At 53.6% G+C, this 141329-nt stretch overlaps 3 protein-coding genes and 1 long non-coding RNA gene across 9 annotated transcripts in view; 2 read left to right on the top strand and 2 right to left on the bottom strand.

Annotated features, from left to right (window-relative positions):
- The window catches only part of LOC115352234, a 6179-nt gene extending 5238 nt beyond the window's left edge, over window positions 1-941 (bottom strand). Inside the window, exon 1 of the long non-coding RNA XR_003927035.1 lies at window positions 797-941. This is a non-coding gene — a long non-coding RNA (uncharacterized LOC115352234). The remainder of the gene's footprint in view (window positions 1-796) is intronic.
- A 40063-nt stretch (window positions 942-41004) lies between these two features.
- PTPRU (protein tyrosine phosphatase receptor type U) lies at window positions 41005-119011 on the bottom strand. Of its 4 annotated transcripts, XM_030038909.2 has the most exons (32): window positions 118886-119011; window positions 100953-101081; window positions 92651-92922; window positions 92491-92572; window positions 91658-91773; window positions 91263-91437; window positions 90353-90646; window positions 87151-87459; window positions 83239-83348; window positions 82605-82806; window positions 81636-81738; window positions 81232-81505; window positions 79436-79472; window positions 78767-78905; window positions 76335-76364; window positions 74706-74863; window positions 72185-72375; window positions 70946-71018; window positions 69846-69922; window positions 69024-69041; window positions 68111-68147; window positions 67688-67785; window positions 67476-67592; window positions 66639-66793; window positions 64982-65117; window positions 64736-64885; window positions 64410-64583; window positions 62149-62289; window positions 51448-51573; window positions 48111-48268; window positions 46882-47017; window positions 41005-44184 (listed from the first exon to the last, which is right to left on the bottom strand). In XM_030038909.2, exons 1-32 carry the CDS (start codon window positions 118956-118958, stop codon window positions 44122-44124), a joined length of 4353 nt encoding a protein of 1450 aa, XP_029894769.1. In that variant the 5' UTR covers window positions 118959-119011; the 3' UTR covers window positions 41005-44121. The 4 variants fall into 4 exon arrangements, with proteins under 4 accessions (XP_029894769.1, XP_029894770.1, XP_029894771.1 ...); XM_030038910.2 differs by lacking the exon at window positions 69024-69041; XM_030038911.2 differs by lacking the exon at window positions 76335-76364.
- Window positions 54178-56403, top strand: LOC115351753 (heat shock transcription factor, X-linked-like). Its single transcript, XM_041129199.1, is given in 4 exon segments — window positions 54178-54751; window positions 54754-54987; window positions 55637-55672; window positions 55674-56403. Coding segments are annotated over 4 exon segments (1161 nt in total). The 5' UTR covers window positions 54178-54466; the 3' UTR covers window positions 56280-56403.
- A 14690-nt stretch (window positions 119012-133701) lies between the features above and the next one.
- The window catches only part of MECR (mitochondrial trans-2-enoyl-CoA reductase), an 8936-nt gene continuing 1308 nt past the window's right edge, over window positions 133702-141329 (top strand). Inside the window, exons 1-9 of one of the 3 annotated variants that reach the window (XM_030039740.2) lie at window positions 133702-133894; window positions 136929-137026; window positions 137152-137283; window positions 138883-139026; window positions 139110-139212; window positions 139472-139574; window positions 139873-139946; window positions 140446-140506; window positions 140960-141032. In XM_030039740.2, the coding sequence (XP_029895600.1) occupies window positions 133761-133894; window positions 136929-137026; window positions 137152-137283; window positions 138883-139026; window positions 139110-139212; window positions 139472-139574; window positions 139873-139946; window positions 140446-140506; window positions 140960-141032 (922 nt within the window). In that variant the 5' untranslated portion in view covers window positions 133702-133760. The remainder of the gene's footprint in view (window positions 133895-136928; window positions 137027-137151; window positions 137284-138882; window positions 139027-139109; window positions 139213-139471; window positions 139575-139872; window positions 139947-140445; window positions 140507-140959; window positions 141033-141329) is intronic. The other 2 variants (XM_030039742.2, XM_030039741.2) reach the window with 2 other exon arrangements.

The following is a 141329-nucleotide window of genomic DNA, read 5'->3' as shown; positions in this document are numbered from 1 at the left end:
AGAGTCGTTTCTTGGTCCTGTCCCTTTGCACTTGTTCAATTTTCCTCTGTATGGGCTGTGAGGTAGGAGCAACATCTCACTCCATGCTTGTACAGAGACCAGCCCTGAGAAGATCTTAAGAAAGGCATGAGAGTACAAATGTAACGCAGGTGATAGATGATAACCTACTTTTGTTGTATTTTTTTTTCTAGTCTCATTTCTTAGTCCAAAATGTGTGTCTGTCCTTAGTGAAAACTCAGCTTAGCATTATAAGCTTAGCTTCTTAAGAAATTGGCTCAATTTTAGCACTATTATTTTATGAAAATGAGAGTAAGATCTTGCCTCTTCCAGTAAATGATACCACTTTCTAGTTGAGGTTTCAAACCAATTCAGTGAACGCCCTGAAAGCACTTGTGTGGACATTTCTTACTATGGTAACTTAAATGGGGTATTAAATAGCATCTTTAGCTAAATCAATGTCAGTTTAAATAGTAGTGAAAGAAAAATAAACACATGCTCCTCCTGACCATTTATCCCCTCCCTAGATTACTTTCCCAGCCCCAGTTTGGGAGCAAAGTGCTCCAGGCTCGCAGCTCACCCATCTCCAAGCAAGATCAGATGCATGAGGTTAACTGCAGGTTTAGCACTGATGTGCATCAGGTTGGTGCTGCCCATTCCCCTCCTCAAAGAGACCGGTCCATAAGCTCAACTCATCTCTGCCCAGCCTCTGATTAAGGTTCTCTGTTTGAGCATGCACACCATAGAGACAGCAACTGAAAACAACCATTCGTCCTTTCCCATCCCACCCTCCCTTCACCCTCCATCTTCCGCAGCAGCATATTTCTTCTACCTCCCTCCGTCAACCCCCTTTCAATGGCAATGCCCTTCCTGCTGCCAAATGGATGCTTAGGAGCATGGAGACAGTAAAACATTGCTCTAATGTCCCTTGCTGATGCATAGTCTCCTCCCATTATTGGTATAGCAGCATCAGGTTATACGCTGTTAATAGCCTTTCCACTTGTTTATAGCTTCGCTGGCATCATTCCTGGATTTAGCACTGCTGTTTTACTTCCCCTGGCTGCTTTGGGGACGACCTCCCCTCAAGCAGCGGCACTCACGTGTCATGTGTACAATGTGTAATTCAACATGCGGGAGCTGATGGGGGGCATTACCAGCAACCAGCACATCAAAAACACATTACAACAAAGCTGGCGAACCTCATCTTGGATGGGGCGGGGAGAAAGGGATTTTTTTTTTTTTTTTTTTTTTTTTTTGTGAAGTAAGTGAATAATTCATAGGCAAACCATTGACATGATAAATTCCTCCATTCCTCCCTTTTGTGAATTGACAGCGAACAACTTTCCAATTCCTCCCCTCTGCATTTTCATTATCCAGAATTATTCACTAAACAATTGTTTGGAATAATTCTGGGGAGCAAATTCTCTGCTGGGGATGTCGGCGCTGACGTCAGTGGAATTAGTGCCAGCAGGAGCTTTGGTTCAGAGGCGACAGGCCGTCCACAAGCCTTTCATCACAAGGATTTGGGCTCTAGATTTTGAGCCATGCTGATTAGCTGTGGCAGAGCAGAGAGGCTGGACGGTCCCATTTTTCTCTTCCATTAGACGAGCAGAGTTCTGCAAATCAGGTTTTCCACCGTGAATACTCATGTTTACACATTAACGGGGGTTGAAATTGCTGAGATGCAATGATATATCGCATCGGCGCTTCCAGCAGCACTTCTGCCAGCATGTTTCATCTCCAGCCCTGCAGGACAAACGGAACAAAGTGGGATTTCTACATTTCCATTTCAACTGCTGCAAATGAGCCCTGCCCTTTCCAGGAACACTCTGCACAGTGCCATACGGGCTCTCTGAACCCACCACCAGGCTCACCAGTACAGCTCACTGCCTTTGATATTCATGGGAAGTGAAAGAAAACAACTGAAGGTTTGCTTTTTAATTTCATGGGAAATTTTGAAAGTGGCTTTTGCTCGGTTCTGCACTTCATTTATTCATTTACAGACTGACCCAAACCCCATATGAACAACTGAATGTCTTCAGTATACTGCAGCTCTGACTCAGAAAGTCCTTGATATTTATCTGCCTGCAGTTTCCAATAAGTTAAAGCCGGCTGACCTAAAATACCAAATTCCGAGGGAGCTCTCTGGCTGATGACGCCCAGTATCTGACAGCAATTGTCTGGGGTGTATTTTCTGTATTTATTTATTGTAAATGAGACACCTGACACCAAGAGATCATAAGCAATTTCCAGCTCTCTCCAAATCACCGGTAGGGTTCCAGTTCCAAGGCTCACATCATCATCAATTCTGCTGCAAAACTTTCTGTGCTGATTGTCAGTAATTTGCAACACATAACTTGGAGAGAGAGAATTGCTTGCAGTTCCCCCCTTCACTTTCTCATGAAAATCAGCCCATGTTGGGCAGACCAACCAGACTGTCATGACAGTAAAAAACCTACAAATCTGGGGATCTGACTCTATGTTCTTTGAAATGTTTTAGGTCAGTAGCAAAAGGTAAACATTGTATCCCTATTTCCACTTCTACCTTGAGGAGCATATTAACTTCTTCGGTCACTTCTCTGATTCAGCATCTGCTTTCTCCCCATCATATCCCTGCATTTGCATTTAGGTTAATTCCTGTCACCATCCTACACCTATGCATTTACACAGGTGACAAAATAATTTCCCAGCAAGTGACAATGTTTCGTAAGTGCAAACCTGATATCTGCAAAAATCGGGATCTTTCCTTGCTGCTAAAACCCTCTAGTTAAAAGTTCTACCACCACAGAGAGGAGAATTTCACACCGAGGAAACACAATTGCAGACCAGCAAGCTTTACTTCTGCCGTGCCTCAGATAATTGCCCGAGCGAGCTGGAAAGAGCTTCCTGTACAGCTGAAATCTTCAGACACTTTCCTCTTTAAATCCCTCCTTTGGTGCCTCGCTTCCACCCACTCCACCGCCTTGCAGCAGGGCTGCAGGAACGTTGCTGGCAATTAGTAACCTGTTCCCCTTAGATGCAAGAGTTCCTCGTACACTTCCATACCAAGAGCCAGCATCCCACAAGGGATGCTGTGCCTCCAGCTCCAGCAGCGGTGCTGCGGAGGCAGGCAGATCCCACAGCTGACGCATAGATCTGATCATCCCGTATTTTAGCAAAGGAGCAGGATACATCCATGGGTTTATAGTTTCAATCTCACTTTCTTTAAAAGATGCATCCCTGTGGTTCAGAATGACTCATTTCTGGTACGGGGCAGCTTTTGCTGCCCACCACCCTCCCATCTCGGTGTCTTGGAAAATCCCAACTCAGGTTCAAGTCCCCCAGCCATGTCATTGACCATCAAACACTATCCACTCCTTTATGCTTAAGCTAAACAAATAGAAACCTCAAAGACAAAAAGAGATGAAACCCAAACTACTATGTTTAGTGCCCGAAAGCCCAACTGTGCTTTTGTCTCATTAGCACAGGCTACCCCCAGGTGCCTGGAACACAGCAGAGTTGGGGCATCATCTGGGATTAAATTGCTGCCTGGAAAAATGCAGTTGGCTGATGCAAAGATGATTATCCCTTAGTTGGATTTTTTTGTTTGTGTTTGTGGGGGTTTGTGATGTTGGAGGTTTTTTTCAACAAAAATAATGGATAGGACCTGATGACTCAGTTTCCTCATTTGGGGCAGGTGACATGATGGTGAGAAGCTTAGGGACAGACAGGAAAGCTTAGGCACAAAGAGATAAAGCCCAGATGTTTTTTACATCTAACCCCTGTTGACACTGAGGATGGGTAAAGCCCTTTCAAACCAGCAGGACCCACATTGTGCTGCTCTGTGTGGTCACCAGGGCTAGAGCCAGAAAGAGAAGCCACCACCATCACTGGCAGGGTGCTGCGGGCTTGTTAGAGACACAGGACTCCTTAACCCAGCCACAGCACCACGGCAACGTGGTCACACTGCTGCCAAAAGCTAATATCTCAACATGAGGTTGCAGTCCACAATGCAGACAGACCCTAAACTGATGCTCACGGTGACACCGGGAGCCAAACGCGGAGCAGCCCCCAGGCACGCAGCTCCCCACTCGTTCCCTGACCTCTGCACATCCAGCTCCGGCACCGTCTGCAGGCAATGTCCCCACCAGAGCCACAGGTCTGACGTGTGCTACGATACAGCCCGTCTGCTACGGGAAAGCAGGAAAAACACGTCTCTCACCCTCTGCACTGGGCCCCAGAGGACAAACCTTCCCATCTCAGGGCAGGAGATACTTGTGTGCCTCCTGGCCTCGCTCGATGTGTTTGCAAATCCTCCTGGTGTCAGCTGGCTCTAGGCATCCTGCAGCAGGGAGAGATGGTTTCCATCAATATTCAAGGCACACAGATGCAGGGAGAGAGGAGACAGGTAGGGAGAGCCTCTCTGCCACAGCCAGATAAATGAACCTTGCTTGGAGGCAGAGCAGGAAGGTGGTTGTTTGCAGGGTCTGTGTTCTGCTGCAGGCACCAACAAAGCTCTTCTCTTACAGAGTCCTTTCGTCCCTGTCCACAATCACGCTGCACCGGCATTGTGTCCCAGCCCAGGCCCACAGATCATGACCAGGAGCCCTGGAGCAATTCCAGGACTTTGCACACTACAAAGCAGCCCTGGTTGTTTTAATTAGCCAGAGAATGTAAATGAGCACGGCATGTGCCCAGGCCCCTCCTGCAGAGCCCAGGATAAAGTGCCACACGCTTCTGGGATGGCTGTCAGTAGATGAAAAAGCCATTTGGCACCCAGGCTGCTGGCAGTGGGCTCGCAGGCAGGCTCCATGGGGCAGCACGAGCAGCAAGCACCCACCAGCAAGTGAGACCAGCCAGCTCCTACACCAGCTCCCTGGCACTAAAATCCCTGGGCCCTACATGCACCCAGAGCAGGGACCACAGAGGAATCATTCCCCAGGACCAAGACCAGTGTCCTGGTACCATCATCTCCTCCCCCTCCATGCACCCATCCACCCATGCATCCATCCATCCATCTATCCCCATGCATTACTGGCCATCGCTCCCACCACCAAACTCCAACCACCCATTCATCCTTCCCACTATGTGCTCTCCAATCCATTTCTTCAGCACCTTTTCAGTCTGTCTCCACTTGCTTAAGATTAGAAAGTCAGCGTTTGTCTTCTCATCCACTCTGCAGGAGTGCCTCTATCTACAAGGGAGTAGGGGAGGATGCAGACAAGCATTCTGTGAGAGCAGGACCAAAGAAACTCGCCCACCTTGTGTCTGGGTAGCACCCACCAGCTCCCACTGTGTGGCAGAGAATGGTGGGGGCAGAAAGAGCGTTATTAGGGGGTACCCAGGCTGGGACCTGGGGCGGCCAGGTGCCCATAAGGGCCCTTTCAGTGACATCAAGGCGTTCTCCTGCTGCTCAAAGAAACTGTAGGTTTATGTGTTGCTGGGTTTTGGCTTCAGTTTAATACTCTCCTCTTGTTGGTGCTAAATAATTAAAAGTGACTGGTGTTTCAGAAGAGCAGAGTGCACCAGAACAGAGCCAGTGACCCATTGAGCATGTGAGACTAATAAATATAGATCCTAATTATTACTGACCCAAGACAAAGTCCCTATCCTCCTTTTACTGGGTGCAGTTCATACTACAGCAAAAGGCCAGGCTGAGCCATAATTTTCAATTTATTTACCCAGCAAAAACAGCCAGGCACCAGTGCTGGGCACCCCTGGGGCGCAGGGCAGAGGAGCTCTGTCTGGGCATTACCCCAAGCTGTGGGCTGAAGTAGCAATGCTGGCACAGGCAGTACCCAGGTAACACAATCAGCCATCACAGCATTTTTTGATTGAAGCTCTATAGGATATTGTGTCCTTCAGAGAGGCTAAAGCAGCAAGGGAGATCAGACAAGACCTGAACAATAACCTTCCCTGCCCTGCCTTGCCACCACTGTCCTCTGAAACAGAGACCATGAGTCAAACTTTGCTGCTTCCCCCCCTCCACCTTACAACACCCTCAGTCCTCTCAGCTCTAATTAAAAGGAAGGAAAGCACGTGCTCAAAACTGGGAGATGCATCCTATTGTGCAAGGGGCCGAGATGCCTCATCTCTCAAAGACATGGTCCTCCTGGGACAAGGAGGGTCCTTCTAGTGGGGCGAGAAGAGCCTCGGCAGCGAGGTGAAGCCGTGGCGCGTTCCAGCTGCGGCAGCTCAGCTGGCTTTCCAGCCCTCATTACCATGTCCTGTGCCAGTTGGCACCGCTGATGCTGTGGTGCTCTGGAGCACCCTTATCTCTCCAGGAGAGGCTTTCATTGCAGCCCTCGAGCACTAGGAAATGGAGATACTCAACTCGCTGATACTGCTCTGCAAATCAATCAGAGGGGGAGGATGGGAAGGGGAACAGCTTGTTCCTGCCTGCCACTCCATGGAGGCTTTGCCCTTCACTAGTGACAGCTGATAAATTCCCAACCAAGCTTGGGCAAAAATTGGTGCCCCTGTCTGATGCACAGCATGGAAACCATGGAGAAATTTAGCCCCTACCTACAAATGACCCACTGCAGACACAACAGCCACCAGGCAGCATGGGGGTCCCCAGGGCACAGGGAGCTTGGATCATGCTGTCCATGCGTGCCTGAGGTATGATCCATGCCATAGGGGTTGTAAATCCACAAACTTACTTTGTCAGGAAGCCCTCTCCAGGCTGGGCTGTCCATTTCCCTTGGGTAAGGGGAGCCATCGCTAATGCCCAGAGCCGGCGGTGCCATCCCCGCTGCGCTCAGGAGGAGGGATGGCAGCAGATCTGGGAAGTTTTGGCACCTGGAGATGGACCCAAGCTTGCTGTGTTCGCAGTGCAGTGAAAACATGGTGGCAAGATGGGCTTCCAGCCCCCGTGGCGGGAGGCTTTAGGTGGGTCCCCACCAGCTCCCACACCTACAGCGGAGCTTTTCCCCGGGCTGCTCAGGTGGGAGCAGGGCACCAAGGAGGAGGGGATAGGTGTCTGCACGCCTGGCACAGCCCCTGCCTCCAGACACCCACGCAGGGCTGCAGGGTGCCCCCTCCCTCCTCTCCCCTCTTGGCAGCGCAAAGCAGCAACCTGCCCTCCCGGCTGCTGCTTTTCTGCTGGTGTTTTGTGAGTCACATCACTGATGTCACCTCTCCGCGTCACCGGAGCTCGGAGATGGATTTAATGAGTCTTTGTTTTCTTCAGCTGAGAAAAACCTTAAAGAAGCTTAGTCTCAAGCATCCTGAGGAGCCAGCAGGTCTCTCTGCTACTGCCACTGTCCCCACAGGAGGACAGATAGAACTGCAGAAGAGTCCAGCAGGCTGGCTGGCTGACAGCAAAAGCAGAGCACCAGAGATCTGGGGGGACAACATGCCGAAGTCACACAAGAATGCCTTTGTCCTCACTAGAGCCTGCCACATGCCACCCTCCTCACAGGACACGGCAGGTGACATCCTGCTATGTCTTGCACTGCCCTGAGTGAAGCCACGTGCTGGAATGAGGGAGAGGTGGCAAAGTGGCAGTGGCACCATGCCTGCAGTCGAGGGACCCGGCAGCATCTCTGAAGGCTTCTACACAAGAAGCTGAGATGTTGACCATTGCTCCTGGTTGGCATTCATACGTGCGTGCTGGCACTTACCCACCAACACCATGCTCTTGTCCTGCAGTCTGGACTAGTCTGTCCACCAAACCCAAGAGACAGGGCCACACTAGCATCTTTCGTGGGCTGTCCACCAGCTTTTGTAATGCAAGTCACACACGGGGAGTGAATCCTGATTTACATCAGTATAGAGGGAAATTTAAGCCTGTAGTGTTTTAAATCTGGAGGAATAAATCCTTGCAAAGCAGAAGGGAAAAAAAATTAATTATAAAAATCAAGGGAAATGAGAAGCATTATTCTCTCTTTCATGAAGGTCACTAAAAAGGAAGCATCACGTGGGGTCCCTGGGAAACCAGTAATGTAAATAGTCAGCGGACAGAGGGCATCTTCTATTAATGAAGGTGTCTTGCCAAAATACATAGGCATCATATAAATTATTAGATAATGAAATTCCAGTCAATTTGCTGCCTGGTCAGCCACAGCCCTCCTGCCATGCTCCTGAGCCCAGCCAATAACATTAAGAAAGAATTACTTTGGTACTAGGGCAGCTGGTCGAGTTGATTCAGAAAAGAGCACCTTCTCCAGGACGAGGTGGGGTGACTGCTGCAGCCCCACAGCCCTCTCTGCCGGGTCATGAACCACTACTCTCCCACAGCGTGATGGGCATCCGTGGCTGCAGTGCGTATCTTCAAGAGCCAAAAGTGAGGATTCCCCACTAGTTTCAGGGCAAGGAGCCAAATATTTTTTTCAGAGGCTTGCTTGGTAGGTCTCACTTTCCCAGAGGCTCTAGAGAGCTGCTGACATGCAGTCTCCAGCCGGTGGGAGTCTGTAACCTCTCAGCAGGTTTTAGGGCTGAAACAGGCTGGGGTCATAGCACTGAGGACCAGAAAAAGGCCAGAAAAATCCAAGGCAATTCAATTTTCCTCCATCTCACTATCATAACCTCCAGCTCCAGGCTCAAGTGCACAATTTCATCTCAACCAGTATCCTGCCCTCAGGAGCAGCCAACAGCAAATGCTGTGGGAAGGACACAAGAAGGGGATGGCTACACAGCAGCACTTCCCAAAAAGTCTCTTCCAGCCCTGACCCTTTTGCAGCTTTGCAGTGAACAGCCCTGGACGGGATGCTTCTGCCCAGTTACTCTCAGACTCCTCATCTCACCTTACCCACAGCTCTCCCCTCTCCTTCTGGGGTTGCAGACAGGACAAGGGTTCTCTCTCTTTACTGGGACCTGGAAAGGGTTCCCAAAGGACAAGCAGACAACAACTGCCCCCTTTGCTCTAGTGATGCCTTGATCCCATGGGTAGAAAGAGACCCAAGAGGGGGAAGACTGGGGGCATCTTTCCCTTCAAAAAAAGCTGCAGTGTTTGAAAGCAAAGACAAGGTGCAGGATCAGGTCTTGCACCTGCAACCTGAAGTGGGTTTCAAGTACAAATCCCGTTATAATTCCTTCCCATTACCTTTCTCCCTCTGCTGCTCTGAACTGTTGGCGCTTCATAGCGCCAAATATTCAGCATGCTCCATGTAATTTTAAAACCATTATGTAAGCTGCTCTCTCCCCCCATCTCTCGATGTCTCCAATTGGTGTGTCAGAATGTAATTAGCTTTTGATGGGATGTTAAGATTTCTTGAGCTCCTGTGGAGAGGCAGCATGGGGAGAGGCGAGGCAGTGGATTGTGATTGTCACTCCCCATGGTAAGTGCTCGAAGACCCTGGAAGACTCATTTACAAAAATATAAAATAAAATAAATAAAATCCAAAAGCAACAGACCCAGTAGGCTTTAGTTTAATTGACTGAAATCACTGAGATTTTTTTACCTCTGTGCCTTCTCCTGCTTGGAGAAAAATGGAAATTAACTGTCTCGTGACCGACAGAAGAGTGCCATGCTGTGGCAATGGTCAGGGCTCTATTGCAAATCCATCTCCTCAAGAGGTTGAGAAAGTCCCGAGCTGTTCATTCCTGCCTTTCTGACCGAGGTTGTGCTGTAAGCTTTGCTGCTGCGACCAATTTCAGGAGCACTCCTCCATCCGTATCAGGACCAAGTCCTCCAGCACCTCATGACAAACCCGCTGAGCCCCAGCCATGCCAGGGCAGGACACTCCACCCAAGCAGCAGAAAGGGCAGCGGGAAGTGATAGTTTTCTGCAACCACATTCGCAACAGCACGTCTGATCATGGCAAAGTGCAATCCACAGCCTATCTCCAAACAAGATGGCACTTGAAATCCCAATCTGCTATTTAAGGGAAGTTTGGTGCCTCTAAACAGCTGCCTGGGCTGAGCTCCTTCAGTGCTTAGCAAATTACAGCTCTCCACCGTGGTGAGGCAGGACAGCAGAGTTACTGCATCCCACAGATGGGAGACATGCGCCAAGACATGAGGTGCTTTCACCAGGGAGCAGCCTTTACCAGCAAGGCCAGATGTTTCAGCATCTCTTTTGTCATTCCTGAGTCCTTCTGCAGCTCTGGCTGGAGTACGTCATTGAAAGAGAGAGGACATGATTCTGCAAAAGGATGCACGTCCTTATTCAGGTAAACCATGTGGAAGATGGGTGTTTCAGGGCTTACAGCCCCAGCCTTAGATGCTGCAACCTAGAAATCTGTCATGGAGCTTTTACAAAAACAAATGCATTTTGATGTCACTTTTCCAACCTCACAGATATAGTAAGTATGATGGAGAGCTGCAGGACCTGTGCCCGAATGATGCATGCAGGAAATACCACATTTTCAGAGCCTTCCCCACCCTCTTCCCCAGTAGCTGAGCTCTGTGGCAGTGTAAAACAAGGCTGGCAATTCCCCCAGAACAAGTTTTCTGCAATCTGGCCAGGCCTGAACTTTCACAAGAGCATCTGCCCCAGCCAACGACAGCACATCGAGTATCTACATACCTACAGATGGTGCTTATATCGCCGAGCAGTATGTTTGTCTACACATCAGCCCTGGCCCAAAGCCCATTAGAGTCATCGGATGCTTTTCATTAACTTCAACAGGCTCTGGATGAGGTCGGTTTGGTCAGTCTCCACCGGTGCAGACAGAGGCATTCAAATGAATCCTACATGATGCTCAAGCACACGTGCACTCAGATCAGCCACATAAACACTTTCCTAAACACAAACCTGCCACAAACTCCCTGCAAATGCACGTGGCCTGATATTAATACACTGCTGGCTCTGAATTAGTTGATGATGTGAAACACAGACACATCCAATACAATAATGAGCCATTCCCATCAAATGCCAATTCAACTGCATAATGGGCCATATTGATTGCTTCAAAGGCCAGAACAATTTCACTTGTCCTTTTAATGATTATTATGACATTATCGATATTATTTCTGCTCAGCAAAATTAATTCCTCTTTCCCCACCCCTGTCCCTCTTGAAGTAAGTCCATTCAAGTCTCCATTCCTGCTGAGACAGAAGCTAAGGAGACTTGTGCAAGGACTAGACTTAATTCATTTCTAAAGTGTTGTCAGGCAATTTGATTTTTTTTTTCCTCTAATACTGCCACTGGCATTAATGGAAAGAAAACAATAAATGTATCTGGTCACCTAAGTAGTCAGCCTCCCCTTTCATAGCTCTGCTGACATTTCTGTCTCCAGTCTGGACAGTAATGCATTCCATTTTAATTTTAGCAAATGCTTTCTTTATGATCAGAGACATTTTTCATTTGTACTTGTTTGCATCTCCCTTAAAATTCAATATTTCATTTGGGGATGCAGGGTTATTGCCTGCTCCTCAAAATAAAGCATACATAGCACAAGGATATTTCAAATTATTTTCTCCAATTTCCTCCACTCAAGAGCAGCAATTGCTTTTCCAGCCACTCCTGGGAGCAGCTGAGGGGTCTCAGTCCCAGTCCCTGTACTTTGCACAGTGCACCTGGCCAGCATGGCCACAGAGGGGAAATGAGGCTTCTTGGGGCTTCCCTATACAGGATCACCCAAAAAAAGCAAAAAAGAAGAGTTTGAAACTTACATTTCCTCAGGCCAAACACACCTGTGGCTGCATTTATTCCTGTGAGCAGAAGCTGTACGTCCCTGAAGTTCCATCCGTACAAAACTCCTACAGAAGTTACGTGTGAAGACGGAGGCAGTCGCTGTTTCAGGGCCAGCTCTGTCCTAACACACTGACCTCCCCCATCTGCCAGACTGCCAGAAAACCACGGACATCAGAGCCTGGGTGAGCTCAGGACTCCTGCTGGCTTTAGGCATTTGTAATTCTAAAGCGCTCGGAATATAAAATAATAAAGCTGATGAGATTCCCTTGCAGCAACCTTTTCCTCCCTTCCCTGCCAGGTTACCCCAAAGAGGTTTGGGCAGGAGCAGGTGGAGCTCCCATGGCATGTGCATGAAGGGTGTGCAACTGGGAGACTTCAGTCCCTTGTTTTGGGGTCCAGGTCTGTGGCAGACCCCAAAAAGGCGTCAGACAACATCTAAACATTGTGCCCCAGAGCTGTTGACTATTAGAAGTGGTTTCTTCAGAAATATATGGTACCTTGACATTCACACACTCTTAAAACAAGCACTCGCCAGTTTTACAAGCTACCTGGAGAAAATGGGCAGACGGTTTGCAACATGCAGCATCTCCTCTGGCTTGGGCAGCTTACACCAATGTAGCTGTGGCTCCTCTTTCTGCTATTCCTTTCCCAATTATCCACTCCGACCCCCATGCAATAGGATTCACCACCAGCCCCCCTTCCCCATGGCAAAAAACCAATTCCTTTAAAGGTTGCCTTTGGGACCCAGGTGTCTCAGAGGATAATTACCAGATGCTCTTACCTGAATACCCCTCTGATCTCTGGCACTAAATAAGAATTGACAAGAGAAGTGGGTTGGATATATACATAGCAATTTTCTAATTTTCTGAGCAAATTTGGTTAAAGCTGCTGAACAAGAAAGCCTGAAACCTCAATAATAGAACAACCAGACAGGCAGAGGAATGACAAGACCTCTGAACTCAAACTTGGTTCTGCCCTGACCTAGAGGGACCATTTGAAAGGCTGAAGGAGGTGTTTGTCCTCCCTTGGCCATCACTTCAAGGCTGCTGAGAAAGGCTTCCCAGCAAAGAGGTTTTTTACAATATAGTAATATCTCCAGCGGGGCCCAGCACGAGACTCCTCAAGTGGTCTGAATCCATCCTTTGACTGCCTTGAGTCAACAAAACGGAGGAAAAGGTTTTGCATACAGGCTGCTAAAGGTTTTGTGTGCTGGTGACTGTGCCTCTCTGTGCATATACACCTTGAATAATTATAAAACATTTGCAGGTAGGAGGAGCCCCTTTGGCAACCTGTGTGCTTGCACAGGAGTATGGAAAGAGACCTTAGCTGGATGTGTTTCTGCAAGATGAAAGCAGCCAGCACTGGAGTTATTCTGAGAGCACAAATCAGCAGAAGAACTTGTCTCCCAGCTTCTCTGATCTCCCGTAACAACGGTGCAGAGCAAGAGGGTTTGTCTCTGTTCACGAAAGTGGGGGGATGTCCTATTCCCTGCATACCTGCCTTGGCAGCTGCAGCACTGGCACATGGCTGCTCTGCCTGTCTCTCTGTCGATTCCTATTGCCTGCAACAGGTCTTTGGGAGCAGTAAGTGGATCAGCTCGAGGGAAGATGCCAGGAAGGTCCTGGGCAGGGGGGATCAGATTCCCTCGGTACATGATCAGAAGCAGCCCATGGAGCTACTGGGGGAATAAGGCACTGCTCAACATCAGAGTGGCAGAACCTGCCCAGAAGCAGTTTTGCCCTTATTATCCACATCCACGGATTTCTGATTATGTCCGATGCAGCAGCTTGGCTTTTTCCCAGTAAGACTGATTGCTGCTCAAGCAGCCACCAGAGCCACCAGCCTGCACAGCAGATGTCAGCAGGCCAGATCCACCCACACCCCGTGTAAATGGCTGTAGCATTGGCAGCTCTGCCGGATCCCACTCTCAGGCGAGGAAAGATCTGGCAAGGCTCTCTTGAAGCCATGTCTTTTATGCTGGTCTTTTGCTTAACTCATTTCTGGTAGCTTTCCAGGGCATATTATCCTCTTACTCGTGGGTTTAGGGTCCATATAAGATGCTAGGATTTGTTACTTCCTTTCTTTCACTGTCTTGCTGTCTCCCAAGCCTAGTGTTCTCACACGTACAAATGTCTCTGTTTTGGTTTCCAGTACCAGGAATTTCATTTTAATCACTCACCATCTTCAAACACAACAGAAGACATAATGCAATCGTTTAACATTCATAGATCCACTAACTCTGCTCCTTCGTGTATTTATTAGGCAGTGCCAGAAAACACCACCCATTGTGAGCATCCCGGTTTCAGTGCAGTGCATTACCTGGTGTGTCAGTCCCTCTGGAGCACACATTGAAGGACATCTCTTCTGATCAATGAGAAGAGCCCAGCAATAACAATCCATAAAACTAAACCACATTAAGAAACCCCCTAGACTCATCTTCCCATATCTAATTAATTTAATGCTACTATCTAGCCCTATCGTCCAGCCTTTTCAGGTTTTATTACAAGCTTTTTAATGGAGTTGGAAGGAAAATTGACTCTCCCTTGGTGGGGGTAAGTGCCATGTTAAATATCAGTCCCAAGAAAAGTTAGATAATCAGTATTAAGAAAGGAAAAGAAAATGGAGAAAGAGGAGGAAAGGCTAAAAGGCCAGATGAAGTCTCTTATGACAGAGAATACTTTCTGTGCCCGCACTGCCAGATAAACCTGATTTGAGCTCCTGATTTGTTCAGAGCCTGCCAAGAGGAGGCTAAGAGATGAGCTGCCTCTTAATCAAATCAGCTCTGTCTCTCCTACAAGCCTGATGACACCAACACATGAAAACCATGGAGATAACAGAGGGTTCCCAAGGGCACGGAGCTGACAGCAGAATTTCCTTGCTGTCTTGAAACCGCACCAATCAACAACCATTTCTTCAGAGAGGTCTGTGCCTCCTGGATTTTGTCTCCATGTTCTGCTTTCATCTACATAATCTCCTACACACTGAGGTCCTTCACTCCGAGCAGGAGTTTGGATGAAGTGATGTGGCTCCTGAACACCCTAAAATCTAGGGACGAGGCTGCCTGCCCTGGGGACATCAACACGTATCAGAACTGAGATGTTCTTGCTGGACAGCCATCAACAGACATCCCAGCATCCACCTGCTCCATGCCTTGCTCAAGCTGGACAAAGCCACAATACTCACCCCTGGTATAAGATGTACTCTCATAATTCCTATCACCTTTAAACTGCTAAAAATTTTGGCTATTCCTCATAGCTCAAGTGCTCACAAGCTTTCCGCTAAGAATATTGATCGGGTTTTTCCAATCCTAAGCTTAGGTATCTCTGGAAAGTTTGCTGACCTCTGCTTCACTGCCTTTTTTCAGTCGGGAAGCTCTCTCCCCTGCCCAAATTGTCCTTGTACCAGCTCTTTTGTTAATGCAACTTCCACTGTCGCTTCTCTGAAGAGCACACTTACCTGCTTTATTAATCTCTGGATGTTGCATTCACCTTCCTTGGGCAGCTTGTTAAAAATGGATCTGTTGGTGCTTCTATCGATTTCAGGTGCTGTTAACACTAATCGCCCTTCCTATAAGTGGATTTCACACTGCTTTTGCTGAATACCTGTTCCTCTCCCTCTGCACTGGCCAGGTTTGGGCTAGCAGGGAGTCTCTCCCGTTGGCATGTGCATGCCTCTAAGTTTAAGCAGCTTTGTGTTCAGGATCAATGCTGGAAGTGCAGGAGGTCTGAGCACAGGCTTAGCACTGGTGTAAACTAGGAGTGACACCGCGTGAGTCTGCGCAGAAGGAGGTGGAGGTGCAGGAGAGGAGAGTGACACCAGCACCTCCGATGATAAATACCCAGAGTTTGCTTTGCTCTGAACTTTCTTGGTCAGGAAACAGTGTAATCTGGCAAGGAGGGATTTCCTCCTGCTTTCTCATCTCTGAAGCATCCCAGCTCGACAGCCACTGAAGCCTGAAATCCTTTTCTCCGCAGCCCTGCTACAGCAACAGCAGCATCAAGGAGATGAGTCTGGAGGAGAGAGGGAGAGCAATAGGAAACCTGGAGATCAAAGGGGACCTTCTTCCAAATGCCATGGCCTGGCCTGAGGGCAGTCCAAGGACAGCTGTGGAGGTGCTCGTAAGGGCAGAAATGAGCCTAGAGACCCCCACATCCATCCCTAGCCCCAGGATCAGAGCCAGGATTAAACCCAACAGCTCTGCACAGATCCCTATGTCTAGCTGCTTGGATGTCTTGGGAGCCACCCTGGTATTTTAAGGTCCTGGAGTCAAAACAGCAGCAAGTCCCAGGGCATCTCCACTCCAGAGAGCAAACTGCTGAAATGGCAACATGTGCTGATGTTTAAATATTAACAATTCAATAGCCATTAAATCCTGATAAACACCCAGATGCAAAACACTAAATCTGGGAAACTAATAGGATTATTAGTACAGTAGGGGGCTTAACTGCAGCAAAATTTGTCGGCCTGTTCTGCAGCTGTGTTTAGTTGGGTCTGAATCATGCCCAGCCTGGAGAGAAAGAAGAGCTGCAAGCAGGAAGCTTGCCTGTACCACAAGCCCTTTTCTGCCGTGCATGTGAGCATCCTCTTCCCACTCTTTACTGTGCATCTGTAGCCCAAAGGAGTGGACTTTACCTTTCTGAAAAAGCCACAAACACCTCCATCCCTTGGAGGATCCCTCTTGCCTGCTTGAGCTATGCACCCAGTCTCAGCGAGGAGGAGACCCTCTCCCTGCACAGCACCCACTTTCTTGCTTGTGTCCATCTCACAGCAGAGACAAGCAAGACACTCCTTTACATACAAAGTGTTCCTGGTTTGGGTTTGTGTGGTGGGATTTTGGTAGTGGGGGAGCGGCTGCAGCAGTGGCTCCTGTGAGAATCTGCTAGAAGCTTGCCCGGCTCCAAGTTGGACCCACTGCTGGCCAAGGCCAAGCCTATCAGTGACGGTGGTCATGTCTCTAGGAGAACAGATTTAAGAAGGGGAACCTGCAGTGAGGGAGGAGATTGGAACATGAGGGAAACCCCTCTGCAGATACTGAGGTCAGTAGAGAGGGAGGAGGTGTGCTGGAGGAGGTTGATGCCCCCAAAGATGGCCGTGACTCCATGGGAAAGCCCACGCTGGAGCAGTCTGTGCCTGAAGGACTGCAGCCTACGGAAAGGACCCATGCCAGGGAAGTTCATGAAGGACTGTCTTCCATAGGAGGGACCCCATGGTGGAGCAGGGGCCGAGTGAGGAGTCCTCCCCCTGAGGAGGAAGGAGCAGCAGAGACAAGGTGGGATGAACTGACCCCAACCCCCATTCCCTGTTCCCCTGCGCCGCTGGGGGGGAAGAGGTGGAGAAAATGGGGAGTGGGGTTGAGCCAGGAAGGAGGGAGGGGTGGGGGAAGATGTTCTAAGGTTTGGTTTTACTTCCTAATATCCTTGGTTTGATTTGATTGGTAGTAAATTAAATTGATTTTGTTTCTTCCCCAGGTTGAGCCTGTCTTTTGCCCGTGACCATAAGTGGTGAGCGATCCCTCCCCGTTCTTGTCTTGACCCACGAGATTTTCTTTATATTTTCTCCTCATCCCACTGGGGCCGGAGGGGGAGGAGTGAGCAAGCAGCTGCGTCATGCCTTGTTGCTGGCTGGGCGTAAACCACAACATCCTCCAAGAAAAGATGTGAGCCCACAGGTGGTCTACTTCTGGCCCTTTTCACATGAAAATCCTTATCTACAAGGTGCTGCATCAGATGTGAACCTCCACCTTCAGCTCACAAGCACAGTCCACAGGGTTGAGTACTCAGCCCAGAAATGTGTCCAGCATGGCTAGGACCTAAAGCTTGGGAAGCCATTTCTCTCTTGTTAGGAATGGGGTCAGAGCCACCAAACTTTCATGAAGAAGAGAAAAATAAATAGTAGAAGAGTAGCACCTGGTGTAAGAGTAGTACACTGTGTCCACATATATGGAGATATGAGTCAGGTCTTTCTGAATACATCTACACTGTGGAAAGCAGTGTCCTAAGGAGGTGTAGCTACCTAGGCTCTGTAGAACATCCCACCAGCCTGGTTGCAATGCTCCTGACACCTCCTGTGGACCCAGCTCTAAGATTCCTGCGACAAAGCACCAGGAGCACACCAGCATGCTGCAGAGGGACACCCTAAGAGTTTCCTTCCCAGGAGATGCAAAACTCAGTGACTGCAGAGAGCCAGCAGTGTGAGCTGGGCAAGAGCCATTCATCCACATACACCATGCACCTTCAAAGAGAAGGCAACCTGCTGAGAAAGGAGAGCAAAGGCAGCAATGCTTATCTTGCTGGAGCATCTCCAGCTCAGTTCCTGGGGATCAGACGGTGGACCCAAGGCTGATATAGCACTCAGTCTTCCCCCCACAGAGGGGCTGTGTCCTCAGGCTGGTCTCACTGGTCACATCATGGGCAGGGACACCCAGGAAAAAGCACTCCAGGGAAAATGCAGGAGGGGGTGGAATGCACCCTGTACCAGGCTAATGCTCCTCCAGCCTCTGCTAAATCCACCTCTGCCATCCAAAGGACAGGCTCCGTAGGGAGCAATGCAAAAGCTGTGTTTGCATGGCTTGAAGAGAGCGACTATACATTATATCAGCAATAAATGTCAGCAACTAAAAACAGGCTTCAATTTCTAACTGTTGATTTTCAATAAAAATAAAGGCTGAATACTACCAAGCCTAGTTAACTTGCAGGCAAGCTGACAGAACCAATCAGCTTGGTTTTCTTTAAACACTGTAGTACTCAAGTGTCTAAGAAATCTCACCTTCTCGTTACAGAATAGACCCTCGTTAGAAGTGGATTGCCCACTTGTAAGTGTGCCCTTACATCTCAAGATACACAAGCAGCAAGTCAAGGTCAGACATCTTCCAATGCAAGAGCCCCCTTGTCCCCCAGGTCCTCTCATATTTACAGCATTCCTTTTTCCTAGTGTTTCTGTCCAGCCCAGATGTAGATGACTGAAGTAAAGCTCCCACTATTTCCCCTGAAAGATTATTCCATGGTCTAACAGACTTTGCTATTATTATTTTTTTTTTCCCCTTCCTGACAGCTGAAATTTGATGCAGTTTAATTTCATCCCGTTTTGTCAAGGTATGCAGAGAAATGAGAAAAACCACAACTGTAGAGAAGAGTTCCTGAGAGGGCAGAAGGGCCTAAACTGAGGACCCACAGGGGTCTGGGAAGGATGGAGCTAAGGAGTGACAGATCCTGTTACAGTCCCAGTGCTGTCCCCAACTTGGTGTAACACATTGGATAGTCCATCTCTATCTTCTCTGCAGTCTCTGGTTTGCCCATAAACTGGAATAACAACCACCAACCCACTGAGGCTGTGACTGCACTGAAGAGATGCTCCCAGCAACCACTGGCTGGGTAGGATAGACAGAAACCCACACAATTTTACATGAAAAATTAATCTCTTCCGAACTCGGGGGAGAAAAGTTCAGGGTGATGCAGCTGTAACAGAATACACTCCTCCTTCCCTAATCAGGATGTGTTATTGGGGAACAATTAAAAACAAGTCAGGGGTAATTAAAGGTAATTAAATGCTCTCAGTGGGGAGCGAGATGCTTGTGGGATGCTGCATAGCTGACAGGCAGAGAGCTGTCTGCCTGTGTAGCACGTCTGCCCTCCAGGAAGGTTATCAGAGAGCCCAGGATGGGGTGCAAGAAGTGCACCCCCAGCTCTGCACCAGGGATTGGGGCTCCCACAAACCACATGGGATCCAAACCTCAAGGCCAGGCAGGCTCAGGCTTTTGGTTTTTCCCATGTGGGATATCTTTCCCACTGTAAAAGGCAGGGAGAGGTTTCTGAAGGAGCTTAACAAGAACGGGGCTGGGGCAGGGGAGGAGGTCCAGGAAGGAGCTTGTAGCTTGACTAAGAGCACTATCCCCAAAATTCAACGGGATGTGACCACGTCATCTGTGACAGCTGAGCAGACACAAAAAGGAGTCCGGAGGGGAATGAAGCGACTGGTGGGACCGAAAAAACAACTGACTGCAAATGAGAGTTCAGCCTGAAGAGCAAAAGCTTTCCCGAAAAGTCAGAAGTCACTCTTCAGCAGCGTTCATCTTCCCTGGGTTATCAGGAAAGGCTAATAACTACGGATTTCTGCAGTGTTCCTAGTTAGACATGCAAGAAGTTTCATAAATATCCACTTACAGTTTTATATGAATTTCAACCACATCTGACTGCGTAACAATAGGTGGAGCTAGAACTACTGTCAGCTTACAAGAACAAGAGCAAAGCGATGTGCTAAAGCTAGATCTGTAGCCGGAGTTACACCTGCGTGGGACATGCCCCATACTGGCTGTCTTCAAGACCAGCCTGAGCACAGCTGTCCTCCAAACTCACAGCGGACAGAGCCTGACTGCTGAAATACTTTGCACGGGAATGACTTTTGCTTTGGGAAGGACTTTTGCATTAATGTGGCATGATGAAGTCATGGCTCTTACTACAGATTCTGTGCCTGGTTGTGTCCACGCAGCCGGCACTGCCGAGCCAGGACTCCAGACTTGGACATTGGCCAGTTGTTGCACGAAGGCCAGACCTCCAGCTCTGTAATTCCAGTTTAAATCAAACTAGAGGTGCACAACCTGCACCAAGGCATTTTGGGGTCTTTGGGATAGATCACGTTGCCTGTATAGCTGTTACTAGGGGATGCTTCATTCAAACAGACCCTCACACACACTGTCAGGACTAGGTCAAATAAATTGCCAAGGAGTGAAACCAACCCTGGACAGTGCTTATGAGGGAGACCTGAGAAGAACAGTATTTCCAGCAGCACAAAAATCCCTATAGCTTTGGCAAGGCAGGACAGAAAGGACCTGCCATGCCTAATATATTCACTGCCCCAACATGTTTTCCCCCTCTCCCATCGAGCAAGAGGTAGCTGAAGAGATGCCGAGCACATGCAACGTAACATTGCAGCATTCATGCGGTAGGAAGGTGCTGGCCAAGCCACTTCAGACCATGATGAGAGCCAGGCTAGCCTTTCCAAGGCACATTGTTACCACTTCTCATCCACCCAAATTGTCTTTGGAGCCTCACCCAGGCAGGGCTGCTGCGCTAACTTTGCTCAAAGCTGAGTGACAGCTAATTGGCTGTTTAGCATAAATCCAAACTGTCTCTCCTGCCTTCCCTTGGGATGGAGAGAGAAGTTTTTAGCTTCTCTGAAGTGAAGAAAAACAATCTTTTATTGGAAGGGGGAGGGAGGGGGATGGGGCAGGCTTGCAGCAGCCCCAGGGTGAGGAGTCTTCAGGATGCTCTCCCCTGCTTCAGCCCCAGGTCAGAGAAAACTCCAGGAGCAGGTGGGGCTGACAGGTTTCCCTAGGTCATCTCTTGCTATAAGGAACTAGCACAAACCCTGTAGCTGAAAGCAGAAGGGAATCACAACCCCCTCCTGCTCCTTCAGAAGCTGAAGGTAAAGGAAGCAGTTCCTGAAGGGGTGGGAGGAGGACACTCAGCCCCACTCTCCAAGGGGCACAGCAGCAGTCCTACCTGCTTGCAGGCATCAGTTATCAGCTGGGCATGGCCCTTCATTCCCCTGCCCCCCCCAGACCCCCTCACCCTTTCTGTACCAACCTGTGCTGAGCTGGGCCAAGCCAAGGAAGGAGGGGAGGCATTTCCCCGCTTCTTGCACCTCCTGGTTGTTCCTACAGCAACACTTATAAGTACCTGACCATGCTCAGGAGGGCAGTTGGTCTCTGCTACTGGGTTTCCCACACTGCCCAGACCGCCCTTCTTCTCCACCTTCAAAGCAGAAAGAGGGAAGGGTGGACAAAGTCATCTGCAAAACACTATCAGTGCACAAAGCACTTCTCCCAGCCACAAAATGCAACCACCTCTGGGCTGACTCACAGCAACAGCAGCGGAAACATTTAGCACAGGTTAAAGAGGACGTCTCAATTATACTGGACAAAGAGCCAGAAATACAGATAAGGAAAGAAACCCTGAAGAATAAAGAAACAGCATGGAGTAGCCCAAGAAACAGCAAGAGCAGTAGCATACCTTTCTTCTCTCCTCCTTGGTGCTGCTGCTCCTCCATGGGGGGCAGGAGGACCAGCTGCTCCCCCAATATCACAGGATCCCAAACATCACCGTGGACCATCTCATGGGGCTGGGGGAAAAGCAGAGAAGGGTCTGCTTTCCCCAGGTGATTGTCATTGGTTTAGCTGCAAAGCAGAAGCACTGAAAGGCACAGCTGAACTGAAGGCTCTGCCTGAGCTTCCCACAGTCCTGCGGGCAATGGGGAGAACAAAAACTAACCTGTCGTTAAATTATATCTTTCTACTTCATGGATGCAAACGCAAGCTAGAAATTCTTGGAAGAAGCCTGAGGCAAAAATAGAGCTGTGGATCACCTCACACATTTAACTCTGAAACTTAAAGGCATCCTGTGGAGGGGTGGCTTGGAGTGAGGTAGGGGAGACCAACATCCTGAGGACCCACAACCTCCCACCCCTGCTCAGTGAGCACTGCAGCTGAGGTTGCCTCTGGCTTCTGCACATGTGCTGGTCCTTTGAGTCTTTCCCCTTTGGGTCATGCTACAAAATTAGTCTCTCTTCAACACTTCGTTATAAAGTGGTCAAGATTACAGCCAAAATTGGACCCCGCAGCTTGTTGACTGGACATAGGGCAGGGTGTAAAACAACCCTGCTTGCGCTCAGACAGGCCTGAGCCGTTGCCATGAAGATGATTCTTAATTGCACTGGGCTACGCTGGAAAAAAATGAGTTGCAAATCAGCTGCTTTGATTAAAATGACTGACATTGGAGCTGTTCTGTTAAGACACAAAACTACCCACTTTATGGCAAGAGCTCTTTGCAGGAGCTGGTGGTTGTACAATTGGTTCCTCATCTGCTCTGAAAGCAGAGCAGCAGGGTGATAACTTGAGAGGGACAGGAGTTTCCTTCAGCCAGAACAAGCGTGCCTGAAGCCTTCCATTCCAGGTCCCCCTATCTTGGGCTGGGGACATTTGCCAAGGCCCCAGCTGGGACCAAGACTTCAAGCTTTCTCTGCTCACACCAGGCTCCTCTGAGGTGCCCAGCAAGCCCAAAGTCACAAGCAGGATGGAGGCACCTGCACCCGCTATTGAGGATTTGGGTCCAGGGGCCAAATTTTTCCTCTGGGTAAATTCTCCCGTAGGAAGATTCTTCAAGGAAATTCATGAAATTTAAAATTACACAAAGGTTTAAGGTCCTCACCAGGGCTATGGCATCAACAAGGTGCTTCATCTATACGCAAGCAAGGCCACCTCTCCAGTCCTCCACATGGCTGAGCCACCAGGACCTTCAAGCATCTCCTCTCATTCGAGGGTTTTTAAGGCAGCACTTTAACTGAGAGCATCTTCCCTGCTACCTTAAAGGGCAAAAAACTCATTGACAAAGAACATTAAAACTCTTTTAAAAAAGCATCAGAGGCAGAAGCCTTTCTCCAGGCTGCAGAGCCGCTATTGAAGCTGGGCGCCAATTGCCCTGGTTGGCCAAGCTGCTCCCCGAGACAGCTGTGGGCAGCAGCAGGCAGCTGGGGTCATGCTGGTTTTAATGCAAACCTGTTCACCTCGGCCGTATTCAGCGCACGGTGTGAAGTGCCTCTCTTTGTGAGATGCACTAAGTAATCCTGGCTTCCCGGTAAGATAATTAAGTTCCACTCGACGGTGCGACTGCTACGATTTAAAGCACACGCACAGAATGAATAAAGGGTTGTGGGATTTTTTCCTCCCTAATAAAAATAATTGGCTTTTACCAGTTGAGGGTGTTTCTCTTCTCCCCTTTTCAGCAGCACTGCTGTGGCAAGCTGGGCCCACTCAACACTGAAGCTAGGGCCAGCCTTTCTACAGCAGGACCCTATGGATGTGGTGCACCCTTTGCAGCACCAGCTGGATGCACACAGAGGAGTTCTGCAGAGTTCATAGTCTGAATAGACAAGAAAACAGCCTTTAGGAGCATTAGTTGATGTGAAAATAGAGAATTACTGGGATGACATCCTTATGCTGTCTCTGTTTCTGGAGCGTGTTTGACATACCCATGGGAATAAACACCCCCGTGAGCTGGCCCTGCTGTTGCCCACACCGTACCGTGGTGACAAATGGAGGCCCAATGGCAATGACAGCAGTGCCCCAGGGATCCCCGGGCTGCGTAAGACTGATGCACCCTCAGGTCTGTCTCCATGCATCCCTATAGCTCTGGGAGGCCCCATACGGCAGGGACTGCTGGCACCTGCGAGATATAGGGGCTGCTTGGAGCAGATTTTTGTCTCCAAATCCCATCTGCCAATGTGGGCTGAGCCCCTCCACACAGGGCTGGCATGGGGGGGCGGGGGCTATTTCCAGCCTTGATGAAGCCTGGAAAGCCTGAGCATCTCAAAGGGGGTGGGATCCAAATTCAGGAAGCCATGACATCTCTAAGCTTTGGGCAAGATGAATGTTGTCTTAAATACCAACATTTTCACCTGTAGATGCCAAAGCATCTTGTAAAACAGTCACCTGCTCCATCACAGCAGTAGCACATCCCTAATTCATAGGGACATCAGAGATCCTACCCAGCAGCCAAATCTGGGCTATTCCTACCCAGTTTCTGAATCAGGCCCATCTCTATATATCTGCTGCCACTTCTGTAGAAACAGAGCTGTGCATGTTAGCATCAAGAAAGGGTTAAATTCCTAAGTGAGCCAGTAATTACATTTTTACTGTAGTTTAAAAAGGCCATTTGAGGCCCTACGGAGCAAATATTTTCCCTTTTAATGACACCTTAATAGATTAAGAGCGACCTGTCTCCCAGCAAACATTAAACAAAGGAGATGGATTACCCTGGCGACCGGAGCGACTTGATCTTCAGTGCACAGCTTGTGCACGGAGACACTGGAAAACAGCTGCAACAGCTTTGGCACAGATGTGGCACAGGCAGGTCAGCACGGGTTTCCTTCCCTGCCCCTGCTCGTCTCTGAACAGTCACCGTGGAACTGAAGCTGTGCCAGAAAAAAAAAAGAAAACAGAAAGTGCTTTTGGGGTGGGAAGAGGTGTTATTGCAGATGTTTCGGTTATTGCAAGATATTGTCCGGGAGGAGGAGCAAAGGGGAGAGACAGCAGGGGAAAGGAAATATTTATCAAGCTTCAAAAGAAACAGATGGTTGCAATGGAAGGGAAAGTGCATGCAGGATGACTCCAGTGGGAGCAGGATTAGCCCCGATCTTGTAAAGGTTTTTAAGTGCTCCCTGCTCCAGGCCACCACATCATTGCCGGAAGCCCGGGGTGCCACCACATCACTGCCAAAACCCCAGGGTGCTCCATACTAACGTGGGTGCTCTGTGCAAAGCTGGGTGCTGGTGTCTGCCCAGTTATCGGGGCCAGCAAGGGGTCCCAGGGGTTTGGGAGTATCCTCCATCAGCATTGGCAGTGTTTTGCACTAAGACAAGCATCCAGCCAGGACCTGCGCTCCCTCAGCCGGCCTTGGGCCACGTCACCACCCCAGGAGGCTCGGCCGACACCTGGGCTGCCCCCAGGACATGAGCCATCTCCAGCCAGGACTGGCAGGGGGGACACACTAACCGCTTCCACCACTCGCAGTGGGATGCCAGCCCGGCTGGGGCTCGCTGGTGGAGCCACCTCCAGGAGAAGCGCCTGAGACTGGCAGGATGGAAATCTGCCTAATTAGTGCCAGTAAAAGCAGCAGCAGCAGCAGGGGCCTGGGCAGCCCCTGCCAAGCAAACATGTTCAAATCAAACTGCAGCTTCTTTGCTCCAAAGTTTACAAGATGTTTCTTTCAAACCCTCATTAAGCCCTTCTGTCATCCCCCCCGCACCGCCTAGCCCGAGATGCCATCGCACACAGCCACTGCTCCAGCCCCATTCCTGCTCTGCTCCTGCTGGTAGGGATGCGGATGTCGGCACATCTGGCACAGGTCACATGGAAGGGCCCAGGAAACCTGAGAGATTGGACAGTTCCTCTTTCTGGGTCCTCCTCCAGGCACATCTGCCTCTGTAAAAGGAGGCAGAATAGCATTTTCAAAGTGCTTTGGGAATCTCAGGCAGCAGAGCTGCTTTCCCTGTAGATGTGTAAACCCATGTTTAAACCCAAGCTGGCCAGCCAAGACTCCAAAATGCACGCAGAGAAACAGGTATCTCCAAGGTACAATGCATCTCAGACTGCGACAAGTACAGTGGGAGGCTTGTCTGCTTGAGTCCGATGAAGGACCCAGCTTGTAGCAAAAGGCTGGGAAACTAATTGACCCTAAATAGGGGCTGGCAGGGAGGTCAACAGGGAGAGAAATTAAGAGAGGCGATAGACATGTTAGACGTCTCACCACAATGCATCAGAGACAGGTGACAGAAAGGAAGGGTTTCCATGGGGAGGAGGCCAGTCCCTGAGGACGGATGCAGGTGGATCCGTGGGGATGGGATGGGTAGACAGCTAACTGGGATACAGTGCGCTCAGCAAGTCCCTCACCATGGAGGATGTTTTGTGCTTACCTTGCCTTTATTCTCTCCTCTTGACTTGCTCTTCTCCTGTTGTTGGAGACCTGGGATGATGGACTCACTGCTCCTACATGCTGCAGTCATGCCTGGTCAGTGCAGCATCGAGTGGCAGCAGGACAGAGTCTGAACCAGAGCGAAGCTGCCCCTGCGCGCACATCCCTGGGCAAAGCAGGCAGGGCGTGCAAATACATCCCTACCAAGCTGTTCCTTGGCATCGGCAGAGGGCTCTCAAATGGGAATGGCCCACACCTTGAACACAATTTTTAAAAATAAGTTAATTTCCTTGGACTCTAATTAAATGCTTAGCAGCAAGTCCTAGCTCTGGGTGAGTGCCCAGGCACCTACTGGCATTACAGCAGCCTGGCCTGCTGCTTCGCTGCTAATTGCACAGCCCAAAACTGTCCATTCACCAAGCGGTGTCTCAGGTGTTGGGACACAGCACGGAGGAAAGTGCCAAACTGCAAAGCCCTACACTCTGAAGCTTTCCCTCCTGAGTTGCATAACCACCCTTTGGGCACGAGGACCGGGGTGCACCTGTACAGGGGTGGGGGACCCCAGACTTTGTGCCAGGGGATAGCATCCCCTCAGCATGGCCAGCCTGAGAATAGTGAGCTGGGTCATGCCACGTGGCTCTTGCTGTGCAGAGGGAGCACAGAGGAGCCCAGCCAGCATTGCACTGGGAAGTGGGATAGTGGGACCACTCTGTCAATATTTATTCAGCATTTTGAACAATTAGACCTTTTCTTTTCCTTTTGCCATGCTCAGGAATGTGTTAAGTGCAGTTTATAGGCAGCAAGATGCCCGACAGAGAGCCCAAGAGGCAAGGAGGCAAACATCAAGAGGGGAAACAAGAGATGGAACAACTCACCCAAAGTTTCCAACCATGAAGAAAACCAGCCTTCCTGCTGCCCTATGCACAAGTACTCAAGTCCTCCTCCTCTTGGAGCACTGCCTGATTTTCACTTTGTTGTCTGGATCACACAAGCGCTTTCCTGACCAGTGGGGCATCCCTGCAAGTATCATCCTGTGCCTGGACTTTGTAGAGGCTCCGTAGGTGGCCATCTCCATCACTTGCAATTAGCAGATGATAACGCTAGCAGAGAAAGAGCTACAATTCAGTTCTGGCCTATTCCTGGCCTCCCACACCGCTCATTACTCATAAATGGTCAGGTCCCCTGTGCAGCACACCCATACTCTGCTTCAGAGCAACTGTAGCAGAATTCATTGCAAGAGAGCACAGACATTGAGTTAGGGTGAAAACAAGCAGCTGGGGGACAAGTGGTGAAGCAGAGCCACATGTGATCAGCACAGCTTGCAAAACCTGCCGGGCAAATCCCCAAAGCATTTGCTTGTGCTGAGGTTTGCTCCCCTCCAGCAATGCTCCTGCCCATCTGTCGTGGTTTAAGCCCAGCTGGCAACTTAGCCCCACACAGCCACTCGCTCACTCCCCCACAGTGGGATGGGGGAGAGAATTGGAAGGGTAAAGGTGAGGAAACTCGTGGGTTGAGATAAAGACAGTTTAATAGGTAAAGCAAACCAAGGAATTCATTCACAATTTCCCACGGGCAGGCAGGTGCTCAGCCATCTCCAGGAAAGCAGAGCTCCAGCACATGGAACCATTACCTGAGAACACAAGACGCCGTAACCCCAAACATCCCCCGCTTCCTTCTTCTTCCCCGAGCTTTATATACTGAGCATGACATCCTATGGTCTGGAATATCCCTTGGGTCAGTTGGGGTCAGCTGTCCCAGCCGTGTCCCCTCCCGACTTCTTGTGCCCCCCCCAGCCTCCTCACTGGTGGGTGCTGTGAGGGGCAGAAAAGCCCTTGGCTCTGCGTAAGCACTGCTCAGCAATAACTAAACCATCCCTCTATTACCAACACTGTTTCCTGCACAAATCCAAACCATAGCCCCATACTAGCTACCCTGAAGAAAATTAACTCTATCCCAGCCAAAACCAGCACACCATCCCAAGCCAACGCATTTGGCCAGCCCTGCCATACGCTGCTGCGTGAGCACAGGAGCCCAGGCACCTGCCAGGAAAGTGGTGGCTGTTAGCAATTTGTGGAGCAGGGGTAGGGCGTGCAGCTCGAGGCCAGGTACAGCCTTGGTCAATTTGGGAGGTTCATGCCCTTTCGTTGGGCACGAGCCGGCAGCCCGACTGTGCACTATGTCGCACGGCATCTGCACAAAGAGACACACGCTGATAAAACAGCCACCTAACAACGTGCACAGCTGTAACAGGTATAGCTGGCAGTGCTGGCTCCAGATCAGAATAAATATCAACAAAGAATATGATAAAGGCAACTGGCAGGCTTTCCGTGCTGCAGCATAAAAGGTTTCCTCACGCATCGCTGCTCCCTTCCTTGCAGTGCCATAGCCCACGCCGGGCCACCATGGTCTCACCTGCAAACTTCCTTGCAGCTCAACATTACCGTGCAGCCAGGATGGGGCTTGTGCTCAGCTTAGCCCTGCCAAAAGAAAGGAGAGAAGGGCCTTAATAAGGACACACATGCACAGTGGGATTGGGTGCAGGGCAACACAGAAACCAGCCCCACAGAAATCTGTCTTTGCAACTCCATTGAAAATGCACTCCAAGGTTTGCAAAACCTGTTTGGATTTTTAAGGGTGGTTTTGGGGTGGGGGAAGACCAGGGAAGAAGCCCCAGAAAATATCAGGTTTCAACACTCACACAGTGTTGTGTTATTCCCCTTTTGATGCTACTTTTTATTTTGACTGAAAAGTATTTTGTGGTCTGACACAAACCTCACTCTTGCCTGAAAAGCCAATGTCAACATGAAGTTCTGTGAGCTCCTCAAAGGCAAACGTTTAAAATTACAGAATGAAAAAAAAAAATAAAAAGAAGCAGCCCTTGCTTTTCCTAGCTTTGCCTCTTCCTTCCTGGCAACTTTCAGCTTTTTTTTTTTTTTGCTCTTTTCTGTATGAAACAGGGTCACATTTGGGGTTCTCAAGCTTCCTGCCACACCGCTCACAGCTTAAGTGAAGCCCAGCTCCCAAGTGACAGGGCAGTGCCCAAACCCGCTCTGCTCCCACTCCAGGATACCATCCCAGGGAAAAGACCCTGGCAGGCTTTTCCATGCAAAATCATTCCTCCTGGAGCTAAGCCAAACACCTTCCCCTCTTGGCATGGTGTGCAGAGGCCAGCCAGGCTGTCGACAGTTATTTAGTTAATGCTGGAAAAACCTTGGATCAGGAGAAAACCAACATTTTCCCTCAGAAAAATGCAGCCCCCAACCCCTTCCTCTAGTCTGTTAAGGCAACACTGCTAATTAGGCTTCCATCTACCCATCTCACACCCTTTCCCTGGGCAGCAGTTTTCTGCCCACCCTTGTGCAGTTATTAGCCAGCCTTTCACTAAATGAAAAAGCCCATGAAAGCCATGAAATTGGGCAAGGGAAGGCTTGCAAACAACTTCAGCTTCTGGATCTTGGCAATATATTTGATTTCAGCCAGAGAAACTCAAACCAAGAGAGGCCTTTGCCAAATGGTCTATCCGTAGGGCAGCACATGCATGGGTGTTAAAGACATTCGTGCCCCATCTTTGCATTTGCTCTTGCTATAGGAGCATGGAAGGGGAAAACCTATATGTACACGTACATTTTTGTGTATCTCAGTGTTTCCATATAGGCTTGCTAAAGCATCTGCCTGTGTGGATGTGTTTCAGGTTTACTGGGGGGTGTGAGCCTGTTTATTTGTGTCTGTTTATGTATCTGCATTCTGGCTGTTTGTTGGTACGGGCTGCATTTCCCTCCACATATGTCTCTGTGGCTACATGCCTGATTGCGTAGGAGAGTTTCCCGTGGCTTTTTGGTGCCATTCCCAGGCAGCTTCGACAGCAAAAGGCACACTCTGCAATGGGAAATTATTAGACACGAAGGGAAGAAGAGGGGAAGCACTGACAATTGGTTAATTTGTAGAGAAAAGCCAAGTGGAGAGAGTACCTGGGAGGATCTCTTTGATGGCTCCTCCCAGACACACGGAGCAGACACGATGTTTGGGAGGGGATGCTGGGGTTGCACAAGAGGGACCTGTGGCCAAGCAGGGAGAAAGGGAGAGCCACAGGGAGGGAAACCTGTTGCAGGTGCCCCACTGGATGGCTTTCAACCTGCATCTCATTCCTTCAGGGTTTTAAAGGGATGTTTCCCACTCACCCTTTACTGGCATCTAAACCAAGAAGCATCTGGAGCAGCAAACCTGTCTGCCAGCATCTGCATGGCTCAGAGGAACGCCATCCCCATGACACTGGTGTCCCACACCACAGGGCTTTTCCTGATGGCAGGGTCCTCTAATTCCTCCCACAGTGACTTCAAATACAGCAGTCTCCAAGATAACCAACTTGAATAGCCAGCTCCGCAGTTCTGACACTGAAACAAAGCAAGGACACATCATACGGCGAGCAGTAACGGCCCCAGGAGATAAGCCCTTGGTGCCTCTGTACTGCAGGAACCGCTTTCCCGCAGTTTAACAAGAGGCCCAGCACCACCATCCTGCAGGTACCTCACACCACCTCCACATCTCACCAGGCAGCTGCTCAAGCACCTTGGGATGACAGTCAGCAGACCCCACCAACCCAAAAGTTCCTCCTTCCCAGGGGTCTGTACAGGAACCCTCCCCTGGTCCTGAGGTCCTGCCCTCCTTCATTGCTCTCGCCTGTGAAACACTTGAGATGCACCTGCCCTCGCTAGTGAAGGTTAATGACTTAATGATTCATCCATCCTTCAGCCTCCTTAGGAGCTTCCCTCTCCCCGTACTGACAGGCTGGGCAGCTCTTCCCTGCTCTAATGGACCTACAAGAGGATTTCTAGTTGCTTTGGGTGCCTAATGCCAGTCTCATATCATCCCTCCATGCTGTATTCTGGGTTTGTCCAGAACTGGTGACCGAATTTCCCTTTCCTGGGCACCTCTTTGAAAAGAGTGAGTGTGCCAAGCATGCCCTCCTACCTGCCTGCTCGCCCCCACCAAAGGCAGTAGGAGCCACCGACATCCTTCATGTGGGGGCTCAGCCCCACAGCAGAGAGCAGATTCCCCTTTCACAAAGGGATTTGGCCCTTCTGATCCCAAAAGCTGCTCAGTGGCCAGACTTTTACCTTCCAAATTCAGTGGGGTCACAAAGAACAGTGCGTGAGGAAGCTGCCCATGGAGAACCACGGGCTGCAGGTGGAAATAAGCCCCCAGAGCAGTTTGCAGGCACTGAGTGATGTCAGCTCCCCATGTCTTCCCCCAACCAGACCCACATTGCCAGCCCCATGGTGGGCCACCCCAGCTCTGCCCCATCGATCTGCATCCCTTGCATGGACACCAGCCCGTGGCACAGTGAGGGTGCTGGGCAGGGGCTGCTCCATCTGCACAGCCCCCGTGCCCCCCCGCAGCTCTTCATCCTCTCTATTTCCAAGCAGGCATTTAGGTTCAAGCATTCCTCACACCCCACGAAGTTTCCCTCCCACACCCACAGCACAGAGCAACCCACACAGGCCGCTGTGTAGAAGCATCACTTGGGTTATCTCCATGACAAAGGTCTCGGGGGGCCCCATCTATTACACTCGTATCAGCACCCCTCTTTGGTTCATTTCTTTAACAAATCTTCCCTGTGCATCTTGGCGGAAACGGCCCAGAGATAATAACAGCAGATATGCGTTGACCTATGGGATTCCTGGAGTGATCAAACTGTCAGATAACGGAATAAATCTTTCTCGTGGGCTGGGGATTAAATCAGAGAGTGTTAGCTGCTGCGGCTTCTTATTTATTTCTGTTCTCTTAAATTGCATTTCCCTTCCCCCCACGAAGAGTGCTTGCTGCCTACAGCTGTAAATTACTGCAAACCTTTATGGTAAGTTTAGACACTGAGTCTCTTAACCTTGCAAACACCTCTTGTTTCTCTTAATGGTCTCTGAAAGCTCTCAGGAAAGAGAAAGCAAAAAGGGGAATATGATTTGATAGTAAGCACATATCTTGGCATTACACAACAGCGTGACCTGGTCTGAAGATCACCTAAAACACACAGGCTCGGTGTGTAACTCTTGGCTCTTTCATTGACCAGCTTCATGAACTTGGATGTAGCGTTTCATCTCCACTTCACCCAACACTTCATCTGTCCCTGCTTCCTTGCAGCCTCTTGGGGCTGAGGATGGTCTGCGTCCTGCAAACAGGGCTGCAGGGAGCTGCCCTCCTACATAAGCACATGTCCTTGCCCCAAAATGGAGCGTTTCCCCATTTGCTTTGGCAGGGGCTGCACCTGGATAACTGGGCATCAGGCAGCATCTCTGGGGTTTGGGTAGAAGATCCCCGTGACAGCTATAGAGCACAGGTCTGCTGGGTTAGCTCCAAAAAAGTGGATGGAGAAATAACCAGAGGGGGTTTGGTCTCTAGTGTCTATTCAGCAGAAATTTTGGATGTGGTGAAATATGTTCTCCTTCCAAAAAAAAAGAGAGAAAAAAAACCAAGAAAAGAAAAGAAAAAAAAAACACCAAGAAAAAAACCAAACCCAAACCATGTAAGTAAGTGTGAACTTTGCTGTGAAATGATTAATCCCCTGGAAAAGTTTCTAAATTTCAGTGCTTAAGTCCCCAGTTTCAGAGGAGGCTCCTGCCTGACCCCGTGATGTTCCTCCACCTCCCCAGAGTGAGCTGCCCCAGGTCCCTATGAATTAGCAAAGCAGCTGCCTCCAGCACAGTGTATCTGGATGCCGATGCAGACACCCAACTGGAAGCACAGCTGTAAGACCCTGCTCTCCCTCCAGGAGGATCCAGCCTCTCCTGCCCACGTCCCCGCAGCCCATCAGCCCAGCTGCCGGTGGCACCCATCCCACCACAGGCAGCCAGCCCTGCCCAGAGGATGGGGCCGGGAGCTGGGATCCCGGGAGCGCTGTGTGAGTCACACCAGACACCACAGCTCCGACAAAATGAGTTTGATAGCTGGTGCTATTCAGGTGCAAAAAGATTTGCGGTAGTGCACGTCCTACAAGGGAAAAATCTCACGGGAGCTGACATGGCACAGGCTTCGCACTGCTGTACTGTGCTGCAGCCGTACTCCTGGCCTGGGGCGAGGGGACCAACACCAGAACCACGCTCCACAGGCCAAATTAGGCTGGTGGACAGTACATCGGCGATGAGATTGGCAGACTGATATCAAGTCCAAATGTGGCACATTAGCTTGAAAACACCTTTGGTCTAGGCTGGGGGAAAGCAATCGGAGAGGAGAGCAGCTCATTGCACTGTGCTGCCTGCTCCTGCAACACCAGCTCTCCTCTCCCTCCCCTCTGCAATTTTCACCCAAGGAAACTTTGTTTGCATATGAAGCAACATTTCTCGAGTCACCTCCAATCCTATTTGCACCGGGCCGGTGGTGTTCAGGGCCAGCTCTCCTTCCTCCCTATGCCAGACGCGCTCACAGCCAGATGCGATTGCATGAAAAAGAGGCAGAAAGGGAGGCAGGGACTGACGCACAGATGGATGATGGTACAGGTTGACGTAGACAAAAATCTCTTGCGACTTTCTAATCCTTCCTTGGAGCAACAACTTTCTGAATCCTGCCCCAACAGCCTCCCATCCACATGCTCACCAGGACCTCAGTGAATTCCCAGGGACCCGCAGAGCCACCGGCATCCTCGGGGCCAAGCTCAGGGACAGCCTTCCACTTCCCACCCCCTTCCCAGCCCTTCCCGCAGCTACTCCAGCCTCCCTGCCATGATCTAGACACTTCTCACTGTAAAGCTAGTCCTGGCAAAAAAAGAAACCCCAACAGGCTATGAGACCTAGTTCCCAGCCAGACATTTCTAATGAGTTTTGACTTTATAAAAACAAAAATCCTGGAGACGCCGAGTCAGCCGATCCCTCTTCAAACTGCATTAAGTGTCCCACAGAGCAGGAAGAGCCAAGCTGCTCCATATTCCCTTTTTTTTTTTTTTTAAACACCATCCATTTAGGAATGGTGAAAGCTTGATCAATAGGCAGCGCCGGCGTGGGCTGCCCGAGGTGCTCGCGTGCTGTTTCATTAGAGGATGATTGCTCTGCCGACAGCCTGCCGCCACGAGCCCACACTGCGACCGGTGGGGGACGAGCAGCCAAGTTCAAAGCCAGCCCTCCGAACCCACCCGCTGCTGCTCCACAGTTGGGCTCAAGCCCGGGGGGGGGGAGTTCAAGGTCTACGTAGCAAAGAACATGGCCCGTCGGGTGCTGGGGAGATGTCGCTGCCTTTCATGTCCCAAATCAGAAAACAAAACAGCGCTGGCACCCCAGGGGAGCAGTGGGAAGCTTCCACTTGAACGGCAGGGAAAAAGTTTCAGGGCTCGGCACGAGGAAAAGTAAAATCCATGCGAATGGGAGCTGAGCGGCGGGGGGGGGCTGGTGCGGAGGTGGGGACGTGGGCTCGGCTGGCCCATGGATGGGGCGTTCTTCTGCACCTCCCCCCCCCCCCCCCCCCCAGGGGAGAAACATGCCTGAGCCCCTCTGGAGCTCAGCCAAAATCTCACTGCTGCAGGCAAAACCTCCCCAAAGTCACCTAAACACGCAATTGCCATGGGCACTGCTCCTTTGGGCTGCATTGATTTTTCAGCTGCAATCTCTAGGCTCCCAGCAGACCACCTTCCTGAGTCCCAGGGACAGTTTCACCCTGCTGCTGACCTGGCTGCAGCCCCCGTGCATCTCTATGGGGATGCTTCAGGACCTCATTTTCCAAAGTCCTTGGTAATTTTGGGTGCATTCATCTCTGCCCCCAAGAGAGGCCTGGAGCTCAGACACAGCTGAGTGCCTCCTCTTTAGAAATCTGGCAGCTTTACCAACCAGCTGAGCCCTTTTTAATGGGCAGCAACAGCATCCCAGGCGCCCTGAGCAAGTCCTGCTTCGCTAAGCACTGTGCTGTCCTTAGCCAAGAGCTCCATCGGAGCAGGGGAGGGCAGGAGGACGGCAGGATCGTTGTTCCCAGGGTGACAGTGAGCGATGGGGGATGCTCTGCCCGGTACGGGGGACTGCCCTGAGTCCTCCTTCCCCAGTGATGCTGCACACAGGGGAGCAGCCCACTGACTCCAGCTCAGACAAGGTCATCTTGGTTTTAGGAAGGGAGAGGTGAAGCGCTGAGAGGTCTTGTCCTGAAAGTCCCCCAAACAACCACCGACAAAATCAAGCAGCTGACCCAGATCCCCTCTGCTCTTGCCTCACTTGAGGGACCAACCTCTAGCCCACCAGCAAATGGGCAATTTTTCAATCCATCGGCAACACGGTCTCTTTGGGATTGAAAGTCCTCCCATGGCCTTCTTCACCTCCTGGGACTGGGTAGAAAAATGTCACTTGGCCATTGACCCCAAAGTGCAGAGGGTTTGGCACATGGAGACATGGATCTAGCACATGAAGACATGGGTCCAGTACATGGAGATGTGACTCCAGCAACCATTAAAGTGGAAGGGCAGTTTGAGCACCCATCGTTGGCCATCAGAGATTTCCTGTTGACTCAAAGGGCTTCAGGCTGTTCACGGAGGGGAGGATCAATTATCCACTGCCGTTAATCTGCAGGGACATCTGAGACCACAGATAAATCACAGATAAAAGCTGTTCTACCTCTTCCAGCAGGAACACCTTCCCTGTCCTGTAAACCTCAAAGACACGACACTAAGAGGAAAGTTAAATGATTAATTTGTTTTTCAAAACTGCGTCCTGAGAAAAATACCAAATTTTCTAGCCGGAGGAAAATTCTTTTGGCAGCCCAAGCCCCTGTAAGCTGTTTGGGAGTTCATTTTAGTTGACTGAGTGTGCTTACACATCTGTGATTAGACACTTACTCTACAGATTTTTTTGTTAGCCGCCCTATTTGAAATTCTCCCCAAACTTCCCAAGCAGGATTTTCTTGTCCAACCATTTGTATTTTATATCCGCGCTGAAATACTGCTTTATAAATAGCAAGAGCTTTATCTTGACTCTAACCAGCAACCTCAACTTAAAGCTAAATGCATAATTTACTGCAAATTAAACTTAATGGGACTGGAATAATTATGTTGACTTTTGGAAGTACTTAAGGATAAATACATGATTAGATATTTTGCACACCATGAGGAAATATTTATTTCGAAATACAAATTCTTCCCATTGAGCCTTTTGATAGAACATTTAGAGGTGACACTATCAGCATATAGATTACAGTACCATTAAGGCTACTTAAATAAATTACCCTGCTGCATTTGCAGCACTGAAGAGATGGGAAGTCTCCGGCAAAGTGTGGTGTCTGTGCCGCCACTTCGCCACGTGGGCATGGGGAGCTTGGCACAGCCTTGGATGGGGCTCTTCAGCCTCCGCTCCCCATGCCCATTGTGGAAGAATTGTCATAGGCATCCCTGCAGAACCAGGCTGTCCATGGGAACAAGGTCATCCCACAAGGTAATCCCACCCAGGGACTCTCCACACACTTCTTTCCAAAAAATGAACGAAGCGACATCAGTACTAACTCATATTTTCTCCCCAAGGGATTTGTTTTTTATGGAAATGGCTCAATTTTAGAGCTGGTTTTCTTTTTTTCTTCCCCAGGCAAGTCAAAAATTTAGGGGAATTTCAGCAGGAGGAGAATTTGCAAGATGCTTATCAGCAGTTCATGCTGTAAAACCATTCGTGACCACAAATTACTCCTGCTTTTTACTTGTGTTTCAAGTGCCAGCTGCTCTTAGCTGCCCAAGAGGTTCCAATGCCCAAGCATTTCCAGCAAAGCACTTTTCCAATGGGAAATCCCAGCTCACTGCTGTGCAGGGTTAAGACAGCCCCGTGTTAATAACCAAAACAGTGGGTAGGGGAAAACATCAAGGCAAAATGTCTCACCCTCCTCCTCCTCCAGGCTCTGACTTCCACAGCCGCTACTTGGTGAAGACATAAATCCCCAGCCTGGATCAGGCTGCTGCCAGCATCACATCCCACTGCCATGCAATATCAGGCACTGCCCTGGGCTTTAAACAGAAATTATAGGGTGGGGGGGCTCTTTTTTCTTTTAATAATGTTGGCAGAAGGGAGCTTTCCTTTTGCTTCTCCTGGGGGACTCACCAAGAGAGCATGAGCACCCCAGGTGAAACATTGGCTGGTTTGGGACTTTCCTGGATTTCGGGATCATGCTCCGGATGGACCCAGGAGCTCTCTGTCTCCACACACCCCCACAGGGCCAAGGGCTGAGGTGTTACCAAGATGTAAAGTAAGTGAAACTCGGTGATATGCACGGGACAGACTGAGTTATGGGAGCTGAAACACGGTACATGTTGGATATGGGGATTAGTGCAGCATCCCAGCTCACCCGTCTGGACTGCTCCAGCTCCCAGTTTCAGAGGCGAGCTCTGGTGCTGCTGCTGATGGGAGCATGGAAATAACAAATAAACTGGGGTTAAAACTTTTTACACGGGGGCCCTATGTCAGCAGGAGCCAACACAGAGCACCCCAGAGCCCAGCATGCAGAGGGCACCCCCCACCTGCCCACTCGTCCCCAGGCCCACATTTTGGTGCCATCAGGACCAACGGCTCATGACCCATCCAGGTGGCTGGGTTCATTTGCAAAGCAAGGATGGATGGCTGTCCCAGGCACGTGGCTTTGCCCCTGGGGACAGGAATATGACATGCTCGTCCCCATTCCAGCCTCGTCAGACAGGCTTGGGAAGCGTTGATGCTCAGCAGGGTCTCTGGAGGTTGGGGTCAGAGAGGGGATGGAGATGATCAGCCCAACCTGAGCCACAGACAGCACTTGGTCTCGCAGATAGATCTCAGGTGACAAATGGGTCACTGTAACTAATTGAATTTGGGTTTTGCTTTAATGAATTAATCTGCCAAGGTCAATCTGGAGGGTTTAAACACACCCTTCCCCCAGCCCTGCTTTTGCCCTCACCCTTGACTCCAGACAACTTTTAAAATGGCACATAAAAAGGAACAAGCCAAAACCTGAGAGGGTGAACTGCCATGAGCTGCTGAGAGGAACAGGAGTGGGGTGCCCCAGGTAGGACCCCCATGCCAAGAAGAGACCCACTTCGCCTGAAGAAGAGGGAAAAGGCAGCACTTGCTCTGCCCACAACTCCTTTGGTGACCTTGATAATGTCTCTTGATAACTGGGTGGCTCCAGCCACTAAGATGGGTGGATGAGATCTGGGTACCATCCTGACAACACTCACCATGTCCTAAAGAGGTGCTTCACTTGCAGGCTGTCCAGGGGCTCTGCCTGCAGACAGACCCTCATGAGCCAAAGACTCCCAGGTGGGATCTTATGCTCATTTTTCCTGCAGTCTTTGACACATAGGTACCCGTGTCACCAGTGGTGCCACCACCACCTTGAGCCTTGAGGACAGGAGCACTGGTGCAAGGACCAACCTCCCTGTACACCCCGTTACTTGCTGCCCTGGAGAGGAGGAAGGAGGGGAACGTGGGTTTCTCCTGCCCCAGGAAGACCAGCACCTTTCTCCATCCCATGATTTCGTCCGACATCATGAGCTCCAGCTGTCTTTGCACCAAAGTAGCTGCTGTGGGAAACAGGGCCATATCCAGTGATACAGCATGGGGAATGCCAACGGGCATTTGTATGGGGCAGGATGGTCATGGTGGGGTTGGCAAGGACAGAGCAGAGCATCCACTGGGAACACCAACCCTTCCAGGCAGGAGGACAGGAGTCAATGGGGACACCTCTGCAGCTACTGCTGGACACCAGCCAGGGGCCAGAGCCAGGGTCCCCCGGCACATCCAGCACTGTTTGTCAACCTAAATTTGGGAATGATCCCGTGAACAGAACAAGAATGTCCAGGTCACCTCCAACAATACCATGACATTGGCTTTGGGAAGTTATTACCAGCTCTATCAGGGCTTGTGTGCTGCAGATAACAGCACAAAGGAGGTGTTGAGTTGGCAAATAATCCCCAAGGGCCAAAAGTTGGGCACTGGATGGGCACCTTTGGATTAGCTACTGAAATGCAAAGTGCTCCTTTTAAGTCAAGTCGCTCTAATCCACCCATGGCCGGTGAAGAGCTGCAGCCAGACCTGGGTGCCTACGGCTGTGCCAAGGCACTCCTGGCTCTGCACACTGGGGAAAGAGGAGTTTCGCTCCATCTCGTCCCCATCCCCGGGCTACCCGCCAACATGTCACTCACCAGGATATGCTGATCAACCAGAGCTGGGACAGGAGGGACATCTCCATGGACATCTTCATAAGACCTCTCCATGGGACAGGAACCCAGACTCCTGGTCCTGCCCCAGCTCCACAGGACGGTGATGGTTCCCCGTTGGCTCTCCTGGGCTGCCCATGCCTCTTCCAGATGTTGCAGTGATGAAGCAAGAAAGGAAAGTGATGCCACCCATCTCCCTGAGCTCCGGGAGCCTCAAAGAGCCACCAAAGCCAGTCACCACCACCCTTGTCCCCACAGAAACAGCCCCTTTTTTTACTTTAATGGGGCATAGTGGAGAAGGGGCAATTCATCATCCCTGGTGGGAGCAGGGCCCCAGGGAGCAGCTGCTGTTTCTCCCTTCATTACGGACCAGCCGCTGGAATGATGGCTTTCATAAAACCAGGGGGAAAGGTTTTTTCATCATTAGCTGCCGGTGACAGCAAGTGCCCAATGAGCTGTGGCTGAAATACAGCTTGGGAAGCGTGAGGCTCCAGCTCCAGCAGGGAAGGGACCGAGGAGAGGAGGGTGACTGGGCACCGAAGAAATCAAAAGCAGCTCTGGATGGACAAGCCACCAAGCTGGTGGCCAGCCTGGCTGTGTGCCCTGCGGCCGGGCTGTTTGCTGCTGGGGAGCTGGGGAAGCCGGCTGCTCCGAGCCACATAGCAATAACCTTGAATAAGGCCGTCTTTCCCTTATTTTTTTAGAGATCCAAATTTATCAGATGCTTTCCAGTTTTGTTTAGTTTCAGGGTTGGTTATTTTGCACACAGTCACCACCACGGATAGCAAGTGGGAAGGGAAAGGAATAGGCAGCAGGGAGACATTGCTGATGGCTTGGGGACTACAGCTTTGCTGGGAAGCTGCTCCAGCAGAGCCCTTCCCCAGGCAGGGGCCGATGTCCCCAAACAGCCCCAATCCCCCCACACCAGAGAACAGGGCACTGGAGGTTGCAGGACTGCAGGGGCCAGCCCAGCTCGTGTCCCCCCCCCGGCACCCAGGGTGCTGCCACTGCTTAAGGCCACCCTGCCCTCCAGCACAGCACCACGGGGCTTGGGGACAAGGAGCTCACCCCCAGGGACACCCCTGCCAAGGGCTGACCCCGCAGCCCAGAGGCAACGTGCACACCTAGAGCCCTACCCAAGTGCAGTTCTTGATTTTAATTTGCATTATCCCCCTTTTTATTATTTATTGGTAAAATGTAATTACCGCATCCTTCACGAACCTTAATTAAAGATGAAAAACAGTCCTGACAAGTCAATTAGATTTTTTTTTTCCCTTGGTCTCCATTAAATTAAGACTCAAGTGTTACTGGAAGTGTTTAATATCACAACACATTTAACTGAAGGCTGCTTTGTAATAAATAAATCACCAAAGACAATGCAGGAGCTTTCTTCTCCTGAAGGCTTTTCTTACAATAGGATTTCATTTTCCAGCTGGGATACGCACTGAAAAGAGTTTCTTCTTCCTCCGTAACACCTTTTCCAGCAATGGAAAACTTCCATCAGAAGTGTTGCATGAAGTTGCGGCCATCCAACCTCCACAGGTTGGCTGGCAGGTCTTGCCTGCGCCAAGATCTCACCGTGCTGTTATTAAGAGGAAACCCACAGCAAAGCTCTGCAAGCACAAGGCAACCCCATCTCCTCTGCATGGTGATGGGTGAACAGAGCTCCTCTGTGCCATGAAAATTTTGCAGTCCTGGAATTTGGCCCTGCAAATGTGCTCCCCCAAAATACCCTTGAAAAGCAAGATACAGCCAATACAGAGGTCTTTTCTACAAGCTGCCTGGTGGGTATCTGCATCAGGGCTCCCTACAACACAGCTCCCGGACCAGAGCCAGAGAAAGAAATCCAGAGGCCATCACAAATTTGGAACATTTATTTATGCAACTGATTTTCTTAAAAGGAAAGAAAGCCAAAAATAATAATAAAAAAACAGTTAACGACAGCTGGGTGTGTGTGGTACAATCCACATCAGATGTGTCCCTCCTTCGCCATCCCTCCCTTGGTCCCACCGCACCATCCTCTTCCACAGGGGAGCTGCCTCGCGGTACCAGTCCCTTTGGCAGCAGCTCTTGGATGCTGCCAGCTTTCAGGATCACTTTTTCTGCATATAGACAAAATCGTTCCAATTTGGTATTTTTCCTGGGTTTTAATTTTTTTCTTTTTTTTTTTTTGGTTGTTGTTTTGTTTTTATTAAAAAAAAAAAAAGCACCACTCCAATCTGTAATACCAATAAACATTATCCATCTTAAGAACAGTATTTATATTTTTATATATATATTTCTATATATATATTTCTATGTACATGTCCTTGCCTCATGTCATATGAGCATCTCAGTAGGAGTTGGAGATCAGTTGGTTTTGTATAGCACTTTGATTTCAAAGTCTGCCCTTCACAAGAGATGCCCTAAAAACCCAGAGACATCCAGCAAGGAGGTATCAAAAAAAAAAAAAACCTCGCTTTTAAAACATATATACAACTCCTCCAGTCTCTGTAGTCTCTTTAGGACTAAATGGGGTTTCAATTTTTTTTTTCTTTTCTGGTAACACTTTACCTGCAAAGCACTGTGGGATGCTCCCTCTCTCTGGACTGGAGCAGGATGCAGGTGGCCCAGGCTCCTGGGAGGCCTGGGATGAAGCAGCAGCATCCCTCCAGCCCCCAGGGTCCGGGGCTAAACAGTGCCATCATGATCCCATTGCCAGGAATTTCAGAGATTCAGCTCAGCCATTTTCATACAAAACCAAAGAATTTCTGCACCCTGGGACCTCTCTGCACCCACCATACAGCGCCTTCCCTGCAGCACCCTAGGACAGCACGGACACATCTACAGAAAGATGGGGATTAGGAAAAAGACACTAATTTATTCCAAGTCAAGGCTTGCGATGCGAGTACTGGTGTTACCAGGTACTGGTGTAACTGGACCATTTTGCAATATCTGGTGGGGTAAAAAGACTATTTGGTCACAAGACAGCATGGGTCCATGGCAGGGTTACACAGCACAGATGGAAAGAAGGGGAATAATGTTGTATAGCCCTTGGAATAAGTTATTGTCAGGCCGTGTGAATTATTTGGTGAGCACGTGGGAAAGCCAAGTGTCTGGGCAAAACTTCCTGATGCTGCTGAAATACCCATCACCACCCCTGGGCGTCTGCAAGGCAGCGGGTGGGACATCCTCCAAAGTGGAGAGGGCAGAGATTTATCTTGTTGCTCTCCTCCCCCCTTGGAAGGTGGATGGAAATATCTCCTTGGTTTGCTCATCCAGGGCTCAGCCGTTTCAGCTCTACAGCCTTTGTGCTGCAGTTTGCTCCAGCCAAATGGCGCCTTCCAAAGCTTTCAGTCATGGTATGGATCGGAATGCAACTCCCCGGGGAGATGGATCCCCAGCTCTGGGGAGATGGGGCTGAAGGACGGGGGAGCATGGAGGATGGGTGGGGGGATGAAGGATGGCGGGGGGGTGAAGGATGGGGTTGCCCACATGCAACCTCCAGCATACGGAGGACAGTTTCTCATCTATTTTGCTCCATCCCCCAAAAAATACTGTGAAGGGTTCTGCCTGGCCCTCAAGAGAGAAGCAACCTTCCCTCGGTTCCTCGAGTCTCCGAGGCAGACCCCTGACCTGTGTCCCTCTGGTTGCACCTTCTTGAGGCCATTTGCAGAGAGAGAAAACCCTGACCACAGCTTTATTACAACTAGGCTGTAAGCAGAAACTCCTGTAATTATCACAGTATCAGACAGAAAAAGTGACATCTCACACCCGCCTGCAGCAGGATGAAGCCCAAAAAGTATCAGGGACCTTCAATCACCAGCCCTATACGCTTGTCCCCGGGTGGCACCAGGGGCACGGGGACCTCCCCGTGCCCAGCCCCGAAGCATTGCCATGGCTCAGGGCTTCAGCACAGCTCACCCCACGCCAATGCCGTCACCAAAACCGACCGTCCCGCTTCCCCAACCCTGGCAAAAGCCAAGCAGCATTGATGGGCAACCGCCTGGGGGTGCTATCCAGGAGGCATATGGGATGGACCCGAATTTTGAGGGGTTTGTTTCTGGGCACCAAAGGTGTCTCATGTGCAGCAATTCACAAGGGAGGAGTTAAAAACGGGCCTGTGGGCTGGTGCCTTTGGGTCAGCCCAGAAGGAATTAATTGCTACAGATGGAGAGGATGGTGTGCAGATGCAGGGGAACCATCGCTTGAAATGCTTTGCAAAGGCACCAGGAGGGGTCCGGGTCAGTCCCTGCAGAAGGACATCGCCTGCCCAGTGCCCCCTGTGCCACAGCGTGAGCCCAGGCAGCCGCCGAGCCCTGACCCCCCACCTCCCGTCCCTCATCCCCGTTCTGTCCAGGGCTGGATACACAAAGGGTTGCAACTCACAGAACTAAAAAGAGCAAAGATCAAACTCATGGTGTGAACGGGCAGAAACTCAAGAGCTCCTCTCAGGGTCTTTGCTCCGGCTCAGAGCATGTCCCCACCAAGGGCAAAACCTGCTGGCAGCTGTCTGGGCTCCTTGGAAGAACAGCTTCAATTCAACGCACAATTAAAAAAGCAACGTCTCTTCTCCAAATATCCACCCTTCCGTGCTGGAAAACTGCCTCGGCTCCTTCTGTCCTCCTCCTCCCCTCCCTGGCCTCCTCTCCAGCTGCTTTAGAGATGTCCAGGCAGCACCGCGGGGCTGCATCCTGCGCACACCGACCCCACGACCATGACTCAAAGCGATGCAGGGACGGGACGAGTTGTGGCATCCGACCCATGGCTGCTCGGACACGCTTGGGGTGGAAGGAAAGATGGAGAGTGGAGGATGAAGATGGGGAGCGGCCAACAGGTCCCGACATCCTTTCTTTTTTCTTGATCTGATGGGTTTTCTCGTTGGGTCCTTTGCTGTTTCCCTCTTCACCTTCAGCACTAATGCAACGTCCAAGTGCAAAATGCACGGTTGGCACGACCCCTGCGCAAGCCCTAGCCGCCTCTCTCGTGGCGAGGTGCTATCTGGTCTCCAAGGACTCCAGATATTCCAGTGCTATGTCGTAGCAGAAATGATACTGCTCCTGTTCGGAGAGAGAAGAAAGGATGTTATGATCCTGAATAAACTATTCCCAAAAGCCATCCCTTTTCAAGGTAAAATAAGTTTCAATAGCCCTAAGGAAAAGCCTGGGAGGGGGTCTGTGGGACGAACACACACGTCACCCCTTGCTGGGGGCTGCATCCCTCTCTTGTGCCCCCGTGACAGTCCTGCTGAAGCAACAGCCAGGAGAAACTGAACTTTCAGCAAACGATGCCCATTGCTAGGGAAGGGGATGAACCATCTCCCGGATCCAAAGGCACCGCACGTGCCCCATTCCTGCATTTTGGGGGCACGCAGCACCTTCGCCTCCCCCAAAGGACAAACAAGGACTGTGACGTTCCCTTACCATGAAAATATGGTTTATTCACTACACCAGGGTACAAAGCAGGCAGCACCAGGCAGCCTCCACTGGCCAGCCTCACCCATGTCCGCCCCCCTCACACACCGCAGTGATTGACATTTGTCAATCAGATGGTGGCAGAGCCATGGGAATGATGGGGTCCGGGTTCAGAGGTGTCCGGTCCGGGTTCAGAGGTGTCCGAAATAAAACCCTTGGCATGAAATCAAGGAGAGTTTTCATTTTTTAGTTCAGCAGAGGCTGCAAATGGGGAGCATGCCCAGGCAAGCATCCACGGTCCGGGTGTGGGACTACCAGAGATGCCCTGCTCCAGCTGCCAGGACATTTCTCATCACAAATTCTCCTGATGCAGATAAAAAATGCCATTTTCCATCCCTGGTGGGGATTTGGTCTGGACATTTGCTTGGCATAGGGGGAGAGGTGCAAAGGGATGTCCCAGGAGCTTTCCCTTCCAAAAATCCAAATTTTCCAAGGGAAACACCAAGCAAGTAAGCATTTTCCAAGGTCAGGTCAAAGTCTGACCCACCTGCGACAGCCGGGCTAGAGCCAAGGGGTGCAAGTGGGAAAACTCCTCTCTGAGCCCACGGCAGGACCGGGCTCACTCTCCCATCCTTTCCCTTTCCTAAGACAGTTATGGATGGTGTCAGCATCTTCCCACCCTTTGCTCCCTCCCTAGCTGGCTCCCCAGCTGCACAAAGGGAAAGCCCAGCGTGGCTGGCTCCTTGTTTTATAGCAAAAATCACCAAAATTGAGCTTGCAAAGGCAGTCTCGTCCATCCTCGTCCTCCTTTACATGACCTGTTCTTGTGATCTCCTGTCCTCGTACAACTCACAGCACAAAACACTATGGGGGAGCTCAGATCTTGGAGGCACCCATCCCCATGAGGTGTTGCTCCTTCAAGCATCAACCAGCAAAACCAGCCAGAGTGGGGAAAAAAAACCCAACTTAATCAGATTTCTGATGCTGCTGCAAGTGCTGGGACATCAGGTGGGAGCATTGCGGGTGCGACAGCAGGCAGGGAAAGGGGAGAGCTCATCTCCCAAAATCCTCAGCAGCAGCATGGGGATTGCAGCTTGAGCACCGGCATGAAAATCCTGTTATTCCCCATGCAGGTGGGCGGCTGCTTGGGGACCCCAGGTGGGAGTGGGCAGCAGGGGAGAAGGGCTTCAAAGCGAGGAGGCTGCAACAGCTTAGATTAAAAGGACATAATGCTTTTTGGATTAAGAAAAGGGATTGTTTCCATTTATCATCATATAAAAATAAACCCCATAGGCAAACAGAGGGGGAAGATGCACAGGCAGTGGGAAACTGCTATGTGCCGGCTGCTCTCCGCTGGGCTGCGGCTCTTTACACTGGGTGAGGATCCGGCCTCCCAGTGACTCCAGTAGATTGGGATTCCCAAAATAGACAGTTCAGGTTCATTTGAGGCTGGAGGACGCTTGTGTCCTGATGTGAAATGTTGCCTTTTTTTAATACCTTTGCAATTTAGCCCAATGGGCCTGGTGGCTTCATGCTTGTCACATCATCTTTCCATTATCTGCATCCCTCCCTCTGCTCCCCTCTCTCCTCCCTCACCTTCTCCTCCACTTTAATTCCTAATGCAAATCACATCCCCTCTTCAAAACCATTTCATTTTGCAACTTAGGGATTTTATAATCTAAACAGGGTAAACATTTCCGGCTGACTTGCTTTTAAAACATCACTAGGCACCTGGATTCCTCCATCACGGGGACAGGCACACACCTGCTTTATCCCCTGTCCTGTATCAAGGGTCTGAAATAGGGCACAGGCTTTTCACCCTGACCCGCTGCCACCTCCAGCCTTCCCATCATGAAATGTGGCTTCATCGCTGCCCCCAGCAGCTTCTCCACCAATTAATTTCACTCAAAACGCAGTTCCCTTTTATGTTTCCAACAGGAATTAGTCTGACTCTACCACAGAGCTGCTCCCGGCACCGCAAACCCTCTGAAGAACTACAATTACATCCCGTGAATTAATGTGAACCTGCCTTATTACTCCTGGGAAGGATTTCCGACAAGCCCAGCGCTGACGCCAAGGGCATGTCAGCACGGCGAGATGAAGGCAAGCCCAAAGCTGCTTTCAAGAGCTGCCTCGCCTCCCTGTCCGCCCCAGCCCACGCCACAGTACTGGCATGCTCACAGAGACATGCTCTGCATGAGGATGCCCATAATGCTAATCAGGATTTGGGATGGGAAAGGAGGCTTTTGGGGAGGTGAGCATCCCCCAGCGCCTCTCCTCCCTGCTGGAGGGATGCGTGGGAACCAGCAGCCAGGGTGGATGCCAGCTGTGTCTGGTGCTTACCAAGGTCTCTACCATATTTGGCTTGTAGTTGCGTAGGGTCTTTGCAGCATAGAAAACATCTGCCATGTTGTGACATTTGATCATCTCCAGGATCATGGTGGAGGCACAGAAGGTGCCGCTCCGGCCACCTCCGTTCCTGGTGGGGGAAACATATGTGTCAGTGGTGAGAAGATGGCATTAGAGCATCTTCCTGCTCCCTCTAATTCCCCCTTTCTCTATCCATCCCTGCATCCCAGGAGATGACCCAGAGCAGGGGCTCATACCCCAGTATCTTCCCAACCTGAACCAGACCCACGTGGTGGGAAGAGCTGTGATCCTGCCCTCTGGTCCCCACAAGAGCCAAAACAGAGCACAAAAACACCTTTTTGGACCATCAGGGCTGGGTCTTGGACATCTGGGCTCTGTTTCCGGCCCCGTCATGGACCGATTCCTCATGTGACCTTGGGGAAGCCACTGTGTCCTTCTACCACCCCTTCCCATCTGCAGGGTGACCCTGGACTGATGACCTGTTGGGTAGTGCTGGCTGGAGGAACCATCCCACGTTTCAGCCAGCACACAGCTCGCTGGGTATCTCCTCCCATCCTGGGCTGAAGCCATCCCACACCACCGCATCTGATCCCTGGCAGCAAAGGGGACTGGGGAGAGGAGGAGAGAACATGATGCCAGTGTTTTATAAAGCATGTTCTCAAATTATCCTTCGGCTAATGAAGACGGACAAGGCTGTAATTAATTTTTGATTAAAGGCTCGCCTGCTGTCTCTACCAATCTGTGAACGTGCCAGGTCCCATCCGAGGAGAGCACGCTTGGGTGTTTGCGCGAGCCAAACCCAGCTGGGAGGAGGGGGATGGAGAGCATGTCCACCTCAATGAGAAGCAGTGGGAGTTGCACAGCTCCTGCCACATCCCTTTGGAGCCTGTTAACACACATGGGACGTGGTGACAGGACTGGGACCTCTGCCGAGCCCCGCTGCAAGGCAGGGGACCAGTGTGAATGGCAGGGTTGCTGCTATTGGGTGTCACTCCTGCCGAGCATCCACCTCATGGAGGAGGTTTGACCTGGTGACCACAAGGTACCTCACCCAAAACTCATGTTGTGGGAGAGGGCACTACCTGGGGACAAAGTCACCCCGGCGAGGGCTTTTTAGAGGATTTCCAGGCAGAACTGTGGACACATGAGCTGGTGGCATCTCCCCCCACACCAGAGCCTCCTCCTCTCCAGCTGACACTCACAGGCAGTGCACCACAGTCCTGCCATCGCCGCTTTCCTTCTGCCACCTCTCCACTTGGGCCAGGAGGTGCAGGAAGGACTTCTTGGAGTCCGGGGTGTCTCGATATGCTGACCACCGCAGGTACTGGAAATGCCGGACCATCAGGTGCCCCTCCTGTAACTAGAAAAGCAAACCTCATCAGCATGAACCCATGGCCTGCCCTCATTTGCCTCCACTGGAGGTTTGATGGAGGGCAAGAGCGGTTTGCCACACATTAATAGTAGAGGAAGACAGGAAAACCCTTTCCTGGTGCTTTAAGATGGATGGTTCAGCTCACTCCTCCACAGCTCACAATGGTTCCACCATACCATCCCGCCCCGGGGGAAGCTCTGTTGACATGGTTTATCCTAACTCACAGCATCTTGAGCTGTCTCTGTATCTTCCAAAACCTGCTACCAGACTGTTTTGGGTTCGCGTGGCGGGGTTTTGGTAGCGGGGGAGGGGCTGCAGGGTGTCTCCTGTGAGAAGCTGCTGGAAGCTTCCCCGGCTCCAAGTGGGACCCGCCGCTGGCCCGGGCCGAGCCCCTCAGCGACGGCGGTCGCGCCTCTGGGAGAACAGGTTTAAGAAGGGGAACCTGCGGTGAGTAGTGGGAGTGGAGTGTGAGAGGAACCCCTGTGCAGATCCCGAGGTCAGTGAGGAAGGGGGGGAGGAGGGGATGCCCCTGCAGCCCCTGGGGAGACCAGGCGGCAGGCTGTCCCCCCCCAGCCCAGGGAGGGCAGCGGGGGAGCAGATGCCCGCCTGCAGCCCGGGGAGAGAGGAGCCCGCGCTGGAGAAGTTCGTGAAGGACTGTCTCCCGTGGGAGGGACCCCACGGCAGAGCAGGGGCCGAGTGAGGAGTCCTCCCCCTGAGGAGGAAGGAGCGGCAGAGACAAGGTGGGATGAACGGACCCCAGCCCCCATTCCCCATTCCCCCGGCGAGAGGAGGTGGAGAAAGTGGGGAGTGGAGTTGAGCTGGGAAGGAGAGAGGGGTGGGGGGAAGGTGTTCTAAGGTTTGGGTTTACTTATTATCCTTGGTTTGATTTGATTGGTAGTAAATTAAATTGATTTTGTTTTTTCCCCAGGTTGAGTCTGGTTTTTTGCCCATGACCATAACCGGTGAGTGATCCCTCCCAGTCTTGTCTCAACCCATGAGCTTTTCATTATATTTTATCCTCTTCATCCCACCGGAGGGGAGGAGTGAGCATGTGTAGCTTCATGGTGCTTTGTTGCTGGCTGGGCTTAAACCACAACAGAGACCCCTGAGCCTCCCCAAGGCTTCTCCATGACGTCCTTGTCTTGCATGCAGAAGATCCCAGGGGAAGTGTTTTTGTTGTGTTCACTGTAAACCAGGAGCCTGATGAGAAGCTGCCACCCACGGAGGCAGGGAGCAGTGGAAGTACGCCTTAATACCCTAGTAATCTGGTTAGTTTTGAAACCTAATCTAGTTAGCAGGCTCCAGGAGGATTACATACACAAAGCTAAACGAGGCCAGGCTTTAGCCAGGCAGATGTGGGGCTCTTACTCAGAAGTACTCGGGGCATGAGGAGTACCTGATGGGATGAAACCAAGGGTCACACACTCCAGCCGCATCTCGGGCCTCAGTGGCACATGTGTTGGCAGCACACATTGGAGGAGAAAGGGGTGATCAGACACAGATGGGGGATCCCCAGCTCTGGAGGGCTCTGTCCACCCCATTTCAGATGCCTGATGAGCAGGGTGAGCACCAGACCAACTCCAACCAGCAGCACCAGGTATTCCTGTGACTCTGCAGGGAGCCCCAGCCGGGGGAGTGGGTGCTGGGGGCATGTGGTGCCCACTCCAACCAGCACACCCCAAATGCACAGGGGCTTTTCTGAACCTTTTTGGGAGCTCCGATGTGGGTTGGCGATGTGGCTGGATGGGCTGACCTCCCCAGGCTCAAGTATTTGCTTCCAGCTGGAAGCCAGGAAGGCAGAGGGTGAAGATGAAACAAGTAAGTGGAGTTAAAGCAGGAGGAAACTGCTCTGACAGCCCAGAAAGGAAAGCTTTGGGATCCATTCTGAAGCTCAGGTGAATGCTCTGTCTGGCTCTGGAGGACTTGTGACACCCCCCAATGCCCAGCTCTCCTCCGGCCAGCAAGGCTTGGCAAGAAGCGGCTCCATGCATTTACCAGCACTCCTCCAGTGATCTGCTCCGTGGGGAAAGCTCTTCTCAGATCCAGAGATTTCAATCACACTGCATTTTAATTTAGCACGGGGTATATTCTACGACCTGACAGCAAAGCACATTTGGTGAAGGATTTTGTGCTGACACCCAGGAAATGCCAGATGCTCCCATAGGGAGCACGAACCAAAACCCTCTTTGTGTTGAGTCCAGATAATCAGGATTTATCTCCTCTGACCCCAGCTCCACGCTGAAGCACCCTTCCCAGCTGGGCCATCAGCCAAGCTGCACGCTCCCTTCCAAGCTCCCTAATTCCCATTTGCCTGATGACCTCCACTGGGGCATTGGCCTCAGGTTCTTGGCAACCCTCAGGAGATTTAAAGACCTCAGGGATGCCACCTCTTCATGGCTGGCTTTTATAGTTAAATCGGCTTTTTTTTCTGCGTACAGTTCTGCACGCATGCAGGCTGTTCATCGCAGTCCCTGTCCCTTCCCAATTTCACTGCGTTTCTCTTCATTTAAAGGCAAGCTGAACCAGCCAACTGCCAATGCAACAAGGACAACAGGTGAAAACCTGTGCGGATCTTTTCACCCTGTGGGAAAAGGGCTCTGCTGGTCCCAGGGGAGCTGCTGTGCCCACTTGCGGAGTCTCCATCCTGTGATACATGTGTGGCAGGGCAGAGATGGACCTCCAAGCAGGATGAGAAATGTCTTCCTAAAGAGCTTGCAAGGAGCTGTGAACTCCAGAAAGGTTGGATGGAGCCAACGGCAATCTGACAGGCTCCTCTCTGCCAGGAGGAGAGCTGGGGCTGCATCCTCTGGAGGAGCTGGATTAGGCTGAAGAAGACACCAGCATCTACAGCACTATTCAGTTAGTTTATATGGAGAATTACCCAGCTGGGCAAAGACAAGCTCTAGGACTGTGTGGCCTCACTAGATGCATCATCCTTCTGCTCTCCAAGAAAGCTCTTCACTCGTATAAAGCTCTTGGTGTTGCCCCAGCCCTTCCCCAATGCAGACGCTAACAAATGCAATCCACTCCCTGCACACAAGCTCACCCAACTCTGACCTCTGTACTGGGAGATGCCTGGGGAGCACCTGCGCACACACACAGACACCGTGAAGCCCCCCCCCGACCACCCTTCGCTAGCATGGAACAACCAGAGGAGAGACCCTCACCCGTGTGATGTTCTGGACTCGGAAGAGACGGGACACGATGTCCTCATCTGCTGCTCCGGAAACGTACTCCACCTCCATTGGGCCATACTGCTGGAGCCCCGGCTCAGGCCAGTACTGCAAACAGGGCTGTGGAGAGAAGTAGTACAGCTCACCGTGACCGGGGACATGTACTGGGACACGGGGAAAGGGCATCATGCATCACAGGCAACGTCAAGTGGAATGGAGTGGTTGGCGCTGGACACTGAAAGGGGCTGCTGGCACAGGGGGTGGCCCCAAGATGGGATGCTGGACCCATGATGCCGTTACTCATGCAGGAACCATGGTGCATTGCTGGATGGAGGATCCCTCAGCTTGCTCAGGGATCAAAGCTGAAAGGTCAGGTCCACCCCCTGGCATCCACATAGCCCTCTCCCCACTGCATGAACGCAACAGCTGATGCTCCTGGAGATGGACTTTGCTGGTCCAGGAGGATGCAGCATGGGCCCTGCCTCAGCCCTGGCAAGCACAGGCCTGATCCTGCACAATGATGGAGCAGGGCTTGGCTGCTCCAAGTCTGCTCTCAAACCCCGTTGGCTTTAGAAGCTGCTCTGCCATCAGTAGCAAGAGCAACGTGGGATGACATGCCCCCTTGCCCCATGGCCAGGACAACCCACCAAGTCAAAGCAATCCCAGCCTGCAGCCCAGGAAAGGGCTGGGGAGCAACTCCTGCCCCCCCTCCACGTGTCCGGCACAGCACTGATGGATGGCTCAGTCCAAGGGTCACAGATAGGAATGTTTCCACACCGCAACAGCTGGGAAACCAGCATCGACACAAAATATATGATGTTTGTCACCGCACTTTAAAAGGGCATTTAGTATTTCAGGTCATCTAACGGCTTGGGCCTAACTGCATGGCAAATGTGTTTGAGAAATAATTGGTTATTAATAGGGGCTATAAATCTCCAAGATCTCTAAGCCTTCTAGACTCAGAGCTATAATTTGGATATTAAAACTTCCTTTGGCAAGACGTAGTTCAAGTGAGGGATATACCCTCTAAGTCACCTTTCAGAGCTGCCTGCCGTAAAGGTTGATTTATTACCTGTTGGTCCTAAACTGGTAAACATTTAAGATCCAGCTAAATATTGTAACACAGACATCCCTGAAGAATAGATGTCCAGAGAGAGAGGCAGGGCTGAATAATGAAGAAAAATAGCAAAGTCCCTGTTGGATGGTGCCAGGGGACAGTGGCCACTGCAGGGGATGGGGACCTGGGGGAGGATAGCACAGGAGTGGGCAGCTCCTGCAAGGCTGAAGGGCATTTCTGGACCAGGGAGTTAAAAAACAAGTTGAGAGAGAGAAATAAAATCAGTTTTGCTGCCTCCTTCCCTGCCATTGTCCACTACAGCTGGATTCAGCTGATAGCTGATGTTTGTGCTGCAGATGGGAGGTGCTGGGGTGGTCGCAGTGGAGGGACAGTAAGATGGCGGCACTGCTGCAGAGCTGGGTTTTCAAAGGTACACTTTGTCCCTGGCAGGTATCTCAGCGAACGTGAGGGTAAATGTGAGTAAAGGTGAAAAACGCACGTGGGAGCATCAGTCACCCTCCCCTAGCCGGAGCTGCCCACTGCTTGGGCAACAGAGTGGTCCTCCTCTGCAGCCACGCTTGCAGGCAAAGTCCTTCCACTCTCCTGGCTTCAACACCTCTCTGCACACAGAGGGAAGCCAGGAGGTCCGTCCCACCAGGAGCAAAGCCCGCAAGGATCGGAGCAGCCGCTGCCACCAGCCAGGGCTCGACGTGGCGATGTGCTCAGCCCTGTCCTCACACCAGGACTGGAGAGCCTGCCTGACCATGCCAGAGCCACCCTTGGGTGCTGGGTCTGCACTGACACCCTCTGCTCCGGACTCACAGAGGCACAGACAGGCAACAGCCACCACAAGAACTCACTTGCTCACATTTTCAGTTGAAAACACCCTTCGTCGCTCTGCTCAGAGCACCTCCTGAGCAGTCCATGAATGGCTGATCACTGTCTTATGGGCCACAGACCACACTTAAAACCATTGTCCTCATTCCTGTTTTTGTATGGTCACGTTTGCGTGACAAACTCCAGTAAAGCCAGCACACTTGGTACGGTACTTGTACGAGCTCCTGGGTACTTGTACTAGCTCCTTCAGTACTCTGAGATGAAGCTCATCAGGCCCCATGGACTTAGGAACATTCAGCTGACGCAGCTGGTCCCTTACAATGTCACTGTCCACAAATGGAAAGTGACTGTTCCCACAGTCGTGGTCCTCCAACTCAGAGGACCAGGTTGATAGCTTGACAAAAGGTTGAGAGAACATCATTGAGTTTCCTGGTTTGGTTTCTAAAGGTTCTATAACAAAGAAAAGCAGAGGAACCCAAATCCAGAAAGGGGCAGCGGTACAGAACATCAGTTCATTTCAATTCCAAAATATATTTAGGTGGCATTTCACTCTATTCTACGGAGCAGCACGGAGAGCCTGCTGAAAGCTGAGAGCATCACCTGGGTACACAGACAGCCACGACAGAAGCAGCACTACTGAAATCACAGGGCGGGTTTTATTCCATAGAAGAGGGGACAGGCATTTCTGCACAGCGGGAAGGTGCCCAAGGGAAAAACTTCAGGTCTGGGGCACTTTGATGCCCAACGCCGCAGCCTTCCCCATCCCTCCCTGGGCACCATCTCCCAGAGGCAACGGGATGCAGCACTGCCCTAGTAGGACATAGCAAATGCAAACACAGTTGGATTCACCTCTTGGCTCAAAACAGCTCTCTCCATGAAAAGAAAGCAGGGCTTTCTAGCAATTTCTTCTGTCTTCCACTTCCTGTTGCGACGAGACAGGCGCCACGCTGAGATGTCACCGTGACGCAACACAGGTAGATGACAGATGACACTGTAGAACTTCCCAGGCAGCTTGCGCCAGGGCCCTTCATCCTGCTGACCGGCAGGACGGAGCCTGGCTGGTCAGGGAAAGGGTCACGGCTGGAAGTTGCAGCCAAGCTGTGAAAAAAAAAAACTAAAATGGAGCCGCCTTCACCAGAGACATCCTGCGCTTCTGACCCAGAGGAGCCAGACTGGTGGGTGGCTTCAGCTTCTCCCAGCCACCCAGGAGGTGGTACGGGAACATCCTGAGATGATGCCACCGGACCTCTTGGAGAAGAAAACACCTTTCAAGCTTTGCCTGATGAATCCTGGACCGCCATCATATGGGTTTTTTTCTCAGAGGAGAGCTCTGCCAACACCAACCAGTCTTCAGCCTGTTCCTTCCTCAAGAAGCTCTGGAAGATCGTCAGCAGCCATCATATGTCCAGTCTATCTGGTGGGGTGATGATGGAAACTGCATCGTGATTGCAGAAAAACTCTTCAGAAGGGAAGTGCTGGGGAGGAGGGGACCCCTGAAGATCTTTGAAACCAAGTCCATGAGAGGCTTCATTCTCCAACTTAACCTCCATGGATTCTGCAAAATGGAAGGGGATTCTCTCATATCTGCCTCCATCGAGGAGATGCGAGCAGTAGCAGCAGCAGGTTCCGCTCTGGGCAAGGTATGTCAGTTCCTCCGCACATGAAAGAACCCTTGGGACATTCTCGGGGGGAGAGGTTCACATTCAGAAAAAATAAGCTTTTACAAGGTGGGAGATGTGGATGGGAGCAAATGGCCTGACTCTGTCTCACAGGTCACTTTCAGGAATTCTTGACGCAGGATTTCAGAGGAGCAGAAATACTGACAAAATAGATTTTGATTATTTCTACTTGCTTCAAATCTGTGAAATGGAAAGACCAGCCCATCCTTTGTGCTTGCACTGTATCTGGCTGCACCAAAAATTTAAATCTTCTTGTGGCACCTGCTGAATGCTGACAAGATACCCGGCAGCATCACATTATTCCCCACATGTCCATTCCACTCTGTGGTGCCTGAAAACTAGTCGTATTTGCATTTCTCCATCAGCTTTTAGGCTTTCGAAAACCCTACATTTCTCTGCTCCCAAATGCCAAAACCACAAGGGTGGTTATTACTTAACAAAACCCTATCCTAACATTTTATTCAGCTGAAACTTGAGGTTCAAAATGCCCCAGAGGGCCCTTTTTAATACCCATGTTTGGTTTTGCTCATGCAGATGCTTAGTTATCAGATCTCTGTCTTTCTCCTCCTTGCAATGATGGCAACTAACTCCTCTCCTTTGCGTTTTGTAGCTGCTCTTCTACCACAACCCCTTTTTTAAGAGAGATTGCCCCTAACCTCCTCTGGATGTGCACGCAAAGTGCTGGTGAAAGAAAGAGAGCCCCCGCTGCATCCCCACTGGGCCCCAACTTGAAGGACGACCACCCGAGAAGAAGACGACCTGATGCTCAGCCAGCGGTAGGAGCTGCAGAGGAGGAGAACGACACCCAGACATCTGCAACCACCAGCTCCACACCGACCGAGCCACGGGCTGACACAACCGCCGAGACGGGCAGTGCCGGTCCATCCCCACCAAAGCGGCACCGCAGCCACAGCCCCACTGGCATCCAGGAGGCGGCTCCTGCTCCATCCATGGCTTCACCACACCGTGTCACACCTCCTGCCCCAAACACTCCCTTCACGCCAGCCACGGGACTCCCCGCATTTCCATCTGGGCAGCCACAATTAGTTGCTATGCAGGTCCCCGGGGCTGGCCTGCCTCCATTCTGTGCTCCATGGTTTGCGATGACCACACTGGCAGCACCATCTGCCGTTCCCGTGCCAGGGCCACCGCACGGCCAAGCTCCAACCCACCGCCACTGCCCGACCTGCACCTGCAGACCAAACACCGCAGCTGCCGGCGACGGGGTTGGACCTCAGCGGGGGCTGGACTAGAAAGAGCAGAGACCTTAGGTAGCAAGTAAGCGTCACAGGGGTAGAAATACATTAGTATAGGAATAAGTAACAGTAAATTGTTTGTTGTTCTCGATAATAAATCTTTTCCAGTTGCCTTGTCCTGCCTCTGCAGTCTCACAGTCACTGTCTCTACACCCGGGGCGGGGGGGTTGCCTTCAGGGACATGAAGGGTTTGGCTCCAGCCCGGAAAACCCAAAGGCCCCAGGCACTAGCCCTGCGCTCAGCAAAAGCCAGCAAAAGGCCAACCTGGGGCTGCTCCAGGAGCTGCACCAGCACCCAGGGCCACTCAAACCAAACCAATCCCTCCTAGCTCTTGGGGAGTCCATGCCCCTTCCTCCCCCAGCTCAGACCAGGGGCCAGGGGCAGCGGGGCTGCAGGGAGCAGGCTTGGGCTTCTCCTGCTCATCCTACATCCCATCTGGGGACAACTACAGCATTGCAGCTGGCAAAGCAATAAATTGGCCCTACAGGAGTCACAGCTTGGACTTACTGGAGCAAGAACCTCTCCCATCAGCATTTACTAAGGCTTCCTTTAGAGAAGAGGCTTCAACCAAAGCATTTAAACAAGATGCTACATCATGATCCCCTTCCTTTCCACAGAAGAGGGAATTTCAGTTTTTGGTGAGAGCAGACCTGTAGCACTGGCTGGGGAAGATGCTCCACACTGCACAGCCATTTATGCAAAAAAAAAAAAAAAAAAAAATCAAAATCACAGTGCTCATGGGACATTAGACGACAAGTTCGTAGGTTCACAGTAAACATGCCGCACTGCACAGCGCAGTCCAATCATGGAAAGAATCCCTAAATTAGGTCCCAAGGTAACAGAGCTGAGTATGTGATTCCACCTCCCAAGTTAAGCATCTGTATGCCAGACGAAGAGGACAACAGCCAATTCAACTGGCACCGGGAAAAGCAGCAGACAAACGTATTTCATCTCATGACCTGTCCTGATGACTTTAAAATCAGTATTGCTGAATCACTGGCTTGGGTTACAGAAATCGGAGATCTTCAATAGCATCTGAGAGCTTTCCAGGTCTGCACAAAGTCACTGAGAAGCAGATCAAAGTGAGAACAGTAGCTCGAGCAAGGTTCACAGACGGAAACATACCCAATGAAGTCAGGAATGTTAAAAACGCTAATCCAGAGAGGGGGATGTCACTTGTACCGAACCAGGTGTTGAAGACTTCTGGGCTTGTACTATAGTCTTCAGCAGAGGACACGCAGATCATTCCTCACTTTGGTTTTTGAAGCCAGTGGTCCCCAAAGTGGAGTGTGCAAGACAATCCATCAGGATGCCAGAAGGAAATATTCATTTTCATTTTATATATTGTCATTCAGAGATGGTATATTCTCAACAGCAAATGACTTCTTTACAATACATTGGAATGAGACAGGGAGCAACCATGAAAATCTCTCCTACCACATGGAGATTTGCTGCTTTTCTCATGGCAAAGGGCTTAAAAGACTTGTGGAACTCAAAGGAGTTTTATTTGACAAAAAGACAAGCATTGCAAACTTGCTGATGACCAGCTGCTGTCAGTAGTATGCTACCTAGCAGATATTGTCCAAACAATAAACACACTTAAGTTGCCCCTTCAAGGTGAAGGGACCATTTGAACAAGTGAGAAAGTAACTGCTTTTTGAAAGAAACGCATGCTATGGAGAGAGCATTTGCTAAAAACCCCCAAATGCAACACCTGCCAGTCAGTTTGCAAGCACAACTGGCTGACACCAGGGAAGATGGACGTTTAACAGCCAAGAAAACCCTTTGCCTAAGCAGTGGGTGGATTGAAAAACAAGTATTGTGGTTTAATAAGTGCAGCCGACGATGCACTTCTTCCATTTGAATCTACACATCCGCGTCAGGAATTTTTTTTCAGCAGTGAGAGTCATTAAAACCAAGTATCAGAATAAACTGGACTTAGAACCAGCCCTTCGGATGGCTCTATCACAACGCGCTAAACCAAGATTTTCAAAACTAATGAGGCGTAGGCAATCACAGTGCCCTCACTATAAAATATTGTTATTATTAATAGTACTTTTTTAGCAAGAGAAAAAGGGGGGGTTGTACCATTAATAGAGTAAAATAAAAAAAATATTTTCAAATATTGTTCATCTTTATCGCCTACTTTTTAAATTTCTACTGTTTGTATATGTCTTACAGGGTTCCTAATTAGTTCAGGAAAACATACATATGATTTATAAATAAATAAGTACACATATTTGGGGGGGGGGGTGTATGCTCAAAAATTGTTTACTGATAGGAGTGTGCCATCAAAAAAACCTCTTAAATAGCAGACAGCAATGGTAAGATGGACCTTCCCTTCCCCCGCAAGACCCTCAGCCACAGTCCAGCTATTGCACTGATTGTCACAGAATCATTGAATCATTTAGGTTGGAAAAGACCTTTAAGATCATCGAGTCCAACCGTGAGCCTAACACTGCCAAGTCCACCACTAAACCATGTCCCTAAGTGCCACGTCCACACATCTTTTAAATACCTCCAGGGATGGCGACTCAACCACTTCCCTGGGCAGCCTGTTCCAATGCTTGACAACCCTTGTGGTGAAGAAATTTTTCCTAATATCCAACCTAAACCTCCCCTGGCGCAACTCGAGGCCATTTCCTCTCCTCCTATCGCTTGTTACTTGGGAAGAGACCGACCTCCACCCCACTACAACCTCCTTTCAGGTAGTTGTAGAGAGCGATCAGGTCTCCCCTCAGCCTCCTTTTCTCCAGGCTGAACAACCCCAGTTCCCTCAGCTGCTCCTGACAGGACTTGTTCTCCAGACCCTTCACCAGCTTCGTTGCTCTTCTTTGGACACGCTCCAGCTCTGTAGAGCCTTCCTACCCTCAAGCAGATCAACTCTCCTGCACAACTTGGTGTCCTCTGCAAACTGACTGAGGGTGCTCTCAATCCCCTTGTTCAGATCACTGATAAAGATATTAAACAGAACTGGCCCCAATACTGAGCCCTGGGGAACACCACTTTTGACCGGCCGCCAACTGGATGTAACTCCATTCTCCAACTCTTTGGGCTCGGCCATCCAGCCAGTTTTTTACCCAGTGAAGAGTACACCTGTCCAAGCCATGAGCAGCCAGTTTCTCCAGGAGAATGCCGTGGGAAACCGTGTCAAGGACTTTACTAAAGTCTAGGTAGACAATATCCACAGCCTCTCCCTCATCCACTAAGCAGGTCACCTTGTCATAGAAAGAGATCAGGTTAGTCAAGCAGGACCTGCCTTTCGTAAACCCATGCTGACTGGGCCTGATCACCTGATTGTCCTGTATGCACCATGTGATGGCACTCAACATGATCTGCTCTATAACCTTCCCTGGCACCAAGGTCAGGCTGAGAAGCCTGTAGTTCCCCAGATCCTCCTTCCAGTCCTTCTTGTAGGTGGGTGTCACATTTGCTAAACTCCAGTCAACTGGGACCTCCCCACTTAGCCAGGACTGCTGATAAACGATGGAGCGTGGCTTGGTGAGCTCTTCCGCCAGCTCCCTCGGTACCCTTGGGTGGATCCCATCCGGCCCCAGAGACCTGTGTGTGTGTCTAAGTGGTGTAGCAGGTCACTAACCAATTCCCCTTGGACTATGGAGGCTTCATTCTGCTCCCTGTCCCTGTTTTCCAGCTCAGGGGGCTGGGTACCCTGAGAACCACTGGTCTTACTATTAAAGACTGAGGCAAAGAAGGCATTAAGTACCTCAGCCTTTTCCTCATCCTTGGTCACTATGTTTCCCCCTGCATCCAGTGAAAGATGGAGATCTTAGCCCGCCTTTTTTTGTTAATGTATTTACAGAAACACTTTTTATTGTCTTTTACCACAGTAGTGAGATTAAGTTCTAGCTGGGCTTTGTCCCTTCTAATTTTCTCCCTGCATAACCTCACAACATCTTTGTAGTCCTCCTGAGTTGCCTGCTCCTTCTTCCAAAGGTCATAATCTCTTTTTTTTTCCTTGAGTTCCAGCCAAAGCTCTCTGTTCAGCCAGGCCGGTCTTCCTCCCTGCCAGCTCGTCTTTTGGCACGTAAGGAAAGCCTGCTCCTGCATCTTGAAGATTTCCTACTTGAAGAATGTCCAGCCTTTCTGGACTCCTTTGCCCTGGGACTCTGTCAACCAGTCTCCTAAACAGGCCAAAGTCTGCCCTCCAGAAGTCCAAGGTAGCAGTTCCGCTGACTCCCCTTCTTAATTCTCCAAGAATCAAAAACTCTATCACTATGCCCAAGATGGCCTCCAACCATCACATCACCCACAAGTCCTTCTCTGTTCGCAAACAACAGGTCCAGCTGGGCCCCTTCACTAGTTGGCTCACTCACCAATGGTGTCAGGAGGTTATCTTCCACACATTCCAGGAACCTCCTTGACTGGTTCCTCTCTGCTGTATTGTATTTCCAGCAGACATCTGGTAAGTTGAAGTCCCCCAGGAGAACAAGGGCTAACAATCGTAAGACTTCTCCTAGCTGCTTATGGAATATTTCATCTGTCTCTTCATCCTGGTTGGGTGGTCTATAACAGACTCCCACTATATCTGCCTTATTGGCCTTTCCCCCGATTCTTACCCATAAACACTCAACCCTTTCATCACCGTCATCAAGCTCTAGATAGTCAAAACAGTCTCAGCTGCTGGTGCTGGAAGGGGCCTCTCCAACAACCCCAGTCACACAAACCTGCTCATTTCTGCGTGCCCATGGGCAGATTGCTTCATTAAACATGAGCCTGATCTAGGAGCGACTCCTCTGAGTGAGCATATGAGCTGGGAAGCTCTTCGGGGCCAGCTCTGCCTCCTTTCCCGGCAAACCTCCACAAGGCAAGAGACCATCCCAGGACATCCCTCGATGCGCCGGGTCTGCTTCATGTCACCCCATGCAAAGGTCCTTTGGAGCACGTGGCATTAGCTCAGCACAGAGGGACACATGGGCACGCTCCATAGTTCTGCGCGTGTCCAGCATATTTATATATATAAATAAATACCAGCGTATTTACCCACCAGTCGGTACCGCATCCATCTGCATCCTTGCGACGAATGATACAACTGCCGTTTCGGGTCATTTACATCAAGTATCTGATCTCAACTTGTGAAATAAGCCAGCTAATGAAGTCTTCTCCAGACATCCATTAAGAGTCTATAATGCTAATTTTATGTAAAAATCTAATAAGTTTCCTCATTGAATTAACATTACAGACCTGTAGCGGACTTTTACACCTGCTCTGGTGGCGGCAAGAGCACTCCAGGCATCTCCCCGGGGAGTGGTGCACTGGGAGAGCAAGGCAAGGCGAGTCTGAGCATGGCTGCCTGCTCCCCGGCTTCTGTCCCCTCTCCCCCAGGTGACAGGGGACACCTTCCCTCCAGTTTGGCAGATCTGCACATCCCATCACACCGTAAAACACATGGGACAGCTGCTTTGCAGCAGGCTGATTTATAAAGCAGCATTCACAAGCCACCAGTGCCCTTGGAAGATGAAAGCGGGAAATGCCCCGTGCCTCAGTTTCCCCTTTGTAAAAGGAGGATAAAACTCAGTTATTTATGACGACAAGGTTATACTTGTCATTAACCTTGTATCTCCCTGGGGCATCCACAAAGACTATGGTACGGTAAAGCAACACCAACACAACACCAACGCAACAAAGCCAGGCTGGTTTGCTGCTGAACGCATTTTTGGCTCCAGCTGGCAAGTCCTGTGCTTACGGGGGATAAATCCTGGGTGCTGCAGCCAGTCCTGTCTCCCCTTGCAGAGGAGAAGGAGCTGAGTGAGCAAGGCAGGGGCTGTAGTGCTGCCAAGGCGGTGGGGACAGAGCAGGACAAGGCCAACTGCGGGGCCGGCGTGGTCCCCAGGGCGGCAGCACTCACCCAGGCAGAGTTGGACTGGTTGAGCTGGTTGAGCATGACGATGGAGGTGCAGCCGTAGTCGTACACCAACCGCCAGAAGTCGGTGGTGGTGTTCTGCAGCGGGTGCAGGGTGACGATGAAGGCAGCGCTCTTGGTGTAGCTCTGCAGAGAGGGAAAACGAGCGTCATTAAGGACATGGTGGCAGCGCTGAAGCCACTGCTGTCACACCCCGAAAAACCAGTGCAACCAGAAGATGAGTGCCACCAAAGCCATTTTATCCAGAGCTGGCGTCCCTGGCACAGCCTCGGTCCCTCCATGCACTGGTGCTGGGGACATGCTATAAAAATAGGTCTCAGTGATCCCTGCCCTTGGTGGGGATGAAAGCACCAGCTTTCTGCTCTCAGCTCTCGCAGGGAAGGATGTTTCACAAAAATAACTGGGGAAAACAGTCACCTTTGAGCCAAGAACAAGCAGAAGCTGTGCCTGCCAGATGGCCCCAGCCCTCAGCTCTGTACCCCAGTCCTGAGCAAAAGCATCACCCACAGCATCACCCCCGCGGTGCCCCAACACCCCTGGGCACTGAGAGCAGCAGAGAGGCATCGGGCTCAGTGGTCTTTAGGGGCAGGAAAGGAAACCCAAATGAAAGGCCCCTAGAGACTGCAAGAAGGAGGGGGGAAAAAAATTGGTTCTACTTCTCATTCACTGTTCAAACGAGATTTGTCCCCTTGGCCATCCTGACGCCGGCTTGCCAAGGGAAGGGGAGCCCATGGCCGGGCTCGGTACTGCATTAATCAGACTTGTAAATCAACACACTTTAGCTCAAGCCTCCTCAGATCCATGAACAGAGCAGAAAATGTTCTGTGCCCATGAATTAGCACAGCTCTCCACTAACGGGGAGTCCTCTGGCTGCTGCAAAACCTCCTCATTTAGCTCATGGCAAAGCTTTTATTGAACCTTTCCCCTGTCCTGACCATGGGGTGGCAGTGAGATCCCCGGGTCTCAATGAGACCTTTCTGCCCTCGAGGAGGGCGACGACACCAACAAGGTGAGGGAAATTTCATCAGGTGTTGACCAGGCTTGCCTTGGCACCCACAATCCTTTGGCACCGGTGTAAATGACGGCAGCCGGCACAGAGCAGAGCGCGGCTCTGCCAGCCTGCTGCCGGCACCAGCACAGAGCTCAGCACCGGTGATGGGCAGCACAGACCAATCTAATCTGACAGATGGACAGACTGAACTGAGCAAACCACTTTGGCACTTAAAGAAAATGAGACTTTTTTTTTTCCCCAAATAGGGAAATGGGTTTTATCCCTTCAGCGAGAATTTCATCCAAAGGGCTTTTTCTGTCTATAAAAAAATTTTTATTCTCTGACCCTGTAGCAGAGATTAAGGGAGGCTCAGTGATGTATAAAAATTAAATGGATATGCAAACACCAAACAAGCTGAAAACAAAGCTCCCATCCCACGGTAGCCAAAGCCTGCAGCCCAATGGGTGCTGCTCTCCAGTCACCAGCAGGCACCTCCACTTTACAAACTGCTTTTTGCTGTGAGAGCAGGTATCAGGGAGCTGAGATCTGCACAAAGATGCACTGTGATAAATCACCCGTGGGGTGAAAAATGCAGGGCTCAGCCTGCTGCCAGTGCTCAGCTGTGACCAGGAGGGTTCGGGGAAGGTGCCTGGGGTGCAGCAGGGCTCAGCACTGCCCGTGCAAAGCACCCTGGCTCGTTTCAGGTAGAAGAAAGTGGTTTTGGTGATAAATGACCCAATCACTCGGTGCGGGCTTGGAACCTGTGCATTCCTCTCTGCTCTGCTTTACGATCATCAGCAGGTAAGAAATAGCTTTGCCGTTATGGGTGTCCTTTCTGACTGCACCGGGGGGATGCACGGCAGCTCTGGGAGCAGTTCAGAGCCCCCTGAATGCCACCAGAAGGATGGGCAGGAGGATGCACGGCAGGGGCTCAATGCTACCAACCAACCCTTCCCAGAGCTTCCTCTCCCTCCTGTGCTCCATTTTGCTAGGAAATAAAGGAAGATCCTTTGTGTGCAGCTTGCACGAGCAGGCAAAAAGCTCTTTCAAGACAAGCAAGATGCGGCTACACAAAAGAAGGGGTGAAAGACCCTACTACGCTGGTCCCAGCCCTTCCTCCCCCACACACAGCTGCCACGTGCGTTCATGCCCTTGTGCAAAATGAGGCCATAAATTCAAACCGAGCGAGGTTTTGCCTTTAAAAGCTGCCCGAGACAACCTGAACCGGCCCCCTCCCTCCCCGCAGCACGCTCACATCAGTTAAGGCCGCGTTGATGTAGTTGTTGCTGTCTCCGTCCACGGAGATGAGGAAGGGAAGGCATCGGTCGGGCGGCAGGACATCCATGCTGCGGTTCCTCTCCCGATTGCGGGGCAGGAGGGCGATGCTGCACTCCTCCACGTCCAGGTGGGGAGTCACCGAGTTCAGGGTCTGCAAGTACACGTGCTCCCTTTAGCTCCTTTCCTGCCTACACCGGGGCCAAAACCCCTGGCTACTGCTCATCAGAGCCTGCTGGTCCCCAGGAGGGTGAGGAGCAAGGGGGTGTTGCAGGGAGGGGACGCAGAGGTTTTGGGGCCACTCACCTGGAACTCCTCCCGCAGCTGCGAGGAGTTGCTCTGCGGCTCTATCCTCACCATCTCCTTGTAGGTGGGCTTGAACTCGCTGGCAGGGATGCTGGTCTCCCCACACAGGCAGGCTTCCAGGATGGCGTCATGGATGAAGATGTACTGCTCCTTTCGGGGGGGAGGAAAGGGGAAAGGGCTGAGCCTCTGCAACCTGCCGGTGACAGCAGCCCCACGTGTCCCCAGCTGTCCCCAATGCCCGCTCACCTCCGTCTGTATCATGTTGATCCTCCGCGAGCACAGGGTCTTCACGCAGTTGTAGATGTCCACAACGCCCTCGCACTCAGCCATGTCCAACATAACGTCCAGGACGATGTAGCAGCCAGTTCTCCCCGTGCCAGCACTGGGGATGGAGGAGGAAAACACAGCAAACACATTCCCAGTCTGCACAGCATCCACACGCAGCCCGAGACGCTGGCAGGCACGGACCAAGGTCTGTGTGGGTGAGGGCTTGACGTACGGTCCCTGCCCGTGAAGGCGGGGGCAGCCGGGGTCCAGGCAGGGCTGCCAGGACTTTGCACGCCTCCGTAACCACAGCCCAGTTTTGCCTTAAACCACCCACCCAAACACACCACTGCAGCAGCCTGGGGGCTGTGTGATGGTCAGGCTGCAGGTGGAGGGTGGGCACCCATGTCTAAGGTTCATTTTGACTTTAAGATAGCAAAGCACATGCTTTTTGCAACGAAACGGGCAGGTAAACCATCTGAGTGCCGACAGTCCTCTGGGATCCCATCCCAAAAGGGCAGAGGAGGATGCTCAGCACCAAGCCCTGAAGGTGCGGGGAGGTACCCCTGGCACAGAGAGGGTCCGAGTTCCCCCAGGGGAGACCCTTGGGTCGAGGCTCAGCCCAGCAGGATGCCTGGAACCAGACACCCCAGCAGCAGTGATATCCCAAATCCTGGCATGGTTGGACTCACAGCCAAAGATCTACTGATGCTGCGACCCCTCCGTGACATGTCGGGAACAGAACTGCTCCCCCCTGCTCCTTCCCTACAAAGTCTTTTCCAGTGAAATACTAATTTCTGGGGCTGATGAATCACTCGTCGTCATTATCAGTGATTACAGGCTACGGGTACTAATCACACTCACTGTTGCTGGTGAATGAATACTGATGAGGCAATTGACAGGAAGAAATCAAATAAAAAAAAATCCCTCCCACTCATCAGCTCCTCCTTGTTTGCCCAGCAGAGGAAGAGCCATTAACCCATCCCGTGGGGATGCCTGCTCAGGGGACAGAAAGCCACCACTCCCGCTCAGATGTGCCACCGGTCTCATCCCAGCTCCGGTGTCCCGGTGGCTGAGCCCTGTGCGGACAGCGCTGTGGGTACTCTGGGAATGGGGTTGTCCTGCTGCCCCCCGCCCGAACCCTCTCCCTTAGGCCAGACCCAACATCGTGACATTGCCATCGGCAGCGGTTGAGCTGCCTGTCCCCCCATGCCACCCTCGCCCAGAGAGACAGAGCTGTGTCATCAATAACGGGTGCTGGGGCAGCCCCCAAAATCTGTTGCTCCCTCCTGTCCCCCTGGACGACCTGCAGCCCCCCCATCCCTGCTGCCACCAGCCCAGTGGTGACATTGTACAGCTGGATGCCATCGTAGGGAGACATTCAACCCCACGCCATCAGCCCCAGTGCCTTCCCTGCCTCAGCCATTCCTCGTTACAAACCCAATTTATACGCTGAGTATTTTAGCATCATTCAGAGCTTTTAGCATCATTCAGAGCCAGTGGCTGAGCACCCACCTAAGACACAGCGTGCTGCCTCCCGGGGCCATCCATACCCCCCAAACCCCATCCCGGAGGGGGATGCTCCCCCCACAGCTGGCTCTGCCCCACAGCTGGCTCTGCCCCACAGCCACACACGTACCTGCAGTGGATGACGATGGGGCCAGCATCGGGCGGTGTGGATGCCTTCACCCTGCGGATGAAGGCCAGCAGCCCCGTGGCGTGGTAGGGGACGCCATGCTCAGGCCACGACGTGAAATGGAACTGCTTCACCTCGTGCCGGGCTGAGTAGCCCCGCTGCAAAGGAAGGGCAAGATGGAGCGAGGCTGCATGGGGAGGGCAAAGCCACCCAAATACCTAATTTTCTTGGGATCCATGATTTTTGCCAGCTCAGCATCCAGCCAGATAGACCACACAGCGGCTGGCCGCTTCGACAGCCCCACAGCTCCTTCCTCCACAGCTGCAAGAGGGTTAAAAACCAGCCGAGGAGGAGGAGAAGGTGGCGGCAGCAGCCATGGGTCATGAGCATCTTTGCTACCTGCCCTATAACTAGACAGTAATTTCACATTCCTGTAGATTAAGGGGTAAATCGCACCGGCTCCATCCCCAGGTACCATGCTGGAGAGTAATGGCCACATAACCTGCACTTCAGCCCGGAGGAGAAAAAGCATCCTTCACCTCTGTCGCAATTACACGGTGCTTGCACGGAAATTAAATACTCGCTCACTGCCGAAACCAAAGCAGGGCTGAGCCGTTCACCCCAGCGGAGGGCACAGAGCTGGGAAAAAGGCAAGGGAAGAAGCTACTGGCATCCCCAGGGTTCAGAAGTTGCACCTCAACTGGGGGTGAAAGCCCTATGTTGGGGTAAATAAATAGGCTATTGATAAATGCCAATCTAGTGATGGTTAGAGATGCCCAAGGCGGTCGGTTCTCTCCTTGCGAGGGCAGGGTCAGGCAGGTCGCGGGAGCAGGACCATACCCTCTCGAGAGCGAAGGTGCGGACGGCATACTCGGCCAACGTCTCCGACTTCACCAGGGTGATCTTGATGTCCCCATACATCTCAGAGTCATCCGGCCAGTATTTGGAGCATTTCACCTGGAAGGAGAGGATGGGATGGGGTTTTGGCTCTGCGGAGGAGGCTTCTGGCAGAGCCGAAGCACAGAGGGAGAGGGACGGGATGGGGTCCTTACCCGGCCCACCTCCACCAGTTTGGTTATCATCACGATGCTGGAACAGTGCTCCTGCCACACCATGCGCCAGAAGTCGTACACCATCTCCTGCTTGGGCCCTGCGGGATGGAAGAAAGGCCACCGAGGATGGACGGGGCCACGGCAGCACCGCGATGCCACTGCGTTTCCCTTCCTACCTCCGTGGCACTAACACCCCCACAGCATTTTAAGCACCCTTTTCCCCCAGGGACGTGCGGTGCCGTGGGGCAGCAGGAGGGGTGGGAGCTGATCCACATTGCTACCACCTCGTTTGTCCCCAAATTGGCCCAACTCCCTCCCCTTCTTGCCCACGCAAGGATAAATCCCACCAGGGATGAAACCCGGCTACTAAATCTGGAGCTGCTGAGCCACTGGCCGAGAGGGCAGGGGAAGGAGGCGACTCACCTTGTGTGGCTATGAAGTGGTTGGACCTGTGGTAGCCCTGCAAAGGAAGCAGAGACGTCAGTCCCAAGTGAGGGGGACACATTGGGGCACAGCCCCGTAAAACATTTCCCAGTCACCCAAGTGGTGGCAACTGCCCAGGTCCGCTGGGCCAGGTCCTGGTCACCGGTGTGGTGCTACCCACTGCTGCAGGAGGAGGTTCAGGAGCCACCCTGCACCCAGTGCACCCTGTCCTGGGGGGGTGCATGTCCCACATCCCACGAAAAGCTCATGTAACCCCCAACCCTTATGCCTGTCCTGCACCAAAATCCCCAGCAAGACCCCACAGGCATCCTGGGGTCCAACAGCTCGACCCCAGCTCCTGCTGCTGCCACCGGCATCGCTGCCGAGCATGGAAACCCTGCTGCGAGAGTGCCTTTAATGATATCCCATCCCACAGCAGCCGCATGATGTGGGTGACGGTCCTGCTCCCTTCCTTCATCCCAGCACCTTACTAGGGCCATTCCCAACTCTTAACAGGGACGTGCCAGCCCAAAGAGCATGTCCCAGCGAGGCCACTGCCAAAGGGACCAGGGACCCAGTGTCCCACCCCTTGACCATGGGTCCAGCAGACTTCAACCACGTCACATGCGTGGAGGTGATGGCAGCTTCTCCATCCACCATAGGTCCTTTCACGGGGGATTTTTGTGGGTTGAATTCAACCCCTCCTCCAAGCACACGGGCCCTGGTCCCCATCACCCCGGGGAGGACGTGCCATAGAGACCTCACTTTCCCCTTCCCTGGACCGTATCCAAGTTTATCCACACATTTTCCCAGCCTGCCTCTCCCAAACGCTATTTAATGCCACGCTGCCCAGTACGATGGCTGGGACAAGACAGGAGAGAGAGAAGGGAGGAGAGAGGAACCGTCTACTTACTTCTCGGTTAATCCGAATCTTAATGATCCCGTTGGGACACAGGTTTGAGAGAAAAAGATCAGAGACAGAGACATTAGTGAGGCACAGCTCAAGACACAGGTCAGAGCACCAGCCCCAGAGAGGGTCATGGAGAGCCACAGGGGAGAAAAGACACATGGGGACAGGGGACAGGCATGTGGATGCAGCTCAGGCACAGGGAACCCATCACAGTGGCATCAGGCCACCGTTGACAGGCGATGTCCTCTGGGCAGGAGGGAAGAGTGGGATTTGCTGCTGCTTCCAGGAGATGCTCGAGCCCTGTGCCTGACAGAGCCTTCCTGCACCTCCCCTGCTCTCGGCATCAGTGGAGGTGACAGGGAACATCACTCCTGGGGGACATCACTCTCCAAGGACACCAGGGCTGAGCTCTGCCCAGACCCACATGCACTGCCAGTATCAGGGGGTATCCCAGTGTGAGCCTCCAGCTGGTCCCTCGGCCCCCTCAACCTCTGCATCCTCTGCCCAGGGAGGAGGGAGATCCATGGCCACGAGAGCAGGCAAGGGGAGAAGAAAGGATGGAAAAGGGGAGGAGAGAGGGAATGAGAAAAGAGGGACAGAGCGGAGCAGAGAAGGGAGAGACACAGCAAGCAGAAATTGCTGATGAGCATAAATAAATCAGGCAGGCTCTTCATGGCGTGTCTCAGGGATGCACAGATCAGCCCATCCTGGGCTGTCTAAGCTCCTCCAAGCGCTGCTGGACAGACCCTGACAGTCCACAGGGTCCACAGGATGCTCCTGTTCCAGCCCAGACCCCCCAGGGAGACAGGCGCCGTCCCCACTTACATCGATGTAGTTGGCGTTGATGTAATCTGAGTTGGGATCACCCAGCAGTGGGTGCAGCTTCACTCGGTGACGGTCATCTGGAGAGCAAGTGGAGAAGGGACTATCAGGGCCTGGGGTGGGTAAGCACAGGGATGGTGCATCACCCACCAGGTCCCAGGGCTCCCAGGCACCCTTTGCAATCATTTTGCACTGGGAATCTGCAAAATGCAGGCAGGTGGGACATATTCAGGAGCAATAAATATAAGCTGGTGGAGGTCTTTCCAAAGACGGTGGTTTAGACCAGCAGGGACACGGGCGAGCAGCTTTCAGCATGGCATCCCCCTGAACTCTACCCAGTCCTGCCAAAGACAGAGGGTACCCACCCTCCAGCACCCTGCCGTCTGCCCTGGCAGGGCACCAGGATGGCCAGAGCCCAGAGAGGTGAGTGGAAAGCTCTGTCCAACCTTCGGTGTCCACCTGGGGCCCCGGACAATGCTGGAGTAAAAGGGATGAAGCTGCGCACAAAGGACGCGGAAGGCGGAGAACACCAGAGCTCCTGAAGCGCCAGGCTTGGTGTCTCCATCCCTGCAGGAACGTCACAGGAGATGCAGCAGGGAGCAAGGGGGCCGTGCCACGCTGACTGGAGGGAATTGGTGAGGAGCATCCTCTCTCTGGTGGGGTCAAGCCCTTCCCCAATCTTCTGTCCTAAAAACTCATCATTTAACCCCTTTGTCTCATCCTGCATGTCCACATGAGAAGCTCCCTAGGGAAGGGCTGCAGTTTCTCGTAGGTCCATACAAGAAAACACACTCCAGGTTATCCGGGACCTTCCAGCACCACCCTGAATATCATGGTGATGTTATCATCACCCCAAGATGTCCCATCCTCAAGAGTTATCCAGCTCCAGCACTCCTATTTGTTCTGGTGTCCGATGTCCAACAGGAGCTCTCAGGCTGGGACCCCCACACTGAGCAAGGGCCTTTCTGCTGCCCTTGACCAACCAAACCCCACCAGTTTATTCCTTGCCATGGACCGCACACCTACCAAAAAAAGCCCCCAAAGCCCTTTAGAAGGTTTTTCAAGCTGTTCCGGGTGTCTAAGCCTTTGCTAAAGGCACTTACATGTTGACACATGATCCTGTCTCCCTTTGGTCTTGTCTTTCTTCTTCGAAGCATCCCAGCCTTCAAAGAAGCTCTGTAAGGGAAGGATGGGCATCACGACCCGAGGGCAGGTCTGTGGGGCCCCCCCCAGCCCCACAACCTCACTAGGGAGCAGGGCAGGCAGGTTGGTCCCTCCACCCCAACACCTGGGTCTTGCAGCCCCAGCTCCATCTCCATAGCACGCTCTGCCAGCTACACACTTCTGTTTCATCCACAAAATGCCCCATTTTCCAGTAAATTATAGACTGCCTGGTTTTTTTCCAGGGTTGGTTGTGGTTTTTTTTTCTAAACCTCCCTAGTCCCTTTCTCTCCCCAGCACAGAATAGGTTTGTGTGTAATAACAGTAACATTCATAGATTGGCGTAAGAGGAGGAAAGTGGAAGGAAATTACATGTTTTCTCCCCTCCCATAATATCTGAGTGCTTTCAAATGACTAGTTCCAAGAACATACAGCAGCTTTTCAAGGAGCACTAATGATTATAGCAAGCCCTGGTTTGTCCAATACATGAAAGGGGGGGGGGGGGGAACCACTCCCACACTTGAAACAACTAAGCATTAAACAGTAATTTCACTGGGAAATTTCAATCGCCAGACCTGTGGGACACCAAGTCGTCGGGAAATTAACCCCACTGGGTGCACTGCAGCAGAGGCGTGCAGAATAGCGCTCTCCGTTACAAACACTCCAGCCCAATGAGGTGGGATGGGCACGATGCGGCCAACGACCCTTGGGGGGGGGACTTCCCTCCCCCTGCGATCACCCTCTCCTGCGTCCTCTCCCTCAGGTTCCACGGTCTTGGGAACTGCCAGATTGTAGAGGATTTGCTTGTCCATGCTTATCACAGGACAAGCATGTTGGAGAGCAGAAGAACACGACAGCGTCGTGCCCAGGAGGACCTGAGAAAGGGAGAAGCATCCCCAGCCCCTGCGGGAAAGGTGGGATGACGCACTGCAGACAAGAGAGGTGCAGGCTGGTGGGCAGAGCTGGTCTGGCTCATCTTGGGGAGCTGTTCAAGATGACCATTAAATCCTGAGCTGTCGGGACCAGAGGTTTGATCCAGACCCAGGGACGCCCCTCCTGCTGTCCAGAGCACTGCAGGTTCAGGTCCGGAGCATCTTCTCCTTGCACACGGGTCCTACCCATGCCACCTCGTCCATCCTACCTCCCGCCCTCCCCGCGACGCCAGCACAAGATGCTCTCACCTCGTACTCCTGCTTGAAGCCGTAGCCTTCTGCCGTCTTCATCTGGTTGATATGCTGGAGGAGATCCGCCACCCGCACAGCAGGATGGAGCTGCCCGGTGTGATATGGGGACCCTTTGCGGCCGCACTGGCGGCGGGGGGAGCCCCCCAGCAGGCTGCTGGACTCATTGACCACGCTGCTGCGCTGGTCGCCTGCAGAAGGGGAGGGAGAACCAGGGCTGTCAGGGGAGCAAAGCCTTGGACCGCATCCCCATCACCTCCTCGCACCCACGGAGGGATGAGAGGGCACCTGGAAACATCCGCGGGAAATGCTGTTGCTGCAGCCGGTCTCTCTCTGGGGACCACAAGCAGTCCAGACCCACCCTGCGCTCTCTGCAGCTCGTCCTACACCACAAAGCTGAAAATGCCTATTGCAGCCTTTTAGGACCACAGCAGATCTCTTGGAAATCAGCGGGCAAGATCTTAAGGGGGTTAATGAGCTTATTTCCCATCGATTGGAGCAATTAACTCCCAGGCAGACAAGTAAGAGCTACGTGCCCAAATATTCACACAAAGTCCTGACTCAAAAAATCGCATTGCCAAAGTCTCCAGCCCAGCTTAACAGTTAATTTCCCTCGCTGCTAGATACCGGCTCCTTACTCCTAGCACTGACACAAATGGAGCTCGCTGCTGTTTAATGGGGGAGTTTATGCAGTATTTACCTGGTTTATGCCTTTGCTGTGTAATTACCAGCAGAGCCAGACTAAGACCTTGCCTGCATTTGTCAGGGCAAGGTCCCACACCGGATCCTTTAATCTGGGTTTGCACAAAACCCAATGCTCTCTGCTACTGCCAAGAGATGTGGCAGGCACGGATCCTGCAGCGGCAGGCACGGATCCTGCAGCACCCTGGAACGCCGTCTACACGCTGCTGGGAAGCAGCTTACCAACACGGTGCATCCTGGATGCGGTTTCCCCTAACAACACTTCTAAAAACCACCCTTGCCATCTCGTTCACAAAGCTCCCAGGCTTGTTTTTTTGGTCTGCTCGAATGCAAGGAGCAGCCCCTCACTCCCTGCCTGCACTTCCCGGCTGCCCGTGCAACATGGGTGCAGCGTGGGTGCAATATGTGTGCAACACGGGTGCAGCACATGCACAGAGCAGGGTCTCCATTGGGCATTGCAGCCCCCGAGGAGACGATGCTCCAACCTTTTTGCAACCAGAACCATCTCCCTTTCAGGCTGCCAACATGTGGTTGAACCAATGGGACAACACAGGAGGGCCACATTACACCCCGTGGCACAGCTGACGGGCGTGCCGGCCACTGGGTTTAATGAGAAATTAATTGCAGGCGTTTGCGAGGTGCCAACAGCTCCGCACAGCCACACGCTGAGGACCTGCTCCGGTTTCTGTGAGAAGGATTAATGACTTTTTTTTAAATGCAAAGGAAACTGAGGCATGGCGGGGAACAGCCCCCAGCCAGTCATGGAGGAGCCTGTTCATCTACCTTCATTAATTAATGATGCTTGTAGGCAGGGGGTGGCCACAGCTGTCCCCAGCTGTGGCAGACAGCCCAAGCTCCTCACATCTCCTCCTCCACCCTCTACCAAGCAGAGGAATGAGGAGCAGCCAGCAGCAGAGCAAGCAAGCAGGTGGGAGCAGGATCCGGCCCCACAGCCCCCTTCCCTAAAGAAACCAAGGACCAGCAGCCCCAGCTTAGCCCACTCAGAGACCCACCAGCCTTTGAGGGTTTCGAGGACAGTAACCGAAAAATAATACACCTAGCTAGATGTATTAAGAGGAGGGAAAGTTTGCCCTCTGGGGTTCTATTATCCGTGAGACAATGCCAGGAAGCGTATTAATCCCGCAGCCGGTGGAGAAGAGCCGTGTGTAAGCAGCATCTTGAAGTTACTGTAACAGATGTTATTAGCATATGGTTGAAACTGGGGCATCCAACGAGTTATTTTACAACTAAATCAGCACGGAGATGCATACTCCAGTGGGTGTTAAATTATCAGTCTCCCTCTGATGTGAACGCAGTGGCTCTTTAACCCTTCGAAGCCCAGGGCAATGCAGAACACCGCGGAGCAGAGCCATGCCGGGTGTGCTGGGTGAAGGCTGGTGCAAAGCTTTCAACCTCAGCGTAAGGGAAGAGTTGGGGTTCACACAGCTTTGGGGTGCTGCAGCCAGTGTGTGAGCCCACAAATGGCCTCAACCCTCCCAGCCACAAGCTCATATCTCTGCTTCGAGAGGTGTTGATGCAGAGACCCATCTCAAGCCACCCACAAGTGTTTTTCCTTCAGCAAAGCCCGGATGATAATAAAAGCTACTACAGATACCAATTAGATCAATGCCCTTGGAGGTTTACACAGGGCAAGGAAAAGCCTGCAACGTGCTACACACATTGGGCTAAAATAGATGCAATACCTGCTACTGAGGCTTAGATAAATATTTCAGCTGTTTCCAGGATATTTAGGGATTATCGGGGACCCTTGCTGCAGCTGGATGGGAGTGGGGAGGATGCCGCGGTTCCCCATCCTTACCTCGGTTGCCGTAGTTGTGGGTGTCCATGAAGGAGAGCCCCAGGCGCTCGTCCTCCTGCAGCGTGCTCTGGTCGGTGAAGCTCCTGTCGATGGCACTCATCATGTGCGTCTTCTCATGACGGTAGTTAATGGTCGCTTTGGTCATGTTGACAGGTTTTCTGCAGGGGGAGGCAAAGGGGAGGAGGGGGAAGAAGTGCACACAAGCAGGGCTGACCCAACGGTGCCGTAAGATTCCCCCAAAGCTACCGGGCTCGGATTATTTCAGGGAGCAGGACAGATATTTCCACCACCGGTCAGCACGCTTTTGTCTTCTCGTGCTCCAAGCCAGTCACAGCCCCACAAGGATCATCCCTCGCTGGCTGCAGCAACTCCAGCTGCTCATCCTCAATGTCCCCTCGTGTCCCCTCCCCAAAGTGCCCAATGGCTGGAACAGCCGGGAGCGCTCCTTATGCAAGTGAAGGCTTTCCCCGGCCAGCTGGCATTGCACAGGAGAGCCCCAGCTCTCCCCCAGCCCTGTTTCTCCAGGTGTTACCCACCCATCACCCCACACCACTCCACTGCAACATGGACCATCCAACACACCAAGTGCATCACCGTGCTGCACGAAGTAGAAGAAGGACAAGGACCTGTTGGAGTGGGTCCAGAGGAGACCACAAAAATGATCAGAGGGCTGGAGCACCTCTCCTGTGAGAAAAGGCTGAGAGAGTTGGGCTTGTTCAGTCTGGAGAAGAGAAGGCTCCAGGGAGACCTTATTGCTGCTTTTCAGTACTTAAAGGGGACTTATACAACAGATGGGGACAGACTCTTTTATAGGGCCTGTAGCTATAGGACAAGGGGTAATGGTTTTAAACTAGAGGAGGGGAGATTTAGACTAGATATAGGGAAGAAATTTTTTACGACAAGGGTGGTGAGACACTGGAACAGGTTGCCCAGAGATGTGCTAGATTCCCCATCCCTGGAAACATTCAAGGTCAGATTGGACAGGGCTCTGAGCAACTGATCTAGTTGGAGATGTCCCTGCTCATGGTAGGGGGGTTGGACTAGATGACCTTTAAAGGTCCCTTCCAACCCAAAACATTCTATGATTCTAAAACCATCCCAAGGGGCCAAATCCATCCCAAGGGATGGGCTGGACCCCCTGACTGCACATGTGCTCAGCACCCACTGGGGAGGCTTTTTCTACCCCCATGCAAGGTCCCCATTAGGCACCTAACAAAGATGCTGGGAAAGTCCAGGAGCTCTCACTGGAACAGAACCTCACACCCCAGATTTGAGACATTTAGGCAAAAAAACCTGACTGAGTGGTTTTGAGCGGCAGTATCAGGCTCCCAAGCAGTCAGAGCAGGGATTAAACCACGGAAGGATGCACAGGAGATCTGAGCCCATGTCGGCATCTTGGTGGGGCCGGGACACTGCAAGACGCTGCCAAAATTCAGAATTCAACCTGGAGTCGCTGACCCTTCCCCTTTACGCTGCTTTCAGTCTCTAACGAGCTCGGCAGCATTATTTTCCCCGAGCCAAAGAGGCCCTTAAAATGTACTCAGCAGAGAAAAGGACTTGTTGGAGCAGCAGGGCAAGGGGGGCAGCAGGGAGGAAGGGCAAAGGAGAGGGAGAATGACAATTACTTACGGGTAATAGGAATAAGAATAGTAGTTCCTCCTGGCAAGCGTGCAAACAAAGAGAACAGCAGAAATTGCATAAGCAGCTTTTCTCCAGCATAGGGAAGGGGGGTTACGGGGCAACTCAGCTGCCGGAAAATTAAATGCACCGTAAAGAAACCTGGCTCCCTTTCTGCATCTGTAGGTTATTTACTCCAGACAGGAGCCAGCATCCCAGCAGCAGAGCCCAAGCACCGGCTCGCAGGGTGACTATAATCCCCGCACTGGCGGTGGGGTGTCCATAGTACCCTTGTCCAAGGGGTTATTCCACTATTTTTAAGACTGAACAGCAGATGTGTCCAAAATGTAGGGCATCCCCTGGGGAGCCGGTTAGGGGCCAGGCAACCCCAGCGGGAGAGATGGGGTTGGGAAGTTGAGCTTCCAGCTCACTGTTTATTAGGGGCGAGCGTATTCCAGGTGTACATTCCCATTCCACCACATCAGTGTTTTTCCAACAGCAAAACACTCCGGAGGAGATTTATGAGCTCATCCCAGCTTCCCAACAGCCCCAAACTCAGGGCACCCAGCACCGGGTCTGATTTGTGGCCCTGGTTTGTCCTTCAACAGGTTCACCCCAGGATGCTGAAGCAAAGCTGCTCCTCCTCTTCCTCCTGCCCCGCAGCACCGGCAATACAGCAGCCGCACTCGTGGCTTCCCACCCACAGCATCACTCCTGAAAACACATCGACACTGCCGGTATTTGTTGCATCAGGGACAGATCCGATGCCGTATGCACGGGCACCAGCCCACAGCAACAGCAGGCGGGGAGCCACGAGCCAGTCCTGCACCCCTCACAGTGTACAGGAATACTACAGCCTTGCTTTTCCAGCTGGTGTAAATCAGCAAGAATCTTTTCAGGGCAAACGAAGCCATAAAGAGCTTTGCAGATTTACATGGGCTGAGGCTGTGCCCTGCTATTTTTCTCTCCCCCCTGGCTGTTAACGTACTTTCCTCCCATCATCCCGAGCCCTGCACAGGGAAGGCGTTTAATTGCTGCCCTTTCTCTCCTGCTTTGAGAGCCCCACTCCGGCTCGGCGCCTGCCTCGAGCCCCACACGGTAAGAAGCCGCTTTCCAGGGAGCTGCACCCAAGCGAAAAGCAGCGGCCGCAGCCCTAGTGCTCCCGGGGATGAGTGTCCCGAAAAGCCCTTGCCCTCCTCCCTCCCACCCCACCGTGATGGCCATGGCCGCATCCATGCTGGCTGCGCTCAGCTCACCAGAAAGCAGGGACCCCGGTGCGGGTGGGAGAGCAGTTTGGGGGTCCCCAGGGACCACCAGCCCTGGGAAAACCTCCCCTCCCGCATGCACCCAAATTTTAATGACTCGGAGCCAGCTGAAGGCTCTCAGCCAAGAATTGCTCACGTTTCGTCAGAAGCTCAGTGGTTCCCCATTAAAACAAGCCCAGGAAGATGCAGGATGGTCTGAGCATCGGCATCCCAGGATGGGCAGCCATGGGCAGCCCCCTGCCCGGCTCCAGAGGAAGGGGGGATGCTGCCCTCCCAATGGTCTCGAGAAACCAGAGCCCAGGACAAGAGCCAGAGTCTGCCCAGGTATTTCAGCATGACACACCACTCTGTTTTCCAGGCAAGAGCCATGGGTGGAGTTTTTTTTCCAGCCACCACCCCAGAACCAAACACCCCTGGGGCTCTGCTCCCCCCCTGGTGCTGGGCGCTCACCTGCCATCTCAGGGGGGCTCGGCAGAGGGGCGATAGCGAAAATGCCTTCCCCTCCTCCCCGTCTCTGGGAACGCCAGCTCGTTGCGAGAGAACCGTACACAGCCCCATCCCTAATCCACCCCGACGGCAGGGTACCAGCACGGCCAGACCCCAGACAGCAACGGTCACTTGGACAGATCCAGCCCTGGGCTGGCCAAGGCAGTGGGGAAGCCCAGAGACAATATCTCAGTGCAGATTAAGTTGAGTTTTCTAATTTTGGGCTGGAGGGGTACAGGGCTGCATGCCCTGGGGTCCCCCGGCTGCTCTTAGCAGGGGGAGAGCTCACAGGATGGGGACAGCCGGGCTCAGCGCCTGCCCAGGGCTCCTCTGAGCCTGATCTTGGCCAGAAGCATTTCCATCAATGCAGAGAAAAAGAGACAAAAGACTGAAAAACATGGGGGAGAGGGACAGTGGAACAAAGCTCCAGAGCCCTGAGGGCAAAGGGATGTCCCCAGGACTTTGCTCCTTGGTCCCCAGTGCCTCCTGACATGCCTGGTGTCACAGAGCAAGGAAGGCACTGTGCCTGGTGGGATGCATGAGCACATGGAGGCACAGCTTGAGGGAGGGTTTGGAGTCTGCCCAGCACTATCACCACCAGTAACTCCCAGTTAGTGCTGGGGTGGTGGAGAAGGGCTGAGCTGGGAGGAGGGGATGGATGGAGGCACCAGCCGCGACACCGGGTCTCCTTACCCTTTCCGAATGACGATGATGATGGCTCCCAGGAGGATAATCAGAACGATGAGCCCTCCAGCACAGATCCCCAGGATCAGGCCCATCTCCTCCGAGTGCTGCGACACCTCGAGGGGACGCTTGCTCTCTTTGCAGGCAGCTGCCAGGGGACAAGGACAGGCAGGAGGGGTCAAGGCTCAGCTCCAGAAGGGTTGGCAACATCAGATAGGAGAACACTGGGATTTGTCCCATAGGATGCACATTGCTCCTTGAACACATTTTATTCCACCGAGATGTTACGGGGCTCTGCAGTGCCACACTATGACCGTGGGCGAGTCCCTCTCTCGGTTCCCGTGGGGCGAGACGGTCCCTTTGTGCCACCTTTCATCATGCCCAACGTAAGCTTGTCCATCCCTGGATTCAGCATCCAGCACCACCGACTCCAGCCTCCCACCGCCACCACGATACCAGCATTAAGAGGAAAAACTCAACCAAGGGAAAAACCCAGGCACCAACAAAAAGTGGGCAACAAGAGCGCGGGATGGGGCTGTAATAAACCATCGCGCGCACCCCGACCGCCGCCAGCGCTGGTAACGACACCCACCGGCACGGCCCCGACCGCCGGAGCAGCCGCAGGTTCGGGTCCGCAGCCTCGGCGGGATCACGCCGGCTGGGAAAGGGAGGGCTCACCTTTGCGAGCGATCCGGACACAGTTCAGCCGGGTTTCCTACGGAGGAAAAAAAGGGGAGTCAGTGTCAGATGAGCATCCTCGTGGCTCCGCTCCCCACTCCCACTCTGAGCGAGGCTGGGAGGACGCAAGGCTGGTCCCCGTTGGTGCTTTGACCCACAAATCGAGGGAGTTTGCAGGCAATTTGTGCTGCAGCACCTGCTGCTGAGCCAAAGGAGCTCCTGGGAACACACACACCAAGAGCTGCTGCTGAACGATCTGTCCCCAGCATCCCCTAAACCAGCATCCCCAAGTTTAGCCGAGGCCATCGCTCCTGGCACAGAGGCAACAGCAAAGCTCAGGATCATCGAAAGAGGGACCCAGCAGACCCAGCTGAGCTGCAGATCACCAGCGCATCACCAGCAACAGCTAAAACACTCCCAGGTCATCATTCAGAGCTTCATGGGGTTTTTTTCAGCAAAGAAAGTTTTCAAGCCCCAGCCCCGGTGCTCTGCACGTGCTCCCAAGGTTGCCATGAGGGCTTCCAGCTCAGGTCTCCAACAGTTTTAGCATTCGCATCTTTAGGGATGGGTTCAGCTAAAATATTCCATCTTTCCATGCATCCAATTTCTGTTGCAAAAGAAAAAGCACCATTTTGGCAGGATTGCCTTCTTCCCCAAGCATCCTCCAGCCCCTCAGGACACCAGTGCTGGCAACGTTGCTCCATCTGCCCTTGGACCGAGACCGGCCCACGCAGCGTGCCTAGGGCAGGGCCGGCTCTGACACCGCTCTCCCCGAGGCCACCAGCTCTTGTTTCTCCTGCTTCTTGCTCCATCTGGCACAAAAACCACAAAAAACCAAGCTGGGATCCAGCTTTTTCATGACGTCTGACGGCAGCCAGGACAAATCCATTGCCTCCCAGCAGGAAGGCTATAAAACAGCGTCAGCTACCAGTTATTATCCAGCAGTGCCCAAGCAAGCCAGAGCCGAGATCCTCCCTGTCCGTTTCAGCTCTAATTACAACTCAGTGAGGTGTGAACGATCCAGGAGAGAAAGAAAGGATTCAAAAACCAGCACCTTTCCAGCAAGAAGGAGCGGTGCAGGATGAGGATGCTGCCGCAGTCCTTCTGCTTCGCTTTCACAGCTCATCCTCCCCCGGGTTGGATGGGAGTTGTTGGAGGAGGTGAAGCCAAGAAGCATCCCCAGGGGGTCCCGGTGGTCCCGCTGGTGACTTGAAGGAAATCAGCCCGGGGGGATGCAAGGGTTGCTGCCAGAGTGGGACTGTTAAGGCTTCGCCGAGAGAACAGGCAGCAGCAGGCAGGGAGAGGGCAGCCCGGGAACTCGGCAGCTTCCCAGGAGCTCTCTGCAGCAACCGCTGTGTCGGCAGTGGGTCCCAGTAACACGCACACAGCTCTTGCTGCCCAAATGGTCCTTTTCCACCCCAGGATTAGCCCCGGGAAGGTGGTCTCCCCTGCACCGGTGCTGGTTGGGGTCCTGGCCGGTACTGCAGTGGGTGGCGGAGGTTGGGCTCCTCCACCCCTGGCATCGGCACCCGGAGAGGGACAAGCACAGCCCAGGGGTGCTGGGAAGAAGGAGGGCACCCATCCGTGATCCCGATGTGCTGTAAGGGTGGCCCAGAGCACCAGCTCCCCGCGGGAAGGACTCTGGGGGTGAGCCCAGAGCGGGGGCCCAAGGGAGGGGGATCTAAAACAAGTCCCATTTTTTCTGACCCCCACCTAGACCCCAGCTGGGCTCCTGCATGGTCCAACTAGGACCCCAGACACCCCACCAGTTGGAGCGGGGTCCCACAGCTACTCACCCCTTTGAGGTTGCTCATGGCTTGGAAGTAGATGAGATATGCCTTCTTGGGCTCCAATGGTGGGTTCCAGTAGCCACTGTAGGTCTGGTTGTCCCCCACAGTGAAGGGTTTGGCTTCAGTGAGGCTGCTGGCGGGCAGCTCAGCCCCAAAGTAGTGTACAGAACCACGGGACACAGCATCATCGAAGGTGAGTGGCACCGGGAAGCACTCCTGCCCACCCAGCTCCCGCTTGAGCTTCTTGGGCCGGTCTTCTTCTACAATGACCTGGTAGGTGCTGGTAAGGGCAAGGCATAGGTTAGCTTTGTAAAAAGGATGGTCCTGCCCTTCCCTTGGTGCTTGTCCCCACCATCCATGCCGTGTCACCCCCTTTGTGGGGGTCTCGCCCTCACGCAGCCCCAACCTACCTGATGGGAGCCCCTCTGCCCTGCGCCGGCCGCAGCAGCACCGTGATGGTGCTCTCCGACTCGCTCAGCGGCGACGGCATGTCCCCGTAGTCGAAGGTAGGAGCTGCAAAGGGAGCAGGAGAGAGCGGGCAGGGGTGAGTCCTGGTCCCTAGGGATGCACCGGGGCTGCCCCCTGCTCAGGGGGGGAAACTGAGGCAAGTGCAGCCTTGCCCATGGCAAGGCGTTGCTGAATGGTGTAATGTGAATTATTCCAAATAAAGAAAACCCCTCAAGGGCTTGAACAAGCGTTATAGCTGGGAGAGGACCCGTGGGTGTGCGCCGAGGGGAGGTTATCAACGCCCGTTTGGCAGAGGGGAGGAGATGGGAGCAGGATCCAACCTCGGCAGGACCCAAACGCTCCAGCCTCCAGATGCACCCGGGGGACAGCACTGCTCTGAACTGCCGGCACAGCGTGAGCATCCCAGCCAGGCAGCATGCCCAAGCCAGCCCAGCAGCACCCACAGACAAAGGTGGGGGATCCCCATCGTTCCCAGAACATCCCTGTGGTCCCAAAGCCATCACTAGCAGCCACTGGGGTCCAGCTCGCGCTGCTTTGCAGTTTCGGTGCCCCCATTAGGCTCATCTCAGCCCATTTGCTGCAGTTAATAGTGATGCCACGGACACAAGCAAACAGCCCCAAGTACCGCAAGGCTTATTAACGAAGCCCAGTTAAACCCTCGCTTGTACGCTGATAGCTTAGACAGCAACGGTGTGCCGGGCTGGCTGGACTCCCCAGTCAGAGACCCACACTCAGCCCAGCTGATGGGTTTGGGGGGCTCACAGCACGGCTGCCACCACCAACTGCATCTTTCGATAGCAGCATCCAGTCGCCAAAATCCACGGGAGCGCACCAGAGACTCCAGCATTCCCATCGTATACCTGTGCAGAGGAGAAGCCTCAGCACCAGGCGTGGAGCCCAAGGGAACCTACCGGAGATGTTGGTGGTGATCTCAGTGAGTGCCGTCTGGCCAAAACCCTTGCCGGTGCGGGCCCGGACCGAGAAGAGGTAGGTGGTGCCGGGGTGGAGGTTGGAGAAGACGTGGTAGGTCTCGTTGCGTAGTTTGGAGACGGTGCGCCGCGGGCCCGGCACGTTGACCGCTGGGTCAGAGGACTCGATGCTCTGGTAGCTGATCTGCAGGGAGAGGGCAGAGCATCACCAGCAGCCACGGGAGAGGGGAGAGACCCCGGATCCAGGCAGCGAAGGGTTTAAAGGGATGAATTCAGAGGAGCGGATGGTCATGGGGGCAGTCTGGAAGGCAGATGCTTTTTGGGGTAAATCAAAAGCAGAGGTTTATCAGAAAAACTGTTGCTGAGTAATACCGGTGACCCCAAAAGCAGGACTCCCCAGCAGAGACAGACCCTGCTAGCAGGAGGATGAACACAGGCTGGATCTGTGCTCCAAACAAAGGGCTCGGGGGCAGAAGTAACGCTGCAGCCGCCCTTAATCCCCACGACCGAAAGCAGCAGTTGCCCCAGATGCCCCCCACTGCACCCCCCCCCCGCGATGGGACCCTCCTGTGTCCCCGTGGGTGCCCTGCGGGTGCCGCAGCCGGACAGGACCTACCTCGTACTGCGTGATGAGGCCGTTGGGCTCCACCGGTTCCTCCCACTTCAGAAATATCATGTCCTCCAGCGGAGTGAAGGTGAGGGACTCTGAGGCGATGCCGCCGGGCACTGGGGAAGGAAAGGGGACGTGCTCGGATGAGGCAAGCAACGCAGCCGGAAGGAGAAATCCTCCGGGAAACCCCTCCAGACGCCTGCAGCAGCTCTCCCCCATAACCAAGCCACCGCATCCCCTCTGCCACGTCACCCAGCTCCAGCACATGCCACCAGATGAGGCTGGTGGCTCCCCAGGGAGATGCTCCCCAAGGCAACAATGCTCCCACTGCACTCCCGGGCCCACTGGTGACACTTTGCCATGGGGCAGGGGGGTCCCAATGCCATGGCACAAACCCCACAGGTACTGTTTCTGGCATTGCATCCAGTTTCTGACAGCACAGCAGCAAGCCCCCGCACACCGTTACCAGCAGAGCTCGCCTGAGTTCACCAGTGCGAGTAAAGAAAAAAAAAAAATTCCCTTTTCCCATGGAACCCAAATCCCCACCCCAGAGCCACCAGCATCCTTGGGAGACATTGCCGGTGCTCCCCCCGGCGAGCTTCCCTCATCTGCAGGCAAGCTTGACATGCCCCAGCCTTCCCCTCTAATTAACACCAACAAAAATAATAACCGCAAACAATAACAGCGATCAACAGCACTGGGATCGATATTCGCTTCTTTACCATGGATTTCTTGACCCAAGGGGGTCAGCGAGGACGACAGGAGAGGTGATGGCTCAGCAAAGACCACGACTCACCAGCAGCATCCTCTGCTGCAGGCTTGAGCACCCGAAACACGCACCCTCTTGTTGCAGAGGGACATCAGCTCTTCCCCTCTATTTTTCTTTTTTTGCAGCTTTTGTTCTGATCTAATTACGGGGCCGAGAGAGAGGGATCGCCTTCCGCGCGCTTCCCACCATGCAAATACACAATTTCCACTTGATTTACAAGTTAATTTAATCAGAGGCGCCATGTCCTACATGTGTACACAAGGCACTTATTAAATTCACGGGAATTATGGAAACCTTTAGGGCAAGAATGTGTGTGTCTCTATAGATATTTTTATATATATAGCCTATATGTTTTTATATATACAGGTATGGGCACAAAGCGTTTGTGTGTGCACCAGGTTGAGACCGGCAGAAGCGCACAATGGCTCCCAGGTGTGCGTATACCCTTCTGCCATCCATAGACATCATATATATTTATTTATGCATTTATATATACTTATTCTGGCTGGCACTGCATGCACCCTGCCTGCAAGGGAGAGAACTGGCTCCCCACGCACACCTCCCCGCAGCACCAACACGCTGCAATGATATTTCCACAGGCACCTGGGATCGAGTCTCATCGTTTCGTGCAGACATAGACCAAAATCTCCAGCTGTGGGTCACCAACACATTCCTGACCTCCTCTGGATCTATATGGGGCACTTAAACACCAACTGGGCAACCTATAGATCCAGCACCCTCTTCTCTCCCTGTCCTGCCCACGCATCCAGGAGCCAGCAGGACTTCGCCCAGGGTCCAAGAGGGATGCTGTGAGCAACACCCTTGGTTTGGCCCAGTTAGTAATGTCCCAGAAAAGGGTTTTCCAGCCCAAAACCAGCGTTTACCACTTGGGATGGGGGGGGGGGTGCAGCTTTGCAGCCCACACCAAGGCTCCCCACCAGACAAGGCCCAGTGCCACACCAGTGGATGCTGCAACCAAAGCTGGCCTCCTGCCAAAATAAAGCACAATCAAGGGTCCTATTATTAACAAGCCTTCGCCACCTTGGCTTAACTGCACAGGCAGGTGCTCGTCACCCACTTCTAGAAGCTCAAATCGTCATTACCCCCCAAGCAAGCAGGGAGATCCTGGGCCAAGCCTGTGTGTAATATCTGCAATATATCCATAGGTGGATATCCATCAATCGATCCCACCCGAGACCGAATGTATACGCTGCCCCAAGTTCAATCCAAGAGGGAAGCCGCGAGCCCCCGTTAATCAAGCCATAGGGGAAAGCAGCTGGAGTGATTACGGTATAGCAAAAAGACATCTGGAGCTCCTGTATTAATATTCAATAAGAAAACAGCTGGAGCAGTCACAGCACAGTGAGAACAGCTGAAGCAATTATAGCCAGAAAATAAACCATCAGGAGCATGAAGCTGGGTGCCCCCGGTCAGGCAGGCTCAGGGTTGGGGATACTGGGAAAGTGCTGATGTGCAGAGAAAGGTGCCAAATTTATGCTTTAGAGATGAAAATAGGACCCAGAAACCCTCCCGGCTCTGCTCCAGCTCTGCAGGTTTTGCTTTCAAGCCTGGGAAATGGGAGCGATGAGCAACACACACACAAAAGCCACACATTTTGGTGCGTCCCAAATCAAGATGAGTCCCATGCAGAGGGGTTTCACAGCAGGCTTCTACTCGGGGGTCATCCAGGGGGTCTGGAGCTGGCCAGATCCTTTACAATTATCAATTCTTCCCCCATAATCGCCGATTCTTGATGCTAAAAAGTGCTTCGGAGATTAATTACGTTCTTGCTTAACAGTGCCAGTGACTCTGCGAGAGCTAAGGATGCTCTGGCCACACTCAGCACCCAGCACCCACCCCGGGGCGCAGCGGCTCCTTGGACCCCACGCAAGCCCCCACCGCTGCTGCCGTCCGCGGACCAGGATGAGACCCCCTCACCCCACTGGTCGCAGGACCAGCCAACAGAGCAGCAGCTTTTGGGGGCTGCCCAGTGGTCCTCAAAGGCAGCCGAGTTGTCACAGCATGCGGAGGAGATGCTGATGGGGCAGCGAAGAGGATGGGATGAGCGGAGGGAGTCGTTAGCGGGCACTGCCAGCCCTGGATGTGGCCCATCGCTGATGGGTGGCACTGGAGACACGGAGCCGGCTCTGCCCTGTACCTCCTGCCATGTTCACTGGGTCTCCAGAGCCCAAAATGACCCAAGCACTCTGCCGATGGAGAGCCGCAGCCGGGGACCGCGGTGCAGGGTAAGGCCAGACCTGGGAGACCTCTCTGGTGGCTGCAGCTCCAGGACATCCTCAGGGAAGGGCTGGGCAGGAGCAAGAGATGCCAAACCCAGGAGTCCTGGAGCAACACTGGAGCCTCCAGCGAGGATGTCGGCCCCGCTCGGGTGCCAGTGGCAGGGACCCAACCCTGGGGCACAGCCAGGACAGGGAGAAGAGAAACAGCTCAGCTGTTCAGGAGCAATGTTGCTGGCAAATAACCAGGGCCAGACACCCCTTGTCAACACACACTCATCCACAGAGCTCGTTTGCACAACCCGAACCCACCTAAGAGCAAACTTCATCAGGGAAGAGCATTGGGGAAGCTGAGCAAAGCTGCACCAGGCTCTGGTTAACAGCACTCTCCCAGAAATGTAGCAATGCCAAATTAATCAGTGACCGAGCAGATAAAAGATGTTACCTAGGCATAAAGCGTTAGCTGCTTTAATCGTTATTATTATCGCTGCTAGGCTTTCGTTCCACACTAAGGGATGAGCGAGGACAACTCGTGCTGGGACGAGCCAGGCATCAGCCAACTCTCGCACCCTCCGCCAGACCAGGCATGGCTAAAACGCTTCACTCAAAGGACAAGGGCAGTGTTTCTGCAGTGACATCCCCATCCAGTCCTCTCCACCCCCCAAGCCGCTCCCAGCATTTCCCTTCCCCAGCCACCACCACTGCCCCTTTCCCTCGCCTCCCCTTCTACAGCCCTGGGGCTACAACAGCCTTTTCACCTCCCCGTTAGCACGATGGCCACAGGAGATATTCCCATCATACCCCTGGCCAAGAGCCACGGATGTGCACCGTGCCACGGGAAACACCCCGGCAGCTCACCAGCCACAGAGTCTCCTATTTTGGGGGACAATGCACCTCCCTGAGAGGACTCACCATCCTCATCCGTCTGGAATATCACCTCCTTGCCTTCCTTGCGACCCTCGGGGTTGGAGAGGATGAGCTTGACGTGGATGTTCTTGTAGGGCAGCAGGTTTTTGATGGTGTAGCGGTTGGTGTTACGCTCCATCTTCACGCACTCCCGGAAGGTTTGGTTGTGGCCAGTGCCCACAAAATAGCGGTAGCAGAGTGAGACGGTGTAGGTGTGACAGCGAGTCAGGTTATAACCCAGCGGCTCCCACTGCAATGTCAGCTGTCTGGACTGGATTTCAGAGAAAGCCAGGCCTTTGGGGGCCCGCATGGGCTCTGTGGGGGAAGAGAGATGGGGACAGTGAGCAATGAAGCAAAACATCTCGTGGGTTTATGTGTATTATCAGGGAAAGCCCTTTTACAGCGCAGGAACACGACAGGAGAGTGCGGAGGGCAACCCTGACCCCAAAACTGGGACCAGCGCAGGATGCTGCTGCCCTGCAGACAGGGCTGGGGACGTCACCGGGTCTCAAAGCCACCAACGCTGCAGGGACAGCAGCCCCCGTTGGCTCATCTGCCCCTGCGGAGGTGAAGCCGGGTACCAACCCCGCTGCCCCGGCCGGCGCAGAGCCACAGTGGGCACCGGCAGCATCCACGCCAGGAGCGGCCCCAACCAACCAGATAAATATGCCTGTGCAATGGGAGCCCTCGCATTTTCATGGAGCCCGTGTCAGGCTCTTGAAAGGACAAAGACCAAGTGCCATCACCTGGAAAGAGTTTAATTAGCTCTAATTGGCCTGAACAGGAGAAGTCAGATTTAACTGAGCCGAGCTCCTTTGCGGACAGCACATGCACACAGGTGGTTTGGCTTAATGGCCATAAATTCCTTTCCATACTTAAGGGTGGTGGGAAGGAGGGTCTTTGTCCATCCTGTCCCAGAGCTGAGCCCCCAGGTGATTCCCCTGGGATTTGCACGGCAGAGGAGTTGGAGCAGCTTGGGGTTGCAAGAGGCTTTTGCAACCTCAGCAGATGCTCCTGCAGGTCCCGATGCCCTCACGGGACCCTGGCAAAGCCCCAGCTGGTTTTGGAAGGGGTAAGCATGGCCGCAGGCACGTAGCCCCATGCTGCAGGGACCCCAGCTTTAACCTGCTGCCGCATCCAGCTTTGCCAAAACTCACCCAACCTCAGCCCCGATGCCCACTGCCATCGCTCCCACTGGGTGGCCAAGGGCACAGGGACCTCTCCTCACTCCTTCCCCCAGGGCCTCCAAGAGCCCCCACACCTCCCCAGGCAGCACCGCGTGGTGCCAGGCTTCAACCTCCCCCTCTTCTTTTTATTCCGGTGTATTTAAATGCTCCAAAGGGGTTTCCAGGATCCCCTCCCAGGTCAGATCCTACAAAGCGTGGGACACACGGCGCTGGGCAGACAGGCTGGCGAGGTTCTGAGGATGCAACTGCAGCCGCCTTTCAGGTGGAGGAAGGGCAGCTGTGTCACCGTCTGTAAACCCACCGTGATCCAGGGGAAGTCAGGGAGATAAATACATCGTTATGACACGTGGGAAGAGATTGGGGAGCCTGAACCCGATACAAATAGGAAGTTAAATACAGGGCACCGAGAGTGTGAAACAGCACCCATCATCGGCTTTAAGGAAATACGGAAACCTGGGCTTTCTTGCAGCGCCTCTGAAAATTAATCTGGGATGCAAAGCCGCTGCCAGCCCCTCACTGTGAGACCTGGGTCGGGGTTTGCATCTCCCCCTCCACCCCTGCGCCGGCACCGGCTGCTCCCCACGCACACCAGAGTGCACCCATCTCCGAGGCCGACCCCGCTTGTGGGGCTCTCCGCAGCCACGGCCAAAGCCACCGGGGATGCCCCACAGCCCTGGGGCTGCGGCCGTGCCCTGCTCCGCTCCTGCCACGTGTAAGGAGGATGCGCCCACTGGTCCCTGTCTGTGGGACGATGCTCCCGGCTCGCTCCCAGCTCAGCAGCGCGGACCTCCACTTTTGTTGAGTTGGGGTTTTTCTTGTGCAGGGTCCCAGCCCGGCGTCACGGCGGTGCCGGTTCTCGGGGTGAACACAGCGTGACAAGCCTGTGCCTCCATCACGCCGCCTCGCTGCCTTCGACTTTGCTCAATTACCAGCAGTTAAATGCCGGCATCAGGAAGGCGGTTGCCATGGAGCGTCTGAAACGCCGCCGCCAGCCCCCGGTCCCAGTCCCGACACAGCCAGGGACGTCCCCCAACCCAGGTCACCCCCCCGTAGGGATGTGGAGTCAGACTCCCCCGAGGGAAACAGGCTCCCCTGCAGCCCCACGGCACCGAAGAAGTCTTCCCCCATGACCCCCCCGACCAGCAGCATGGTTGCACCGTGGGCATTTTGGCAAAGAGAAACCCCAGCTCCCCCCTTCCCTGGGGGACGCCCCAAGGGGGCTTCGGCAGGGATGGGCTTGCCCTGAATTACCCCAGGTCATCGCCATGCACGGGAAGGCAGCAGACCCCCCCAGCCAAAGCCATCACCCCTCCGGTGTGACAGAGGATTAATGCAGTTTTAGATGAGATATTTTTAGAGGCACCGACCGCTCAAAACCATGCACTGGAGAATAATCTACAGCTCCCTCCGAGGAGGGAACGAGATGGGAATCTTGCTAGGGACAGCCAAGGGGCTCATCCTCAGGGACAGTGGTCCTGAGATTTGGGGATGCCCTGAGCTGGATGCAGCCCCAAGCCTGCAGCTGCGGCGGAGGAGGAGCAGCCGTCTCCTGCCGGCGTTTGCTCGGCTCCAGGGACAGAAACCAGCCGTGCGGCAGCTGCTAACTCTGTGCAACCCATTGCTGTGCTTTCCCGCACCAAGGTCGCGCCTGGCTGCTCCTGACTGATCAGCAAAAACCCACCGTCCGTCAGGGCATTTTCAGGCTGGATGGACATTGCTGGATCGACAGGCTGATTGCGTTGGCTCAGGATCCAGCCTCGCCCATGCACCCTGCTACCCTGTGGCTACGATCACAGCATTGAATTTAATTAGCGGTCCCTCCCAAGATGCTGCATAAAACCACTAAAAAGTCAATTAAAGGCAGATCCGTTGGAGGCCCAATGTTTCAAGCTCCTGGACCGCACCAGCAAATGCCCTCAGCACCCATCCAGCCCCAGCCGCGCTCCCTGCCCAGGGCTCGTGGTGGCAGGGGACCTTGCTCACGGCCAGCCGGGACGGCCGGGATGCACCGCGGGACCCACCTGCGCACTTGGTGCGGCTGATGAGGGGCGGCCCTGGTTTGCCGGTGCCCCCCTCACCGGGCCGGGTGAGCAGGACGCTGATCTCGTACTCCGTGTCCGGATCCAAGTGCCAGAGCTTGTAGGTCTGCATGTTGACGGCGTGGACCTCCGACCAGGGCCCCGAGGTCATGCGGTACTCGATCTCCTTGCGCACGATGGGGCCGTCGCCGATGATGGAGTTGGTGTTGAGCTGGATGATGAGGTAGGTGGAACCGGCCCGGAGCAGCTGGGGGGGTGCGATGGGTGTGGGGGGCTCTGGAAAAGAGCGGAGGAGGGGCAGGTGGAACATCCCCCTCCAGAAGCAGCTCCACAGCATCCCCAGCCCTGGAGCAAGTCCAATATGGGCACAACCAAAGGTACCACAATTTTATTTTTTACTAGCTACAGTCGAGACATTCATAACATCTCTTCCCAAACAAACCCACCACCTTCGCGCTGCAGGGCACGGGACAAACTTGGACCCCCCGCCCAGAGGATGTAGGGACCGACACCGAAGTATGGGAGGGCACCATCCAGTCTTTAAACTTCGGCCCGCGCATATGCCCTCCATTGCTTTTAGCAAGGCTTTAACCACTGCAACAGGGTTTCATCTGATCAAACCTTAATTATCTTTATAAGATACACTGCCCAGCGTGGTGCTGCACAGTTTCACCATAATTAATTAATTCCCACCTACTGCAATCAAAAACAAATGATCTAAGGCCACCGAGAAATGTAGTTTCCTGGTTTTGTGCTGAACCATCCGCACGTAGCAACACATTCACAGCAAGAAACCGCGATCCCAGCGCACCGAGCATCCCACCTTCCTCTTCCTCTGCAAACAGCGGAGTAGAAAGAGCCTATCCGCGACCCAGAAACCCAAGTCACCCACCTTTCACGATGAGCTCGGCGAAGTTGGAGACGCCCGAGCCGCGGCTGGACTGGGTGACGCAGCGGTAGAGGTCCTGCTCCTCCTTGGACACCTCGTCCAGCTGGAAGGTGGCCAGGAAGCGCCGGTGGCTGATGTGCTTCACAGAGGCGGCGGGGACCACCTCGCCGCTCTGCCTCTGCCCCACGGGGAGAGACAAGACGTCACCAGGAGGCATGGCGTGACATCCAGAGCCACCAAACACGTCCCCAGATGATGTTTGCTTAAAAGGAGGGGGGATTGCCCTTCTCCCCCCTGCCCAGAGGGGTTTTCTCCTAACGGGGAGGCATGGAGGCGTTGCAGAAGCGATGCACAGGGTTGACGGTGGAGATGCTGGTTTCACCACCGCCGTTGCTCACCTGCATGAGGAACCGCTCGGCCTCGGCGGCCTTGCCAGCGGCCACACACTGGAAGGTGGCATTCTGTCCCGCGTTGACCTCCACATCACCCAGGCGGGAGAAATGAGGTGCTTTCGCTGCCGAGGGACACAAGCATCGGTATTGCTGCAAAAATTCTGCCACAGTCCAAAAACCCACCTCGGATGCTGGGGCTAGAGCCAAGCTCAGGATGGGCTCGGTCCCCATCCTCACAGCTTAGCCAGGATCCCTCCCCAGCAAGCCCACAGCGAAGATCCTGGGCAGAATCCCAAGACCGGAGTCAGGGATCTGTCCCTGTACAACCAGCCGGCGTCCGAGGGAGGGATGCAGCCTTACCCTCCAGCATCCCACAAGTACTGGTGTCGGATACGGGCTATGGGGTTGATAGAGGAGGACAGATCTCCTACCCCAGCCTGGAAGAAATAGGGGGTGAACCCCAACAGCCAACGTGTTGGGACAGTCTGGGATTTCAGGTCTCCACCAGCACAAGTGGCCCCTCTTGATGGAGACACTCAGGCCACATGTTCAGTCTGCGCTTCTGCAAGGTTTTATAAAAACTAAAGCAACGTTGGAGCTGGTGGTGATGGAGATGGAAAAAGGAGCCCCAGAGGTACCCAGGAGATGGAGCTCCACCAGCCTAGGTGACAACAGGACACCCAGGCGCCACCAGACTGCACCCTGGCATTAGTCCGTCAGCTCTCCCCAGGACCATCCCAATGGGCACCAGCTCCGTACCCCGCTGCCCAGCCCAGCTCAGCTCAGCAGCACCCACCCACCCACCCACCCACCCTCGTGTCCCATCCCCTGACACTCACAGCATGGATAATTCAAGAGTAAAATGTCATCCAAGCCAAGATAACCCCTGCGCTCGCTGGAGACCACCGCCTCGAAGAGGACCTGCGGCACCAAATGAAGGGGTCACCCATTGCTGGGGGGTCCGGGTCATGCAAAGGCGGGGGGTCTGCTGGGGCTCACCTGGTACTCGCTGGGCCAGAACAAGCTGACGGCCAACTCTGCCTGGTGCCACTGGCGGCCGTGGGAGCCGGAGGCGTTCCAGACGGCGCTGCCCACCGGGCCCCCCGTCACCCGGACGTAGGCGCTGAGGGTGCCAGGGCTGTGGCCGTCCCGGCTGTACATGAAGTAGCTGAACTGGAGGCAGTGGGTGTCATTCTCGCTCAGCGCCTGGAAAAGCAGGTGAGCTTTCTGGCCTGGGGTGTGCTGCGAGGAGTTCACCATCAGGTAGGAGCCTGCGGCAGGAGGGAGAAGTGGGAGAAAGCGTGGAGTAATCCCCCTGCTCCGTATCTCCTGAGCTTTGCTGGCAGGGATGGAGAAGGTGGAGGATGCGGGACTGCAAAGATGAGCACGACCCGGCAACGATGCTCAGGTCCAGCTGGGTACCTGTCATGCCGGACCATGGGGACATGCAGGACAGGAGCAAGGGACCCAGGATGGAATCAGTGTCGGATGCCTATTTGAGCAGCAGCAGGGCACCGAAATGGGACCTGGCCACTGGACGAGCAGGGAAGGATCAGGCCCATTCACTGCCTCCAGGATAAGCTGGCCCCCAGGACACCGGGGTCGGTAAGAGCTTTGATACCACCAGAGACCCTCTGCCTGCTTTCCTTTAATGCTCACAGCTTCGGCTGCATCAATACTCCCCTCCCCAACTGGGCCCCAGCCATTTAATTTCCATTCCCATCGCCTCGTATCATTTACCACGCAGTTGTCGCCGAGTTTAAACTGTGCTCAGCAGGCGCTCGCAGGGGGGAAAAAGCGCTCACTGGCTTAATGAGCAGCAGCACCACGGCTCTCCGGGATGCTGGCACAGTGGCTCTCCAAGATACTGGCCCCAGACCCGGCTCCCCACCTGCCCCACCACCGGCAGCCACTGGTACCCCACCTCCCATCACCCAAAATCACCAGCAACAAACCAGGAGTCCCAGCGCTTGCCCCAGTGCAACCCTGAAGCCATATTATGGGGCAGGCAGGATGAAAATCTCAAAGGGGATCCCAAAGGCAGCATCCTTCCCTGCCCTGCATGCTCCATCCCAGGCGGTCTGGAGGCAGGAGGGGGATGCAGAAGTCCCAGCTCTTCGTGGCAGCTCCCGGAGCCATCCAACACGGCCGTGGGGCCGGGACACGGGGCGGATTAGAAGCTGCCCTACCAAACCCTCCCCATCACCAAAGGCGAGGGGATTATTAATATCCCTTCCATTTTAATAATGGCAGAAGCTGTAAGTAACAAAGCTGGGCCATTTATTCAAGTCTACCATTGTTTTCCTGACAGTAGGCGCTTAATTATTAATAGCTTTCACCGCCGGTTAATTTAAACGAATTCACGCGCTTTCCTCCCATCGGCCCCCAGCGAGCAGCACCAAGAAAGGCCTAATGAAGGTGGTGGGGGATAGCAGGGGGCACCCATCCATCTCCCCAGCATTTGGGAGCTGCGCCTGGGGTAACCCCAAAATGCATAGGGGGACCCCAAAACACCCAGGGGGTCACAGCATCAGCTGGGGAGACACATTGCCAGGTACCGCACCGCATCCTCCAGTGCATCCTTCAGGGGTGGGAGCCGGGGTGGGGAAAGAAATCACCAAAAAGCAAAATTTTCACCGTGTCGCTGATCCGCATGGCTGCCTGGCGCTCCCAGCCCCTCCAGGCAGATATTCAGGGTGAAATAAAACGATAACAATTTCTTTTCTCAGAGTCAAGCACAGCCGCGTTTCACCAACAGGGGGAAGGCACTATGTCCATATTCATTCTCTTTTTTTTTTTTTTTTTTCCCCTCATTTCCCCCGGCAAAATTATTTCTGCACTAACAAGATCAGCTCCATTTGGTCCAGGCAACGGCAGCATTGAGAGAGAACACCGACCTGCCCCATGCCAGGGGACATCTCCCAAAAGCCACCTCCGGCCGCTCAATCTGCCAGGCTCTCATTAATGAACACAGACCCTTCTTCCTTCTCTCTCTTTAAAAATAAAAAGCCAGAGGACCAAAATAAAGAGACCAAGACTAAAATTAGACCACTGACAAGTTATTTTAAAAGACAGAGAATGTCCATTAAGGTCATCTGGGATCACGGACACAAACAGGTGGCAATCCACCAGTACATCGCTCATCTGGCAGGGCTTCCCCCGTGCACTATTTTCCCCCCTTAATTTTCTTCCCGGCGTTGCTGTGTCAGAAGCAGCAGACTCCCACCGCTCACTTTTGTGCTAATTATACCCTCCTCCGCCGCAAACAGTCATTTGTCCCAGCTTCAGCTTCAAGTCCAGGGTACAGGTTGGGTTGTTTTTTTTTTTTAATGCAGAAGAACCAGAGGTACCTGTCCCCGTGTTGGGGTGCTGCATCCTGCACCGGAGCATCCCCTGGCACAAACAGGGTCCTGGGACAGGCAACTTCTTGCACAGAGGTGGCTGGGGGTTACAAACTCCCTTAGCAGCCCCTGGGTTTGTTTGGTTTTGGTTTTTTTGCAGGGGATGTTTTTGGGTTTCAGTAAGGTTTTTTGGTTGCTGGGGTTTTTTAATGCACCCCAATGAAATGGCAGCACAGCCCTGCCTGGGTGCTCCCACCAGCAGCACTGGCGCACGGGGAGCTCAAGGAGGCAGCAGGATAGCCAGCTGGTGACAAAAGGGTGACAAGGAGGTGACAGCCTGCACACACACCATCACCACCCACCCCACGGGACACCAACCTGCTCCTCCCTGGTCTCTCCATCATTTCAGGATGCTCCCGGGCACCCAGGGAGCAAGGGAGCTGCATGGCCCCTCCCAGGGAGATGCAGCAAGGACTTAGGGTTCCCCCAGACCCCCTCCATTTGTTCCTTGTTAATCCATCACTGCTGCCAGGGTCCCCCCCCTGCACCCCCAACCCCTGGGTGCTCAGCTTCCACCAGGATCCGGCAACTTTCCCAGCCAGGGCAAGAGCAGAGCTGCAGCAAGAGCTACACAAAGTGCCAAATTCCAGTTTTTAAAGCTTAGCTTAATTCTTGCCAGCAAAGCCAGAGATGGGGATGGAGGGGGCATCCCAGCCCTGCTGCATCCCAGAGCCAACTGGGGACAGGCAGGACCACTCCCGGCAGCCGGAGGCTTGATGCAATATCACAGCTCATCAGCACAGCTGGGCTTATTTTAAAGCCCTGTCCATATTGTTGGCATTACACAGCAAAAATCTGCTCCAAAACTCGTGATGGGGAAAAATCATTTCCAAACCTCCCACGAAATGGGAGCTGCAGAAAGAGCCCCGGGGCATCCCCCAGTTGAGACTTCAAACCAAAGGATGGGATTCGGGCACACATCAATACCATGCTTCGCTTGGTAAGTCCTTCTTCTGATCCTCAATTTAAGGTTAGTTTGAATCGAGATGCTGCTCCAGGTGAGCTGTCACCCCCCTTTGCCACCATGAATAACAAGTCAGCCCCTCTGTGTGCCCCCCCCCCCCCCCCCCAGCTCAGCTGCAGCAATATAATTTTAGTTTTCAGGTGGGCTTTTTAGCCCCAGTGCTCTGTGGAGAAAAAGAAAAAGACTCAAAAAGCACTAAATAATATTTCAATCAAATAAATGAAAAGAGAAACAAGTTTCCAGCGATGTTCCCCAAGGAAAAACCATCAATTTGCTACGCAAAAGTCGACGGTGAGGGTTGAGCTGCAAAATCAGCCCGGAGGGGCTGTGCACAGAAAGCCTTGTACCCCTCCCAGCAAGTCCTCATGCAGGGTCTCCAGCTGAATCCTCCCACTTGTGGGATCAACAGCTCTTCCTTGGGATTCAGGTCAGCTCTTCAAGGATAACTCGGCACCTCTGATAACCTTGGCCATGAATCCAAAAGCAATGAGCTCCCAAGGATTTTCTCCCCTGCTTCAGACTGAAGCCCAGCTCGCCCACAGGGATGGAACAGCTCTCCCCATCACACTGCCCTTCCCAAGGATCCTGCCTGCAGCTGCCTGCATCCCTCTGGGAAAAAACCCAAAACAGCCCAGCAAGGAGGAGAAAAGAACCCGCTCCCCCTGCCCACCACCGCTTCCCCATCTTGCCGAGTTTTTCCTCCTACAAAACCACCAAGAGATAAAAATAAAATAAAATTTAAACACATCCATCTCCCCCCCCCCCCCCCCCAAAAAAAAAGAACCAAACAAAAAAACCACCAGAGAGCTATTAGAAGGCAGCAGAAGGCAGGCAGGATGACAGGCAGAGGGCAGCACTGCCAGCCAGGAGGTGCCAGGGGACCAGATCTGAGCTCTGCAGCATCTGCCTCCAGGAAATAAATCGCTTTGAAAGATGAAGCCCGACGGTGCCTCCTCCTGCGCTGGATCTTCTTCTCAACCCATCAGAGCCGGCACGGGAATTGGGTACCCTATCCCCGCTTCTGCGCCGAGGCCCAGAACGAGCATCTCCCAGGGGAGCCCCATCACCAACAGTTGATCTGCCACCACCACAGGGTCCTTGGACAGACCAGTGTAATTCCCCCAGGAGCCAAAAATCAGGCTTAATTTTTCAAGGTTTTTATGGATATGCAGCAGGAGCTGGTTGGGAAGCGGTGCCAGAGCTATCAGCTGAAGGAGAGGCTCCTCAGAGGGGATGGAAGGACATCGAAGCTCATCGGGGTGGGAACAACGGCTCGGTCACCTCCCAACACAGCCGTGCCAGGGCATCGTGATGCAGCTGCGTGGGGAGCACGACGGCAGCTCCGTGCATGGAGAGAGGAAAGAGCCAAGCAGGGAACAGAAACTCCGACTCACGGAGGATTTTCTAGTGTCACTGAGTTTGGAAGGAAAACCTAGGAAAAAAAGCCATTAAAGAGAAAACACACCCCCAAATACAATGTTTCAGTATTTTTGAGTACAGCTGTGCAGAGTGGGGAGCCTGGGTGCTCCAGTCCCTGAGATGGGGCTGCAGAGGGCCAGGAGGGCACACAGCTTCCACGGGGAGTTTTTGCCACAGTTTCTCCCAACCCAACTCACCTCCTTTGAATTTCCACACGCGAATTCAACCAGCAACAAAACAAGGTGCCTGCACCTCTCCCAGGGAGACCCTGGAGCTCCACAGAGCATCTTTGTCCTCTAAGGGACACCCTGCATCTCTGCAGGGGTGAGGACAAGGGACCCAACCTCAGCTCTGCCCTGTGCTCCATCCTGGACCTGCCCCATCCAAATTCATACAGGGCTTAACCTAAACACCCTTGTTTATTTTGATGTTAAGTTACCGCAACTCATGTTTCAACCCAGGAGCTCAAAAAAAAAAAAAAAAAAATCAAGTCTGATTTCACACCCCTGCCCCATCCTTGCCTACTGGCCCACCTCACCACCTGGTCCTCTGCTCCTCAAAGGGCTTTGGGATCCGGCCACATCCTGCAAGCCCTGCGGGTGCTCAGCAATGCCAGGTGCTGCAGAACAAGGCACACGCTGTCCCTCCTCTCCCCAGCTTCAAACAGCAGGACTTCTACGAGACTAGATATTGCAGAGCCCCACATCAGCCTGAAGGCAGGTACGGACCAGCCTGGCACGCAGAGGCAATGCTTGGGGGAGAGCAGGAGGAAAGTGCACCCAAAGCATCTAGGGAGAGTTATTTTGGTGCAGACACAGTGATGGTGCAGCCTCGCACCTGCCCTACCTGGCTCCCTGCAACTGCTCCTTTAAAAAACAACAATAAACAGCTGAAAAAAAAAAAAATATCACAATTGCAACATGGGAGACACCCATCTGTCGTCTTTAGGTGAAAGAGAGACAAGTCAAGAAGGGAAGGGAGGGGGGAACCAAACCAAACAAGAAAGCAAAAAGAAAGAGGGATGGAAAGGTAGAGGCGGGTGGCCAGCAGCCAGCATCCGCTCCAATAAATCCTACGCTCCTTGAAACTGGCTGATCTCCAATAAAAACTCATTTTAATCTAAGACCACAAGACTCCTTTGGAAAGTGCTCCCTGGAGAGGCCCCTGTGCTGTGAAATACTCTTCATCCACCAAGCTGCTCGGGGGGGAACAAGAGGGGTGATAAGGCTGCAGGAGCCTCATGTACAGCTCCCCACACATACCGGGGTAAGACTACACAAAAATGGGGTCTCTGCACCTGCTGGGTGCCCCAAGACCACAAGCAAACAGTGTCTACCTGGCATTAGGGGAGCCCTCAGCTATGGGGACGAGCATCCCTTTTTGGGTGTCGTCAATCAGCATCAGGGACGGGCGTTCTGTCCAGGGGCTGGACCCTGCGATGCTCCATGCTCACAGCATCCCACCCGGGATGGTTACATCCACTTCCCCACCAACTCCGGAGTTTAAGAAATAAACTCTTTGCATTCATTTAAGCCCCCATCGCTTGCTAACCCACAGTTATTTCCTCAAGCGGAGAGAGCAGCCCCGTTCCACCTGACCCCTTCAGCGCCCTGCAAGCCCCCAAGCTTTACACTCAGACAATTTGCTGCAGATTTTAATTAATTACCATTATAAAATATATAAACAAATAATTTTAAATTAAACACCAACTAATTACAGGTCTAAGACCCCCCATCATGAGCCACCTCAATCCCCAGCTCTGCTTCCCTCCTCACTGCCCTGGGAAACTCCCCCCCAGGACACACACAAATTGGGATAGTTCAGTTTAAAGCAATTACTTGGAAAATCATCAAGGGAGGAACGGGGATCTGTCAGCAGTCCTACAGGCAGGCTAAGGGTTGTTCTGCCCTTGCCCATTGCCCAGGACATGCCAGCGGGGACAGGAAAGGAAGGAAAAGGCAATGGGAAGAGAAGGTAAAGGAAGAAGAGAGTTAGCGGAGGGGAAAAGCCAAATTAAGCCTTGGCACGAACAAGGCACAAGATAAACAGCTGGAGGCAGATTGACGGAGCAGTAAAGAGTTTTCTACAAAGCAGTTAATGTTTTAATAAAAAAAAAAAAAGTCATTTTTCCTCTTGAGCTCTAAACCAGCTCTCCTCTCTTTCTGCCCATCTTCAGCATGGGACCTGACCTCCAGGCTGGGCAGGAGGAGCTGGAGCACTGGGACCTGAGCCAGGAGCCAGAGGTCCCAAAACCAATGAGCATCTCGAGCCCCATGCATCTCACAGAGGAAATGTGTACAGGGGGAACTCAAGGGGGTCGCAGTGGGACATGGTTCAGAGCTGGAAGCAACCCAGGCATGGTGCCCACATCATCCTTGTGGAAGAGGGGGAGCTCCCCATGGCTGCCTGGCTGTCTCTGCTCCCCCAGCCTGGCTATCAGAGAGGAATTGGACCCAGAAAATAACAAAAAAAAAACGTTTAAAAGCAATGAGATTTAAAAAAAAAAAAAAAAAAAGAAAGAAAAAAGAAAAAAAAAGTCCATTTGCATTTTCTTCCTTACAGTTCCCAAGACTTCAGAGATGCCTCCAACCCACAGCCACGAGCCCTTCCCCACACTTGCAAGAGCCAGAAACACGTTTTTTTCCCTCTTTTCCACAACTCCTGGAGATGGGAATTTCTCATGAGCCTGGAAAAGCAGCATGAGCTGACACGCCAGCGAGGAAAGAGCAGGCAGCGGCTGCAGATCCCGGGCAGGGAGAGCGGCTCCGAAGGTGTCCCTCTACGACAGGATCTGGGTGCATCCCGGCTGGCGGCAGCTGCAGATACCGCGCTCGACGCCAGATGGGGAATTTGGCATCGCCGGAGATGCTGCCGAGACCCGCAGGAAGCGTGGAAAGCTGCCCAAGCTGTTGCCACCCCGCTGCTGCAGGCAGGGAGGTGCCGTGGTGGGGGGGACATCCCCCACGCAGCCCCCGGCCAGCCCAGGGACCAGGGCTGGGGGTGTCTGGGCTGCGGGCAGCAAACGCAGCCATGGTAGAGGTCACGTGCAGAGGGACCAAAGCTGGAAATCTTGGCTTTCCGCTCCAAAAAATACATACCCGGGCCATTTTCAGGGTGGACTGGGGGTGGCATGGGGTTACACCCCACCAAGGCAGTGACATGGGGCTCAGAGGTACCCAGAGCCATTCGATGTCCTTGTCCCTGCTGTGCCGTTAAAAACTCTCCCCACCCCAGGCAGCAGCAGGGTCCCACATCCCCATCCCCGAGCGACACCCTCCCCGTGGCCACGCAGGATCCCGCCTCACCGCGCTGAGGACCGACACAGCTCATCACACCTCGCCAGCAGGCACAGCAACACCCTGCCCACAAAACCGAGGACGAGTCAAGCCTAAAACACCGCAGGAATTAAACCAGGAGAAGCCACGTGGTCCGGCTCTGGGGTACAGGACCACAAGGTGGGTTGGGGGCAGGTGTCCCCGGGGACACGAGCGTGGCCCCACTGGGGACCGGGACTCACCGTGAGGCAGGTCAGCCGTCAGATGCGGCATCATATAGCTGCGGACAAGCTCCCACCCGAAGTCATCATCCTCACCCTGGCTGTACTCGCACTGGTTTGGGTCGCCGTCCTCCTCGAAGGTGCAGCCGGCTGTGGAGAAAGAGAACTGTCAGCCCCCGCCGAGACCCCACAGAGCAGCTGGTCCCACCCCAAAAGCCCTGCCAGGATGGCATGCTACCCCCCCCAAAAAACACAGGGAGACCCCAGGCATCCCCCCATGTGCACCTGTGAGCAAGGGTATGGTCCTGTCTGCTGCTAATCCCCCATCTCTCCCATTCAGTTCCCCCACCAGTGAAACGAGCTGGCAGGTCTCAGTTCCCGGGGAGGTCTCAGCCGCAGGAGCAGGATGCAGCTCCCAGCTTTGCTTCCCAGGGGCCAGTCACCAAACGAGGGGTTTCTCCCAAGAAACAGGCACTCGAACGCGGCGGTCACACAAGGATTTGCAAGACCCCAAGGGCTCCTGCAAAAATCCTGCTTTGACCTCAGCCCTCCGCCTTTGACCTTGAGCTCTTGGGGGTCTGTCCATTGCCTGACACGACAGCAGCAGGTCTCAGCCAGGACCTCCAACAACCCACAGAAATCACACCCCTACAAATGCATCACTAAACAACTCCCCCCCCCAGCCATGGGCTGGCACTTCTGAGCCCTTTCATTTATCTGTTGGGGATTTGGGGTTGTTTTTTATCTTTTGCAAAGAGCAAAGGCAATAACCACACACCACCTCCCCGGTCCGCAAGGTGCTCGGCTGAGCACAGGGAATCGGAATAAATTCCCACAGGCCACTTGTCCCCACACGTACTGAGGTGACACAGAGACAGCACAGAGACACCAGCCAGCCCCCCCCATCCTGCATCCAGCCCCCCATCCCACATCCAGCCCCCCCACATCCCGCATCCAGCCAAACCCTGGAGCTCTGGGACTGGCTTTGCCCATGGGGCTGTTCCAGACTGGTTCTTTAACACTGACCTATTGTTGCGTTAAACCCACAGATTACGAGAGGACCAGGGCACCAGCGCTAATTAATACGAGCCCCTGGGCTGACAAGGGCAGGCACGTTAAGAAAGCCCTGAGCAAGCAGAACGAACAAAGGCAAATATGCCCTAATGGGCCAGCATGAAAGCAGAGCTGGGCCAGGGGATTATTTCTTCTGGTTTTTTTCCTATTTTATCCCCAAATTACATCAGTAATTCCCCTCGCCACCCGGGGATTTGCCAGTTAATGGCCTCACTGCTGCCGGCATGTGTTGTGCTTCCCCGTGCCGGAGGATGCTCAGATGCATCACTTGTGCAAACACGAGTCCAATCACTGGAAAAAAGCCCATAAAATGCCCAGAAAATTATGATTCCCAATTCTTTCACGTGAAAGAACATATCTGGGGCTTTTCCCCCCCTTTACACTCAGTTTTTAAAGCGCAAGGGCACACTCCAGCTCCATCACCAAGTTTTGGGGTTTTTTCCTCTCAGAACCACAAGAAATTTCTTTAAAAACTAAAAGCAAATTCTCTCCTATTCATATGCCTGGAGGCTCCAGGACCTCACAGTTTTCTTAAATCCTTCCTGAAATGGAGCGTCTGCCCAGCCTACGTGCGGATGCACCCCCGCACCACAGACCCCAGTCCTCGGCTCCCGCCATGAGCCGCGCCGGATTTTAAATAGTCTGAAACTTGGCTGCGCTTTCTAATGGGAGAAAAAGCACAAATCTGTCAAAATTTTCCAGGAAGAAAAAAAAAAATTCAAAATAAAACAGTGTCAGAAACTAAAAAAAAAAAAAAAAAAAAAAGCCCAAGTGTTTCTTTCCAAGATCTACTGAAACGGGATATTCTGGGAGGGAGAAATTTGTTCTTAGTGTTGGGGTTTTTTTTGGTCTGAGAAACCAGAGGGGAGACAAACAGTGTTTCAGGCTGGTAGAGCCCCATTTCCCAGGGAAAGGTGATTCCTTCACCCCTAATAAACTATTCCCAGCCACTAATGACATCGAGGGAGACATAACCTGCTCCTCCTGGGCTGCATCTCCACCACCCCCATCCCGCTGCCATCCCCAGTGCAACCACTGGCACCAACTGGCCTCGTGCCTTAGTTTCCCCACTGCTCCCTCAACCCCAAGGCCAGATCCTCAGCCACCTGCGAGACGATGCCCAAGCTCCAGAAGCTTAAAATGCAATTACGTGGAGTAGATATTTTGCTGGCAGAGGCACAGCTGGCCGAACCGATCCGTCTCCCTCCTCAGACAGGTTTATTGTTATGACTTTTCCCTGCACAAGCCTTCCCTCCCCTCCGCTCCCCCCATCCACAGCGCAAAACGAAGGTGGCTTGACCAGCCGCTCCATCTCACCAACAAATTTGTCTATGATTTGTATACACAGGGAAAAAATAAAAAAGGTTTTGCAGAGCCTTGGTTTCCATGAGCTATGGGATGATTATGGCACCGTCTCTCCCCATCCAAGGGTAGGGCTGGGGAGAAGCTCGACCTCCAGCCCCTTCTCCATCCCCATCACAAGATTAATAGGGTCATAAAAATTAACACCTGAGCAATTAAATGCCAACATCCCAGTTCCAGAGGGGGTCGCTGTGGGTGCCCCAGCAGCCGTGGAAAGTCAGAGGGGGTAAACTCAGAGTGACTTTCCAAAAACTAAGGTTTCATCAACATGTTTGCAAGGAGGGCAGGGAGACTGCAACCTGAAATACCCACCTGCAGCACAGGGATGGTTATACCCACCCTAAGGGCTAACAGCAGTGGGAAGGGGTCTGTGGGAGCCAGCCGGGACCACTCCGGGTCCGGATGCACCCTAAAAAAAAAATCACCAGGCGGAAACAAGGAGCCCCCAGTTCCCAGCCCCTGTGCTGGCTCAAGGCCAGGGTAACAGCAGCTCCAGGCGGTGAGATGAAGGCAGCGAGCGCGGGAGGTGCGATTCAAACGCAAGAGTGGCTAAAAATACTGCCGGGGGTGTGACGGTCTGCTCCCGGGGGTGCAAGGCTTCCGAGACGATATCTGAACACCCCAAAGTCACCTAAGCCCCCCCCAAACGCAGAGCCTGCTCCAACACAACAGGCACCCTGTGCCAAGGACAAAACATACCCCCGAAACACCCCACGCGAAATCCCTGTGGCACCGTGGTGTGCCCGGGCAGAGGGGAGGAGGGATGAGTGCTAACATGGGGGTTAAACACCAGATGGACCAAAATTTTAAAAAAGGAAAGAAAAAAAGAGGTGGCTTGAGGGATTTGCCAGGGAGACAAGTACTGGTGCTGCTCAGCATCCCCCCTGGGTACTGGTGCCACCCAGCATCCCTCCCGGGTACCACTGCAACACCGGGGCGTGCCCAGGCAGAGGGGAGCAGGGGGGTGAGCACTAATATGGGGTTTAAACACCAGATGGACCATATCTTTTTTTAAAAAGAAAGAAAAAGAAGAGGTGGCTTAATGGATTCACCAGGGAGATGGGTACTGCTGCCACCCAGCATCCCTCCTGGGTACCGCTACCACCCAACATCCCCCTCCCCAGGGATGGAGAGGAGGAAAGCCAGGGAGAGGAGGAACGAAGGATTCGCAAAGAAGAGGGAGGAAAAGAAAGACCAACCAACCAACCAAGTACAATGGACGGCATCTAATTAAATCTCAGTGGCCACCGAGGAATGTGGCCGCCTGCCCACCAGCCCGCCCAGTGCTCTTTCATCCACCAAGTCTATGCTCCTCTCACTTCAAAGTTAATTACACACTTAAACCTTTTCTGTTTAACCTCCTGCACTGTGAGACATGCTCCACAGGCTTCTCTTTTCTTTTATCCAGCAGCCTTGAAAAGGCTCCCGCGCTAAAGGGCGGCCCAGCGCCATCCGTGATGGGATCGCACGCTCCCGTACCCCGAGGGGGATAACGACACTGCCCAGACCCTTCAGGGCGTTATCTGATGGGGATGCTACAGGAATAACATAGTAAAAAGTGGAAAGGCTTTATTAAAAAAAAAAAAAGTTTTTATACCCAAACTTCAGCAAGCGCAGGCTCCCCAGAGCTATGAAACTTGGGGCGGGCACCCAAGACTCCCAGTCTGGGACAAAGCAAAGCCAGTTGATGGGAAAAAGCCCATTTTGCTCCCATCTTGACCTATAGCCAGGACTGGATTAGCCCCACAAGGCGTTTCAGGGATGCAGCAGCTTGGGGGCACAAGCCCCCAGCACCCCACACACGGCACAGGCACCAGCCAGGAAAGCTAACAGAAGTGACCTTTTGGAGTCAGGATTAATTTTTCATCCCTGGCCTTTTCCAGCAGCTCCTGGAGCACCAAAGGATCAAGTTCCTTACATAGGATAAATGGTTAATGCTGCTGCTGCAAATGGGGAAAATGAGGCACACGGGCGATTTGGTGAAGTCCCGTAACACCAGCAGCCCAGCATCATCCCCCAGGGACGGCGGAAAGCCCAGGGAGCCAGGGTTTGCTGGGATGCAGAACCCCGCTCCAGCGGATGCCGGCGAGGTGCCATCCCTTCCCCGGCACCCCTGCGGAGCCGAGCCAGCCTCCCACCTCCCAGATCCCGGCTGCTATTTAAAGGCAATTTCCTCGGCACAACACTCCTATGGGAACGTGCCCTGGGAAGGAAATGCCGGGAGCCGCTTTCCTCCAGGCGCCAGCAGACACGGAGGATAGGGAACACGTATTGCAATTCATCTAAAATTAGATACACTTTTTATCCAGCAAGATCTCTTACGCACCATACCACAGGCTCCCGGTCAAGGTTATTAATGGATAAGGGATCAGAAACCCCATTTCTATCTGCAGGGGGGCTCAGACTCGATGCTATGGGGGTCCAGGACTCACGCAGAGGCAGGGATGCAGCACCAAGGAATCCAGCTCAGCAAGAAAACCAAGACACAAAGCAGGTCCTGCACCGCAGCATCCCGGCATCTCACACCGATGGAGACCCCCACCGCACAGAGCATCCCCCATCAGCTCCACACCAACACCAACCAAACCCAAACACCCTGGGGTTTTGGTCTCAGCAGTGGGAAAACCTCTTCTAGTCCAGGTAAAGGGGAGCTAAATCCCCGCTTCGCTGCATACTCAGAGGGCCTGGGGCACAAGCGCAACAGGCACCTGCAAGTGTTTTTGTGCATTACACACACTGGAGATTACAATAAATACCCTCCCCGCTCCTCTGTTCCCCACTTCTGTGAAATAGAAATGTTTAAAAAAATATTACTGATTTCCTGGCCCTGATAAAAGCTGATTAGAAGAATATGGAAAGCAGCTCCATTAAAATTCTCACCAGTAGTTTGTTTTGCTTCTCCAAATCATTTTAAATATTGCATTTAATAGAAAAAGAATTTGCTCAGCTGTAAGAAACATCAATTTGCAACTTGAAGCCTTGTATATTAGCCAAAGAAGCTAATGTGTAAACATTAGCAGCTCCAATAACGCATGGGGTTTAGCCAATGCAATTCCAGGGAGAGAGCAGCCAGATATTAAGACGGAGGATTTGCATAATAAGTCACTTATGCCTGATAACCTCAGTGTTTGGAAAGCGCAGGACTAGGAGAACAATATCCGTCTACCAGCAACTACAGAAGACATAAATCTGCCTTTTTTTTTTTTTTTGGCCTGTTAAAGACTCTTTATGGTTTTTACCTGCAGGTCCCCATGGAGGTATTAAACCTCCCGCAGCGAGTGCCCAGCCCCAGCTCCGGGCCCGGGAGCCTCCGAGAGACCCCAGGCATGGAGACAGGGCAATTGGGAGATGTGGATTCATTAGAGGCATCCCCAAGCCTGAGAAAAGCAAATACAACTGGGAAAATACAACTCTGAAGGGTTTGAAATGCCACAGGGCCAGCTTGTGCAAGGACCAGGTACACCAACCATCACCTTATCATGAAAATGCATTTAAAAGCAAAGGGGGAATAAATAATCTTGCCAGAGAGAGTCCTTCCCTGGGGCACATCCAGCTGCAAAACGCAGCTCCCCTTCCCTCCCCACCCCCCAAAGCAGCTCTCAGGGGGATCAGCACCGTCGGGACCAGGGTGCTGCATCACCCCGATGCGGGTGCAACCAGGCATTTCAGCTCCCTGGCTGTTCTGCAGTGATGCTGTGGGGCACAAGCCAGGAGGTTTCAGCCCCTCGGCCGGAGCAGAAACGTACATTTAACATCCCATCCAAGTGCTGTCCATGCGCAGAGCCTGGATCCGGCCAGTGCTGCTCCCCGGGGAGGGACCGGTATCTTTTCTCCATTATTTACATACCCCAGTCGGGAGAGGTCCTGCAGCACAGAAACACCCTCAAGCTCCCTGGCCAGGAGGCCACTAACCTGCAACACAAGTGCTTTAATAATGAACCATCACTTAATTAACAGAGTCAGGGCTGCCTCTTTGACTCCACAGGAAGAAAAACAAGGCAGCCCTTTGGAAACCTCCATCCTGCCATTATCAATTGCTTACTGTGCAATTACAGCTCCTGGGCTATGGAGCCACCTGGCACCTTGGGAGGGAAAAAAAGGGGGGGGGGGGGGGGGGAGGTGAAAATAAGTTGAAAAAAAAGGGAAAAAAAGGGGGCAAAAAAGCTTCTTTCTCCTCTTGGCTCCTTTATCACCATCAGGTCCCCATGGCCCTACTGAAGGCTATCTACCCCCTATGCCCATGGACCCAGAGGGACCAGGACCATGAGCCCCAAGGGTGAAATGCTGCTTTTGGGGAACCCCCAAGGACACAGAGACGCTCCCTTGGCATAAGTTCAGACAGGGAAAGCAGCTGCCCCAGGACATGGCAGCAGCATCACCACAGCCTTGGGGGCCTTCAAAACCAGCTCCTGCTGCAGAAATCATGGGAAAGACCAAGTTTTCCAAACCAACCCCATTTTGCAGGGGATAAAGACGGGGGGAACCCTCGGTTTCCCCCGCACCACATCCTCTCACCCTCCGGGTACTACCTCTCCACAGTGATGGATGCAGGAGCAAAGCACACCGGTGGGCTAATCCTCCCGTGACGGAGCACATGCCAGTGCCGGCAGAGCCTCAGGGAGGCAGCTCAGCCAGGTTATTTATGGCCTTTCAAGGCGAAGAAGGGAGCCGCTTGCGTTGCCGAAGAGCCCTCACACAGCAAAACCAGCCACAGTCCCCACTGTGCCCAGCATCTGCTTCCCAGTCCTTGGGGAAAATAAGATCGGGAGGAAGAGGAGCAGGGAGGAAGGTTGGGGCAGAGCAGAAGCACGTTTCGGTGCAATGCAAAATCCAGGTCGATATCCTCCTCCTCCTTTCATTTCACCAGGAGAGCTGGGAAAAGCAACGTGGGAAGATTGACATCAAGGTTTAAAGGTGGCGATGCGGCTGACGTGGGCAAATCAATCATGCACGGGCCCAGCTGCCAGCGCTGGGGGAGGCATGGGTTCAGCTAAACCCTTTGCTATTAAATGGCGGGGGGGCAGACAGACAGACAGGATCTGCTTGGAGGTTACTGCCACCAGCAGAAGTCCCCATGGGGAGAATAAAAAGGCACTCCATACCCAGGGAGTCCGTGTCATGGCTTCGAGGAGCATGCCAGAGCCAGGCGCCCTTCAGCCAGGCAAAGGCGGGGATACGGCTAATCCAGCCCAAAGCTCCCATCAACAGGAATGTTTTTACCAGTCCCCGAGCTGGGCTCAGCCACTCATGCTGGGTGCTGGCTCGGGCATCCATCCATCCCCCAGGCCACAGTAAAAACCAGCAGCTCCAGCAAACTCATCTGGGGGTCTCCACCAGCATCCCAGTGCCAGCCAGTGCTCCCAGAGGTTAAAATCTCTTTTAACCAGGCAGATAATTTCCTCAGGTCCCCCGGGTGCAGGCATTAGATGTAAAAAGCAGCCGGCACTTGGGGACAACACATTGTAAATCCAGAGTCACAGAAGCCCGCAGATACCTTTCCTCAACAGCTTATTTATTGCTTTTAATACCTCCCCTCTGTCGCTGGCAGCACCGGCTGTGAAGCCAGGTTTGCTTTGCAAATGGTCAGGAAAAAAAAAAAAAAAAAATCAAATTTCCCTTTTTTCTGGAAACCTGCTCAAAGTCCATCCCCACCTCCTTTATTTTCAGAGGTCCTATAAAAACTCAGCTGAGATGCAGGCAGGCACCCACCCCCTGCACTTCTCCAGCTCCGGGGGCGAGCAGGCAGGCAGGAGCACCGCACCGGCAGGGTCCCTGTGGTGCTGCTGCACTGCTGAGAGCTGGCGGACTTGGTGCATGGAACCGCTGGGTTTGAAATCATGTCCCCAACAGCAAAACCCTGAGTTTGGTCACACGAGATGAACTCGTGGCCAACAGCCAGGGCGCAGGATGGATTCACGGACGGCGCTGGCAGCTGAGAGGGTGCATGGTACATCAAGCATCCCGACTCCTTCCTTCCCTCTTCCCCGGTCGCTCCTGCACAGGGACCTGCTCCCCAGCCCCACGGGAGCACCCCAAAACCCCTGTCCTCCTTCTGCACCCACCCTGCCGGGGTGCCCCTCTCCAGCCAGGCAGGGGAAGGCATCGCCCCCCCCCCCCCCCCCCCCCCCCCGTGAGCCTGGAGACCCCCTCCAAGGCTGGAATTTCAGCAAGCCCCACCGCAGCACCCGCCTGCACCACATCCCCCGCGGGAAGGCTCAGGACCCTCCGCCCAGCTCCAGGGAAAGGAAAACTGCTGCCGAGCAGCCAGCACGCTGGGCAGGGGAGCTCGCCTGCAGCACTCCCTTCAGTCCCCCCAAAATCTCCCCCACCACAGCAGCTCTCATCACAGGAGACCCCACTCCTCTAACCCCCCCCACTGCCACCATTCTACCATTTTGGACACCCAAAGGCTTATTCCTGGTATTTCCTTCCCCAACTTTTTTTTTTTTCTTGCTCCTGCAAGACGCAATCACTGTCTCGTCCCCATCCCAGCACGAGCATCTCCCACCCCCCCCATCCCACAGCCACCCATGACAGGGTCTCCCACTACTCCCCCCAGGCCCGGGCATGGCCCTGTGGGGACCCCACTTGCAGCCCTGGCTCAGGGCAGACAGTTTGACCAAGGCACTGTGCTCCCCCCCTGCCCCACTGCCATGTCCCCCAGCTGCCCCCATCCCCACAGCGGGGCTGACCTGCAGCATCCTCAGCCCATGCCAGCACACGTACTGGTCATGCACTAAAAACTCTGGGATTACACTAATTATGCAGCAATAACTAAAAAATTATTTGGTGGAGCGCATGGGTGGCCAGAGAAGAGACCCTGCAGCTGTGCTCACTGAAAGTGCACGCAGCAACTTGCAACCCCAACGTGCAGCACCTTGCAACCTCCTCCCCGCACACATCCTGCCCCCCAGCTGGGTCCCAGCTCCCATCCCCAACCGGCTGCAGCCACCAGACCCAGCCCAAGCAGGACACCCAGTCACCTCCCGTGGGAGGAAAGGCAGGAGACAGCCCCTTGCACTGAGAAACGCCGTTGAGAGCTGGACACGGTGAGCAGCAGCTGCCCAGACAGGAGGCCAGGTAAGATACTAAATAAAAAGTTCAGCTAATAAAAACAAAAACAGCCCAACGCAGAGATGCGCTGCTTTAGTTTGATATTGTTATAATCCAAGGAAAGCAGGCTGATTGCCGGCTGCAGAAAATCAATGGGACATTATCAGTCAGCAGACAGCTGAAAATACAGTTTAAAAAAAAAAAAAGCAGGAATAGGACAGTCCTTGGGAAAAGACTGAGCTGGGCAGCAGCCAAACCTGCACCACATCCCCATCCCGATGGGGAGAGGCCAGAGCCGGCCCTGGCACTGGAAGGGCTTCAAAAGTCACCCCCGAGATGCTCCTTCCCCAAAAACACCCTGGAAAGCTCCAGCATCCACCTCCATCGTGTGCGGAGGCAGGTGCCCCATTGCCACCAAAACCACAGAACTAGACGTCCCAGCAGGAACTTGGAGGTGCCGTGGGGGTGACCAGGGATCACCCACCTCCATTAATTCAATTAGCTGAATTGCAGCACCTAGTGATTATGCGAAGAACATTTATTCTGCTAATTACGCAGGGTGTTAACGTGCCTCTGCTGATGGGCAGGGATGTGCTGCCTGGGGGTTAGGAGCTTTGCGTGACCCAGGACCTGGCACTCAAGGGTGCGTGGGGCTGCCCTGCCCCGTGACAGGTCCCTGTCCCCATGGGTGGGCTGCCAACAGCAGGGAAAGGGCTTCGGAGGAGATACCATCCTTGGATGGATCTGCCTGGATTTGCTGCCCAGGTTTTAAAATCCGTGTTGTTAAGAACCCTCCACCATCAGGGCTTAAGATTCAGGGGAGAACCAAGGCACTGGGGCTACACGGCATGGGACAGGGCTGCACCCCAAGGAGCCCTGCAGAGCATCCCCAAAACCACAGCAGCTCCCCAGCCACCTCCAAATCCATCCGAGCAAGGAAACGCAGTTTGTCCATAGTCCAGCCCTCCACCTGCCTTCACCTCCGTAAGTGAGCGGCCACAATGCTCCAACCCCTTTGACCCATTGGAGAAAAAGCCATTTTCCACCATCTCCCATCGGACAGCAAGACAACCCCCAGGCAGCACCCCAAAGACAAGCCCCCCGCACCAGGGGAGCGGCTGGGCTGCAGCAAGAGTTTCATCTCCCCTTCCAGACCAGCCACTGCTCACCTCCCAGTGACATCCTCCTCCCGGTGACCCATCCAGCAGCTGATGGCCTGATTGCGGGATGAAGCACGCTGGACCGGAGCAGCACTTGCCCCTCGGCTAGGCTAATTAGGCTGAAGGTCTCCGGCATGAAGCAGCACGCCAGGCTCAAATGCCCAGGGGCTGCCGTGGCTCATCTCCACACGCGGTCACCCGCAGGCGCCGAAAACAGCCACAGGGACAGTGGCCTCGTTAAGACATATCAGGTCATCAGTGTCCCCATCCCTTCGTTCTGTCCTGGGAGAGCTCAGAGCACCTCAAGCCAGCCAGCCGCTGCATCCCGGTCACAACCCTGATTAACTTAACGATGTCAAGAAAGGTCTTATCCACGGTGGGGGGGTGTCCAGGAAGTCAAAGCCAGTAAACACTGGCTTATGTAGGGCTCCCCAGAGCAAGGGAGTCCCCAGCACCCAGTGGGTGCCACACTGGGGCAGAGCCCAGTACAGCCCCGGAGTGGGGAGGGATGGACCCTCTGCCAGTCCCGTGCAGCCAAGGGGGGCTGCAGCCACAGGGAGCCGGGGAGGTCTGCACCAGCACAACTACCCTGTTATGGGCAATTCTCCAATATTTTTCAAGCCAATAAAAAAAAAAAAACCACAACAAAAAATAGTGTATGACAAAAATATTCAGAGCTGCTCTGGCTGCAACACATTTACACCCCCCAGCTGCAGTGAGGGTGCAACGCTTCACTTGCCACTGCATCCCCACCTGGGATGGGGGGCAGTTTCTCCAGCCCCCTGCCTGCCCATGGTCAGAGCCCACCCCCAGATGGGCAGGCAGAGGGGTCCCCAGGCAGCAGGGTGCACGGCAGACAGCGTGTCCCCACTCCCCCTGCCAGCAAGAGGACTGCCCAGCAAAGCCCCCCCTCACGAAGCTGGGGCCACCAGACCCAGTGCAGGACACTGAGGGAGAAGCCAGGTGCAGGAGGGGTGCCAAGCACCCACCAACCCTCACCCAGCTTCTGTTTCTTCAACATCTGGAGCACTGTGAGGAGCAGGAAGGTCAGGAAACAACAAATTTATGCCAGTCAGGAGGCTCCTTCCAGCTGTGAGTCTGCCAGGCACAGGGGGGGTCACGCACCGGGACCCCACGGCCCCACTGAACCCGAAACCACAGGAGCATCGCCCTCCTGGCATTCCCACTGCAGCCTTGCCTCCACTTCAGAGCGAGCGGCTGCTCAGGCACCCCGATGGCCGGCCACCCCACAGGATCGGGCCCCGCACCCCCTGCAGCCCCACAGCAAGGGGGGAGCAGGGGGAAGGGGGAGCTTTGCCGCCCTGCTCCTGCAGCGAGCAGAGCACCGGCACCCAGATTTGGGGTCTGGCAGAGGTGCTCAGGGAGAGAAGATGGGGACAGCCCCATCTTGGCTCACAGAGCATGCAGCTGCCACAATCCACGCTTGGATTTGGTCTCTGGGTGGGAGAAATAGGGGTGCAAAGCCTGAGCCCCTTAAACCTGTAGGAAACCCATGGGCTACCCCAGGATATCCATGTCCCCCCCCAGGCCAGCACCCAGGCACAGGTGGGTGCTGCAAACCAGAGCTGTGACACCCCAGGCAGGACCCAGAGGAGCACGAAAGCAGCCAGGGGATGAGCTGCAGCCAACGACCGCTCAGAAAGCAGGAACACCACTCCTAACATTAAAAAAAAAAAAAAAAAAAAAAAACCAAAACCCACACAAAACCAACAAATACCAGCTCAACAGGCCCCCCCATGCCAGTGCCAGCTAGGGGGGACAGGACAGACAGGGCTGCCCCTGCAGGCAGGGGCTCTGCCTTTGCTTTCCAGCAGCTGGAGCAGAGCTGGACTTTGGCTTTCAGTGCAGGCAGAGGGTGTAGAAGAAACCGCTCCCAGGGCCGGGGAAAAACAACAGCTCAGGGAACAAACCAGGGAAGTCCCTCCAGCACCCGCCAGCTCCACAGCCCTCCTCTCCTCCTCCGCAGAGAAGCCCTCCACCAGGCAAGGAAGAGCAGGTCCCGTGTCCCCAGGACCCCTCCAGCCGGGGAAGGCCAGGGCACCGCAGGCTGGCACCCCCCTCTCCCCCATCCCATCTCCCACCCGCATCCATCCCAGGAAAATCAGCAGCAGCTTCTGCCAGGCCACCTGCAGCGGAAAGAAAAAGCTCCATCTCCAGGACTTATTTATTTTAAGGCTGCCAACAAGGAGGCAATTAGCTCCCGGGGACTAATTGCTGGGAATCTTCCTTGTCCGGAGGAGAAAGCCTCAGTTTCCCGAAGTATAAGGTGGGGAGGTCTCCAGCCTGGAATGGGAAAGCGGGATCCAAGGAAAGCTGCAAAGCAAATCCCAAGCTGCCATCAGGGAAAAGAGGTTTGGGAATCTTGACATTTAATCACGCAGTAACTAAAGGTTCCCAGACATGTCTAATAAGACAATTATAGTGCATGTTAATAATAGATTATTAAAAAGCTTATTTATGGAGGTTTAAGCAGGCAGATGGCAGGGCTGCGTCGATAAGGCTCTCCAGAGCCTGTGCTACCTCCCGGCTCTGAGCATGCAGCAGGGATTTACCTGTCTCTGCCTTGCCAGCCCCTCACACTTAACCCTTGCACGACTGCCAAAAGCAAAGCAGCAAATGCCTGGGGGGGGGGGGGGGTTTGCAGCCAGAAGAGGCTTTTTATGGGGTGTTTTGGGGTGCTCGGGGCTCTCAGCCCCTCTGCAGAGCGAGGACAGGGTGATGGGTTGCGTGAAACGGAAAAGCTCCATCCCGGGTGCAGTCAGGGAAAAAACCAACATCAACAGGCAGCAGGGAGGTTGTCACAGCCCAGGGCAGGGGTCAAAGCCACCGACAAGCATCTGCCCTTGTCTTCTAGGAGGTGTCCCTGCTCCCCCAGCAGCCCTGATCCTGCTGGACTTTGCTCTGTGAAAGCTCCCAGGGAAGCTGGAGCGGGGCTGGTTTGTCTTAGTTTGGATAACAAAGGGAAAAATGCGCAGCTCGGGCCAGGAGGTGACTCACCAGGATCCCTGTTCCCAAGGCCAGGGCAGGTCCAAGCACCCAGAGGAAAAACACGAAACAGGAGTTTTGGCGCAAGGAAAAGAGGGCAAAAATGAAGCAAACCCAACTGCAATGGGGGGAACTGGCATTGCCACCCTCCACCGCAGAGCCAGAGGTGCATCCAGGAGCATCAGCATCATGCAGAACATCCCTAAATTTTGCTTCACCCCCACGGGTGGTGAAGATCCACGATGCTCCAAGTGTATGGAGAAGGGACACTGGAGAGCCAAGGGCTTGGGAGCAGAAAACCTCTGCCCTGGGCACACTTGGGCACATCAACAGGATTTTCCGGAGCATCCCCCAGGCAGGAGCCTGTGGGGGTGTTTACACACACGTAGGAGCAAGCAAGAGAAAGAGACTCTTCCCTGGCACAGCAGAACAGGCCGGGGGGGGGGGGGGGGGGGGGGGGGGGGGGGGGGGGGAATCCAAGCCTGAAACAAGCTGACAAGGAAAATGTAACGCTCTTGCACATTTTGTGTGCTTGGTGAAGGCAGGGTGGGGAGAAAGAAATGCCCTGGCACGGGAGAGCCCATCGGCAGCCAGGTGGAGAGAAATAAACACTGGGCAAAGCACTGGGAAGAGCAGGATCAGGCACCCGGAGAGCACAAAACACCGACCCCATCCCCAGCACCCCGGGGCTGGTGCAGGGGGCTGCCAGCAGCACCCATCCCTGCAGCCCCCGGGGACAGCCCCCCGCTGGAACCCCCCACCCAGCCCCGGTGCTGGGATGCACAGACACAGCATCCCTCACCCTCCCCGCTCCTCCGAGCATCCCCCCCGTGACCCCCACTGATGAAGATGCTGCGGTTGACGGCCGGGGCGAGGGGACGCCAGGCTGATTTGTTCCGCTCCCCAACCCCAATGCCAGCCCTGGGGACGGCATCTGCTCGGCCGTTCCCATTCACTCGGCCGAGACAAACACAGCCGCCACAGGTTTGGGGTCACCCGTGCCTCCTCCTGCCAGCCTGCAAGGGCCGTCCCAAGGGGGTGACAGGACCCTCGGGTTGCCCCAGCCCTCCTGCCTGGCCCCCAGCAAGGGGCTCATCCAACACAACCAGCAACCACCCCCCCCCCCAGCTCCCCCCAAAACCAGTCCTAGCACCACCAGAGACGCCACCAACCCCAGTACGGGGCTCTTTGGCAACACCAGCCTCCTAAGTTGAAGCTCCAAACCCAAATATTTTATTTGCTTAATTGCTGCTAACGCAGTCAAACCCAAGTGCAAACAGCTTCCGCATAATTACGGCAGGAGTGCCACGCAGCGCCAGCAGCTGCAGGCGTGCGTCCCCACTGCCAGCGCTGTCGGAAAACAGCCCAGGAGCATGGGGGGGGGGGGGGGGGGGGGGACAGGCTGGGGTACACCTGGAGAGCAACTTATTGCTGAAGTTTCAGGGTTCATGGGTGCAATACAGAGGAGCGGAGCTGTACCCTTTCCTAGCAGGGGAAGGCAAAAGGAGGAGGAAAAAGAGCTGCGCCTGCAAAACCCGCTGCCTCACGGCCCAGCCTGGAGCCCTGTGAGCCAGCCTGCTCCCAGTCGGAGGCTTTTAGCAAGGGGAAAAGCTCCATGTTTTATTGCAAAGAGCCCAGAGAGGAAAGGTGAGGCTGGCAAATCACACCAGTGACAACTCACAGGTCCCTGTCACAGCCAGCTGACACCGTAAGAGCACAAGGGACCACTTGGTTTTGGAGGGTCAGCAAGTGCCTTTCAACACCACCCTGGCCCCCTCCATGACAAGCACAATGCAGACATGCGCCAACAGCTTAGTCGCTGTGAAATCTTAATGAATTGCAAAAGTTTGCATGCTCCAGGAAAGAGCAAACAGCATCCTGAGCCGGTGGGGAGGCTGCAACCAGGGCACCCAGCTTCTTTCCCAGCTCAGCCACTTGCTCATTGAGGTCAGCCGGGCACGGGCATGTCGTGCCTCAGTTTCCCGACCTGTAGAAGGGATCACACTACACCCCTTCTTTGCAAAAGAGCAGCAAGAAAACCACCCATCTTCCAAATACCCACAGAGCCAAGCAGCTGGTCCTCCCCGTGACTGGCTTCGGGGTTACCCCAAAGCCCATGCAGCCAGCTTAAATTTTTTTTTTTTTTTTTTTTTTTTTTTTTTTTTTTTTACCAGCCCTGCCTGCCATGCAGCCCCGAGCTTCACAGGGACGAGCCGGGTGATGTCCCCGCAGCCAGCCAACGTCCCCACAGCCAGCCAAACCACATCAGCAGGAACAGACGCCGGTATTCATGTAAAAAGCAGCCTGCAATAGAGCCGGGGGCTGGAAGCAGACCCCTCGCCTCCAGCCGAACCCAGCCGCTTCAGCTCCACCATGGAGCTAAGCCTGCTCTGCATCTACCAGGAGAAACACTGGAATAAACATGCTCCTGATTTACACCCAAGCGGGATCGATCCTGCTCTTTGCAAATGCCATCTTGCAGGGAAGGAAGCCCACAGAGGGGAAAGGGTTTGCTTGGGAGGGGGAGTCTCCCCACAAAGTCCCCCCAGCCCCACTCCACTGCCAGCAGCTCCAGGTCCCCACTACTGTCCCTCCAGCCCCTCACACGCTGCTGTGGCTCAGCCGTGATGGCCATCAAAGACAGATGCACACCCCAGGACTGGGGAGCAGCACAGCTCAAGATCCCCCGTCTGACACCCGGGGCGGGGGGGGGGGGGGGGTGAGAAGCCCCTTCTTCTGGCAGAGGACTCGTAAATCCATCACCAGCTGCATGCCTCAGTTTCCCTATTGCCTCCTTGCTCTGCCCTGAAGCACAGGGCTGCTCCGTACACAGATCAGCATCTCCCCGCACCCCAGCACACGTCTATCCCTGTTCCAGCTGCCCCAGCAAAATATAAGTCCGTTCCCTCCCATCTCCTCCAGCTTGCATGAGCCATGGGGAGCCTCAGCTGCTTTGTATTCCCCCCCATCCATCATCCCCCCCACCGCACAGGTCAGCCTTATTTTGCTTTCTGCTGATGGGTGTCACTATTTATAATTTTTGGAGAGAGGCCACTACCCCAAAAAAAAAAAAAAATCAATGCACCAACATAGGGACTGCATGCAGGTGAGCTGCTTCCTTTTAAAGGTAAAAAAATTAAAGAACCAGGCAAAAATACACCTTAACGCACAGAGCATCATCCAAGAGCTGGAGGCTGCAGCACTGACGTCCCTTTGGAGCAAGGCAACAGCTCCCTTTTCTCCTGTGCCTCAGTTTCCTCCACAAAAAGCACTCACAGCCCCTGGTAGCTCCTCAGGAACCCCAAATTCACCCACCCCGCAGCACCCAAGCCCCATTCCTGCCTCCCAATGGGGTCGGGAGAGAGCTGTCCCCCCCCACACCTCGCCTCTGCTTTTTATCCTTTCCCCAGCCCCTGTTTTCAGGGTCAGGCCATGCTCCTTCTCAGGGTGGGGGCAGGTCTCAATGCTGAAATGCTCAGGGGGATGGAGCAAAAAAAAAAAAAAAAAATTGAAAAAAAAATAAAATAAGTTTTAAAAAATAAAATAAATAAATAAGTCGATCGTGCTTTGGTAAAACTCTAATTATATCCCCGTGACATAAAGAGAGCCGGGGGCGGCTGCAACCTGAGAGCAGCCTCGGCCGTCACCTGCTCCTCCCGAAGGGTCCCCAAATCCCCCCCGGCACCCCCCGGGCCGAGCAGGCGTTTGCAAATAAATAACTCGGATCCCGCCGCCTCTCGCCCGGGGCTGCAGCGGGGCTTCGCCGGGCTCCCGACGGCGGCGGGCGATGCCCGGTGCGCCAGCCCCCCGGTGCGCCAGCCCCGCGGCCGCTCCTCGGCTGAGCCGCTAAAACCCTGGCAGGTCTCCCGTTGCAAGCGAACCCCCGCTACCGCCGGGGTGAAGTTTTCCTTCCCGGGGTTACAGCGGGAGGGGAGGAGGACGGAGGAGGGATGGAGGTGGCTCCCGGTACCGGAGAGCGAGCGGCGGCCACCGTGCTCAGCTCCGGCCGTGCAGACGCGGGGTGCGAGGGTGCAGCCCAGCCCGTCCGGCCGCGCTCCGCCGGGCTCCGGCCACCGGCGTCCCCGAACTCGACGGCCGCTCGCTCGCCCCGAGGAAGCCCCGGCGGCGGGACGGGCAGCGAGCCGCCTTGCACCGGGGCTGGCGGACCCCCCGCCTTGCCCCACCGCCGAGGGCGCCGGGGGAGCGCGCCCCGAGCTCGCAAGCGCCCACACAGCGAGCAAACACCCCCCCCCCTCCCCAAGCACACACCCCGTACCCCCCCCCCCTCCCCGTTCTTACCGGCGGGCGTCTCGGTGTCCAGCGCGCAGACCCGCAGGGCGAGGGCGAGCAGCAGCGCCCGGGCGCTTCGCATGGTGCGGCCGGGGCGGGAAGGGGAGGCGGGGGGGGGGGAGGGGGGGCGGCGGGGCCGGGGCCGCCGCCGCCGCCTGCGGGCCCGCGGTTCCGGCGCGGCGGCGCAGCGGGGCACGCTGCGCCCGCCCCGCGCCTCAAATAGCGGCGGCCGCGCGGCGGCGGCTCGCTCCGCCCTGACGTCAGCGCCGCGCGGGCCCCACTGGCCGCCGCCGCCGCCGCCGCCACCGCTACCGACCCCGCCGCCACAGCGGGCGGGCCGGGGGCGCCCCCTGCCGGCCGCCGCGCCAACACGCAGCACGAGCCCCGCCCCCGCCTCCTGCCCGCGGCGAAGCGCGGAGGGGGGGGAGTCCCCGTGGCTGGGGGGGGGGTGTGAACGGCTACGGGAGGGGTTTCCCGGTACCGGAGGCAGGGGGGGGAGGCTGCCCGGGAGCGCCGGCTGCTTGGGGGGGGGGGGACGGGGACGCGGGGGAGCGGGTGCAAGGGGGGACCCCGGGTCCAGGAGAGAGCACGGCTGCGGGGGGGGGTCCTCGGTTGCACGGGAGTGCACGGCTGCGGGGGGGTCCCCGGTTGCAGGGGGGTCCCCGGTTGCAAGGGGTGCACGGCTGCACAGGAGTGCACGGCTGCGGGGGGGGGTCCCCGGTTGCAAGGGTGTGCACGGCTGCACAGGAGTGCACGGCTGCGGGGGGGTCCCCGGTTGCAGGGGGGGTGCACGGCTGCCCGGGAGTTTGGGGGGGGGTCCCTGGGTGCGGGGAGGACTCCCTGGTTGCAAGGGGGTGCAAGGCTTTGGGGGGGGTCCCTGGTTGCAGGGGGGTGCAGGGCTGTGGGGCCAGTCCCAAGCGGGTGGGGGGGGGGTCCCCAGCTGAGGGGGGGGTCCCTACCTGCAGAAGGGTCCCCAGCTGTGGAGGGGGTGTCCCCAGGGGTCACGGCTGGGGGGGGTCCCCACCAAGCTGGAGTGGATCCTGGGGGGGTCCCCAGCTGGAGAGCGGGTGCGGGGGGCTGTTGGGGTGGGTGGCGGTGGGAGCTGCAGGTGGGGTGGGTGCAGCAGCGTCCTGCGTGGGGCTCCTGCACCGCACAGAGCTGAGCAAAGCGGGGGGGTGACACCCACCCCCGGGCAGGCTGGCGGGTGCCCCCAGCCCCTCGGGTGCCCCCCCCCCAGCACCCACGGGCTGCGCCCGCGGCTGCGTGGTGCAGAGCCGCGGCAGAGCATGGTCCCCGTGGGGTGGGCGCTGGGGACAAAGGCCCTGCCGCTCCTTGGGGACAGAGGGTCCTGCCCACCCCGGGGGGGGGGGTCCTGGGACCCCAAAACCCCCCTGGTCCTCTGCCACGAGCTGCCGTGTCCTGCTGGATGTCCTCGAGGGACAGGGACATGATGCTTTCTCCCGCAGGATGGTGACATGGAAACCTGGACGAGGCTGTATGGGGGTGACAGTGGCACATGGGACCCCGGTGACACCCAGCGAAGCCACCGTCCCCGGGGGTGGGGAGGGGGTGATGGAGGGAGGGAGGGCCAGGACGTAACTCAGAGCAAGTAGAAAGGACAAAACCCCAAAAGGATGTAAAAGGAGGAAAATCTCCGGCCCTTTCCCGGCCGGGGCGGTGGGGCGCAGGCGCGGGAGGAGGCACAAAGCGCTGGCAGCCCCCGGGTGTCCCCGCCAGCGGTGCCAGCCGGGATGAAAGGCGCCTTGTTCGTCGACATCCTCTCCGGCCCTATTTCTGGAGGAAAATGTTTTTCCAAAGGTTTGGGACGAGGAGGGGGGGAAGCTTTGCATCAGCTTTCCGGCGTGATCCGTGCTTGGGTCACCCAGCCCCGGCTGCGGCTCCAGGGTGGGAAACTGCTTGGGCAGATGACAACTTGGAAGGTGGAGGGAACAACGCTGGAAATATTGGGATTTTTTGCCCCAAATCACGCAGGGAGAAGCCCCGGCATTAGCAGCATCCTGCGATGACGTAGCCCTGTCCCACAAGACCAGGCGGCACCCAGTGGTAGCACCCAGCGGGGTGGGGGGGACGGATGGGGGACAGGACCTGGGTGTCACTGAGCGCCATGAAGCCACCGGGAAGCTCGCAGCCCTGGAAGCAGGACAACGCCACCCGCCAGCACCAAAAAGCTTTGTCCAAGTTCGGCTCATCCCCGGGGATGCTGCCACGTCGCTTCTCCCTGTCAGGCTGGCTTATTTATTTGGGGTCAAATCCAGCCCTGGAGAAACGCTTGCCGGGAAAACCGGGAAGGACAAACCACCCAAACCCCCGGAGCTGGTTCTTGGGGTACGGGTGAGGGACCGGGCACCCCAATGGTGCTTTTCCCCCGATGTCAAGAAAGGCCGTCGCTGCTGCGGTTTTAATCCCAGTCCCGGCTGCATCGTTGCTATTTCATTTCAAAGCTGAATTTTTCCTGGGAGCTGAAGAGCTTTTCGCCAAGTAAATCATGGCGGGCACTCCCCGGGATGGGAGGATGGTTTGCTTTAGTGCACGTGGAAAACCTGGGATGCACCCGCTAAATCAGAGCTAAAAATAACAGCCTGTTTTGCAGGGCCTTCGTCCCCGTGGGGAGGAGGAGGAGGAGGGGAAGAAGGCTACAGCAGGACTGGGGTTGCCTGTGCGTGGGGGTCATGGGGGTGTTGGGTGATGGCTGTGTTTGGGCCAGCCTGGGAGCATGGTCCTGTCCTGGGAACGGTCCTGTCCCCATGGGTCCATGTATGAGGTGTCCCCTACCCAGAGCCCCAGCACTGGTGCCATCAGAGGAAAGGAGTCTGCTGGCAATGGGTGGCTCTGCTGACAGCCCTGGGGACACTGCACTGGCCTGGGGACACTGCACTGGCCTGGGGACACTGCTCTGCCCCGGGGACACTGCACAGCCCCGGGGACACTGCACTGGCCTGGGGACACTGCTCTGCCCCATGGACACTGCACTGGCCTGGGGACACTGCTCTGCCCCGGGGACAGTGCACAGCCCTGGGGACAATGCACAGCCCTCCCTGCCTCCTCCTCCTCCTGCTCCTCCTCCCAGGCCACATCAGCTCCCCAGGGCAGGGGCTCAGCAGGGCTGGGGTCACCCCAGAGCTGCCAGCCCCAAACACTCCCCCTGGCAGTGTCCCCAGTGTCACCCCTCCCTGTGCCACGGGGGTGCACGACGTGTTCCCTCCAATTTCCAGTTCCCCCCAGTTGCTCTCAACAGCCTCCCCAACCAGGTTAGCACCGCGGTGGCACTTGCTCACAGGGATGTGTCTGTCCCCAGGGCTCCGGGGACAAACCGGCCGTGTCACACACATCCCCGATCAGCACCCAGGACCATTTTGGGGTGAAAGCAGAGGGGGGTGGACACCTCTCTCCAAACCACACCAGCCCTGAGCCAGGCACAGAGCGATCCTGACAAATCCTCTCCCAGCAACGCTAAAAGCTTGTTAAAATAATGCCCGATAAAGGAATTAAGCCGCTTAAATGCTCGGCAGCGAAGGCAGGAGAGGGCTGGCACGATGCTGGTTCTGCAGGGTGCCCCCTGGTCCCCAGGGAAGGGACAAGCCCCCCAAAATCCCGCTGGGAAGAGGACCCGGGTCGTGCAACACCCAAGGGACAAGCTGGGGTCAGTCCGGGGAGGAATGTGGGGAGGTTCCAGCAGCTGAACTGAAACATCTCAGTTTGGGGAAGGAAATGCAGCTGTGGCCAAGCAGAAGCAGGACATTTCCAGGATTTGGGGGGGAACGAACCTGAAAACACAGAGCTTTTAAGCCACACAAGCCTTTTCCAGCGATGCACCACACTTCCCACGGCCTTTTAAACCTCAGAATTGTGTTTCCAAACCAATTGCTTTGCAAACCAAAATGGGAAAGGTTTTTTTTTTTTTTGCAGCCAGCGTGTCGCAACAAAACTGTCCCCAATTCCCCAGCGTGTCATCATCCTGCTCTGTCACCCCACAGCCCAAATCACGAAGGGAAAATTCCCAACCACAACTTCCTCGGGTGAGCTCTGGGATTAATTTGGTACTACATCCGTGCTGCTTAACGAGGATCATTAATGCACCCTGGACCTGCCACCCCCCATTGCGGGGACGCGGCCCGAATTTTGCATGAGAGGAGCCGGAGAGAGACGTGGGCTCCACAAAGGCGCCTTGTTCCCCGCGAAGGGCTGGCGCTGGCCCAGGGCAGGGCGGCACGGGTGGCCGTCAGCTCCCGGGGGGCTCCTTCCCCGCGGGAAGGGGCTTGGAGGAGCCCCCCCTCGGGATGGCAGCGCTGCTGGCTGCTTGGAGGGGATGCCCGGAGGGGATGTATGCATGGAGGGAGTGCATGGAGAGGCTGTACGCATGCATGAAGAGGATGCAGAGAAGGGGTGCATAGAGGGGATGTATGCATGCACGGAAGGGATGTATGGATGGGATGTATGCATGTATGGAGGGGATGTATGGAGGGGATGTATTCATGCATGGAGAGGATGTATGCATGCATGGAGGGGATGTATCCATACATGCAGGGGATGCATCAAGGGGATGTGTGCATGCAGGGAGGGGTTGCATTCATATTGCCAGCAGGTTTGGGGACAAGCAGGAATTGCCCGCAGGGCTCTGGGTGAGGACAGTCTCTCCTCCGGCACATCCAGCTCAAATCCCGTTTGTGTCACCGGTCTGAAAGGGAGGAAAATTTGGCAAAGGGCCTGTCACCACCTCCCAGAGCTGGGGGGGGGACCTGCCTCGCAGCAGTGCCAGGGCAGGGCCAGGGGGTGCAGGCAGGGGCACAGGGATGGTTTTGGGGGTAGCACAGCACAGCACCCATCCTGCATGGCACAGCACTAATCCTGCACGGAGGGAAGAAAGGAGGGACGGAGGGAAGAAAGGAGGAAGGAAGGAGAGATGGACGGACAACACTGCTCCATGCAGCTACAGGGATGGAGCTGGTGACGACCCATCAGGACCAAGCTCCATCCCATTCCTGGGGTGCAAATCCCATCCCTGATCCCTCCCCAAGCATCTCCTTCCATCCTAAGCAAAAGCTGAGGGATCGGGGGGCAGCGAGCACTCGGCACCACACAGAATGAGCTCACAGTCCCCCAGCCCTTGCTCTGCCCCATCTCCTCACTGCCATCAGCCCCCGAGCACCTTGCAGGAGCAATCGAGTTAAAATGAAGTAATCACTCTTCAAGTATAGTCATTTGCAGGAAAAATATAGGCCTTGCTGTGATTGCAAATGGTCTCGACTGAAACCGTCCCTCCCATTTGAAGGATAAATGGCTCCAGGTTGTTCGGTAACGGCAGCCTCGAATGCAGCTGTCATGGCCTCACCACATCTCTTGGGTTCCCCCAGGTTGGGGGTAAAAAGCTGGGGTTTGGGGCTTTGAATCTCTTAAGAGTCAGTAGTACCTTGGGGAGGATTTTTTTGCTCTCACTTATCTCTGTAAAAAGGCAGATTGAGGGAGAGGGGCTGCTGCAAGCCCTTAACTTGGCACCCGTGGGATGGAGCTGCAGCACCCACCAGCCTCACCTAAACCAGCTGGATGAGCATCTCCACACTGACCAGGGCTTTCCATGCCAAAACCCTTTAATTTTTAATTTATCTTTAGAATACCACATTTTGCTGCCAGCAAATTCCCCATTTTTCCCCATTAAACCCACAGGGCGCGGGACCAGCACCTCCCCGGGCATCACTCCCAGCGGTCCCTTCCCTGCAGCCAACGGCTCTTGCAGAGCTGCAGGGACATGACCCCCCTCAGCCTGCACTGAAATTTAAGCAATTTCACCCCCTAAATTTTTACCTTCTGCTTTTTTTTCCCCTTTTCCCTTCACACCAGTCTCTCTCCCTCTTTCCCCCGCGTCCCCCTCTTTCTTTTTCTATACCTCCACCTATTACACCCCCATCCAGTTCTTTATCTCTAATAAGTCTCTGCTATTTTCTCAAATCACCTGCCTTTTACTAATGCCAAAAATCCTTTTTTCTTTCTTAGCAGACAAAATAGATTATCTCATCCTGCCGCTCTCCTCCCCGTCCGTCCAGCCCTGAGCGGTCAGACGCCCGACGCGGTGCCGTGGCCAGATGTAATGGGGCTATTAGATGAGTTATCACAGCCTGAAAGGATGAAATAACTTCTGTGTCTTCGTCCAAATAAACCTCCCTATTCCTGTTCAATGCAACGAATGAACAAGAGTTCCCGGAGGAAATAGCCAGGAAAATGTTAGAAGATGTTAGAAGATGTTATTTAAGACCCGACCCCTTGCCAACCTGCCTCCTGGTTTGTGCTCAAAGGGCACCGGGGCTTCTGTGTGGGGAATTGGGCAGCCCAAGGATCAGTGGCCAACACCTAGAGCTAAATCCTCGCCCAGGTACGGCTCCGACAGCGTGTTTTTGAGTGCTCGGTGGCACAGCCTCGCAGATGCCCGACGCATGGCTGAGTTTGAGGACCACATGCATCTAGAAAACTGCTATTTTTTCACCCCAGGCACTGACTGTGAGTAGAAACATTGCTCGCCAGTTCAGAAGGAGGTTTCTCAAGCTACCCCTGCATTTCCCATGAGCTGCATGCAATCTCCTCAAATTTGCCTAGGCAAAACCACCAGCACAGCCCATGGCAGCATCCCAGCCCCGAGCAGCATCCCAGCCCCCCGTGGGAGATGCTCCGGAGCCAGCGAGGCAGCCGGTAGCCCCTGGGCTGGCCCCGCAGGGCAGCACTGCCTCAGCCAGCTCAGACTGACCTCCCTGTGCCCACAAATTCCCCCAGCAGGATTTTAAAGGGATTTCATGAGAGTGATGCAAAAAACTCCAGGTCCTCCCTCCTGGGGTGGCAAGGAAGAGTTTGAGGCAGCAGCTCTGCTTCAAAATGTAAAATCCCAACACTGTTATTAGGGCTATGCTCGTTCCCCCCCTGCCACCCCCGCTAAAACCTCCTGTTTCTGTCCTTCGTGGAGTGTGAGAGCCACGGGAACTCATCAGGGACCGGCACCATCGGTGTCACCTCCAGGCACACCGTGATGCTCCTGGGGCTGCATCCGCAGGCCCTGGTGCCACAGCCGCTCACCAGCCGCTTCGCTACTGCCCGGCCAGGCTTAGCCCAAATGTCTCCTCCATATCATCCTTTTTCAGGTTTATTTATCTCACTTTGGGTCATTTTTGTCGGTTTTTTTAACTCTTGGAAAGACCTCTGTGATGGTTGGGGGTGAAGCGGGGGAATAGCTCTGCGCTTCCCTGTGGTCCTAAACCCGGCATCCATGGACATTGTCATGCAAAACAGTTAAAAATCCCATTATCGGGGTCACGAGGGTCAGAGTCAGTCCCTTCCCTTCTTCCAGAGCTGCCTGGGAGTGTCATATTTGCTCCTGGGATTTTTAGAAACCGCTTTTAACCCAAAAATATTTTAGGGTACCATGCACCATCCGTCTGTCCATCCACTCAGCACTTAACCCAGACCGGCTGCCATCCCAGTTGCGTGGATTTGCCCATCCCTAAACCTTGCAATAAAATGACTTTGATTACAAAAAAAAAAAAGAATAAAGGCATTAAAACCAAGCAGTTCTACACCAAAACTCTCTGCGCTGTCTCCTCTGGTATCGCCTCGGGGGTTTTTTTTTCTTGAGGGAGGGGGGATGTAAATCAGCTGGGGCCTCTTGGGTCTCTGATCACATCCAAAATCACAAAAGCCGTTTATTTTCAGACCTGGGGTTTGGATATCACTCAAATTTCTCATAATCATCTCTCGGTGCTGACAGGCTGGAGCCTGAGCACAGAGATGGGTGCGCAACCAGCCTTCATTTAAAATCCAACTGAAAGGAAAGGAGGGAACAATATTGTATCCAGCATTTATTTATTATTATTTTTAATTTGTTTTTACAGCTTGTTTGGTTTTATTTTGTTCACTTTTAGATACAGGGAAAGGGTCAGCTCTCCTCCCTCTTCTTCGTCCTCCTCTGAGCATCGGCAGCTCCGGTTTGGTGGTTTTCCAAACCCTGTCGGAGAAAGGATGCGCTTGGCAGTTTCCAACAAAAAAAACCCGTTGGGCATTTGAGCCGAACAGGAATGAACAAAAGCAACCAGCTTTTGAACTGGCAAAACCCAGAGATCGATCAGTTCTTTTCCTAAATAAGACAGTTCCCGCTCACAGAGCTTCCTGCAATGCTGGAAATGTTTCGGGTCTGCCCCCAACGGGAGCAGAATGGAAATGTATTGGGACCTAGAGCCAGGGAGGAGGGAAAAAAAAAAAAAGCTAAAACACAGTTTAAAAAGGATAAAAGATGCTGATTTGATGCCTTTCTTCACCTGGGCATCTTTTCAAGATGTTTCAAGAGATCTCCCCTGCCCACTGCTCCGTCTGAAGTGGGGATGGTACCGAAAGCGCAGCTGCTCCTGAGCTTTATTTCCATGGAAATAAATATATTAAAACCTGCTTCTTATCCTGCTGCCAGACGTGTGAGCACGAGGCACACTGCAGCAGATTCGGGGAGAGGAAAAAAGAGGTGATGCTCAAATGAGACGGGCAGAGGGGTGCAAAGTCACCCAGAGGTGACACCTTTGGGTGCCATCACGACAACGCAGGTCCCAAAAGCAGCATTTCACCCCCCCGGCAGCGATCCTCCTCTGCCCGGCTGGACGATGCCCTGCGGGTATGGCACCTCGATCCAGCGTCAACCCCCAAACACCGGTGTGGGGGGACCAGGTCCTGCACTGCCCCAACCTGGAAAGATGCCCAAACATGATGATTTTTGCATTAATCACCACTGAGAGTCCAGGGATGGACCAACTCCGCTGCACAACCCAAATATGAACGGCATGGGAAAAAGCAGTGATGGGAAAAGCAACAGCAAGGACCAAGCAAGGACGATGTCCCGGGGTTACGCTGCTCACAGGCAGAACTAGCGGGCAGCAGCACAGCTGGATCCTCTCAGCATCTCCCTCTCCTTCCTTATTTATGGCTCGAGATGAAGCCTCCTTGTTCATCTCATTGGCAGAGGATCAGAACTCATCAATTCCCCGTTAGCCACCGAACGTTGCGTTTCTCTCTCTATTTTTTTTTTTGTTATCTGACAATGAAACAACTTAAAGGAGGATAAAAAAATCAGAGGGGCAAGAAACAGCCATCGGCTTGCTTAAAAAAAAAAAAGCCTTCTTGGGCAGCCAGTCACATCTGCCCTTGCCGCAGCGCTGCGGTGGGAGCATTGGGCACAAATTTTTAGGTGAAGGATTCAACAGGGTTTATGGGATTGTCCAGCACCGTCAGAGGTGTTAAAAGAGGGATTCAGGGATAAACCAAGGATTATGTAAAGTGGGTCTTTAAGCACAATGTATTTTTTATTCGAAGATTCAGGCATGTCTAATAAAAAGGTGATCAACGTCAGAGCGATGGGGCTCTGCCAGTGCTGCTGGGTTTGGGGCGAATGGGGCTCAAAATGGGAAAATAACAGCTGAGCTGCTCCTAAGCCTTATAAAAACCAGGTGGTGGGGATGGGTCCGGCCCCAGGACCCTACGATGGACACAAGAAGGTTGGATGGTGGCTGCAGTGACCATGTGAAAAGAGGGAGAAATGGTCGCTGGAGGTGGGAGCTCTGGGCTCGGTGGGACGGTGCAGCCCATCGACCGCTTTCCCCCATGGGATGTTTCCGAGCATCCCTTTCTCTGCCTGAAAAGGGGAATTATTTTGCAGATTGATTTACAAGCCTTGTCCTGTTGGTGCATCCCAGCCCTGGGATCCCAGCCCAGCATCACGACCCCAAACTTCTGCAAGGGCATCAGGTGTCCAGGAGGTCCAGCAGTGCTCGGACCACATCTGGCTGCCGTGGGAAGGCCACCGCGATGCAACACCAAGCATCCCCCCAAAGAAAATCCCCTTTAAGGCAAGCTCTCCAGCCTCAGCTTTCTTAATTATTCCTACGAGAAGCAGACACACCTTCAATTTCTCCACCAAAAAGGGAAAAGGCAATAGATTATTTTTCTCCTTAATTAAAAAGCGTGTCAATCTTGTAAGCAGTTAATTAATAATTCCACATTAACTTGATTAAGTACTAGGACAGTTGGAGGCAGCGCAGCGCACACGAGGCTCCCGGGGTCGGGGCGAACCCGCTGGGCTCATCTCATCCTTGTAAACCAGGGGATAAATCCTCTGTCCTCAACAGGTCTTGAGGTTTTAGGGATAAAATCACAGCAAATGCCACCCTGAGTGTCACCCAGCTCTTGTAGGTCCTTGCTCCCACCCATCCCCGCATCACCCCAGGCTCCGGGCCGGGGACTCCCCACGTCTGCAAGAATAAACCCACCTTACTGGCAGCACTTTTGCTTTCCAGCCATGAACAAGTATGAATAACTCAAATTAATCAATGGCTGTGATAAATCATAGCTCATTAACAATAACAGGGTTTTAAAGCAGAGGGGAGTGGAGAGCATTGCTCCTTCCTCAGGCCAGAGCACCCACCACGGCGCCGGGTGCTCAGGAGCTGTCTCCTCTTCCTCCTCTCTCCACCCACTCCTAAACCCTCAACTGCAAAGTGGATTTTCATGCATCTCTCCTAAAAAAAATGCAATTTCAGGAGATGAAGTAGTCATTAATCACCAGGAAATTGTGCTTGTTACAGGAGAAACATTAACAAAATAATCATAAATTGTCTGCCAGCCCTGATTTGCGAATGCATACGTTTCTAAGGGTATGAAAAGGCATCTCATTTTGCTGGTGTAATTAGTTATTAACCCTTTGCCACGCAGTGCAGAGCATGGGCACCAGTGTCTTCCAGCATGCAGGCTCACTGGCATGGTGAGCATCCTCCGCTGTGCCCGAAACCGCTCTTTCAGCTGCCCCGCCATAAAAAATCTTAAGCACTCTTGGCGTCCTCGGAAAGCTGCAGGTTTTGAGGCTATTAAAATCCTATTATTTTATTGCTGTGATTAGATTAAAATGCTCATTTAAAGCGGCCAGCCTTGCCGGAGATGGCTGCACACGCCGCTCAGCCTCCAAAGGACTGTTCCTCCCCAGTGGTAAAGATGCTGCCAGGACACGGACGTGCTCAGGATCCCACCAAACCGACGACGCAGGAAAAGCCTATTTTGCCCTCCATGGCTCTGCCGGCACTCGACGGTTCCTTACGGTGCCATCTCAAACGGCACAGGGTTGCTCTGAGCCCTTTCAAACTCACTGCATGGATGGGGCATCCCCAGAGCTGCAAGAGCAGGGAGCAAATCCAGCCTCTCCCAATGATTCACACTGAATAAAAGGGGGTGCTGCCAGTTAGAGCAAGAAAATGTGTTTTGAAATCCATGAGCTCATCTAATTCCTCTCTGCATCCGTGGGCTGCGATCGCCCTGACCTTGGGGGGCCAGGTCCCCAGCTCTGGTGTGGGGTTTTATCCTGGCAGCATCCAGGGAGAGGGCTGGAAAGCAGCTCCAGCAAACCAAGGGTTGATAGTCGATCCTGACTTTGCTTGCCTCAGCGCTCCCGTCTATCTCTTTTTCAATGTTGTATGGAATTTAATACAATAGAAATGTATATATTGAATTAATTGCCATCCCATGATGGAGGTGGCCCGGGGAGGCAGGGAGATGGGATACCACGTGTCAGGATGTGGCCGACTTCTTCCCATGCTGGATTCAGCTCCCCGAGGGTGAACACTGCCCCGGTCCCACCCTGTCCCTCCATCCAGCTCCTCAAGTCATCCTGTTAAACAAGCTTCTCCACCCCAGGTATCCCATAGCAGAGTCTCAGGCTTTAAGTCCAATAAAGTAATTTATTTGAGTGGTACAGCGGTAGAAACAGCTGGAGCTGGGTGCCTCCACAGAGGGACCCTGAACAAAGAAATCCCTGGGCAATTATATCCTTACAATCTAAATTCAGGTGCATTTGTCAGCAACGATTAACTTGCAAATCCCATGAGTGTCTGAAGACTTTTCCACCCACTCCTGTTACAAGCGACACCAAAATTTCTCATAAGGGAAGAAGTCGGTGAGAAAAGTTCTTTTTCTCTCTGCTCCCCTCGTCTGTTTGCTAAGCCTTCAGCAGGGACACACCGAGCCGAGCTCTCCCTCGCCTCCCCCCAAAAGCAGTTGCAAATCCTACCCTAGAAGAACAGGGAGGCCGAAGAATCCTCATCAGCATCATTGAAGAGGATTTTTTCCTAAACTGGACTTTTCCTTCATCTCAAACCTTACGCTCCTGTGAGCTCACACCCCCCAAAAACCATTGTTTTCCTTTTTTTCTTAAAAAAATAATGTGAAATATCAAGCAAGTTGATTACAATCTTTTATTTCAGATCACTACAGCCTTAGGGATGGGTCATGTGAGCCTAAAGGGACCGTCTCCTGCAGCCCCTGGGCTAATTTCGGATGCCCACCGGGGTCTGTGTGTGCCGTGTCACTGGGATGGGGACAGTCTTGGGAGGGGACAGACAAGGGACAATCTGCTGGCAGGAGATCTGCTGGGTGTGAGCTGCGTAACTTCTCACAGGGATATCACCTGATCGCATAGCAATTTTATGGGAATAAAATACCGGGTGCTGAAGAACGGGACTGAGGGAGCGGGAAGGGAAAGCGGCTGGATTTATGGATGATGCTGATGGCCATCGAAACTCAACCGCCGTAAGGCAGGGAAGGAAGCCTGACCCCCCAAACCAGCAGAGAGCAAAGTCTCCAGGAGGTGCAGGATCTGGCCGCAGGCTCCCGTCGTGGATCCCAAGCCTCCCCAGGGGCAGAAGCACCGGCCCCACTGGGGGGTTGTGGGGTTCTCACCCACGCAGCATCCTCTGGATGCTCTGGTCCACAGGCACAGCAGCAAAGCTCCTGGGGTGGCGAGGGGAGGGACGGTGGTTAACGAAGAAATCTGCTAATTGCATGTAGAAGCAGACTGTGATGAGCAAACCAGGATTTATTGAGCTGCTCCTGCCACCCAGTCAGAGAAGTCCAGTCTGTACATGTGTCGTGGTTTAACCCCAGCTGGCAACTGAGCACCACACAGCCGCTCACTCACTCCCTCCCACCCAGTGGGATGGAGGAGAGAATTGGGAAAAAAAGTAAAACTTGTGGGTTGAGATAAAGGCAGTTTAATAGGACAGAAAGGAAAAAAATAATAATGATAATAATAAAATGACAACAACAATAATAAAAGAATTGGAATATACAAAACAAGTGATGCACAATGTAATTGCTCACCACTTGCCGTCTGATGCCCAGTCAGTTCCTGAGCAGCAATCCACCCCCCGCCCAGGCTAACTCCCCCCAGTTAATATACTGGGCGTGATGTCACATGGTATGGAATATCCCTTTGGCCAATTTGGATCAGCCGTCCTGGCTGTGTCCCCTCCCAAATTCTTGAGCCCCTCCAGCCTTCTCACTGGCTGGGCATGAGAAGCTGAAGAATCCTTGACTTGGTATAAACACTACTTAGCAACAACTGAAAACATCAGTGTGTTATCAACATCCTTCTCGTACTAAATCCAAAATATAACATTATACCAACTACTAGGAAGAAAATTAACTCTATCCCAGCCAAAACCAGGACAGTACCCACTACCCATTATTCTGTACCATTTACGTCATGCTCAGGTCCCACACTTCCCAATACATCCCAATTAATCACCATCACCTTTCCTATGCTTTGAGAGATAGATAGATATATATACACACACACACAGAGATATCATTCCCTTAGTCTATGGACCATCCCGATAAAATGTCTGTTGAGTTCATTTAGTCCATGACTTTGGGCTCCATCTGTCCTAACGGCCTTTCTGGGCAGCAGGGACGTTCCAAGGGAAGGTTCCCTCCGCACATCACGCCGCTGATGCCAACGTGGAGTGAGCAGGTTGCACTGATCGCCCAAACGGGCTCGCACAGGAAACCCCCATCGCCCGGGAATTTTGGAAGTGATCACGGACTGGCCAGAAGGCAAAGATTTTTCACGTACCCGAGAGTCGGGCTGCTGAAAAACATCGAAACACCCGGCGGGTGGGTTGGGCTGCTGAGGTTGAAGTGGGTCAGGTGGGTCTGGACTGGCAACGTAAGGGTGAATTCTTTATAGCCTGGTGAGAAAAAAAAGAAATTTTTGAAAGGAGAAATTATTTTTAAACCCCGCTGTTTCTTCTGCTGTGACAGGTCGATCAGTAAGGCAGGCATCTTCACTTCCCTTTTCTCCCTCTGATCTAATCAGTTTTAATTGGAAGAATAAATGAGACCTTTCCTTCAAGATAATTATACAAAACATTGAATTAAATTACTATTAGGAATTTTTTTCTCACCACTTGTGCCAGGCATCTGTTGTTTTAAATAATCATCTGATGAACATTTGCCATGCAGCTTTCCCTGCCTATAGCAAGCACACACGTCCCTTCCAGGGGGGGTGGAAGCCGCCGGTTCATAAATCAGAGAAAAGGGGCTGTTCTCCCCAAAATGTCTCATCACGTGCGCCAAGTTCCAAGGACGCCGTCGCCTGGGGTCTGCAGGATGCTCCCGTGCCCATCACCCAGGCCTCTGGGCTGGCACGGCTCGGCACGGGGAGTTGGCGCTGCCTTCGCCGCACTGACACCGGCACAGTTAATATTTTTAAGAGCCTTTTGGGATAAACCAGCCCCGAAGCCGGATCCCGGCCCGGGTAATCCCGGGAAAAACACACACCCCCCCCCCGCCCCGCCATCCCCGGGCCGCCCCGCAGAGACCCCGCCGGCTCATCGCAGGTATGGCCGAGCCGCCTTAAGGCGGGCGGGGGGGCGGGGCCGACCCGATGGGGGGGCGGGGCCGACCCGGCGGGGGCGGGGCTGCCCTCGGGACGCCACTGGCGGCGGCGCCGGCCTCAACCGAGCCGAGCCGAGCCGAGCCGAGCCGAGCCGAGCCGAGCCGAGCCGAGCCGAGCCGAGCCGGAATGCAGCGGGCGGCAGCGCGGGTGCTGCGCGGGGCGCGGACCCCCCCAGCGCGGACGCGCTCGGCCACGGCGCGGGCCCCCCCCCCGCGGGGGCTGCTCTATGAGCGGCACGGGGAACCCGCGGCCGTCGTGCAGTAAGGGGGGGGACACACATCGTGGGAGGGGGGGGTGCAGGTATGGGGGGGTGCAGGTGGGGGGGGCTGTACTGGGGTGCGTTGCAGTAGGGGGTGCAGAAATGGGGTGGGGGCTAGCAGAGGGGCGAAGCGTGGGGGGAGTGTCGTGGGGAGGTGTGTGGGTCTGGGGGTGCTGGTGGGCTGCTTTGGGGGTGCGTTGCGGGGGGGGGGGGGTTGCCCACCCCAGGGGCAGGGGAGTAGGGATGGGGTGCAGCTCCCTGCAGGACCCCCGGGGCCACGCCGAGGGTGCTCGGAGGCTCCCGCGCACGCAGGGACCCCGGGGGTGCCCCCGTTTCCCTCATCCCCCACCTGCCTGCTGCCGTTCCTTCAGTTTGCCTTAAAACCACGTGTTTTTCCCAGGAAGCCCATTTTTGCTTAATTTGGGGTACGATGGGGTAGGTCTGAGCCCTCGCTGTCTCTTCATCCTCGGTCGCATCCCACTGACGGGGTTTCTCTTTGAGGTCCCAGTTAAGGGACCAAGCCAGTGTCGTGCCCGCCGGCATCGCGAGTGGTTTTTGGGGACAGCGGCTGGCGCTCGGGAGCGGCACGGGATTTTCTTTCTAGAACAGCCAAAAAGCTTTGCAAGGGGGAAAGTCACATTTTGGTAGCTTTTATGCCTCATTTTTTCAAGGGAGGAAACCTCGAGGACTTGCTGCCCTGCTTGAACCGGCTCAGGTCACCCCTAGAAACGCAGGAGATGCTGATACGTTATCTGGGTGCATCCAGACACCAAACCGCCGGGGGTTTTTTGGGGATGGACAGTTGCTTTTCCTTATGACCATTTAATTGTGCAACAGTGCTTGTAACCGCTGATGGCTCCTAAGATTTGCTGCCCTCACCCCATTGCTTGTGCAAGGCCAGTCTTGTGCTTCATGACTTCTCTTTTTTGCAGATTTCTGAAAATACCCGAGTTCCCATAACACTAAAGCGGGGCAGGACGAGCCGTAAATCCCCCGGCCAGCTGAAACAGCGGCTTTTTGCGCAACCTGCTGAATTTGTTAAGATTAGTGAGCGTTACTTTGCTCGGTGATGTGGGATTTTGTTGGTTTGTTGGCTTTTAGCAGCCTCCATCAAAAAATCTGTCTGTCTGTCTAATATAAATCTAATTTTTTTTAATGCAATGGAAATCTGAGTGGTAGGTTCTTGCCCAAGGTGCTGGCACCCAGCTGATGCTTGTGTGGAGGTGCTGCATGGTATTAACTTTAACTTCAATATTTAACCTCATTTAAGTAAAAGGAAGGGATTTCAATTAGTCGGACATGCAGAGTGTGGCAAACCCCAAAATTATTTAATTTGCTGCCTAACAAGGCAGAAAAATACATACAGCGTGGAGACAGCATTGCTGGAGGCCAGGGAGCGGGAGGCACGGGTGCCCATCAGCAGCAATGCCTCTGAATAGGTCGCTGTGTCTTGTAATGCTGATTTTTATTTTATTTTTAATTTTTTTAAACCTTAAACAGGATGGAGTCACCGTGTTTTCCTGCCAAAGCCTTGTGGTTCGGTTTGAAGCGGGTTTGCAAGGAGCTAACTTAATCCTGCTAATTCTGGCAGGTGGTTTGCACAGCAGCCACTGCTGCCTCTTGCTCGGATGTTAGACACACACCTGGCTTCATAATTAATAACCTTGGCAAAAACGCGTGGTTTTGAGCAAAATCCACTAAAGTCAGGACTCTTGGTCATACTCAGTGGCTGCAGGGCCATATCCTGCACCTCGCTGATGCCTAACTCTCCAAGTGAGGTTTTTCGACCTTCCTGGGAGCCTCCCTCACGTCTCATTGTCCTAATTGCTAATTAGGAAAGGAAAATACTTGCAAAAGCCAGAGAGACCTGTCCCCTGACATGGGTGTGCAGGGATGGGACAGCCAGAGTGACAGCGGCGGGGGATTTGCATGATGCAGACAGAGGATTTCTGCGCTTGGGGATGCACCCATGTAGCAAGGATGCTCAGCAAGGATTCAAGCTGTGGGCTTTCTGTCTGGGTGGCCGCTGCTGAAAGCGAGAGCTGGAGCCTGATGCCCTCACCCAAACCCAGTGCTGGAGCATACGTGGGACCAGATGTAGCCAGAGCTGCAGCTGGCGATGCAAATTCCCGTGTGCTAAAAGCCTTCTGACACGCACACGGTGCTGTTTCATTCAAACCTTGAAGTCATCCCCAAATCAGCCAGGCAGCTTGGAGGAAGAAAGGAGGAAACCCCTTTGCCAGCACAGAGCCAAGCCACGAAGAGAAATTTAGTGTATTGTTCCTAATGACATGTTAGTGGCGTGTATTTGCAGCAAATAACAGCTCTTAAAATTGGCAGCCTTTGCGGAGCCCCCAGCTCATTTAAATGTAGTTAAAATTGCCTTCAGCTTGCAAATGGGCACGGCTGGATGGGTTTGCCCTGGCTGGGAGATGGGTCAGGCAGTCATCGAGCTCCCGGTTCCTCTTTCCCCTTGGTCTGTGGTGTGGTGGTGCTGGGTTTTCTGGAGGAGCCTTGCAAGACCCAAGGTATCCCAGAAGTTTTATATTGCAATTCCAGAAGGGCTGTGCATGCCAGGAGGATACATTTGTGGGAGGGAGACAAGCTAAATTAACCAGCCCCGCTCCTCCCTTGGTGTAAGAGCATCTTCATCGCATTTAAAACAGCCTTGTGGCAAAGGGGTTGGGGACGTCATCCCTCTTGGAGGGGCTTTTTTCTGTGCAAGGACTATTGAGGGTTTGTTCCTAACCCCGGCTAAGGGTGTGAGGTTTAGGGGTGGATGTGGGCATTGCTACCTGCTGCTCCCTGGGGACAGAGGAGGCTCGATGGGGTCGTCTAAGCTGGATGATGAGTTTCTTTGCTGGAGGAGACCAGGCTACAGAATTATAGATGAGATAGGGAATATGGTGCTGTATATTTTAAGTCTAATGCGTCGCATGTGTGATGTGGACATCTCTTTCCAGCTTAAACGAAGGTGCAGAAGACATCAGCCAAGCCTGTATTAATGCACTTTTCCTTTGTGTCTCCCTGTTCAGACTAAAGGACCTCGAGGTGGCCGAGCTGAGGGACTCCGATGTCCACGTCAAGATGTTGGCAGCCCCCATCAATCCCGCTGACATCAATATGATCCAAGGTAACGTGCTGGCTGCATCTTTTTTGCATATTAATTCTCGCATGATGCTCTTGGAGGGTTCGGACGTGGGATGGGGAGCTCTGGGGTGTGATGAGGTCTGCAGCTTACTTCTGGCTTCCCGGCAGGGACCTACGCCATCCTCTCCCCACTGCCGGCCGTGGGAGGGAACGAAGGTGTCGGGGAAGTGCTGGAGGTCGGGCGTCGTGTGACGGCTCTGAAACCCGGGGACTGGGTCATCCCGGCAGCCGCCGGAGTCGGTGAGTGCATACCCCGGCATCCTCGGCGCCGGGAGCCACGGCACTGCTGGATCCTTGCGCACCAGTGAGGTCCTCCTCTGCACCCCGCCACCTGCAAAGCATCTTCTCGGGGGATTTTTGGGATGCTCAAGCCCACCAGGAGCTGCCCAAGCCTGCATGGAGAGCAAATCTGTGGTCATGCTCTCATGCAAACCGATGCTTGGGAAGCTGGTGCGGGGATTTTGGGGGTTCCGGAGCAAAACTGCTGTTCTCCAAAGTACTGTCTTTGCTGGGTGTGGGTAGAGCCACGTGCCCCTCCCGCTTACAGCAATTACATCTAATCAGATGTGACTTAAGATGGAAAAAAAAGCTCAATTAGAGAATGTTGGGCGAGGGAAGCAGCAGTTGGAACCCATTTAGTGCCATATTAGCCTAATCATGAATATAATGGGCTGGATTGTCTCAGACAAGAAGCATCAGGATGACTGCTGGAGCTGCACAAAGGCATCTTAATTTCTTACCTGTTTATATCTTGGTTTAAGTTTTATTATTTCCACCATGTATTTTTATTTTTAATTTTTTTTTTTTTTTTTTTTTAAGGCAAGCTCAGTACCTGATCCCCAGCCACAGCAAGTGATGCTGCTCATCCTCTGCAGATGCAAGGGGGCTCTGGGAAAGGATGGGGGTCCCCGGGGAAGGGGCTGCTGTGCACAGAACACATGCAATGCGAAAACCTGCAGCACTTGCAATAGCAACAGTAGTGATGCCATTACTTATGCTAAACTTGAATTTAGAAAGAATCTACTTTTCTATAGCATGGACCATTTATGGGGCTTCTGTGCCATTATAAAGCATTGCAGCAATCTGCTTCTCTGGAAACAACTGTGTTTTGTCACATCTACTTAGAGCTTCTTTAAAGACCCAGGCTAAAGCATTTAACCTGTGCAAGGTCATGGTTATATCCCATTACAGTTTTGTCCTTAATAGTGTTCTGATGGGAAAGCATGGGAATTTATTTTCCAACAAATGTCTCTTGTGCTCCTCCAAAATGCCAATGGCCAGAAAAATTGTCGGTTCTGGTTTAGTGTAACAGCTTCTTTGCCTATTTCTTCTTAAAAGGCTTTTTCACTTAATGGGAGAAGGAAAGCTATCTAGTTAAGATCCAAATGTGATATTTTTAAACATTAAAAAAAAAAGTAAATGGATGATAGCGGGTTAAATTGGATATAAACATAGAGGTACTAAATCTAAGTAAATTGGCTTTGAATATATGGGCTCATCCACAGGATGGGGAGTATTTCCATTAGCTCTGCACACTCCCTGTGCCCAGGGAGCCCAAGTCCCTTTATCCCTCTGGGAATTGATTAGACTTTGCTGGGTGATAAATCTTGGCAGGCAATGGGGGATCCATCCCCTGCCTCTTGCAATATTTTGGCCATGCCCATATGGAAAAATGTTTCATAATTCACTTTCCAGGATTTAGACTGTGCACGGAGTGGTGATGCTGCCGCGACCGGCGTTAAGGCTATGGCATGAATTGAGGTCTCATAACATTTTCCTTTCCTTGCCCACCTTCCCGCCGCTCTGCCCGTGCCGGCTGCGATGCTGCCGGTACCCCAGGGACATGGCGGACGCAGGGGGTCTTCCCCGAGGAGATGCTGCTGAAGGTGCCCAGTGACATCCCGGTGCTGTGTGCCGCCACTCTGAGCGTCAACCCGTGCACGGCGTACCGCATGCTGGCCGACTTCGAGACCCTGGCTCCGGGTACGGCTTTGCCGAGTGGAAAGAAATCCGGCTGGATTTGCCAGTCGCTTCTGCAATGAAAATCTGGATTTATTTATATCCAGGTGACTCTGTCATCCAGAACGCTGCCAACAGCGGCGTGGGCCAGGCTGTTATCCAGATCGCCAAAGCCTCCGGCATCAAGACCATCAACGTGGTGAGGGACAGGTGGGTCCCCTGGGAGAGGAGAAGGTCCTCTGCGGGGCAGGAGCTGCCCTCAGCCTGGGCTGGAGGTTGGCAGGAGGCTGGGCAAGTTTGGGAGCTGGATTCGGTCATCCTGCCATTCCAACCCAGGATTTTCTCCTGTTTGCTTCTCCAAGGTGTCCTCCAGCCTCTGCCCTGTTGTCCCCGAGCTATGTCTGAGCAGGAGGGAGGAGGTGACACTGCTTTCTGGCTCATTGAGCCCTGTTTTATTTTCCTCCCCCAGACCTGATCTCCCAAAGCTGGTGGAGAGGCTGATGGCTCTGGGCGCAGACCATGTCATCACGGAGGAGATGCTGAGAAAGCCAGAAATGAAAGATATATTTAAGGTACCTCAATACTGATCGTACTGGAGAGACCGCTTGGGGCTGTCCCTGCGGTTCAGCACTGCGGGGAAAGGGTGCAGGGATGGTGGGAAGGACAAATCTCTCTTTAGATCAGCATTTAGCCTCAGAAGTTGAGGGCTTTGGCTGCTACCGCAAGGGTCAGACCATAAATTTTAGCTCTACGACTCTTAGCTGCCCCCAGGTAAATGTTGAGGTTAAGGCAGTTGCTCCCTCAAGAACCGCGGTCCCATCCTCAAAAGGAGCCCTAAAATTTGGGAACCTTCTTGATAAACTCTTGCAGAGCATCCCGAAGCCCCGGCTCGCCCTGAACTGCGTTGGAGGCAAAAGCACTACGGAGATGCTGCGGCATCTGCAGTAAGTTTGGCTGGGTGGTGGCTTGGGCACAGGCTTGGGGACAGCAGCTGGCACCGGGGGGTCCTGCTCCAGAGCCCCCAGAGTGCAAGAGGTGGCTGGAGATGTTGTTAGCTGATGTTGATAATCACTGAAGTTTTGGAGAGGGGAGATGAGGGAAGAAGAAGTGGGTTTGGAAAATAGCAGTGACTTAAAGTTAACCCATCATCAGTGCGTGTCTCAAACGCTGCCGGTGGCTGGAGGCTGCTGAGGTCCGGTTATGAAGGTCCACCAGGTCCTGGCCAGGTATAACCGGTGTATTTAGCTGCAAATTCAGCTAATGGTGCATGGGGGCGAGAGGGGAGCTCTGGAAAGTGGAGTCTGAGGGGTAACTGGGGGAGCCCTTGGTGCGAGAACAGCCCCGTCGGTGCAGCGGTGGGGTTGGGGACAGCAGAGGGAGAGGTTGCAAGGTCAAAGCTGCACATAGGGGACAGCATAACCGAATAGCCCCTTCCTCTTCCAGGCCCAAAGGGACCATGGTCACCTACGGGGGTATGGCAAAGCAGCCTGTGATGGTGCCTGTGGTGAGTACTGGAGATGCTCTTGATTTCCTTCAGGGTATGTCCCCTGTACTCCACTGCAGATGTCCCCATCTCCTCGGCTCCCGCTCAGCACCACGGGAGCTCAGCTCTCCCCTGCCTGCAAATTGAGAGTCTCCAACCTTCTTTTTATTTAACTGATGGGGTCCATTACGGGACGAGCTGCTTTGCATCCTGGTGTAGGTCTCTTGGCTTTATTTATGGAGGATTTGGGCTGCTGTGAAATGCCAGCGGTGTGAAATGGCCCCGCAGATGCCGGGCATCAGACCTGCTTTGACTCCACGCCTCAGAGTCACATCTCTGCATCCCGATGTGCCCTGACTCACAAATGAGAGCGCTAACGAAGGAGCGAGGAGCCTCGCTGCCACCTTCCACCGCTGTCACACTGGGGAGGGACACACAGGTCTCACCCGGGTACACGGCTCCCTCTCTCTGCAGAGCACATTCATCTTTCGGGACGTGCGGCTCCGCGGCTTCTGGATGACCCAGTGGAAGAAGGACCATGCGCAGGGTGAGCCAGATGGGTGCTGAGGGATGGCACCGGTGCGGCAGGTCAGCACGGGAACGGGTGCCAAACCGCTACGCCGGTGCCGTCCTCTTTGTTCTTACTTGTGTCATGAATGCTGATAGTCCTCAGGGCAGCTGAAACGCGGGCGCTGGGCGGTGTGGCTCGGGCAGGGACTGTGGCCTGGGACCATGCTGGGGGCTCTTGCCCCATCCCACGTGCCTGAGCTGGGAGCCCATCGCACCCCGGCATCCCCGGGACCCTGTATGGCTTCAGGCGGGTGTTTGCCCAGGGACAGTCGAT

This window comes from Aquila chrysaetos, chromosome 16, assembly GCF_900496995.4.
Source record: "Aquila chrysaetos chrysaetos chromosome 16, bAquChr1.4, whole genome shotgun sequence".
Lineage (NCBI taxonomy): Eukaryota > Metazoa > Chordata > Aves > Accipitriformes > Accipitridae > Aquila > Aquila chrysaetos.
Note: the sequence above shows the minus strand (reverse complement) of the source record. Positions and strands in the feature narration are given on the sequence as shown.

What these genes read in the sequence shown, in the direction of transcription:
- PTPRU (XM_030038909.2), bottom strand. Translation starts at nt 118,958, where the DNA reads ATGCGAAGCGCCCGGGCGCTGCTGCTCGCCCTCGCCCTGCGGGTCTGC. An exon ending in TGTCCGGATCGCTCGCAAAG is followed by an intron (nt 78,906 to 79,435) that starts GTGAGCCCTCCC and finishes GTCCCCTGGCAG; the next exon opens with CTGCCTGCAAAGAGAGCAAG. An exon ending in ACAGGATCATGTGTCAACAT is followed by an intron (nt 69,923 to 70,945) that starts GTAAGTGCCTTT and finishes CTTGCTCTCCAG; the next exon opens with ATGACCGTCACCGAGTGAAG.